The sequence below is a fragment of the Ceratotherium simum genome, chromosome 9, assembly GCF_057802395.1.
Source record: "Ceratotherium simum simum isolate JZ-2026a chromosome 9, ASM5780239v1, whole genome shotgun sequence".
Lineage (NCBI taxonomy): Eukaryota > Metazoa > Chordata > Mammalia > Perissodactyla > Rhinocerotidae > Ceratotherium > Ceratotherium simum.
The window spans coordinates 11,439,688-11,583,866 of NC_141908.1; the positions used below are offsets into that span (position 1 = coordinate 11,439,688).

At 48.5% G+C, this 144,179-nt stretch overlaps 1 protein-coding gene across 2 annotated transcripts; it reads left to right on the top strand.

Annotated features, from left to right (window-relative positions):
- The first annotated feature begins 43,468 nt into the window (after window positions 1-43,468).
- On the top strand, window positions 43,469-45,509 carry C1QL2 (complement C1q like 2). Of its 2 annotated transcripts, XM_087434935.1 has the most exons (3): window positions 43,469-43,865; window positions 43,905-44,152; window positions 44,796-45,509. In XM_087434935.1, the coding sequence occupies exons 1-3, from the start codon at window positions 43,469-43,471 to the stop codon at window positions 44,973-44,975; spliced, it is 825 nt and encodes a 274-aa protein (XP_087291061.1). In that variant the 3' UTR covers window positions 44,976-45,509. The 2 variants fall into 2 exon arrangements, with proteins under 2 accessions (XP_087291061.1, XP_004423951.1); XM_004423894.3 differs by having other exon boundaries at window positions 43,469-44,152.
- The last annotated feature ends 98,670 nt before the right edge of the window (window positions 45,510-144,179 follow it).

The window sequence follows — 144,179 nt, forward strand, 5'->3', positions numbered from 1 at the left end:
TTTATTTATTTATTTATTTATTTATTTTTTGTGAGGAAGATTAGCCATGAGCTAACATCCAGTGCCAATCTTCCTCTTTTTGCTAAAGAAGATTGGCCCTGGGCTAACATCTGTGCCCATCTTCCTCTACTTTTTTTATATGGGACACTGCCACAGCATGGCTTGACAAGCAGTGTGTTGGTCCGTGCCTGAGATCCGAACCTGTGAACCTCAGGCTGCTGCTGAAATGGAGAGCATGAACTTAACCTCTACACCACCGGGCTGGCCCCTTGCTTCACATTTATTGAATGTCTTCTATCACCAGGCCCCATGTTAGGCATTGGGAATTCAGGGGTGTGTAAGACTCAACTTTTGTCCTCACGGAGGACAGGGGGATTAGAAAGGGAAAGAAGTTCCAGATTTTTCAAGCTATGTTCTGAACAATTAACATGTGGACTCTAAGGCCTCATTACAAACTGTGATATGGGTATTAATGTCTGCATTTTCCAATAGATGAGGTCCAGAAGGGTTGAGTGGTTTGCCCAAGGGCACACAGCTGGTGAATAGCAGAGTGGGTGTGTCTCACTGCAGGGTGTGCAGCCACCTTGCCAAGGCAATCTGTACCAAGAGCTGATGTCCTTACACTCCTGCAGAATTGAGCAAATGGGTTGTGCCCTTGACTTTTCTTTTCTTAAAAAAGGTAGTTTGTATTTTGTTGGATAAATAATAAATCACAATGAAGCAGGAGAAAGAGAAATTAAGAATACAATCCCATTTACAATTGCAACAAAAAGAATAAAATACCTAGAAATAAGCTTAACCAAAGAGGTGAAAGATCTGTACACTGAAAACTATAAAACATTGCTGAAAGAAGTTGAAGAAGACACAAAGAAATGAAAAGATATTCTGTGCTCTTGGATTGGAAGAATTAACATAGTTAAGATGTCCACGCTTCCTAAAGCAATGTATAGATTCAATGCAATCCCTATCAAAGTTCCAACAACATTTTTCACAGAAATAGAACAAAGAATCCTAAAATGTATATGGAACAACAAAAGACCCCGAATAACCAAAGGAATCCTGAGAAAAAAGAACGAAGCTGGAGGTATTACACTCCCTGATTACAAAATATACTACAAAGCTATAGTAAACAAAACAGCATGGTACTGGCACAAAAACAGACACACAGATCAATGGAACAGAATTGAGAGATCAGAAATAAACCCAGACATCTATGGACAGCTAATTTTCGATAAAGGAGCCAAGAACATACAATGGAGAAAGGAAAGTCTCTTCAACAAACGGTGTTGGGAAAACTGGACAGCCACATACAGAAAAATGAAAGTAGACCATCATCTTATACCATACACAACAATTAACTCAAAATGCATTAAAGACTTGAATGTAAGACCTGAAACCATGAAACTTCTAGAAGAAAACATAGGAAGTATGCTCTTTGACATTAGTGTTAGCAACATATTTTCAAGCACCCTGTCTGACTGGGCAAGAGAAACCATAGAAAAAATAAACAAATGGGACTACATCAAACTAAAAAGCTTCTGCACAGCAAAGGAAACCACCAACAAAACGAAAAGACAACTAACAATTGGGAGAAGATATTTGCAAACCATATATCTGAGAAGGGGTTAATCTCCAAAATATATAAAGAACACATACATCTCAACAACAAAAAAACTAACAATCCAATTAAAAAATAGGCCAAAGACCTGAACAGACAGTTCTCCAAAGAAGATATACAGATGGCCAACAGACACATGAAAAGATGTTCAACGTCATTAACTATCAGGGAAATGCAAAACAAAACTACAATGAGGTATCACCTCACACCAATCAGAATGGCTATAATTAACAAGACAGGAAACAACAAGTGTTGGGGAGGATGTGGAGAGAAGGGAACTCTCATACACTGCTGGTAGGAGTGCAGACTGATGCAGCCACTATGGAAAACAGTATGGAGATTCCTCAAAAAATTAAGGATAGAACTACCATATGATCCAGCTATTCCACTGCTGGGTATTTATCCAAAGAACAGGAAAACACCAATGCCTAAAGATACATGCACCCCTGTGTTCATTGCAACATTATTCACAATAGCCAAGACTTGGAAGCAACCTAAGTCCCCATCAGGGGACAAATGGATGAAGAAGATGTGGTATATATACACAACGGAATACAACTCAGCCATAAGAAATGATGAAATCCAGCCATTTGTGACAACATGGATGGACATTGAGAGTATTATGCTAAGCGAAATAAGTCAGAGGGAGAAAGTCAAATACCATATGCTCTCAGTCATAAGTAGAAGATAAAAACAACAAACAAACACGTAGAGACAGAGATTGGATTGGTGGTTACCAGAGGGGAGGAGGGGAGGGAGGAGGGAGAAAGGGATGATTAGGCACACGTGTGTGGTGGTAGATTGTAATTAGTATTTGGGTGGTGAACATGATGTAATCTATGCAGAAATAGAAGTATAATGATGTACGCTTGAAATTTATACAATGTCATAAACCAATGTTACCACAATAAAAAGATAAATAAAAAAAATAATAAATTGGTCTCATTGGTGGCAGAGGTAGCTTGATTGATTTTTATTTTTCCATGAATAGCCTCCCACTACTACTTTAAAAGCAGAAGCTCTGCCACCATTTGTGCCCTCCTGAGCCACCGTCATCCTTTTGTCCCTCACCTGCCCCTCCAAGCGTGCCCTGGAGAGCAGCAGCCTGCCTTTACCCTGCGTCCTCCACATGCAGGACCTGCCTCCTCCAAGTGGTCACTAATGCAGAATGGATAGGACAGTGGCAGGCCCAAGCTCCTCCATGACTACTAGACATGGCATAAGAGCTTTGTCCTTGAACTAGAGTCTGAAAACTAATCATTTCAAGATGGGAGAGTGAGCACAGGCAGAAATCTTCCCTTTTGGGGCCATAATCAGAAAAAAAATGACAAAAAAATATAAAAGATGATGACTACATAACCAGACTTGAAAATAAGAGAGGAAACTCTTCTTGGTTCAAAGGGTGTCCAGTATCTCCATAGGAAGGAGTAGACGGGAGCCCTCAGGGGCAAGCTGGATAGTATTTATAATTTCCTCTGCTTTTGGGATGTGTATTGAAAAGAATACACATTCTTTTCAAATACATGTGGAACATTTACTAAGATTGACTGTACACAAGGCTCCAAATCTCTAGTTACCCCAAACACGCAAACAAACCTCAACATCAATAACATACAACCAGGTTTACTGACCACGTGAAAAGTGGAAACTAGATATCAATAACAAAAATTCCACTGCCCTCACAACCTCCCCATACAAGTAAAAACACTCTCCTAATCTTGACTGGAAAAAACAGAATTTTAGAGCAAAAGAGGAAAAATATACATTTACAGTTGACGAGAAATAAAAACGCCACATTGCAAAACCTGCGAGTTGTTACTCAAAGAAATATTTATAGACAAACACATTTATTAGAAAACAAGAAAAATTGAATGTTGATCTAACTTTCAAATGAAGAATCTAGAATGCACTGTCCAACACAGTCAGCCATTAGCCACATGTAGTTATTTAAATTAAAATTAAATAAAATTAAAAATTCAATTCCTCAGTCACACTAGTCACACTTCAAGGGCTCAATAAGCACATGTGGCTAGTGGTAGGTATAGAATATTTCTGTTATGACAGAAAGTTCTGTTGGACAGTACTGATCTAGAAAAATAAAAACTAAACAATGAAGTGTTTTTAACAAGAATAAAAATTACTAGTACTGTCCCAAAAGGAAAAGGAAAAAACTGAAAACATACCAATAACAATGAAAGGAATTGAGATCAGAGTCAGACTTACCCTGCAAAAGGCACTAGGTTGATATCGTTTATGTATAAATACTGTTAAATGTTCAAAGAACAGATAATGCTCATTTACACACACAGTTTCCCAGAGTATACAGAATATATGTGAAACCACTCAAGTCATTTCAACCTATTAGCACGGCAAGCTTGACTAGGATAGAACAGGAAGAGAAAATTATGGAGTAAGCTATGATCATCATGAAAATTGAAAACAAAAATACTCTACAAGGAAATAAGCAGTTTATTAAAATTCTAATACATCGCAATCAAGTGGGATTTATCCTAGCAATGCACGAATGGTTTAATGTTAGAATACTTGTCAAAGAAATACACCACATTAGCAGATTCAAAGTCAGTATAATGATATCCTTTGTTTTTACTACTACTGAATATTGTGCTAAATAATGCAATAAGACAAGAAAAAGAAATACAGGAATAAAGAAGTGGAAAGAAAAAGATGAAGTATCATAATTTATAGGTGATATTATCATCTACACAGAATTTACAAGAAATGAAGTGACAAACTATTAGAACAAATATAGGGTTTAAGATTAAAAGAGTGACCAGATATAAAACCAACTATAAAAACCAATAGCATTTCTATATACCAGCAATAATCAATTAGAAATAAGAAAAAAGGCAAACTATAATGTCTCTTGGAATTAATATGGCCAAAAATGTATAATAATCCTATGCAGAAAATTATAAAATTTTATTAAAGAAATTTAAAGACTCAAATAAATGAATTAGAAAACTCAATATTGTAAAAAGTAATAACTCTGCCCAAATTAATCTATAAATTGAATGTAAGCCTAACGAGATTACCAACATAATTTTTAATGCACTTGGAAAATTGATTTTAAAATTAACCTAGAAGGTTAAATGGGTAAGAACTATTAAGATGGTTCTGAAAAACAAGAATAATGAGGAAAAGTAACTATATCAGATAAGAAGACATGTTATAAAGCTATAGTAGTTCCAATAGTGTAGTATCAAATAGGTTTAGGTAAATAGATAAATAGAACAGAATAGAGAGCCTATGTATACATGGGAACTTGTTATATGTTAGATATTGGCATCATAAATCAATGGGGTAAAGATAGACTATTTAATAAATGTCTTAGGGGGCCAGCCCCGTGGCTTAGCGGTTAAGAGCGTGCGCTCCGCTGCTGGCGGCCCGGGTTCAGATCCCAGGCGCGCACCGACGCACTGCTTCTCCGGCCATGCTGAGGCCACGTCCTACATACAGCAACTAGAAGGATGTGCAGCTATGACATACAACTATCTACTGGGGCTTTGGTGGAAAAATAAATAAATAAATAAATAATTATAATAAATGTCTTAGGACAATTAGTTAGCCATATTGAAAAAATTAAATTATATCTTTACTTCATACTACAAATAAAAATAAATTCCAGGTAGATTAAAGACCTAATTGTAAAATAATAACATTAAAAAGAATTAGAAGATAATATGGAAAATATTTTTATGATTTGGAAGTAAAAAAGACTTTTAAATAAAACACATGAAGAAAAAATACACAGAAAAAATTAGTACATTTGACGTCCAAATGAGTAACTTTGACATGACAAAAGAAAACATAAGGTTAAAAGACACACACTGGAATGAAAGAGCATATTGGCAACAGATACAACAAAAGCTTGATATACAGAATATATGAAGGACTCCCACAAATCAAGAAGAAAAAGTCACAATCCAATAGAAAAATAGGCATAGGATATGAACAAGCAATTCATAAACTAGAAAGTACAAATGGCCAATAATCATATAAAAAGATGAGCACCCTCACCAGTAATCAGGGAAATCCAAAGAAAAATAGTAGTGTGAGAGGTTCCATTTTTAACCATCATATTGGTTAAAATCAAAATTGGACAATGTAAAGTGTTGGTGTGAGAGGGTGTGAAGAAATGGGTACTTCGTATACTGATACAGGAAACAAATTGTACAGGCAAATACAGAGGAAAATTCTGCTTTTACACCTAAAAATGCTTATGCCCCATGACCCAGCATTCCATTTCTAGGAATTTACCATCCAGAATACCTGCCCCCATCCACAAGGAGCAGCTCCAGGGACGTTTAGGCAGCATCCTTTGTGACAGAAGAGAACTGAAGTAGACTAAAAGCTCATCAGGAAGAGAATGGATAAAGTCTACAGGGCACATATACTGATAGAATGCATTCATTGGACTAGAAGTTAAAAGCAATGAACTAGATTAGTGGCTATCAGGGCCAGTGGGTCTCAGGGCCCCTTTGCCATGTTAAAAATTACTGAGGACCTCAAAAAGCTTTTGTTTATGTGGGTTATATCTACTGATATTTACAGTGTTAGAAATGACAAGGCTGAGAAATTTTTAAAATATTTATTAATTCATTAAAAAATAAACCCATTCCATGTTAACATAATATTTATATTAATATAAATAACATTTTAATGAAAATAACATATTTTCTAAAACAAAAAAATTTAGTGAGAAGAGTGGTATTGTTTTACATTTTTTGCAAGTCTCTAACTCCTGTCGTTCTAGAAGACAGCTGGATTCTCACGTCTGCTTCTACCTTGGGTCTATTGCACTTTCACACATAATGTTGTCTTTTGAAAACTTGTGAGAGAGTTGTGAGAGCATAAGAGTGAAAAAGACAGCTAACCTCTTAGTGTGATCACGGAAATAGTTTAGACATGGAGCCCCAGAAATAGTCTCAGGGACTGAGTCCCCATTCCACATTTGGAGAACCACTCAAGTAGATCAATAATAGATTTATTTTTAACAGTATGTTTGATTTAGTGTTTTAGCTTGGATTCCACCAAAAACCTGAGACAAGAGATTGCATTCAGGAAATTTATTTTGGGAAGTGATTTCTGGGATCAGGAGTCGGGGAACTGAGGAGAATGAAATGGGGCAGTAGAGAAAGCCGGTCCAGGGTGTGTTATTAAGCCGATTACTGCTGTGGGCAATTGGGACTCAGTTTAATTGGAGACCTCCTGAGAGACCACGACAATGTGCCATAGTGTTGTGTGCCGGAGACCTGGACATGTGGCATATTGATTCACAGGCTCCCATCTCCCATTGGTCAAGGATTGCCCCAGAGATGGTTACCTCCCTGGCTCTTCTAGGTTTATCAGTGCACCCGAATGCCTGGGGCAGAAAAGAAGACATACAGGGGCAGCTGAGGTGAAGCTGTCAGGCTACACCTGAAGCAGCTGGTTGCCACAGCAACTGTTGTGCAGAAGGCAGGCCAGGAGAATGTGAGACGGGGCCTAAAAGATGTCCAACACATTATGCGGGAAAACCAAGTTGCAGAATAATACATACAGCAAGATATCATTTATGTAATAACAAAACCACCAAAATAATAGCAGATATTTTCTGAGGATACATATATCCTTTTTAATAGATGTGTATATATATATATATATATATATGTATGTGTGTATGTATATATGCACATACACACATACATACATATGTACATTTATTAAAAAATATCGGATGTGTACACACCAAATTCCAAGGGAAGAGATCTGAATTGGGGGTGGGGGTCATCTAAGAGAATGTTAGCTTTTTCTGTAATTTCCTAACCTTTCTTTCTCCCCCAAGCTTTAAAAATAGAAGGTTAGAAACCTAAAAAGAGATTCGCTGAAGTTAATTCATAGAGTTTGTCTGTTGTCCCATTTCTTCATACAGGACAAGATTGGGGTTCACACCCAAGCCAGGCAAAGGGGCTCCAAGAAAACAGCTCGTGGCGTGTGGGGTACCTACAAGAAAGAGAGAGTGCGCATATGTCCCTTAGCCGAATGCTTGGAGGGCACCAGAGTATCTGGGCAGGGAGGAAATTTTTGGACGGTTGGCAAGGGTCCCTGCGAGTTTGGGATTAAAGATGAGCAGAGAAGGGCCTTTGCTTCCTCTATGGAGAATTCTCAAGGTGGGAGACTGACTTGGAGCAGCCGTGATGTCAGGTGAGGACAGGGGGTCAGTCCCTAGGAAGCTGCACTTCCAATTGGGCAAGGCAAAGATGCATGAGTTTCCCAGGAGCCAAATGGACCTCCCAGAAGTTGGGCTTAAGTTTTCTTCAAATAAGCCCACTCAAGAGGAGTGCCTGCTGGGGCGAGAGGGTCCCTCAGGAAAAGGCTGTGAGGAGTGAACCACTGGAGGCTGGAGAAGGGATGTCACAAGAGACGGGCCAGAGAGCCCATCACTCATATTGAGGAACTTCTGGGGAGTGCAGAGACCCCCTGGGGAGAGGGTTCCTCAAAACCCAGCATGGAGGCCCAAAACAGAACCGAATTGTGTAACAGATGACCCGCCACCAGTCCTCCAAGACTGCCTCATCTCTCTCGTCTCCTCTTCCCCCACCCTGAGCTTGGAGGAGTCAGGAGCAGGAAGGAAGGGAGGTGGGGAGGGAGCGAGAGGATAGGTCCACCCCTCCTCCTGCGCCACAGGGCAGGTCTGAGCTGAGGGAGGGAAGAAGCTTACGCCAGACAGAGTCTTGACTTAGAGGAGGCCGTGCTTTCCACGCTTTACAATAGTATTCTGATGATGAAAGCTCAACGTGACTGAAAAGCTGTGGGACTGCCCGAGCTGTCATCCCGGGACTAGGAAAGGAGCACTGACAGAGCAGAGCTGAAAAACAGCGGTGGGAGCAACAATAAAGCCATTTCTTGTCTATGTCCTTTAAGGTCTGCCCGTTTGGTAAATCAGTTATTTGTATTTAAAAATATGTACGTATAGGAAAAGATAGAGGCACATATGTCCAAATGTTACCTGTGATTAGCAGACTGCTGATTACCTGTTCAACCTCCAGTCATCTTCCGTGTTTCCTACAGAAACCTCGATATTCTTCAGGCATCCGCCTAGCTCTGTGAAGTCACATGGGTCAGGAGAAATGGTTAGTCTAAGCTGGTGGTTCTCAAAGTGGGCAGTACCATTCCCTAAGTGTGTTCTGGAAATTGGTGAGGGCTTTTACCTTTGAGCTGGGGGCCCTGCTACAGACATTGAATGAATGGGGTCTAGGAATGTTAAGTATCCTACAGCATGTGGGATAGTCCTTGAGAGAATGCTCCAAATCCCATGCAACTTTTTGATGTCTTATGAGACATTCAGGCAGGTGAAAAACCCGTTTCTAAGCTTAAAACCTCATTCCATTTGACATATAAACTTCAAATATCTTTTTGCATGTTTTTATACACTGACTTCCCTAGGAAGGTAACTGTTGTGTAAGTCAAGACGATTGCACTGTTTTGTATGAAACTTTATCAAGACTTGTTCACCATTTTGGAAAATCGTGCTGTCAGTGGCAATGGCCTTGTGCTGGATGAATCATCTCCTGCATCTGTCTGCATCTGTGGCTGTGGCAGCCTTGGCATTTCCACGTGTGGCTGCAAGCATCTCACTGCTTCGTTGCGTCCTAGAGAGTATGCTGCCTGTGCATTCGGTCGTTAAAAGATCTATTCATTTATTATACATTACTTTTAATTTTTCCTTTACTTACAGCTAGAGCATCATTTTGATTCTTTTTTTTTTCCTCCCCAAAGCCCCAGTACATGGTTGTATATCCTGGTGGTAAGTGGTTCTAGTTCTTCTATGTGAGCCTCCGCCACATCATGGCCACTGACAGACAGGTGGTATGGTTCTGCCACCAGGAAGTGAACCTGGGCCGCCGAAGTGGTGAGCACCAAACTTTAACCACTAGGCCATCAGGTCTGGCTCTGATTTTCTTTTGAAATGTATATTTATAGGTAAATTATGTTATCTATGAATTTCTGGATTGAAGGAGAGCTATTATAGGAATAGTTGTTTTCAGTGGGTCTGATGGGCTCAGGAGCTTTGCTTGCTCTAAGACGTCCCAGGTGGTCCCTTCCCCTTGCCAGGGACTGGTCTGGGCATGGACATGTGACGTAATTCTGGCCGGTGAGATGTGTGGGGTAATCTGCAACAGGGCTTCGGGGAAGGGTTTCTTTACTCCTAAAAATAGACCCAAGGAAGAGAGGCCTCTTTTATAGCTCTGGGCATTGTTCTGTTTTATCATTTGCCTGATTATCGTAGCCATGAGGTGAGGAAGGCTGAGCACCAAGTCCACACACTGAGGGGACAGAGCAGAAGGACGGAAAGGACCTGGTCTTTGGTCACATTGTTGAGCCGCTAAATAACCAGCTCTAGAGCTACCTCTCATTTGCATTTAATCTACACAGTTGATATGAAGTGGGACTATGACTGAATGTCATTGCCATTTTTTTAATTGATAAAATTTGCCTTCCCAGGCAAAACAAAACAAAAACAAAATCTCTTCCAAAGGAAAAAATTAATAATGCACATGATAGAAAATGAAAACACTACGAATGTATTTATAATGAAAAGTCAGCCTCATTCTACTGGTGTTCCCACTCCCTCCACCAGTCCACCCATCTCTTTCCCAGAGGCAACAGATGTTACCAGTTTCTCGTGTATTCTTCTAGAAATATTCTACGTATATAAAAGCATGTATGTAGATGTACACACGCTCACACTTCATTTTCAAATGTATCATCATGTATTGTGGGTTTTTCCCTTCTTTTCTTTTCTTTTTTTCTTGTCAAGTGATTATAGAATTGGGAAAGTAAGTATCTTTGCTATTTCCCTACATGGAGGCTAATTAGAGAAGTCATTTTCTTGGTATGGTAAAGTGGAAAACTCTGTATAAATAGTTTTTTCAACCCATTTTGACTTTTGTTTATTTTCTTATGCTGTCATTTTACTTTCAAAATTTAAGTGTGTAATGCCCTTTACAGAAATAAAATTCAGGTCTTATAAGAATATAAAGTGAAGTTTCTTGGCAGAGGGGGATGGGCAATGCTGTGGTTGGGAGCTCAAGGCAGCCTGGAGCCAACATCCCCCTGTGCATGCCACCACCCTAACCTGAGCACCCAGAGGGAGTGCAGGGGGGTGGGGAGAGCCTGGTCACGGGGCTGCTTCAGCCTTCAGAGCCTCAATTTCCTCCTCTGTGGACTCCTCAGCCTCCTCCCTCCCTCCACTACTCTCCCATTTTCAATACAATCTAACACCACCTTCTGCATTGGTGACTGCACTTGCTCTCTCTCCCCTTTAACCAGCCAAGTTTCTTGAGATGTTCCATCTCCACTCTCTCTCCTCTCATCCATTTCAACCCCCTGGTTATGAGACTGCCCTTGCCTTCTCTCTGGTGGGGCTCTGGGCAGACTGGCGTGGCCATATGGGGCTCTGGCTGGCTGCTGTGGCTGGCAGTGAGAGACTAAATACCCGCTGAGAACTGAGGGAGTATTGGTCAGGGAAGGCCCTGGGCCCAGCCAGCAATGTGGCAGCAGCTGGGGTATGCACCCCACCCCACTTCCAGCCCCAGGGGCCACACTTTGGGTTAGATTCAAGTGGGTTAGTCTTTCAAGTGTGGCTTAATGGGAGGTGCTGTGGCTCACTGGTCCCCCAGCATGGGTGCCCATAATGACATGTCTTCTCAAAAGCAGTCTTGGGGGGAGTAGACAACCTGGCCAGTTGGATCAGGAGGGTGTCACAGAGCTGCCTGCAGCCTCCAAATGGACCAAGACAGTGGCAGAGGGTGGATGTGGGGACAATTCTATGGAATGCCAGGGAACTACCGCCTCCCTACAAGGTGGCTTAGCTGCCCAGCTTGAAGGTGCTCCTATGGTCTAGGAGCTGGTGGGGAGCAAGAATAAGCCACTCTTTCTGTGGTCACCCCCTCCTTCTACAGCCCAGCAGTGTCCCAGCACAGAGCAGCGTGCCTGCTACGTAGTAGGTGCTAAGGATGTTTTTGCCTGGGGATGAGGGCCTGCTGCAGGGGACAGGAGGTTGGGGCAGATGCCACAACAGCCTCTGCCCTCTCTGTTCAGAGAGACCCGGATTCCCTGTTGCCCTGGTCAGCAGAGCCTCCTGGAGCTGCCTCCGGATGAAGCCGGCAGCTTTCGCTCCTTGATCATAACGGCTGCCCAGGGAGGAGTGGGATTTGGCGGTGCGCTGACCCACAGACCGCTTCTCACCCCCTGGCAAAGTGGGGAATCCAGATGTTGGTCACACCCTGGCAGGCAGGGCCACCTGTTCCACCTTTCCTCGGGGCTTGAGAGTGCTCACAAGTCGTGTGAGAGATTACCTGCCACGTCGGCCCCCTCTCCCCAGGCTTTCTCCAGCAGCCTCGAGAGGAGGAATGGCCTTGCTCAGTTCCTCCCAGGAACAGTAGCTCAGCCTCTTCTAGGAGCGTCTGTGTCCCTGCAGGAGGCTGGGCAGTCCAGTGGGTCCCCTGCAGAGGAGCAGGACAAGAGAAGGAAAGATGACAGTCGAGTGTGGTCAGGGCCTGAAGACATCTGGGTGACGGTGGCCAGAGACCAGACCTAAGGGGTGTCAAAGGCCAGGGGCAGGCTGCCCCACCGAGTGGCAGTGCAGTCCCCAGAGAGACAGGAGTTGGACCCGACCATGAAGGGCGAGAATGAGGAGGACCCAGAGGTGAGCAGACAGGGAGACCCCCGTGGGGGCAGCGCAGAGAGACCAGAGGCCCCAAAGCAGGGTCAGCGTGGGGTCAAGGGTGAACAGCCCTCTTTGTGGACGGCCCAGAAGGTATGCCAGCAGCCTAGGGGACGAGTGTAGATGGCATTTGCGTGAGAAGCAGAATGAAGGCCGAGGGTGGCTCACAGAGATGGTGAGACAAGCAGCTGTGTAGCAGGGTAGGAATTTGGAGGAAGGGAAGAGTGGAGGTCCTGCCACTTGGCTTGTGGGGCCCAATCATCCAGTGGATTTAGGAAATGTCTATTCTAGGTTTCACAGATACAAGCATATTGTGGGATGTAGGAGGGGCTGTGGGTGTGGAGGTGGGGGCTGCGGCGAGGCGTGGAAGGTTGCTTGCTGCCTCTGAGAGATGCTGAATAGTCCCGTGATCCAATGCGTGACTCTCCCTTATGGTCCACCATGGGGTGAATAAACGTGATGGACTAAACACGCGGGGGAGGTATGCGGGGGCCATCACTGATCTCCACGTGTAGTGTTACGAGAGAGGACTGGGGGCCTGGAACATCTTGTCATATCACAAAACAAGGATGCTCCCAAACACTACCAGGACCCTGTCGCCAGGACTCAGGAGCCAGCTCTAGGAGGCTCCCTCTGGCCAAAGATAAGATTAATTTGAGCGTAATTAATCCTAGTAACTACAATGAATTGAAAACCACCAGATATACTTAAATCCACAAGTTCAAAATGACAGGGCAAAAACAAAACAAACAAACAAACAAAACTCCCAAGAAGCCCAAACCTAACTGATGAGTGTGGAGGATGCAGGCACGTGAACATGTTATTCTGAAAACTGGTAAATAAAGGGGAAAACAAAACAATCCTTCCTCTCCTATATAAATCGTATCACTGGGCAACCAAATAGTAGATGGGAGGGAGTGTCTCTCTATGAAAGTACGCAAGAAGGGATGACAGAAGGGATGACAGCAAGTACGCAAGAAGGGATGACATCCTCATATTGCCACCTCTAGCGAATTAGGGGTCTAAGCGCTGAGCACCGACCACTGCTTTCCTCACACAAGAGAGGCAGTCAGAGATCACGTGCCTCCCTGGGGAAGAATGCCACACCACCTTTGAAGGAGTCTCGCCAAAAATTCCAACCCGAATCTGATCAAGATCCAACTACTAATTTACAGAAAAACAGAGAATAGAGGAATGAGTAATCTGCACCATGGGGTGCAATCAACAAAATCCACACTGCGGGAAATGGAAGAGGAAAATCAATCCAGTTTCTTCAGCAGTTAAATCACAGGGGTGAGACAGAGAGAGAGAGAGACAGAGAGACAGGGAGGGAAAGAGAGAGAGAGGGAGAGAGAGAAAGGAGGAGGAGAGAGAGAGGGAGAGGGAGAGAGAGAGAGGGAAAGAGAGAGAGAGGGAGAGAGAGAGAGGAGGAGGAGAGAGAGAGGGAGAGGGAGAGAGGGAAAGAGAGAGAGAGGGAGAGAGAGAAAGGAGGAGGAGAGAGAGAGGGAGAGGAGAGAGAGAGAGGGAAAGAGAGAGAGAGGGAGAGAGAGAGAGGAGGAGAGAGAGAGAGAGGAGAGAGAGAGGGAAAGAGAGAGAGAGGGAGAGAGAGAGGGGCGGAGAGAGGGAGAGGGAGAGGGAGAGAGAGGGGTGGGGCAGAGAGAGGGGGAGAAAATTGAGAGTTGAGGGAACCCATAGCCTAAAAGAAGCTTAAAAAATGTAGATCCAGCAGCAGTGCATGGATCTTATTTCTATTTTGATTCAAATAAACAAACTGTGATAATAATATGGCACTTAGGAGACAATTAGAAATTTGAACAGTGACTAAATATTTGATGATATTAAGCAATTATTATTAATTTTTTAAGGCAAGATAATGGTATTGTGGTGATTTTTTTTTTTAAAGAGTTCTTATCTTTTAGGAAATTCTCCTGAAATATTCATAAATGAAACAATATAATGTCTGAGATTTACTTCAAAATAGTCAAGGAGGATTAGAGTTGGTGGCAGCATGTAAGAAACCAGATTGGCCTTGAAGTGATAATCGTTGATGCTGGTTGCAGGGTACAGAAGGTTTTATCGTATTATTTGATTTTTGTATACATCTGAATTCTTCCATAAAAGTTAAAAAAATTAAAAAGTGAAGGCTTGGGACCAAACTGACTGGGTTCATATGCTGGTTCTGCCACACCAGTTACATGACTTTGGGCAAGTCCCTTAACCTCTCTGAACCTCAGTTTCCTCATCTATAAAATGGGGATAAGGACAGTGTCCATCTCATAGTGTTACTAGTGAAAATTAAGTAAGTTAACATTTAGAAAGCATGTAGAAGTGGGCAGAACATATTAAGCACTGAATAAATGTTGGTTGTACTATAATTATTATCATTTTGTTACTCCCCCTCTCCGGCAGCTTCAGCAAAGCCTTATTCGAATGGTTCAGCCTCACTTACCTGTGCGGTGGGTACGATGGGAAGGCTGTAGCATCCTGGCTTGGTCACTCTGTCAGAAGAAAGCCTCTGTCCCCAACCCCAGCCATGTGGTCATGTCAGCAGGCATCCCCTGGGTGGGTGGGTGGGTGATGGGCAAGGAAAATTCAACCACAGCTTCCAGTCACCAGATCCAGCTGCCCCTCTTTGACAGGCTCCCCCCTACCCATCGGCCCATTCCTTTTTTGCACCACAGTGGGCCTTGTGCACAGTCTGTATTTGCATTATCCCACTGCATCCTTTACCTATTAGTGTCTTCAACTAACCTGGAGTTCCTTGGGGGCGGGGGGCAAACATTCTCTGTGGTCCTGTGCCTCCTACTGGGGAAAGAGCTTTGCTGCAGCTGTGCTTAAATCCTCAGGGGAGCGGGGCAGGCGAACCTAGGGACTGTAGTGTGTAGGGGCAGTGTGGGGAAGAAAAGGGGGAGAAAACGCTGGCTCTGTGCGATGGCACTGGGAGGGGAGCCGAGGGCGCAGGTCAACCCCAGCGCAGGGTCAGCGTAGGCTCAGACTCATAGGTAGATGGGCGGCCAGGACTCAGTCCTCTCTCAGCGTCCTGGGGAGACGCATGCTCAAACCCGGTGCAGCTGTTCACACAACAGGGCTGTGCTCTGGGAGAGGGACCCCCACCCCCGCGGTGCTCCGATTTGCAGGGTGATCTGCATCTGCACCCAGGAGGCCAGTTGAGACCACGTGCAGCAGCTCCAGCCGAGGTGACGGCACCTCCAGCCCCAGCTAACTCCTTGCTGGGCAACCAGGAGACCCTTGAAGGCCATCCTTAGGAGCTGCACTTGTCCTGAGGGCGCTGTTTTAAGCACAAGAGTGGCAGGGTCAGATTTCCATTTTAGAAAGTCACTCTGCAGGACAGACAGGAGAGGAGAGGCAGACAGTGAGGGTGTGGAGAGGGAGAGTTGGGACAGGGAGGGCCACTGTGTGGGGAGTGGGAAGAGGACAAAGGTGCGGAGGACAACAACATCAAGCCATCACAGGGACACTGCTCGAGCACCTCCTCTCCCTGATTCCTTACACCAGCACTCTGGGAGGCAGGCAGCGCTAGGCGGTGGGACTCTCCCCATCACCCCAGAACCCCAGAAGTGGCTCCTGTGAGCAAAAGTTGAGGACGAAGGGCCACCATGTGCTCCACATTCTCCACACAGAGCAGAAAATAAGCGGAGACCCCCTCCAGGGCTTATTACCAAGGGGACACACTTGTCAAACAGCTTTCCCCAAACCGGGCAAGCAGAGACGGAGCTGGAGAAAAGGCAGGTATGGAGCGGGTGGCCTGGGCAAAGCACGCAGCTGTTTCTGCACTCCTCCTCGGGCAGCGGAGGGGTAGTGGCCTCTCTGAGGCCAAGGAGGGGCCCAGGACAAGGCTTCTTGCTCACTGGGGTGACTGCAAGAAGGGCAGGCTGGCACCTCATTCCTGGTAGGAGACACAGGCGGTGGAAAGGAGCTGGCGAGGAGCAGCCTGCGATGGTGGGCCCGGCCAGGGGGCTGCAGAGAGGGGCATAGCTATCCCACCCTGGGATGGAGTGCAGGAGTTGGGGGACAGCAGAAGAGGGCACACGAGGGAATCGTCCACCTCAGGGAAGTCTGCAGCCACGCAGCTCTCAGAAAACCTCAGCAAAGGATCCCCCCAAGCCCCAGAGAGTGGTATTAGGACATTAGCCACACAGATGGCATCACCAGAGAGGCAGTGACAGCTGAGAGGGCAGAGCCATACCTGATCAGTAAGTGACAACCGCTCTTCTCCCCCACCCTCTCCTCCCTGTCCAACCCCCATGGGAGAAAGAACTTAGCTGAGGGAACCGTGTCCTCACCTTTCTGCAAGGCCCAGAGCCTGGCCTGGGCTGGCCGAGGGCAGAGGAAATAAGTGATTGATTAGATGTGAGACTAAAGTTTTAAACAGGACTGGACTGGACACCTGCCTGAGATGTCCTTAAGAGACATCTTAAGGAAAAGGAATTTTGACAGAGCCCAAGTGAAGACAGGGACTGAGAAAATAAAGCCATTTTATGCTTCTACCCAGTGTGATTCAGTCTGTTTAATAAACTAGTTCCAGGATATCATTTCCCTCATTTTACAGATGAGGACAACGAGGCACAGAGCGGTGGAGACACCTCCCTGAGTTCACACAGCGGTAAGCACTGGCATAGGCAGCCTCTGAGAGGGCCCCAGTGACCCTCACCTCCTGTCTTCACCTGCGTGTGTGTCTCTTCCCAGAACAAGTCAGAACTGGCCTGTGGGCCAGCAGAGCACAGCAGAAGTGGTGGTGTGTGGCCAGGTCAGGGAAGGCCTTGGCCTCTTGTGTCATTTGCCCTGGGGGGAGCCACCACTGTGCCATGAGGTCTCTCAAGCAGCCCATGGTGAAGAAACGGGACCCTCAGCCCACGGCTGGCACCAGCTTGCCAGCCACGAGAGCGAGTGAGGCGCCGTAGGAGCACATCCCCCAGCCACAGTCCAGCCCCCGGATGAGTGCGGCCCCAGCTGGCATCTGACGTAACCTCATGACAGACCCCCAGTCAGAACAGCCTGGCCAAGCCACTCCCAAATGCCTGACCTGCAGAAACCGTGGGAGATAATCTACGATTAGGGTTGTTCTAAGACACTTAGTTTTGAAGTAATGTTACACAGCATTGGAAAACTAATACAGTGGCAGAGCTGGGATTTGAACCCAGGTAGCCCAGTTCTAGAGTTCTCTTAATTACTTCACCAGTGGGGTGCATGCTCCATGGGGGGCTGTGAGAAAACCCCTTGGGGCATAGGAAGAAAATATTAGATCTTTTATTTCTACATTTTTTTTTTAAAGCTGAAATAAGAAAAGTTTCACTGCTATTTAGTGTACAGACTGACCAGGCACCCCTGGCCTGGGTTCCGGATGGTCGTGTGGCACGCACATTGTTCCTTCCCCAGGGTCATCAGGGGAGGGGACTCCCCAGTATGGTGGGGGGGGGGGCTCTCGCAGCCGCCCTTCCAGCCCACGGAGACACTGCATTTTACATGTGCCCAGGTAGGTGCATTCACCAAACAAACCTCCCAAAGTAGGCACAAGCTTACAAAGATGCCTGCGAAGTCACCAGGGCTGATCGTGACACTGAGAAGGAGAGCACAGTGAGCAAAAACAGCGTGGCAGGGCTGACTCTGCTCCTGGGGGAGCGCTGTGTCAGACGCAAGGGGAAAAAGCAGTGACTCGCTAATCAGATCTGACGTTTTCAATCACCTTGCTCTCACTAACAATGTTATTATTAATACCTCTCAGTGACGACATGAAAAGGCTTTTATTGGGCACCATTAATGAGTAAAATTAAAACATTATCTTAAAAATATTTATTTTATAATTGTATCTTCCTCTTTAATGTATAATTTTGCAAGTGCTGTGTAATATATATAATTTATTAACACTCTAGCCCATGTATAGAACAGGAAGTAAGTACGTATATCTTGGGGGTGCTAAGAAGTGTGCATAATCGTGGAAGGCTGGGGCTCCTGACACTGCTCTGACTCTCTGGAGAAAGGCGAGAAGCTGAGGGCCACCACCATCCCAGGGAGGAGCACTTTAAGAAGGAGGTGGAGGTGAGCACCCGGGAGGCTGAAGAGCAGATCTTCCCACTGGTGCCCCCAGTGGAGCTGGTGGGCTGTGATGGGTGAGATGTTGGTCCCCTCTGACCTTGGAGGAGGGGCTGGGGCACAGACAGCCCCCTGGAAGGCCAGCTCCAGGTGAGAGCAGCCTCGTCCTCTGATCCCTGTGTGCTGTGAAATGTGAAAGGCAGGTGCACTGACCAGAGAACTTGAGGGTCTGGATGTGTGCATTGGGTTTGGTTTGCCTACAAGTCTTGGGGACCTTGGTGGGAGCCATTTCTATGGTGTCAAGGGGCAGGCGGGCTGAGGCCACAGTAAGAGGTGAAGACGAGGAGACCCTCTGAAGCACTCGGTGAGTCGGAGCCTTCACCACTCTAGAGGGGAGCGTCAGGCAGTAGATATGGAGTGGGCTGGAGGGTGGCAGAAGGGCAGTCCACCAGAAGCCTCACAAGGGGCCGTTGTCCCAAATCTAATGTGAGCAGACATCAGAAGAGAAATTGGGCGTATTTTGGAAATTATATCAGAGAGAGAGGTGATAAACAGGGGGTTAGATCATGAAGCTAAGAAGCTTCAAGTGGGGCTCAAAGAAGCCTGGAGGTGGGGAGTGACAGGTCGGTGCCCTTCTGGCCATGCTTGCAGCACCCTAGGATTGTTCCACATGGGGAGGGAGGCTGGTGCAGGCCGAGGCTTCAGGCTTTGTAGTGAGCTTTGTGTTTTCCTCCTTCATCCCTGTCCAAGAGAAACACCAGTGGCCCGTTAGACGTGGACTGGGAACCATGAGCCCCCCATTTCCTCTGTACTCCTCACCTTTTCCTCCTTTCTCTACATACAAAGAGCTCTGGGTTCAGGAATGGAGGGAAATTTGTCTTATTTGCCTTCTCCTTGCAGAGAAGTTCCAGCATGTCTACAATTTTGAGCCAGGAGGTTTCTGTGCCTTTTCATGGACTCTTTAGAAGAAGGTGTTCCTCTACAGGTGTGAAAACTGAGGCTGGAGAGGTCAATGCTTGCCCAGGGGCACATAGCTCGTTGGTGGTGACCCCCAACCTGCCGAATTCCAAAGCCCCTCCCTGTACTTCCCAGTTCTCGAGTAATTTCCGGAGTGTGGTGCCCAACCACGAGAGGCATGTGAGAAGATTATGGGAGAACATTTTTTCGTTTGATAGTTATGCATTGTTTTTCCATTTATGACAGGTATCTTTGAAAAAGTAAAATGTTTAATTAAAAAAGAAGTTGATTTAAGCATTAAGTGAACACTAATGCAAGTGGTGTAAAGATATGGAAAAAATTGAGAATCTTTTAGAAGAACCCTGTGCTGCTCTCCTGTTGCCTCCTGTTTCCAGGACACCTGGCCTGGGGTTAGCCATCCCCCATCATTTCAGAACTCCGCTTTTGCCCCAGAGAGTGCAGCCACATCCCTTGGACTCCTCGGTCCCTGGATTTCCTTGCTGGTGCTAGCAGTGAAGGGAGCCCCCAGCAGCTGGGAGTTGGGAGGGAGGTGGTCCACGAGTGAAGGGCAAATCCTAGCTGCCCAGCTCTATCCTCTGGCAGCCCAGCTAAGTAATACCCCCTCCCCCCAAGACAAAGATGATCTCAGGGAGGGAAGGATTCTCCCCCTGCTCCTCATCCCAGTCCCTGCTCTGGGCTCGGAAATCACTGCAGAAAGATGCTCCCAGGCTGCTTACAAGTCCTAGACCAGACCTCACAGGGCCGAGGGCATGTAAAGATGCTTCCTCACAGTAGAAAAGGAAGCTCCGGTGGAGCAAAAATCGTACCCATAAGGTCATCACTCTAACACAACCACTTTCCTTTCCCCGTCTTTCCTGTTCTTGTTCACATTGTTCACCTTTAGATCTTTAAAGGTTTTTAATCAAGTTATATACTGTTTTATATTCTGCATCCCCAGCCCCCGGCCCCCGCAGACCACACCCTAGCCCATTTCTGTGATGCTCGTCATTTTCGTGATGACCACTCGTGCTCCTGGGCAGTGCTCTCTCCAGTGGGTCTCCAATCATGGACCTAACCTCCCCTAGATGGCTGGACACTTAGATGGGTCCAGTTTTTCATTGTTATGTACAATGTTGCAAGAAACCGCTTTCACAAATGTGGCTTTTAAGACTTGAACATTTTTTTGGATAATTATTTGCGTCCCCTCTTACTGCCCCAGCCCCAGCCCCTCTTGATTTTCTTTGCCTCTTTTCTTGAACTTTCCTCTCCCCTCCCCTCTCCTACAGCCCCTCACTTCTCCCCGCCTGTCCGGTCCCCTGCCCCACCTTCCATCATGGCTCAATAAAAAGAGCACTGGACGTGGAGTCAGAAGAGGTGAATCCAAGGTGGGATTTGCCACTTCCTAGTTGTGTAACCCTCAGGCAAGTCACTTGATCTTCCTAGATCTTGCTTTATTTCTATCTTTAAAAATAAGGAAAATACAGACAGAGCACAGAGGATTTTTAGGGCAGTGAAACTGTTCTGTATAATACTATAATAGTGAATATATGTCATTATCCATTTGTCCAAACCCATAGAATGTACAACACTAAGAGTGAACCCTAATGTAAACTATGGACTTTGGATGATAATGACATGTCAATATAGGTTCATCAGTTGTAAGCAAGGTCCTGCTCTGGTGAGGGATGTTGATAATGGGGGAGGCTACGCATGTGTGGGGTTAGGGGGTATATGGGAAATCTCTGTACTTTCCTTTCAATTTTGCTGTGAACTTGACTGCTCTAAAAGATAAAGTCTTTAGAAATATTTAAGAAAAATAATAGCAGCCCTAAATATCTCCCTGGCATTATTTATAAGAGTAAAATATTAGAAATAAGCCAAAAATCCATCAATAGGAGACTACATGAATTAAGTGGGAAATATAAATAAAACATATACAAATCATTTCACGTGCTGGAGTACTGTGCATTTACCATAGAGAATAAGGTTGAGCTGTGTGCACAAACACGGAAAGATGTGCACGGTGTGGTACACGTCACTGTGAGTAAGCACGTAAGTTGCCAAACCACATGCACAGCACAATCCCCCTTTGTAATAATTATTACTGCAAATATTAACACACTGAAAAAGGATACACAATAGCAGGACAAATTGTTAATGATATAATCCCCTGGGGATTGAGAGTAAGGGGGAGAAATATTTGGGGGTGCTTTTTATTGCATACTCTTCTCTTATTTAAATGTTTTCCAAACATGCATGTATTAATTTTGTAATATAAATAATTTTTGGAAAACCCCCCCCATCTGTTTGTCCTTTTCCCAGAGTGCTGAAAATCTTTTGACATACTATACGTGAAAGCCCTTGGTATAGTGTATACCATTTATATTATATACAAATGCTGTTATATTTTTCATTTTTTTACTTTCATAATTTTCCTGTGTGTGTAGTTGCTAATTCTACTCCTACCCTTATTATCGGCCTCCTTGCTGCCCCCACGCCCTCTTGTCTCCTCCTTTTTCTCTGGCGCCTTCCCCTCCAGTTCCTGTTGCCCTTTCCAGCCTTTCTCTTCTGGTAGATGGTATGTGACAGAGACGACAGGCTGGAGGAGGGTGAGTCTTAGACCCATCCCAGCTCTCTGCTCCCCACCGCCTCTTCAAGTTCTGCCCAGAGAAGGACACACTGGAAGACACATACGCAAATTTCCTGTGGCTGCCCCCACGGCCCCTCTCCATCCTCCAGGGCCACATCAGCAGGGCTCTGGATGCTTCTAGCCTGCAATGCGTGTACTCCAGAGCCCTCTGCTCATCAGGATGCCCGTTCCAGAGCCCCCCGGCTCCCCACAGCTGCCACGAAGAGCCCGCTTCCCCAGGGCAGGGCAGAAGCAGGGCCCAGCATGGCCAACGCGGCCGAAGCCCTCAGGATGTGCTACGTGGAGTTGAGCTCAGTGCTGACAGATGGAGTCATATGGGCAAATTAATTATATTTTTCTTTTTTTTCCCGGGCACTTGTGAGTCTGCAGGAGCTTAATTTATATATTAATTACACCTCAGAGCTAAATGAGGGGGCTGGAGTGCCTTTGCATGTTATTAGGAAACAGTGCACACACATTCGGCTTCATATGGGAACAGCTACTAAACCCTCCTTCTGGGGAGCTCGGGGTGGCCCTGGTGGAGTAGAACTCTCTGCGCTGCACAGGTGGGTGGCAGAGGGGGAGCGGTTTTAGGCCAGGCTTCCACTCAGCCTTGGATGCAGACTTTCCAACCATCTGGTTAACCTTGCTCACCTCCCCTGCCGCACCTTCTCCATTGAATGGAGACAGCCCCCTGCTGCACCTCTGCAGCCCCAGGTTCCTCCCTGGCTGGGTGTGGGGTTGTTGTGTCATGTTGAGCGGCTGTCTCCCTGTCGTGGCCCAGCAGTGAGGCCACTGACCTGTTGATAGAGGCTGGGGTTTCTGGAAGGGAGTTATGCAGGGCCCCCAGCCAGTGAACTGTACATGTTAGGATGGGCCTCCTGCAGGTGGAAGAAGAGAGGGGCTGGCTTTCTCTTCTTGAGTCTGGACTTGGTGGGATCTGGTAGACTTGGTGTGGGGGCTCAGCCAGTGCCCAGTGGTGGGGCTAGGCCAGGCAGGGCCCTTGCTGTGGCCAAGAAGTTGGCAGGAAGAAAGCCACGATTTTGTAGCCAGACCATAGGGCTCAGGGCTCCTTAATCCTCCTCTCTCATCCTCCAGTTCTTTCTCAGGTCTTGCTGGAAGCTCCTAGTGTAGCTATCCTGTGTAATGGGGGTGGGGATTTGGGGAAAAGGTCCTGAGTCTACCCTTTGGCTAGTTTTCATGGGAGAAGAAGCACTAAGGCCTCATGGTGGGGGGTTGTTGATATCAGAGAGATCACCAGAGGAAAGGATAGAGGTCGGGCCTTCGGGTGGGGCAGCCCCCTCCTGCCTCAGAGTCTCCTACGGGGCCAACCTTGGCAGCTCTACGTCTGGAGGAAGCATTTCTTAAAAGAGCTCAGGAAAGGCCCCAGCCTCTCTAGTGCCCATGGTCTGACAGCCTGTTCCCTGGCTTGGAGGGAGAGTGACAGTCCCTGTGTGCTGGGCTACAGGGTCTCACTGGTGTGTCCTGTCGTGGGCCTGATGGTGGGCCTGTCGCCTGCCCCCACCTCCTGTCCCTTTCCTATTGCTCTGGCTCTTTCACAGATCAGTACAGGGAAGGCCTATTTATGCAGCAGGTGTAGGCTTACGGAAGGTGTCACACTGAGAGGTGACTCTCAACAGTAAGTTTGGGGTTTTGATGTTCGTGATGCCTTATGAAGAGGCAGGAGTGTGCTTGGGGCAAACCCACTCAGATGTGAGTCTCTGAGGGCAGGAATTTTGTCTGCTTTTTTCACTGTATTACAGGAACCTAGAAAAGTAACCGGCACAGGGCAAGTGGCCATTAGATGAGCATCTAGGAGGTGATGTTAAGGAGGTTGGCTGCAGCTGCTCCCAAATCACCTTTTGGGCAAAACAGACAAATGGGAGGCAGATGAGTCTCAGGCAGGCTCCAGCCCCTGCCCAAAGTCACACAGCTGATTAGAACCTGGGCCAGGAATCACAGCCAGGAACAGTTCTAATGAGAGCCTAATTTTCATCCTCTAACCTGCTGTGTTAGTCAGCTTGGGATGCAATATCAAAATACCGTAAACTGGGTGGCTTATAACAGAAGAACGTATTTTGCACAGTTCTAGAGGCTGAAAGGCCAAGGTCAAGGTGCTGGCAGATCCGGTGTCTGGTGAGAGCTCTGCCGACTTCTCGTTGTACCCTCACATGGCGGAGGGCAGAGAGAGAAAGGAAGCTCTCCTGGGCCTCTCATAAGGGCACTAATCCCATTCACGAGGGCTCCACTCACATGACCCATCCAATCCCGATGGCCCCACCTCCTAACACCATCACACTGGGGAGTAGGGTTCCAGCACATGAATTTTGGGGGGACACATTCAGTCCATAACACCCGCCTACCTTATTCAGACCCGTGGCCACCACGGTTACAGCTGCAGCCTCCAACCAGCTGAGCTCATTGACAAGAAACCCACTTTGCCCAATGCCCCAGGTGATGCTCAGAGTTTTTGTGCCCCCGAGATGACCCAACACATGAAAATTCTTATTAGTGGGATTCCATCACCTCAGTGAAGTTTTTGGTTCTTGCATTTATCAGGGGAAGTTCCGTGGGGAGTCTGCGATGAGGGAAAGACCACCCATGGGGGTGCTGACAGGCTGAGGGCTGGTGAGGGGTTCAGCTCCGTGGAGTCGCCCACTGCAGGCTCACCCTGGGGAGGGGCCTGGAGGCTTGTGGATTTCGTTTCTGCTTACTCCATCCAGCGTGCCTGCTACTGGCTGCTGTGCCAGCTGCTCTGTGCAGGAACCGGGTGGGGTCTGAGAGGGGATGGCGAGGGTAGGAGTCTCCTCGGGAAGCAAGCTGGAGCCCTCTCACAGCCAGGCCCTGTCATGTCCACCCCGCCATCGGCCCTCCCTTCACCCCCACCAGCAGAGTCCCAGGCAGGGCTTGTGCTGCTGCAGCATCCTGCAGTCAGGTGCCCGATCGGTCTCCACCTGGGGCGGGGAGAAGGTGCTGGCTATTGGCCTCTCCACAGGGCCTGGACACAGCGGGTCCTAACACCTTTCCCCCAAGGGGCCCGGCTTGCAGACACCTGCTTTCTCCCGTCTCCTCCCTGGAGCCCCAGGCCCTGACGCCAGCCTTCTCAAGATAGACGGAGCCTGCGTGATCTTTCCGGGGAGAGCACTGCCGGGCGGAGAGGTGGCCGGCATGTTTGACAGATAGTGCTCTGGATCCAGGCTGTCCGAATGCATTTGTCTCGTCCCCTCGAATCCAGCCAGCCTGGGAGATAAGTCTAACCCTTCCTGACAGAATCAGTTCAGCCGTGTCCTCTGAGCAGGGCCCAGGGTGGGCAGGGGGTTGGCTGGGGCCAGCTGGGCTGTCGGACTATTGCCATCAGGGGCCTGCTGGCTGGGAGGGGGAAACATGGGGAGGCCTGGTGGGCCCAGCAGACTGACTCCAGCCCAGTGGACAGAGCAAGAGCTGGGAGAGGGAGAGAGGGGTCTTTGCCTTTGTAGCTTCTCCCAACTCCAAGGCAAAAGTAGGGAGGGGAGCCGGGAGAGGGGGTGGTTTATTTCCTTCCACCCCCTTCCATCCCTGTTCCTATTCTAAGACCCAACTCTTATGAAAGACCATGTTTTTTGGAATCTGACTCACCTGGTTTGAATCCTGGGGGTATAGGCCAGAGGAGAGGGCTTGTCTGGGCCCCTCTGAGAGCACACGTGTGGAATCCCCACTGCGAGTCTGACCTGCCTGCCCCAAATAGGCCTGTCCTTGTGCAGAACACTGTCCCTTCTGTATCTGAATAACACCCAGCTGTGTCCTGCTGCCAATGCCTGAAAGCCCGCCATTCCAGCCCACCCCCCTTGTTTAAGCTTTGTGTTTCCATCCTCTGTTAGAAAATGCAAATTTTCACAAATCAGTTGTGAAGGCTCATCTTTTCTTGGAAGGGCAGAGGGAGGGACCTCAGACCATGGACGTCAATTGGGGGTAGGCGCATGAATGTGGTCTGGGGTGGAGTAGGGAGTGGGGTCGCCCCGCTCAAGGGAAGAAGATGGTTCAGGAAAGGGAGGCAGGCTTGTGCCCAGCGTTGTCTGCCTGGCTCTGTGTCTGGTCTCTGGACTGTGCAAAGGTGGATAAACGCCATGGAGGTCTCACCGCTGGGTCTTTCCAGATGTCAGAGCTCAGGGCCAGGCAGCTGAGATGCGAGCAGAGTCCCAGTCAGGGGCCAGGGTCAGCTGTTTCTCCTGCCCCCAGCCCACTTCAGCACAGGGGCCGAATGACAGACTACGGAGCTGGGTGAGGGCTGCAATTCCACTTCTGGCCGTGGAGGCCCCACTGGGGGCGCACAGAGAGCCCGAGACATGTCTGAGGACCTAAAGAGGCCAGATGGAAGTGAGAGACCCACCATACTCTTAGGCGGATCAGAGGACAGAGGAGATACAAATTACTGACCTGAAAGTGATATTAGTTTAATATTCCCTTCACCGCTACCCACAATACAGCAAGCCGTGAATGAGCATGTGTGATCTCACGTAGCTCTCCTGTCCTGTGAGGGAGCAGAGCCCGTGACAGGAGAGCAAGTTCTAGGAGCTCATTTGAGAGGTGAGGCTGGGAGACACCGGGAGGGGAGTGGGGAAGCGAGACAGGGCCAGGAGGGGTGTGCAGCATGCATCTTGGAGTTGTCCCTCTTAAAGGAGTACGTATGTACAAACTCCCACTGGCCGCTGGTTAAGGGCTGCTCCAACGAGTCTTCAATTCCAGGGCTCTTCTGGCCTCTTGGGCAAACTTCTGGCAGCCAGCCAGCCCTTTCTGCATCCGGGGCCCAGAGATGCAGGTGCTGGCAGTTGAAGGGTGGCCTGAGTGCACCGGATAGTGTGGGCCCCGGATGTCTGCTGCAGTACTTAGTCCCATTGTCCAGATGATGAAAGCGAGGCTCACAGAGGCCTCTTGTCCAAGGTCCCCCAGCTGCTGATAGCTGTGCTGGGATCTGACTCTTCCAGGCCCCAGTCTTACCACGTGTCGAATGGAGATCATGCTATCCAGGATCATAGCCATGATGGCAATACTCTCCACCTGCAGGGGGCTGGTGAGGATGGACTGTGATGGCTATCGCCAACTTTCTTCTCGATGTCCAAACCTTTGTGAAAGGCAGCAAAAAAGATGTGAAGCCTGTGAGTAGAACTGGGTTCAACTACCACTTGTGCTACTTAACTGTGATGTGCCCTTGAAGAAGTTGCTTAACTTCGCTGAGCCTCAGGTTCCTCATCTGTAAAATGGGGCTAGTGACATATTTCTGGAGGGGTTGTTATGAGGATTACATAAGAAAACAGGTGACATGGCTGATGGCCCCAAAGGGCTGTAGATATACCTTGTACCCTCCTTACCTGCTCCCCTTTGCACTTTCAAACTCTGTTATGCTTTTGTAGAAAAGTGGGGAGTTTAAACTGTTGATCCCTTCTGGGTGACAGTGCTTTTGGGGTGGAGGCCTCATCACCGGGAAGGGGCCTGTGCTCGTTGTGGGCGGTGGTTCCCTGCCCAGTTCCTTTCTGGTTCCAGGAGTCCTTCTGTTACGGGTCAGCTGGGCTTTTTTCTGCCTGAAGGCCACTTTATGAGTCACATAAACACAGACCTGGCAGGGGTCCTTTAGAACAAAAATTTCACCATCTTTAGCAGATCTGACTCTCCAGTTTCCACATTAATGAGGGCCCAGATTGACCCAGGATTTGGCAAAGGCTGGTTCCTACTTTCAGCATTGTTGACAGGCTGTCTCATGCTCCTCCTCATCCCTACTTTATTTCTCCAACTGGAAGTAACCCCCCTCCTCTCTCTGCCTACCCGTATTTTACCAGGTTGCCGAATTCAAGACCCCATCTCCTTAATGTCCCCATTCCTTGGTGTGTGGTTTTCTGAGGCCAGGCATGCCCTTTATTTCTTTATCCTCTGGTTTATAAAACCCAGATCAAATGTCTCCTTTCTCCAAGAACCCCTCCTGGCCTCCGCAGACAGAACCAATCCCTCTGGCTGCTGTGGTCTAACCTGGATGAACCTGGGCAAGGGATTAGATAGTAATAATGGCCTGCTGCCACCAGGGGGCGGCCACACAGAAAGTCAAGGGCTGCACACCTCCAGGTCTCCTTCCAGTTTGGACCTCAAGCAGGAAATGACGGTTGCCTCAGTGTGCCTAGAACACTGGACCACGGGGACAGCAGTCAGAGTGTCTGTAGGCACTGTCCTCAGGCAGAGACAGGGGCTGTGGCTCCACCCGCATCTGCAGCAGTTCACAGAGTAACTGATAAACACGCGGGGCTTCCCGCTTCCCTTCCCTGAAGAGGGGCTGAAGCAGAAGTGTGCCCAGTCAAGAGCTCATGCAGGTTTCTCAGTGATGCTTAAAACTTCTTCATAAAGTCCCCAGCTAAGGGGCCCTGATAGGGTACAGTCTCCCTGGCAGTTAGAACCAAGATTCTGGTCCAGAGTGGGCCAAACCAGCCCAGCAGACCCCCTCCCCCAATTCCATCCTGAAGAGGCTCTTGTCTCTCTGGGTAATGGCTGCATCTGATGTGCACTTCTGAGGGGCCTTGTCCCCTACTTGTCTGTCACCCCTACCAGGCAGGGGCCCCCCGAGACCATGGCTTGTTCACCCTGGTGTCACAGTGAGGCCTGGCCCAAATGTGTGTCCTGTAAGTGCTTTGTTGAGCTCCTCAGAGCTGACCACATTTTCTGTGGACACGTTCTCTGGATGTGCCTCGCATCCACGTGCTTCTGTTTCTTGCCTCCTCAACCGGAGGACTGCATCTCTCCACTGTGGGCACACTGGAGGGGCCCAGGTGTCCCCCACAAAAGTGGTGAGGGGGCAGCACCCTGGGCAAGGTTCCAAACGAGAGGTGGAGCCGGCCTCAGGGAGCACTGATGGATTGGGCCCACATTTATGTCCCCTCCCTCCAGTGAAACTCTCCAGGACCTCCCGCTCCTCTCCTTGGGAGGTGTGATGGCCAGTCTTATGTGTCCACTTGGCTGGGCCATGGTGCCCAGTTATTCAATCAGACGCTAATCCAGGTGTTGCTGTAAAGGTATTCTGTAGACATGATTACCGTCTATAATCAGTAGACTTTAAATAGAGGAGGTTACATCAATAATCTAGGTGGGCCTGATTCAATCAGTTGAAAGACCTTAAGAACAGAGCTGAGGCTTCACTGAGAAGAAGAAATTCCACCTGTAGACAGCTTCAGCCTGTGCCAGAGAGTTCCAGCCTGCCTTCCTGAATGCCTGCCCTATGGATTTTGGATTTCCCTAGCCGACCTGCACAGTCATGTAAGCCAATTCCTTGCAACAAATCCCTTAATATATTTCTCCTACTGGTTCTGTTTCTCTGGTGGAATTCTACCTGTTACAGGTGGGCTGGGAAAGCTTCCTGTGCCCCAGACTTATCACATTTAACCCTCTGAGCATCACATGTCATAGGTACTATTATTATCCCTACTTTATAGATGAGGCAACTGAGGCCCAGAGGAGTTAATGTATGTGCCCAAGGTCACACAGCATGCTGCAGGATCAGATACTCCTAACTATTTTTGTGCCAGTGACCCCTTTCGCAGTCTGGGGAAGCCATGGACCCCTCCTCTGAAAGATTCTTTCATAAGCATAAAATAAAATGTACAAGGTTACAAAGGAAACCATTTTTTAAAAACTGTCAAAAATTTTCAAGCACAAATTTATCATGTGGTGATACATGAGCTTTTCTATTAATGCATTCCATTACGTAGACGAGTGAGGGTCTACGTGTCACGCGACTGCATGTCATGCTATCTGTAATGACTGAACTAGGCCATGAGAATGCCTGTGATTCTTCTTGGTGACAGGGTTACAAGTATGGCTGACACTACATGTGTTCCTCGATTACCTTCCTAAAGGAAGGAAATGTTCACTTTCAATTAGAGTGGTGATAAAGATGTGTTTCCTCCCCATCCAAGTTCATAGATCCCTGAAATGATCCCCGAGTGGAGAGTGGACTTCATTACCCCCTATGGTGCCTGCCTTGCAGGGCTGATGATGGAGCAAGTTCATGGCCACGAGTGAAGCCCTGGCACACGTGGGCTCGCAGCAGACCTGCCTGCCCTCTCTGCACGCTGGGACTCAGATGAGCAGGAAGAGGTGGGTCCCAGAGGAAGACGCAGTCAGCTGGAGTGTCTTCTAAGCCCAGCCCCCTCCGCCCCTGAGGGCCGGCCCGCCCTTGCTCTGGCACTGGTGGCCCCCAGGCCTGGGCCCGCTCGTATTCCCCACACATCTGTGGTGTCATGGGGACACAGGGCCCCTCAGCTCCCTAGCTGTTCCTCTCGGAGACAGAGGCTGCGGCCACCCCGTGTTTCTCACAGACCCTTCTTGTCTTTGTGTCAACATGGGCCACGCTCAGCCAGCCGGCTCACCCTGCTGCATGTAGAGTAGTTTTGCTGACTGATAGCCGAGAAGGAGGAGAAAGAGCCTCTCCAGGTGGAGAGCCAGGAAGGGGCCAAGGGCGAGAGGTAGGCTACCCCCACCTTCCTCCCACCCCCCAGGTGCCTGGAGCGGGGAGCCTCGTGAACAGCAGCTGAAGAGGCCCTTTGCACCCCACATCTACCTCTCTCACTCAGAACAGCCAGACCAGCCCTGATGCAAATAAGTCTCCCAGCACGACAGCCTGATTTCGGCCTTGGCCTCATTCCCACCTCTACCTCCCTCCTCTCTTCATGTCTCTTCTCTCACTGTGAGAAGGCAGGGGAGAGGGAACCAAGATGACCTGAGTGCTCGTTATGGGCCAGGCACTTTGAATACATGATCTCATTTGCTCCTCTCCAGCACCCTTTGACGTGCTATTGTGACACCTGTTTGACAGGTGAGGAAGCTCAGGCTCAGAGAGGGTGTCACCCAGCAGCAAGAGGCCAGAATCTGAACCCAGCTCTGGCGCCAAGCTCCATTCTTTTTCCACTTCACATGCTGCTTTCCTCTGGTCAGCCTTTACTGATCCCTGGCACCCAGCTCCCAGGCTGCATAGAGCATCTTCCATCATTTGGAAAGCCTCTAGCTTACTAATTCAGACTAAAGTGTTAGTGACTCAACAGGTTACCCTTCCCTGGGGTATTTCTGTTTTAAGAAGGCTTCAGGGAGATAGCTGTGCTCTACTCTCAGAGAATGACTCTGTCGTGTGGCACAGGGGCTGAGCAGGATCCTTTGGGGATTTGGAGGACAGGAGATTGCGTGAGGCCTGAGTTGGGGTGGGATGGAGCTGAGACCTTGGAAACTAGTGTTAGGCAGGTTGGAGACCACCAGGAGCAACTCCACTTGAGACACTGTTTGGACTGAGCTGCCCCACCGGTCCCACCCTTCTAGCCTCAGGTCCTCATGAGGGGACCATGCTGGCCTCTGGGGAACCCCTTCTCCTGGGAGGTGCCAATGAACTCACAGCCTAGAGCTCTGATTCCCTGTTTGCTTTCCCTGGAGGAGGGGAAGCAGGGGAGACACCTCCACTCTGTGACTTGAGGATTGAGTGTCTGGGGGACAGGAGCCATGGCCCAGGAGAGAGAGAACGTCTCTGCTCCTTCTCTGCCTCCCAAGGCCTGTCCAGAGAGAGTCTCACTCCACTCCCCGGTCCCCCACCTCTAAGTTAAACAGGGCTCCAGTGATTATACCCATCTGACAGAGGGGGAAACTGAGGCCCGGAGAGGGGACGTGACTGTAGATTCTTGATAGGGCCTGGACTTGCAGGAGGGAGGACAGCGTGGGGAGCTTCCTCTAGTGATGTTAATTATTTGCCCTCATTTTTGAGAGGCACAAGCTTCTAGAGGGTTCTCTCCTCTCGATGCATGCTCCAGCATCCTGCATGGAGTCGACAGGCCAGTCGGGTTAGGTGTGCTGAGGGAGCAACATCAGGGAATTTGAAATTGGAACTGTCACCATACCCCACTTCCTCTCGCAAGTCCCTGGATCCTGCTTTCCTTTTCTTCTCTTTCCTTCACCTAGAAAAGCCCAAGATATGTTCATATGTGTGCATGTGTATATTGTGTGTGCGCATGTATGTGTGTGTCTGCGTGTGCATGTGTGCGTGTGTCTGCGTGTGCATGTGTAGGGGGGGAATGGGGAGGGTTGACATTTACCTCCAATCCCCCCTCAAACCCCAAGAGGTAAAGAGTGTTGCTAATTGTGTGTAAGATGAGGAACAGGTGCAGGGAAGAGAAGTGACTTGCTCAAGGTCACACAGCTGGTGAGTGGAGGAGGCCCAGGCCATTCATGCTTTTCACCTCACGGTGCCAGTGAGCAGCAGAGGACTTTGTGTGTCACCCTTCCCAGGCAACATGCAAGCATGCCCAATTCATTAGTTAATTATGCCCATGATGAGCATCATGTATGTCCCAGGCCCTGTGAAATGCACAATGGGGCCCTAGAGATAGATTTCCCTCATGCCTTCGAAGAGCTCCTAGTACATCAGGGGAGAGAGATACACAGAGCAATCTTCACAATTTACTGTGGCAAATTCTCTAATCAAAGGCAACTAAAAGCCACAGAGTTGCTCCAAGATTTTATTTTATTTATTTATTATTTTTGGTGAGGAAGAGTGGCCCTGAGCTAACATCTGCTGCCAATCTTCCCCTTTTTGCTTGAGGAAGATTGTTCCTGAGATCACATCCATGCCAATCTTCCACTATTTTGTCTGTGGGATGCCACAACAGCATGGCTTGATGAGCAGTGTGTAGGTCCACGCCCAGGACCTGAACCCGCGAACCCCAGGCTGCTGAAGCAGAGCGTGCGAACTTAACCTCTATGCCACTGGGCCGGCCCCTAGCTCCAAGATTTTAGAGAATGACTAACTTTTGCTTGAGAGATTCACAGAAGGCTTCTCCTAGGAGATGTCTGAATCGGATTTTGAAGACTAAAAGGAGTTCATCAAAGTTTGAAGTCGTGAGAAGGACATTGCAGGTGGGGAAAATGAAACAGCTTGTGCAAAGGCTTCGGGGCATTTCTGTGGGAGCCTCCCGGAGATAACGCATGAACTCAGCATTTCCCAGCCTGGGCTTCACAGACACTAGTGCCCCTGCTAATAATAACGTCAGGCAACAGATTTCCAGGGCTTACTCCATACCAGGCACTCTTCTAAGAGCTCTCCACATATTGGCTAACTTTCACAACCCTCTGAGGTAGGTACAACTGTTATTCCCATTTCACAGATGAGGAGACAGTGGCACAGAGAGATTAAGGAACTTGCTCAAGGCAACACAGCTAGTCAATGGCAGAGCCAAGACTGGAACTCAAGCAAGAATGTTCTAGAATCTATGCTCCAGTTAGTACATAAGATCTGGCTAAATGTCAAGGGAAAATAGCACAATGACTATTGGTCTAGTAAAGGTTCTGAAAGGGCTTCAGTGAAACAAACACACACGCAAGTTTTTTTTTTTAATTAATTAATTAATTAATTATTTTTCCCCAAAGCCCCAGTAGATAGTTGTATGTCATAGCTGCACATCCTTCTAGTTGCTGTATGTGGGATGCGGCCTCAGCATGGCCAGAGAACCGGTGCGTGGGTGCGCGCCCGGGATCTGAACCCGGGCCGCCAGCAGCGGAGTGCCCGCACCCAACCGCTAAGCCACGGGGCCGGCCCACATGCAAGTTTTTTGACCCAGAATTTTCCAGATCACATTTACTTAGGAATACTTTTTTTTCCTTTCAAGTATGAGCTCACGGGAAACCCTTTGGGAACTGCTGCTTTTTCCCCAATAGTGACTCCAATGGAAGCCAGACCTTCTGGTTGGGGATGGGGACTGGAGGACTCCTCTGGTTTCTGATGACCCCCAGTCAGGCCCGGGGGGTGGCCACCTGCTCGCAGAGCTGCGGTCCTCCCCCCACATACTTTACAATGCAAGAAAATACAACACATTAGAATTTGGAGGAAGCACTTTTGATGTTGTTACAGCTGCATTTTTAGCCTTGTGTTTGATTTCTCTCTCCTCTGACTGGCAGGAAAAGTGGCTGTTGGAGAGGATTAGTGGTTGCCTCATTACAGCCGTGTTTCACTGGAAGGGTGTGTGTGTGCTCGTGTGTGTGCACGTGCGTGTGTGTGAGGCACGGTAGGTGCACAGAGTGAGTAGCCAAGAGGAGGGAAAGTCAGGAGCCAGAGAGCAGAGACCAGTTCCTCTCAGCTACCCAACTTCTGGGAGCCAGGGAGGAAGCCTCTCGTGCAGGGGTGAGGCCAGGAGAGGGAGGGCATATGTGGAGTGTCCAACGTTTCCACACAGAGCCATGGCCTCACATCAAAGCCTGGGAACACGAATTAATTCTTGGATTTCTGAAACCCAATCCCTTCCTGCCGAGGGAAGTCCAGCAGCCACGGCCATTAGCATCAAGGGACAGCGGCAGGCCTGCCAGATGCGCCCTGGGGAAGGGCTGGCCTTCTCTTGCTCAAGAAGCACACAGACACTGACTGGTAGGGCTGAGTTTTGATAGGATCACAGGGTATTTTCACCCTGTGTAGACGGGGTCTTAGCTGGACTGGCTGTCATCTACACACCCCTCCCCATACCCCATCAAATGGACACAGGCTCCCAGAGAAAAGACATGCTTGCTTGGGACCCAGAAGATGGTGACAAGGGGAGGGTGACAGTACCGGGAGACGTATCCGTGTGCTTCAGGGGTGCACAGAGAGGGCTACAGTCCCAGGAGCGCTGGGGGACTGTCTTGTTGGATCCCCTGCCTTGTCTGGGTCTTCAGGGCCAGGAAGTGTCTGCAGGGCCCATCATGGAGGAGCTGTGCCATTACTGTTGGTGCAGTGGGAGGAGGGCCCTGCTCCATGGCCAAGTTCACATCTGCATGAACAAAGCGCCAGGTGTCCCTCTAGGGGAAATCCTTATGGTCTCTGATGAACTTTGTAATCAAAAGCCTGCTTCCTTCAGCAATGGATAGGTGTGTTCAGGACATGGAAACTTGCTTTATCAACAGCACAAGCCTGCAAAAAAACCCAAACAAACAGGAAGCCATACCCCTCTTGTGGTCTCTGGGGCTGTTGGTGGCTTGCTGTGCTGCCCAGGGAGAAAACACCCTGGCGCTGGGCTTTCCTGTCTTGTTCTTCTCCATCCCACAAATTCACATTGAGTGTCCGGTCTTGGGGCCAGCCCTGTGGGGGTGAGGAGACCAAACGGCAGGTTTCTCTTCCTGAAGAACATGCAGCCTCCTAGAGGGGAAAAGTCACTCAGAGAAGCAGGATACTGACCATCTGAGATTGTCACTTGTCACATGTGTCACTCCAGCCCTGGGGCATAGGTGGCAAGGTCTCATGTTGGTGGATGTTATCAGGAAGGCAAGAGAGGAGGCTGGAAGAGGTAGATGGGAGTCTTAGCTGGACTGGCTGTCATCTACATACCCCTCCCCAAACCCCATCAAGTGGAGGGGTGTGGAGAGGGGTGGTTGGAAAATTAGTCTGTGTCAGCTTACACAGCCAGCAAGGGCAGGGTGTTTCTGCTTTCAGCTGGATCCCCCATATCTTGCACATAGTAGGCACTCAATAATATTTGCTCACGGATGAATAATTAAGCCGCCCCACCCTGCCTGCTAGGGGACTGCGAGGAGCAGTGTGGGCAGTGTGGCTCGAATGGCTGGCACACCGTGGGAATGAGGCTGGCTCAGTGGGGATGGCCCAGCTTAACTCACCATCACCTGGGGTTTCTGAGCACTGTCTCTGGCAGTTGGGGGCATTGAGGGGGACTTGGGCCCTGGAGAAAGCAGACCAGGGACAGCTACAGACCCACAGCTCTATGAAGACCCAGCCAGGACCAGCTCCTCAGAGGAGAGATAATTAAGGCTGCAGCCTCAGTCTCTGAGAGGGTGGGGCGAGGGCTTCCAGGGGCTGGCTGACCCTCTTGACTCAAAAGTGTTGCTGCTGCTTCTGAGCTAATGGGCCTGGAGGGCGCTTCCTCACTGGCCCCTGAATAGGGCTGTCTGAACATCTTCTGGGAGCAAGGCTGGAGCATTCTTCCCCCACCCTCTTCAGCCATGAGCATCTCAGGAGTTAGAGCTGGAAATGGAAACGAACCCTCAGGTCACGGTGGCCCAGCCTCTAGGAACAGGGGGAGCCTCACCCACCCTCTGTGGGGTGCTTGCTCCTGCCTGAAAGGACTGGGAGAGGCTGTGGGACCCAGACCCCAGAGAAGGCCCAGCCCAGTGCCCAGCACAGGGAAGAAAATGTTATTTCCCTTATCTTTCTTTCAAAGCAATCACTCAATAAACACAGTGAAAGAAGGAGGGGCTGGGGGCTGGATATACAAAGAGAGGCACAGGGCAAAGCCTACTCTAATGTCTCCAGAAAGTCCCAAAGTGACGCATACAGAAAATGGAGCTGGAGGGCGGAGGATTCAGTACTTGTGGGGAGTGGGGGCTCGATGAGGAAGGTGGCACATGCTACTTACTGTCTATACCAGCCCCGCACAACCCCTCTGCTCCGTATAGACCAGCCTCTTCACTGTACCCCAAATACCCCTTGGATGGCTCCACTTCTGTTATCCACCCAGATCTCTTATCAGTTCAAGTCTCATCTGTCCTTTAAGGTTGTGCCCTGTCTCTTCATCCTGGGACAGGCTTCCTCAAGGGCTGTGGCCACAATGATTTGATTTTAGCAGCCTATTCCTTGTCTATACCACCTAAAGAGACATTGTACATGGCTGCTTGGGTGCTTCTCTTTATTGGTCTCGTCCCTCCAGCTAGACTGTAAGTTCTTTAGCAAGGACATCACCTTGAATCCTCCCTCGCCTGCTCCCACTCAGCCCAGCCCAGCACAGCATTCTGCATATGGTAGGTGCTCAATGAAATTCTTACTGAGAGAACGAATGAGAAAATAAATGAATGAATAAGGAAAGAAGACGGAAGGAAGGAAGGAAGGGAAGGAAGGGAAGGAAGGAAGGACGGAAGGAAGGAGAGAAGGAAGACCACCCTGGTTTTGGCAAAGGCTAGGGGAATTTGCACAGCTGGCAGATTTGGTGCTCCTTCTTTGCCTTCCTTTCTTACTCTTCCACCATAAAGTGTGTCTTTTTAAAATTTTTACTTCTTGAGAAACCATGAAATAAGAAAACATATGTGAAATTTTCAAGCAATATGAAATCATCAAAAATTATAAATGTTTATTGAACACTTACTATGTCCTCATGATAGTCCTGCCCTTGAGAGGCTTACAGTTTCGTTGGGAGATAAAAGTAACCCACAGAAGCCTTCAGCCAGAATGACCTAGAGGCTGGCACTCCAGATCTGGAGGGATACATGTCTGGGATCTCAGCACGCCCTGGAGCAACTATTGGGAAAATTACACACAATGGTGACATTTGTGAATGTATAGATTTATCTCAGTGTCCTCATCTGTAAAGCAGGGGCACACATCTCATAGAACATTAAAAGAATTAATATATCTAAAACTCATGGCATAGCGCCTGGCACAAAGTTAGTGCTCAGTGAATATTACCTATTATTATTGCTAAAGATATCAAACTTCTATTGAACTCCTGTTATGAGTCAGTGACTCAGAGCTGCGTGCATCGGATTGTCCCAGCTCTCTCTCCGTACTGTCTCATTTTCATCAGCAAATAGCCATGCTCAAGCTCCTCTCATCTTCAGCTTCACCTCCTTGTTCCCACAGCAGCATTTGGCCGCCACCTCATCTCTCTGTCCCTTTCCCTCTCCAGCTTCTCAAGAATGGTCTGCACACATGGTTTCCATTTCCTCGTCTCACATCCACTCTTCAATCTCTGCAGTCCGACTTTCTCTCCCACCACTCAACTGAAAAGGATCTTGTTAAGGTGACAGCAGGCTAGGCCAACTGCTGTAACAAATAACCCCCAAATTTCCATAGCTTCCCACAATGCAGACTGATTCCTTACTCAGGCCATGGTTCAGTGTGGGTTGGCAGGGGCAAGTGGGGAGAGCAGGCTCGGCTCCTCACAGTCATGCAGAGACTCAGGCTCCATTCATCAAGTGGCTAGCTGCCAGACAAAGGAAAAGAGAGCTCGGAGGATTGCATGAGAGATTTTAGGGTCCAGGCCTGAAAATGGCTTACGTCACTTCTGCTCACATTCTATTGGCCAGAGTTCGGTCACATGTCCTCACCATTCTGAAGGGGAAGCTGGGAAATACAGTTTGGCTCTGCACAAGAGGAAAAGGAAATGGTTTTATGAGCACACAGCATTGTCTCTGCACAGTCCCCAATGACTTTTTTTTTTTTTCCTGTGAGGAACATCGGCCCTGAGCTAACATCTGCCAATCCTCTATTTGCTGAGGAAGACCGGCCCTGGGCTAACATCCATGCCCATCTTCCTCCACTTTATATGGGATGCCACCACAGCATGGCTCCACGCATCGGTGCGCGCCTGGGATCTGAACCTGTGAGCCCCTGGCCGCTGCAGTGGAGCGCGTGCACTTAACCATCTGCACCACCGGGCCGGCCCTGGTCCCCAATGACTTTTATGTTGCCATACCCATGGGACGCCTTTGCGTCCTCATCTTACTCCAGCTCTTTGCCGCTTTCCAAATAACTGATGCTATCTTCCCTCTTGAAATGCTCTCCTCTGTAAGCCACTCTCCTAGCTTTCTTCCTCACCCTTACTGCTGCTTCTCAGTCTCTGTGGCAGATTTCCCTTTCTCCTCTACCTAGCTTCTAAATGCCTGGGGTCGAGGGGTTGTTCATCATGAGACTGAGTGCTCCCTCTCCCTCTCTCCATTCTCCATTCCCAAGGCTACAAATATCCTCTGTATCCTGAGGACTCTCTGGTGTATTTCTCCATTTTTAACTTCACCTCTGAGGACTAGACTCATGCCCACTGCCCATGTGATGTCTTAATTCAGATATTTCGCTGGCATCTCTAACCTAACGTTTACCAAGCTGAGCTCACAATTCCTCCGCCTCCCACCTCCTGTCTCCCACAATGGGTTGTTCTTCCCCAGTTATCCCCTTCTCATGTTCATTCACCTAGGTGCTTAAGCCATATCTTAGGAGTTAGCCCTGATTTTTCTTCGTCTTTCTCCTGCTCTCTTAACTTCCATCTCTAATCCATCAGCAAGACCCATGGAGTCCATGTTCAAAATCTGGCATTCACCCACTTCTCCTCTACTATTGCACACCAAGTCACCCTTACATCTTGCCTGGTTTATGCAATAGCCTCCAAGCTGGTTTCCTCTTTTCTACTCCCTCCCCCACGTCCATTCACCACACAGCAACCAGGCTGATCTTGGCAAAATGTAGACAGTATCATGTTACTCCCCTGCTTAAACTCCTTCAGGGGCTCTCAATTGCACTCAAATAAAATCCACACCTTTTAACCTGGACTTCAAGGCCTTGTGTGACGTGGCCCCTTCCTACCTCTCTGACCTCATCTCATGCTGCCCTACCCCTTGAGGATGGAGGCAGGAGACTGGCCAACGTATTCAAGATGATGTCTCTAAAGAGCTTACAGTCTTGTTGGGGGCACAGGTCTAATTCAAAGAAAGCATGCCATCAAGCAGCCATGCCAGGTAGCAGCTGTTTAGATGCCAACCAAGTGACACAAGTAGAAAGAGGTGGAGGGAGTCAAGGAAGCCTTGCAGGACAGCTAGAATGGAAGGGACCACGCCTGTGTTGTCCACCAATGCACGCTCAGCATGTGGCACAGTGCCGGGCATACAACAGGGGTCAATAAATATTTGAAGAACAAGTGAATGACACAATGCATGAATGACTGAATGACATGATTCCTGCCCTACTGGAGCTCATGGCCTGGTGGGGGAGGCTGACAAGTAAATAAATGTTTGGTCATGTGATACATGATGGCAGGGCATGTACAGTCAAGGTACTCTAAGGGCACACGGGCAGGAATTGTCAACTCTGCTTGGAGAGCAGTCAGGGAAGACTTCAGACAAGGAGGTGACACTTGGCTGAGACTTGAAGGATAATTAGTGATGGGTCCAGAGAGATGAGCAGAGACAGGCATGCCGCATTGAAGACACCGTAGTGCAGATGAGTGAAGGGCGGGGCTCATGGCTGGTGGGCGCCATTAGAGCACCAGACAAGCCATGTGTGATCAAGTGTCAACTAGATGTCACAGGCCACAAGGGCTTTGAGAGGTGAGAAGGTGGAGGTGACTGGTTGGCACACAGTAGGTTTTCAATGGATGTTGGTGGAGGGAATGCAGGCAGGATTACTAAGGGCAATTTGGGGCTGATTCGAGTCATTACTGGACCTTGAAATGTAAAACCATGGTCTAAATGGAAGGCAATATGCTAATAATGGTCTTAATTAATATTAATGAGAAGACAGTCAGGGATGACGCAGATCACCAGGGGGAGCAAAGCCAGGCGGATGAGGAGGTGTGTCATACACTCCAGCAGGCCACACTGTCTGGCTCTGCCACCGTGGAAGAGAGGGAGGGAGGGCAGGGGAAGGACCTCATGACTCATGTGGTCTGGGATGGGAGGCCACCTGCTCTTCACCTGCTCTGGCTGCTGCTGTCTCCACACCCCCTGTGGTGGAGGGCTGGTCTCGGGAGGAACCTGTCCTCCCTGCAAGGCCATAGGTGCTCCCGGGAATGCTGATCCCTGGGTGAAAGGGATCTTTCCCCTTCAGAAAGGTGGCTCTGCCTGAGGTCTGTGAGGGTGAAAGCCTGGATCTCAAACATTTGCCCCTCCTTCCTTCTTCCCTGCCCAGATCCTGCAGAGGCAAAAACACCGGGATTTGGGGATGGCGGTCTGCAGGGCTGGGGAATTCAAACTAAGTCAGTATCTGCCTGGAAAATGTTTGTCCAGGTGGAAATGGTGACTGGGAACACTCTGGGCAGCCTTGATAGAGGGCAGACAGCCAGAACAGGGCAGTCTGAGGGGCATGTGAAGGGACAGGCAGGCCCCCTTCTCTGCTTCGGAGAAGGATAGAGTGTGGGGGTGGTCTTTGGGTCTCTCTCTTTTTAAAATCATGAATCTGCCTCCCTCACCCCCCTTACCACCCACATGTCTCATCTTAGTGGTCACAAACATGGCGGTGGAGATCCAAAGTATCAGCAGTTAATAATGATAGCTCACCTTTCCCGAGTCAGCTCTTGCTCTAAGGCCTTTATATTTATTAATTCATTTCATCCCTCAATAACTGCAGTGGGCACTTTTATCATTCCCATTCTCCACACATGGAGACTGAGGCTCAGGAGGTGAGCGATTTGCTCAAGGTCACACAAACGGGAAGCTGCAGAGCCAGGGTTGGAAGCAGGCTGTGTGGCCCTGGAATCCCTGTGGCTCTCTAGATCTAGGGTGGCCCTGGGATGGGAAGGGAGGGCTCCCAGGACCCAGCAAACCAGTGAAGAATGTGGCCAGGAACTAGTGTCGGTGCTGCGTTCACTGCCAGGGGGTTCTCAGAACGCTCGGTCGGGGTGTGAGGAGGATTCTAGCTCTGTCATAAGGAAGGAGGACACTGGGAAAGCACGGTACACTTCCAAAGCCTTTGTGTTCTCATCTGTATAATGGGAAAATAATTGCTAATCCACAGGGTTTACTGGGAGGAGTAGATGAAGCAGCACGTGCAAAGTGCGTGATACATCATGGTAGGTGCCCAATAAATGAGTTCCTTCTCCCCCCGGGGGGCAAAGTTTGATTCAGGCTAGGTTCAGCCATCCTGTCCACAAATGTGTCCTGTGGGCCTACCAGGTGCCAGATCTTCTGCTATGCCCTGAGAAATACACCGATGAAGAAGAGGCTGGAGCAATGTGGGGTGGGGTGGGGGAGATGACCCAGAGTGACCAGAGAGAAACAAAATGGATTGTTAACTAATCCACGAGAACACACTACCTGATAAATGAATGTTCTCCTCAAAGCAGTAGCCTCAGGAGGGCACATGGCTGTTGCAGGGATGCTGAGGCTCTGCCAGACACTGATGTCAGCCCTTGGACTCTCCTCCCAGGTCTGCCTGGTGTGCTCCCCATGTCGCACGAGGCCTTTAGGAAAATGGAGTCTCAGAGAAGGGAAGGACCTGCCCAAAGTCACACAGCCACTCAGGACAAGAGCAGAACCAAAAGACCAGGCTTTTGATTTCTGAGCTGGAGGTCTTCCCAATACACGGGAGCATCTCCCATCCTTCCTTTATCCTCACATGCTGCGTTGGAGATGGATAATTCTCCTGTAAATCTAGTGTCACAGCTTATTCAAGGCTTTGGCTCGCAATGGCTTTGGACTATTTTTTAAAATACCTAAACCCACAGCAGTAGGAGGGAGCTGGAGACAACCAGAGGAACCTGTCAGTGGGTCTGTGTGGTAGTGGCAGGTGGGAATGGGAGCTGAGTGTGCCAGGGTTCCCATCAAGTTCTGGGGGTCAAGGATTAGCATTTCTAAGTGAACTTTATACAGAGGACAAGGGCCAGCCATTTTCTGGGTGCAAGAAAGGGGCTGAGGCTAATAGACTCTTGTACTGGGGGCGCTTTTCAGAGTCATTCAAAGAGCCGGTGGGGGTGGTCTTCTGGAGCCTATTTAACAGCTTGGAGTCCTCAGGTTAGATGTGTGAAGGACGTTCCAGAGCAGATTTATTTCATTCTGAAGCAGTAACTCAGGAGGGCTTTCAGACAGTCCTTTGCTCCAGAGCGTCATGGGACTGGGGTTCTCCTTGACTTGGTGGGTTGAAGTCTGGTCCTGCTTGTAGACAGGCGGGTGGATTAGGTGACCCCCGAAAGACCTTGCTGGCTTCAGGATTCCGGGCGCCTTCGTAGTCATGTGGAGGTGCCCGTGTGCGCCCGTGAGTGCGCGCGTGGGAGTGTGTGTGGCGGGTGGGAAGCGCGTGAGCGCGGCGGCCGGTGGGTGTGTCTGAGGCGCCAGGGCCCGGGGCTGCGCCTGTTGCACCCACTTGTGGCTCCCGGGCGCCGCCGGAGGAACCGCGCCTTTGCCGCCTCTGCCGAGGACGCCGCCCGATGGGAGGAGGACCGAAGGCTGATGACATGAGGGCGCCGTCTCCCGAGTGATGGCAGCGCGCGCTGCCTCGCCGCCTCCGCCGCTCAGCCCTGGACTCCTTACGTCAGGGTAGCTGGGTGCCCCCTCCGCGCGGGAGCCAGCGAGCAGCGGGAGAGCAGAGCAGAGCGCGCCGCTGAGCCTGGGCGCCCTCGCTGCGCACCGAGCCCCGCCGAGCCGGGGAGGAGGCAGCGCCGCCGAGCCCGCGCCGGACGCGGAACCCGCACCCGGAGCTCCCCGGCCGCCGCCCGGACCCGTGGGGCGCCGGGCTTGTCCTGTGCGCCCCCCGCCATGCGCGCCGGGCTCCGCGGCTCTGCCGAGCAGCCCCAGCGCGGTGGGCAGCGGCGCCTGGGCTGGGGCGCCTCTCGCTGAAGTAGTTGGGCGCCCGGAGCCGAGGGTCGCCACGTCGGGGGCGCGGCCGGGACCCGCGGAGTCGGCCCCCGAGCGCGGGGAGCGGGGCCGCCCGCGCCGCCCCACCATTACCTCCCCGGGCGGCAAGGAGGAGCTGGTGGCGGTCGCCTCCCGGCTGTGGCAGCGGCGGCGGCGCGCCTGCCTGGCGGCCGTCGGCGTGCTGCTTGCCATGGCGTTGGGGCTGCTCATCGCCGTGCCGTTGCTGCTGCAGGCGGCGCCCCCGGGCGCAGCGCACTACGAAATGATGGGCACCTGCCGCATGATCTGCGACCCATACAGCGCCGCACCCGGCGGGGGGCCCGCGGGCGCTAAGGCGCCGCCGCCCGGACCCAGCACTGCCGCCCTGGAAGTCATGCAGGACCTAAGCGCCAACCCTCCGCCTCCTTTCATCCAGGGACCCAAGGGCGATCCAGGGCGACCCGGCAAGCCCGGGCCGCGGGGGCCTCCCGGAGAGCCGGGCCCGCCTGGACCCAGGGGTCCCCCGGGGGAGAAGGGCGACTCGGGGCGGCCCGGGCTGCCGGGGCTGCAGCTGACCGCGGGCGCGGCAGGCGGTGTCGGGGTGGTGGGTGGCGGAACTGGGGGCGGCGGCGACTCTGAGGGCGAAGTGACCGGCGCGCTGAGCGCCGCCTTTAGCGGTCCCAAGATCGCCTTCTACGTGGGTCTAAAGAGCCCCCACGAAGGCTACGAGGTGCTCAAGTTCGACGACGTGGTCACCAATCTCGGCAATCACTACGACCCCACTACTGGCAAGTTCAGCTGCCAGGTTCGCGGCATCTACTTCTTCACCTATCACATCCTCATGCGCGGCGGCGACGGCACCAGCATGTGGGCGGACCTCTGCAAGAATGGGCAGGTCAGTGACCCCCCACCCCCACGCCCGCCGATCCTCGCAAATCCCTGTAGACACCGGTCCCCACCCCACGCCCCGAACCGCCTGGGAAACCAGCCTTTCTCCCCACTCGCAAGCGCCCGAGAGAGCCCCGGGGCGGGGGCGGGGGTGGGGGAGCACGCCACAGCATCCCGCTTCCCAATGCGCCCTGGTCGCGTTTATCTGAATGTAGCGCCAGAGGTGGTGCCCCAAGCTCCCAGGGATCTCGCTACCCAAACTGCATTCTCTGGCTACTTGCGAACCCGCCCGCAGCCTCGTGGGATCCTCGGAAACCTCATTCTTCAATAGTTGCCCCTGTGCGCCCCGGTCGCCCCTTTGCCCTCCCGTCTCCTTTGCTCTCAGCCGTCGCCTCTCATTCCCGCCCTTCCCCGCTGGGTCAGTGTCCATGAAGCCCGCGCTCTCCCTCCTTCCCGGACTTGCTGGCTGCGGAGAGGAGGGGACCGGGAGGGAGTTGGCTAAGTTGGCGAGAGAGAGCGTGGAGCCTGGGTGGGAGCGTGGACCCTGGAGCCGCGGGCAGAAGGCCGGCCAGGGGGCGCGCCATGTGGGGGCCGGGCAAGGGCCCAGGCAGAGGAGCCCTGGCCCACCCGCTCTGGCGGCTTGCCCCTAGGTCCGGGCCAGCGCCATCGCGCAGGACGCTGACCAGAACTACGACTACGCCAGTAACAGCGTGGTGCTGCACCTCGACTCAGGAGACGAGGTGTACGTGAAGCTGGACGGCGGGAAGGCGCATGGAGGCAATAACAACAAGTACAGCACGTTCTCGGGCTTTCTTCTGTACCCGGATTAGGGGCTCAGGGAGCGCAAGGTGGAGAGGCTTTAGGCCGCCCTATGCCCATGGGAGCGCGCTATTCCCTGGCGAGGACCACTCTAGCTTCATGACACTTCCTGACATCGTTGAAAAAGACACATCCCTGCTGTCCTCCCTGTCCCGCTCCCGACTTAAGTGTGTCTGCGACTCATCACGCTCCAGGCTGAGCTCCTGGTCCCTGCCCCCAACCTGGGGAGGGATAGGGGGACGCCCAAGTGACGAGAAGAGCGTGAAGATGAACCCCTGCGGCCGGGGCGGCTGCGGCATCGCAGACTTTGCAAACCTGATTGGACTGGACAGGCCGGGCGGGACACCTGCCCTGCTCCAGTCCCCTTCCTCTTCTAAGTGCCCTGAGACCCAGGGCTCCCCGCCCTGGCCAGCACGAGCTCTCTGGGGCATCCTTCTTTGTGACCCAAAATACTTGTGCAAATTTCCCTATCAGCCAAAAACCCTCCTGCAGCAGAATCCCAGCAAACGGAAAATTCACAGCACTCCCGACTCAGACCCACCGCGATGCATTAAATTATGTTTTTAGACTATGGGCTCTGCTGTCTCTGTCAGCGTGGCCCCAGGACCAGGCCTCCAGACGCTCACCTTGGTGTAACCTTAACTGGACCCTGAATAGTTCCATCTATGCCCTACTTGCCAGCCACTGCCTTGTCCCTGCCACCTGGGCTGGGTGAAAAGATGTGGGGAGATGGGGTAGCAGCGTCCCACCCCTTGAGGGAGGAGTTCTCCCCTAGGCTACAGCCCTGAACAGGAGGGGCCCAGAGGAGAGTGCAGGAGAGTTAGAAGCTGACAGGACGGGACTCAAGGACCAGTTGGATCTCCAGGCTCCCAGCCTTGTGGGAGGAGTTCAAAGGGCAGGAGTTGCTGAGCGGGACGGGAAAGAGGAGGCATTTCTGCAAAATGGCAGGCATGAAAGAGGCACCTGCCAGCAGGTGAGCTCTGAGATATTTCCCCCAGAAGGAAGTGCAGAAGGTCCCGGAAGAAACACACCCACTCAGGCACACAGGATACTCAGCACATGTGTGTGTACTCACACACCGGCCGGGTCCGCATCTCTCAAAAGAGCTGGTAACCGAGGCAGTTCTGTGGGTCATCCAGCCCCCTGAATGCACCCAGAACCGTGTGGTCAGTGAGGTAGATACTACCCCTCCGGGAGGGACAGCCCTTTTCTGGAGTCTTCCCTTCCCGTTTGCGTGGTGGTGTGGGGCACCGGCTCTGAACCCGAATGTGTTTGCTTGGTCTCCTCTCTTCGCTTCCCTACAGCGTTCCACACACACCAGTTAGGACAACTCCCTACGTGGTTTTGATTTTTTTTTTTTAACTTTTTCGTTTTTGTTGTTAGATCATTGAGTTCCAATAAACAGTAAGTTATCTACAAAATAACCAGTTAGCAGCCTGTTACTACTTCCTGAGCTCATTTTGATCAGTTGTTTGAAGAGAAATGTGAGTGTACACAGAGGCAACCCCAGAGTGTATTTGTGTGTAAAGCTGGAAATACACACACACACACACACCCCCCATGTGGATATACTGTTGTGGTTGTCATCACTAATCTGTGTTACACACGTGCACGCACACACACCTTCATAGATCTATGTCAGTGTGGTGGGTGACAGTGTTCAGGCTGTATGTCTGCCCCCAAGTTGCACTGTGCTCGACTTCAGTTCCTGGAGGACGCTGAAAGCTGTGATTCCCATTTAAAAGACGGTTATACCCCCTGCCTTGAGTCCTGTTGCCGTCGCTGTTCCTCTTTACACTCTTATTTTATTTGAATAATGTTTTATTGTCATTCACTTGAATATTAGCAATGATTGCATCTGCTTTGAGTCCGGGAATAAAGTGCTCAAAGATAGCTAGGGGGAAAACAAATATATATATGTATACAAGCCACCATCCCCCCAGTTCCAGACCCAAACCAAACCTCAATTCCCCATCCACCCACCTCCACTGATTGTGGAGCCCAAACCCAGCTGAGCTCAGGAACCCGGGAGGGCAGAGTCGGGCCCCATCTACAGTTGCATACATATCAGTTTCTGATGCCTTGTGGATTGTATCATCCAGAAATGCGATTAAAACCAAATGTCTGAGACCCAAATGAAGTCTAATTGCTATGGATCTGCAATCCTCAGCAGGCCCCTAATCCTTTTTGACTTATTCCTCCCTTTCCCCGGATGAGATGGAGCTTAGACACAAAGCCCTTGGTTTAAATTTCAAAAATTAAAATTGACATGCAGCAGTGGCTTTCCTGGGAGCGGGAGGAATTTCTAAGGAGGTGCCCTAGCCCAGCTTTATCCTCTGCATTAAGAAGCAATTTGTACTTCTAACAAACTCCCCCCCCCCCCCGACCCCCACTCCCCTTTGGCGAAAGGGCAGTAGAAACGCCTTGCCCGGGTCTGGCTGTTCACAATACTTAGACGAATTTGAATCTGAGATTCCTCCATCTGTATTCCCCGGTGCAACCAGGCTTCTTGCAATTCTAATACCCAGGCTGCTGGGAGGTGCTGCCAGAGGTGTCAGCTGCTAAGAGGATGATAGATTGATGAGGCAGCGGGCGGGAGGCATGGCCTAGGTAGGAGCTCGCCAGCTCAGGAGCAAGCTCTCTCTGCGTCTGCACACTCTCCGTGTCCTAGGCAGGCCCCTCATTACCCACTGAGGTACATGAGCCCACGATCTCTCTGGAGGACTCCCTGAGAAGGGGGCAGGGAGGGATGGGGAGACCAGGCCTCCCACCATGCCACCTTGTGTGCCATTAGTCTTGGGGTAGGTGTGGAAGAAACCCTTTGCCCAGACACTTACCCTTCCTGTTTCTAGTTGAGTAGAGAATTATTACAAATCATAGTTATAAAGTGTTATTTTAATTTCCTAATTGCTTTTGGGTCCATTTTCTAACTGTGTTCTTAGACTGGAATTATCATACTGGCATCTCCCAGGAAGTAGGAAAGATATTTTTCTGCCCATTTGGGAAGTGGGGAAAATAGGGCTCAGAGCATTCCTAGACTGGCTCAAGTTTGCAAAGCTTATCAGAGACTGAGCTGGGACTTGAACTCAGACCACCAGGCCGTGCCCCTGCCTGACTGCCCAGATGGGGCACATCCACCTCTCAGGTCCCCAGGCCTTTGAGAGGAGAGCAGATGGGTGAGACACACTTCCCAGACCTTCCCCTGCTCTAGGGAGTCTCAGTGCCTCCAAAGGGTCAGACAAGAAGAGCCAGCCCTACTTCTGGCCCAGGCTGCCCCCAGAGAGCACCCCAGACAAAAGCTCCCACTCCTGAGGAATTTGGCTGAACATCTGGCCTTGGGGTCAGTGTTGATGGCCCAGCGGGACCCTCAGGTCACCAACTCCAAATGCTCCATGTGGACCTGTCTGTCTTCATCAGCACCCCTTCCCCCAACCCCTTCTCCTTGGGGTCCAATGAACACCTTCTCCTATACCAGCTCTCCCTTCTCCCTCTTGGTGGTGGGAACGGGGGCATCTTGCAGGTGCAGAGGGTTTAGCTGAAGTGAGCAGGGCTGTCCCTGATTGGCGAGAGGGCCCTTTCTTCATTCCCAGAGTCCACATCTGTGTGGCTAATTATTTTCAAGACTGTCTAAGTGCATGAGATACACACCTGGCCCTGGAAATTCGGTTAAAAGTTATGCCTTCTTCTACATTTTCTTCCTATCTGCGTGAGCAGATGGCTTTCTTGGGCACCCAAGACAAAACATCCAGGCCCCCTCTGCATGGAACTATGATGACACCATGCAGGGGCCAGACTGTGGAGACGGGTCGCTCCAAACTTCACTGATCGTGCAGTCCTATTGGACAAACCTTTTTGAGCACTCACACCCAATATATGTATTTGACTTATGAATAATTTGTATATGCTACTGTCAATCCATAATTTAAAAAATATCTATCTTTTTGTATTTATATTCATTAAAGGATCTGCACATTCAAATCAGTATTTATATTCTGGCTGGCTAACCAAGTTTGGAGACAGGGCTCCTCTTAGTGGAACAAAAAGAAACAAGGGTTATCCATGTGTTTCCCTTCAACTTGCCATTTTTCCAGAGTCTTAGGCAAGAAAATATGTTCTTTTATGAGTCACAGGTAAGGCTGTGCACTTTGATTCTTTGAGTGCCCAGTTTCAACCCGTATTGTAAGTATTAGTAACTCTTGATTTTCTTTCTATTTTTTAGATTAAAAATAAATCAAACTAAAGTTTCGGTATTTCTTTCTTATACCTGAGTTTGAAGCTCTGATGTTGACATTGGAACCAACTCATGGAATCAGGCTGGGCCGGGCGCAGGGCAGGCTCTCTCCCAGGGGTCCCAGAATACTGCGGAGGAGGAGCCTGGCGGGTGGAAGTGAGGCATTCCGGCGGAGTGTTTGGTCCTGTTATTGCCGTGTTCTAATTTCCTTCAGTGAAAGGGGCATGGACCACAATGGCAATTGCGGTAAATACTACGAGCAGTGGTGTTTAAAAATAAGTTTTATCATAACAATTTCGAAACTACTCAAAAATAAATGGAATAGTGCAACAAGCCCCCGTGTGCCTGTCATTGAGCTTTGACACTTACCAGTCATGGCCAATCAGGTGGAGCTACAGTTTTTACTTATTGAGACCTTATGATGTACCAGGAATCAGTGCCAGGGCACAACTATTTCCTCGTAATACCCTAGTGAAGTAAGTGTTGTTATTAGGCCCACTTTTCAGATGAGGAAACTGAGGCTCAGAGAGGTTAGGTGACTTGCCCAAGGTGAGGGCCAGGACTGGCTCAAGGTCTGTCTGACCCCAGAGTCCAAACTCTTGGGAATATGGGTGGGGCAGGGAGGTGAGACCTTACAGAGAATCCACAATGAGGGCGCACTGATACAAACCAGCCTCCCCAGCAAGCACTCTACAGGTGAAGCCAGCATCAAGAACCTTCTGTGGAGGCCTCCCAAGTGTCTGCTCTCTCCTAATATTCTAATCAGTTTGTTTCCAGGACTTCTCACTCTCCCCCTTCTTACTGTTCCATACTCTAGTCATGCTGTTCCCTTTACTTGGAAACCTCTCCTCTGGGTTGGTTCCCAGCCCTCCTTCAGGCCTCAGCTGGCATGTCACTTCTAGTAAACCCCAGCTCTCAGCCTGGTGCCCCCGGGTTTCCTCTTCTTCCCTTCCCTTAAAGTCCGTAGTACCCTGATCTTCCCTACCGTGGTGCTTGTCACACCACTGTGATCACACGTTTGCTGGTCTGTCTTTCCTGTGGGCTGTAGGCTTCACAAGAGGAGACCCAGCATCATCTCTGTGGGTGACCACTGAACCCCCTCTCCCCAGCACTTAGAATGGTGCCTAGTACACAGTAGGTGCTCAGTAAATATTTGTGAAATGGACGGTTGGATGGATGGATGGATGGGGGAATCCTAGGGGACTCTGGGACAGTAGATTTTGGGAAGATTTCCACTCAGATGACTGACTTTACAGTGGGATCAGAGGGGATCTTCCCAGCAAGTTGAATATTGCTTTTAACCGATGGGTCCCTATCCACCTCCACCCCTTGGATCTGAGTTTGTAAGGTTTGGGTGAATGGGGAAGATGGTGTGGTATGCAGAGGAGCATTTATTGCAATCTTCAAGGGCCTGGTTACACCTCTAGAAATCAAGAGAACCCTCCAGTTGACATGAACTTACGACTGCAGCCCCATGTGGCTTTGGGCTGATTTACGTTCCCTCCCTAGGCCCTCCAGCATGTTCCTCAGCTTTCTGGGGCTGCTCAGCAGTAGCCTCGCTTCCAGCGAGGACCCTCAGTTGCTACTTTCGCTGTCGGGATTCTTTTATTTTCTCCAAATGAAAAACATCTTTTGAAAAATTGTTGACACAATATGCACTTGCCAAAAATGTAAGCAATATAGAGAAATATGAAAAAGAAAGTAAAAATTCCCTTCTCCTTATGCGATCTCCTTCCCCAAAGACAATTTCTGTTAACAGCTTGGTTTGTATTCTTCCAGACTTTTCAAATGCACTTGTGTGTGGATTTGTTCATGAAGAATGTAAAACTCTGAGCACTGTTCTGCACCTGCCCTTTCCTGTGATGATCGCTCTGGAACAACTCCTGGGGGCAGTTTGCCGGGGTCCCTTTTTCTTTTGACCGAGGCGCATGCCCTGTACCATTGAGGATGGACTTTGGCTGGTTAAAAGAGTCTTCTGCCACTAGACCTGGAGCTGTTTCTGACTTCCGGAGCGAGCAGAGGAACAGCCTTTGCCAACAGGGTTGCCCCTCCACCTAGACACAGGCTCCCCGCGCAGGAAAGCCCCACTTGATGTTCAGAGCAATAGAAAGGATGTGTTTATCTGATTTACAGATGGTTCAAGTGCTTCCCCTCCTTCTGTTCTCACTGTCTACCTCGTGGTATATCATCTGCATCCAGCAGTCCCTCCCCTGGACTGAGTGAATTAAAGCGAGAGATCAACTCCTGCCAGCCCAGTTGTGCTCCAGTTTTGCCGGCACAGGGAGAAAGGAGAGGACTCCGGCTGTGTTGGGGGGTGGGGGCCAAAGGGGGTGCTGGAGACCTCGTTCTCCGGGCATGTTAGGCTCCAGTTAGGATGGACCTTGGCTGATCCCCTGTTGCTTCTAGCTTTTCAAACCTTGTTAAGGATGCAATATATCGGAGGAAGGGTGAAGGTTCGTGGAGGCAGGGCCACTGGAGTTCGGGGCACCAATGGTGCCCCAGGCTTTCCTAGAGAGAATACCGCTCGATTTTGACTCTTAGGCAACTGATTGGCAGAGCTGTGCTTTTCAACGGTGTGTGTCTGCTTGCCCACATGGGCCTTCGTGGGAATTAGTAAATGAGGCCTTTTCCTCCAGGTAGATGCAGCGTTTCGCAGGGCCATAGTTTCGTGGGTGCAAAGCAGGCAGGAACTCGGCTTCCTGTGTACCCAGGTCTCCAGGCCTGCGGTTTGGAGAATGGCCCTCTTCTCCCCTCTCTTCCTCCCTAGTAGTTCCCGTAGTTCCCGTATCCGGGGCCGGGTGCTGCTGCCTCTCCCTGATGTGCCGCACCTGGGGATGGGGAAGGCAGCAGAGAAGGGCAGGACATTCTGCTCTGATGCCTCGTGACTCCAGGCCAGCTGAAGACTGACGCAGGCGCAGGGATGCCAGGCCACACTGGGCAACTGATGTGTGCTCTGGAACCAGACTGAGCAGTGGCAGCAGCTGAGTGCACCAAAATAGCCCAGCTATTTGAAGGCAACCAGGTCATGACACAGAGTGAAAAGAGGAAAAAAAAAGTGGTTTTAAACATTTCTTTTTTTATTGAGCTGAGCCCTTTATCTGTGTTGTCTTGCTTAATCTCAAGAATGAAGGAAAGTGAGGCTCAGCAAGCTACATAGCTCAAAATTTCTCACAACAACTCTGGGAGAGGTCAAAACAGAGGCACAAAGAGGGCTAGTGATTTGCCCAAGATTACACAGCAAGGAAGTGCCCTGAGATTGAAGCTCACATCTGTCTGATTCAAAGGCCCTGCCTCTTGTAATCGAATGCCCTGTCTCTCATACTTGCCTGCTGGTTATCTGAGGCTTGTCGCATAACCTCTCCGAGCTGTGGTTTCCTCTCCCATAAAATGCCACCTATTCCTTAAGACTAGCGGGTGGAGTGAAGGAGCTAATGGATGTCAGCTATGTTAATGGGAATTGTTCAATAAGCTGGTTATTATCACCATTCAAACATTTGTTTTGAAAAAGTCACTTTTCCATCTATACCACCTGGCAACTCTTCTAAACTCCTGCTATTCAGTGGAACTCAACTATAGTCTTTGAACTTGGATTCAAATACATCTTTGTCTTGAACTGGTTCTGCAACACTCTGAGAGAGATTTAACTTGCTGAGCCTCGCTTTCCCCATCTGTAGAATGGGGCCAATGCTCTTACCACATGAGTGGTTGGGAGGATTAAAGAGATGTCCTAACACAGTATGAGGCAAAGAGTAAGCACCTGAGACCCGGGGATGGTAGGTGTTGTTGACATAATTATTAGGGACCGCTTTCTTCTCCCCTGAGCTGATACATTTCAGGAATCATCAAACGAAGTCTGCTTGAAATAAGGGGCAAGATTTCAGGGTCAACAGCTGACGTTTATGCCCACACCAATGGGTTAGGAGATACCGAGGGCATTTCCCAAACATGTCTACAATCCTTTCAGTAAGATGGTTGCACCCATTTCACAGATGAGGAGGTGAAAGGCCATATCAACAGTCGTACGTCAAAGCTAGAATTCAACCCAGTGCCTTTTCCACCGTTCACGCCTTGGCCTCCCAGAGAGCGTGAGCCCCGTGGTAAGCATCGCCCATATGCTGGTATGTATGCAACGATCCTGTGCAGATCCCGGTGGGGCTCCCTTGTTGACTCCCAGGCTAATAAGCCCCTGCATAATTGGGCCTGGAGCCGTGACTAAGTCTTGGGGCTCTGCTGCATAAATATGCAAACTCCCATTGATGGCCCAGCTCCATCACGGCCTGATTGCAAATTGACGCGCACAGCCCAGTGGCTCAGGGCCTCTCGCCATGCATAGTAAGAATACCCGCTAATCCCCACTACAGCTCCCAGGGCTGGGGCAGGGGGCCCTCCAGGGGGCCCGGTGGAGAGTATACATTGAGGGCACACAGTCCAGGCCGAGGCCTCTTTCGAGACCTGCCCCACCTCCGTGAGATCGAGATGGACCTCACAAGTCTTTGGAAGGCGAGTTTCTTCTTTCTTTCCCCAGATCCAGGATGCACGCCCAGGAGACCCAGACCCTGTTCAAGGGCACAAAGTCGGATGGGAGAAGTCCACTGACCTCCGGACTTTGAAAACCAGCTTTGCTATGTGTTCCATTCAAAATCTGCTTAATGAGTGTCCACTGTGCACCCAGCACTGTGGCAGGGGACCTGGTCCCTGTCCTCCTTCAGTCTGGCTAAGACGGGAATAATAATTATCAGTGATAACAGCCATGGTACTCCCTCTGCTTGCCGAGTACCTTCTGGGAGGCGCACGAGACTCACGTGACCTCATTTACAACTCTCTGTGGCCCTACAACAGGGGTGTTAATCCTTCCATCTCACAGCCGAGGGCGCTGGGACTTGAGAAGCTAGCTGACCTCTGCTCCAGGCCCACAGCTAAGAGGTGGTGGAGCCAGAGTTCAAGCCCAGCTCTGTGTGGCCACAAAGCCCCTCCTCTGCACAGCAGAGATGCTGAGGTGTGTGCTGAGACCATGCACACGTGAGGAGGGCTGCCCAGATGGCTGCTCTGGGTACAGGGGATCTCTGTCTAGAAGCAAGAGGGCCCAGGAAGGGCTGGAGTGGTTAGGAGGTGGTGACCCCTGAGCTGCGGTTTGCCATATAAGTTATAGTCATCATCCTTAGGGGGCTTGCAGTGAGGCTGAGCAGAAAACACACACACCGAAAATCTGCTGGTTATTTATTTATTCTCCAAAGATTTGTTGAGTGCCTCCTCTACCTACATTGAGCTCTGTGCTGGGCCCTGGGGTACGAGATGTCCTGAGGTGTGTCCCAGTGCTGCAGGACCTCTCAGTGGAGGAGAGGAGCCAGACCAGAGCCAGGGGCAAAAGCAGGGAGGAGACAGCACCAAGGAGGGCGTCACTGAGCCCAGGGGGGCCATGAGCAGAGAAACAAGGGGGCATGGAGGCTTCCATCTCCTGGAAGGCTGCATCCAGGCAGGGACTGACAAGAGTTTGAGATGCCATTCTAGTGGGGAGGCACCAGCAAGGCAAAAGGCAGGGAGGTGGGGCTTGCCTCTGGGAGGGGTCTCCTGGAGCCTTTCTATCCGTGTGCGTGTGTGTGTGTGTGTGTGTGTGTGTGTTTGTATGTGTGTATCTGTAGGTTTATTGTGGCCGGGATGCCTGTGTGTGGGATGCGGTGTGTATGTATGTGGGTGCTTATACATTTTGGGGGTGGGGGTGACAGTGTCCACTGTGTTGGTGCTGCGTCTGGCCCAGCACGCCCATTGCTTGGACCAGTCTTACCCCACGCTGGAAAGATGGAAGAATTTGATGCCATTGGCTTGTTCCTCTTGCCTCCAACACACATGATAAACTTTGTGGCTGACTCTTTTTGAAATGTGCTTGGAGTTTGTTTTGAGGGTGGGTCAGAGGGTGCAATGGGGTCCAGGGCTGAGGGCTGGATGATGCGGGAGTGAGGGCCTGGGGAGAAGGAATATCTCAGGGCAGGGACTGAGGGTTAGGCGGGTCCCTGTGTTGCCTAAAGGAACCAAAATCATGACGTCCTGAAAACACAGATGCAGACACCTGGACATGCAGCAACTTCACGTTTTTATGTATTTTATTTTCCTTGGTTGATACTTTCTAAAGCACATTGGCAGCTCTTTTCTTTCATTTGTAGTGACACCCCAGTCCCCACACTCACCAGTATGGTGAGATGGCAGAGAGCTCCTTTCCATTTGATTTCTGTAAGGACCCTGGTCCCTGGGTGGGTCAGCTATTTCCTCTCCATTTACCAGTAGAGGAAGCTTAGGTTAAGATAAATGAAGGGATTGGTCCAAGGCCACAGAGCTGGTTAAGAGTCGTGCTGAGAATGGCCTCCCAGTCAGTCCAGTCAGATTCTAAGGGCATTTGTTGGCTCAAAGTAAGGGGTCTGGATATGTAAACATGATGGGGGTGGGAGCAAGCAGATAGATTCCCACCCCTATTCTAGGGTATTCAGAGCAGACCAATTTCCTACATGTACCGCAGCCCTCCCATAACCTCCCGGATATACCAGCTAGAGCATCCATCCATCCATCCATCCATCCATCCATCCATCCATCTATCATCCATCTATCCATCATCCATCCATACATCCATTCATCTATCCACCCACCCATCCATCCACCCACCCATCCTTCCATCCATCCATCCGTCCATCCATCCATCCATCCACACATTCATCCATTTATTCAACATCCATACATTCAATGCACACTTGTGTGCCAGGCCCTGTGTGGGTGCTGGGAAGTGAGACAATCTTTACCCAAAAGAACTCCCAGACCAGTGGCAGAGCTTCCAGAAGCCACCATTCACCCCTTCCTTACTTTCTCCAAACAGCTCCTTACTGAGACACTTGGGGCTAGGGCTCTCGCCCAGCTCTCCCCTCAGTGATTGGCCCAGTAGGGAACATGACATCCTCTGATTGGTCCACTCCCAAGTGACTGGCATCAGAGAACAAGAAGTTCCCCAGTGGTGAGGCTGCGCTCGTGAGGCAAAGCTCAAGGTCTCTCCTACCAATATGGGAGGTAGCCAGGGATCTGGCTTCTCTCCTGAGGTGCAACCCCAGGTGCTTGCTGCCACTTCTGCAGGATGGTGACAGTCTGGGGCAAAGCCTGCCTCTTGCATTGAGTTTGGTTGTGCCCATGTGCCATGTGTGGGGTTTGTCTGAGCCCTTGCTTGGCCCCCAGCCACAGGCTGAACCCTCCACTCAGCTGGCCACCTCTGCTGAGGGGGTGCAGACGGTACCTTGCATGTGCAGCCCCATTTCTGGCATGTCATGGCTCCCACTGCCGCCAGCACCAGTGTTGAGAGGTCTGGCTGCAGAGGGAGAAACTGAGGTCTGTGTCTTACTCTACTTCTTCTGCTAAGTTTCTAATGGGAGGGGAAGGCTTCCTGTGGAAATGAAAAGAGCAAGCCTGTTGCCTAGCCTGGTGCCCACGAGGCTGGGGGACAGGAGGAGGCGATTCCCCGCTGAGCCCCAGGGCCTGAGGGCCGTGAGAGCTTGTCTCTAAGATATGTGTTCTGGGGAGCTGGCTAACTAGTCCTCACTCGCCACTGCCAGCTGCCTCTTTTCACATCGCTGGACTGATGGGGTTGCCAAGTTAGGGACCCCGTGGCCCCAGCCCTCAAACAGCAAGTAATTGTTTCTACCGCGTGAGCAGCCAACAGCCCCCGGGTGTGTGCCGGCAGCTGCTGAGGGCCAGAGGCCTGGGCAGGGTTCTCCTAATTAACTTTCCACTATTCCCATTCCAGGAGGATGGGGCAAAGGAAAGCCGAGCACCATCAGATGGCCGACTTCACTTTTGGCTCCCTGTTTTGTAAACCCGCCATGCCCCACGGTGCTTACAGGGTAACCTCCGAGTCCCAGGGCTGTGGACCCCGGTCATGAGCCGGCCCGCCTTCTCCCAGCCCGCTTCTCCCTCCGCCTTGCTCCACAGCCAAATGGAGCTTCCTGTGCCTCCACACAGAGGCTCCTTCTTACCCCCACGCAGGGCCAGGACTAGGGTGAGGTGCACAGTTTAAGGGGGTGCCAAAAAACTCAGTAAGTAGATAAATAATTTTAATGCAATATTTAAAACCTCAAAATCAATGTGATCCGTGATAAACAACATATCAAAATTTTAAATAAAGATACCATCAGTTCAGCAAATTGAGCATATCTTTTTCCTTCGGGGTGCATCCTTGATTCTTATTTTATCCCAGATGAGCACCAGGTTGTGGGAGGAAAGGGGAAAAAGACGGGGGAGCGGAGCCCTGAGAATTCAGGAAAGGAATGACCGACTGTATTAATCTTAGTAAGAGTAACCCTCCTGTCACTATCCATCCGTTATATTGAGCACGTACTCAGTGCCAGGTACCATGTTGAAAACTTGACATTTATGATCTCATTTTTTCCTGCAGAGGTAGGTGTGATTATGCTTCTTTCACGGATTTGGAACCCGAGGAACAGAAAGTTCGAGTAGCTTGCCCAGTGTCACACAGCTGGGTGGGGTGGAGCTGGGACTGAAATCCAGGTCTGACCTCAAAGCCTGTACTCCTCCAAGATATCACATGGCTCCCCCTGAGTGATGCTGTGTCTCTGTTTTTCTCCCTGTTCCAACAACGATGACGACTATTTCCATAAGTAAAATTTAGTAGGCTCTGGTTATGTGCCAGGTACTCTTCTCAGTGCTTTAAACGCATTATCTCATTTAATCCTCCCAACAACCCAACAATGAGGTAGGAATTATCCCCATTTTATATATGAGGAAACTGAGGCACAGGAAGGTTAGTAACTCGCCCAAGGTCCCAAAGCTAGTAAGTGGCAGAACCGCCACAGGTTGGTACCAGAGTGGAGCTGGCATCCTTCCTGGCTGGCGAGGGGATGCTTCAGGTGCCGAGCTGGACCAAGACTGTCCCCGCCCATGTGCGGGGGCGGGGGGGGGTGGGAAGACATGGCCAATCCCACCAGCCCCGGCCCAGGCCCCAGCCTCACGGAGCTCGCGGCCAGCACCCAGGCCAGGGCCTTTCCCACCCACTCTTGGATGGCGCCTCACACGGTGGCCCCCGCCGACATCGCTGCGCTGCCGTGCTTAGCAGAAGCTGTCATCCCCGTGGAAAACTGCCAGAGGGACAATGAAGGCATTCAGGGGCTGTTATTTATTTATTTCTCAATAAAGAAACTTCATGAATAGATGGATATTTATTCACCTAATTCACTTTTGCAAATGCAGTGTCCTTCAAAGGATGATTTGTTTGCTGAGCGGGGCTGAGGCGCGAGGTTAAAAATAGCTCCCGGCAGTACCGTATTTCTCAGTAAATCAGTGTTGATAATTTAATAATAAAATTAGTCTTACATCAGGTACCAGATAACGCTCCTCTGACATGCAAATCGAATTCAGCTTCCTACCCAACGTGAGCCATTTGTGAGGCTACAAATTCACCAGCCTCCGTTTTGGGGGCACTAAATTTAGAGCCTTTCTTTCGTGGGTCAATAAGAGAGCTTCTAAAATGCCTGTCTCACTAATGTGGTCATTTCTAATAGTCACTGAGTTCAGAATGTAGACGGCTGGCCGTCCTCTCACTTCAGAGCTCCCACACACCGCAGGGTGGAAAAGGCCCCCCAGTGCACGCCTGTCCAATTTGGGGAGACCACTCTATATTGCTTTCAGTTTCAGGGCAGAGGAGAGGGACTCTCTCCTTCAAGGCACATTTCACTTCCTGTCAATAAAAGTTTCATGGCCAGCTACTAGGTACCGAGTCCTGAGGTAGGTGCTGGGACAGCAGAGATGACCTAGGTGCTATGTCCAAGGAGCTCATACATGGCCTGGTGGAGGGACAGGACAGGCACATCAAGGGGCATCATGGTATAAGGACAATGAGAGAAGCTTGTACAAGATCCAGGGGAGAACGGCAGAAGGAAGGGCTAATGTCACCTGTGAAGGAAGGAGCACATGATTCAGGAAGGCTTGCCCTCAAAAGAGACGTCTATACTGGGTTTTGCAGGATGAATAGGAGTTCTCCAGAGAGTTGGTGGCACCGGAGAGGTCATTCCAGGCAAAGGAAATGGTTATGTACAAAGGTGTGGATGCGTAAGACTGGGTACTGTCTAGAGAAATTAAAATTGGTTCTTTGTAGCCAAAGACTAGCAAGAGGGAGCCTGGAGACCTCAGTGGGGGCCACACGGCCTTGTGATGTGAGAGCGAGCTGAGATGTTTGTCTGGGAGCCTGAGGAACCAGGGAAAGGTTGGAAGCAGGGGAGAGGTGGGGTTGGATGTCTATGTTGAAAGATCTTTCAGGACACAGTGTGGAGGGAGGGTGGATGGAGGAGGGCATGATGATTCCCTTCTCCGCTAAGGCCTAAGCACCCCATTTTCTACAGGGCAAGTGGGGTGCTCTGTGAATGACGCAGGACACAGGGGCCGCGGAGCAGACAGGAACTAGAGGAAGAGAAGAGGAAGAGCTGTCCCAGGAAGAGCTGACGGGGGAGTGAGATCTTCTCGCCCGGGCCCTCTGCGTGGGAGCCTCAGGTCTTACCCACCCGGGTGAGGTGGTCAACAAGCTCCTCTATTTGTGTGACAGGCGCAGTTTACAAACTGTTCCCACATGGACTGTGTAATTTGATCCAGACCTCAGCCTGCTGAGATTGACAGGGCGGGCACCATGATTCCCATTTTACAGATGAGGAAATCGAGGCTCAGAGAGGTGACATGACCTGCCTGAGGTCACTCAGTTAGAAAATGGCAGAACTGGGACTTCAGATCACGTCCTCTTAATTCCTAGTCCAGGCTCTTTTGGGGCATAATTCTCATTTCAATGAGTTGGGCACCTATGACGATTTTCTTTTTTTATACACTGGGAATGGGAGACAGAGGGTTAGAGTAATTTGCTCAAGATCATGTAGATCCTAGGCCCAAATTTAGATTCCCTTCTCCTGAGGCCCCATTCATTCATTCATGCATTCATTCATTGTGTTACCACTGCCACAGGCTCTGCCCCTCGGGGGGCCTCCTATCTTCATTCACTGTTCCTGGGCACACTGGCCTCCCCACGTTTTGTAGCCGACCAAGCATTCGTGGCCTTTGTTCTTGCTGCCCCTCTGTCTGCAGTGCTTTTCCCTGCGTGTCATCCCAGCTCCCTCCCTTGCCTCATTCAGCTCTCCCTGAAATGTCACCTCCTCTGAGAGGCCTTCCCTGACCTCCCCCCACCCACAGCGCATCCCATCTCCAGCCCCCTCTCTGGCTTCAGTTTTCTGTACAGCCCGTACCCCGACACTGCTGTTTCTTTGCTTGTCTGTGTCCCCCAGTGGAAAGTCAGGTCCAGGATGGCAGAGACTTTGTTTGCTTCTGCATTTTACTTCCTGTCTTGTTGCAAGGAGGCACTCGATAAATGTTTGTTGAATGAATGCATGTTGCAAGCGAATGCTGCCCCCAGATGAAAGGTACTGTCCTGGGATCCGAGATGAGCTCTCTCCACAGGAGCTCGTTCACACTGTGCCGGGGAGACGGGCCTGTGGGCCCTCTCCATGTGCCGGTGTGACAAAGGCTGTGTGGCGTGACAAAGGCTGTGTCTATGCACCTAAGAGCTTTACTCACGGGCCGTGAACAGCCTGGGGCTCTTTTCACTGCGACAGCAGTTGGGGGTGAAGGAAGGGAAGTGTGTGGAGAATGTGGGCCACCTATGGCAGGCTGACTTGCACGTGCTCAGATGTCTTTTAGAATGAATGCAAAGCGTAAACCAAGGTAGACAGGACATTCAGACTGCGCGTACAATGGCCTAGGAGATCAACCTTCCTTATAAACACTCTGTGGCATTGGTTCAGGTCCACTGCTCTGGGTCTCAGTTTACCGAGCAGTAAAGTGGGCAGAAAGATCCTGGTTGTGCTGAGCTCATGAAGCCTGACTTTCTGTCGCTCCGTCCAGGGGAAGTCAGTCTGGAATTCCCATTCTTTTCTTTTCCCTGTATCTTTATCATCTACTGCGCATTCAGCTCTGTGCTGGAATGGGAGACGCTGGAAACCTTTCCCTCGTCCCTCCCCCTCCCCCCAGAGATGCTGGGGTCTGGGGCTTGAGGCCCCCTGCCAGCCCCAGAGCCATAGTGGAGGGACAGAGGAGCCAGCCCAGGAGCAGGCAGATCTGCAGCCTTGAGAGCTGGCTCCAGCCAACGTAGTTAGACGATGAGTACATTTTATTCTAGAATAAAAGGGCTTTTAAGAAAAATACAGAAATGCTTAGGGGAAAGTTAAGGAGGAGAAAAGGAAGGCAATGGAATTGTTTACACCCCATCAATGCCTGAGAAGAACCGGTTTCAATGACGCACTCTTCTGGGTATTAGGTTGGTGGGGGTTGGGGTGGGATGCCAGCTTTTCCACTGTGCAGACCCCTCCACCATGGTGCTGGAAACCTCTGTTCCCAGCCTCCCGCCCAGGTCCACTCAGCTGTTCAACTGCCACCTCCATTTCAGCAAGTTCAAGACAAACTCCAGCATTTCCCACGTGGAAATGCTAACCTGCTGCTAGACACAAGTAGGCCCATATTGGTGGGTTAAAATATTTACATATTTCATTTAAATACTTAAATATTTAAATACTTCCATCTTGGCTAACAGATAGCCACTGCCCTCGGCCGCCCCAGCTAAGCTGGCCTCTCCCCCAGCACACTGGGACCTCCCCGTGCTGCAGCAACAGAAGGGTTAACACTGGTGTGGTCGGAGTCTTTGAGGACCCTGCTCCAGCTTCAGGTCTCTTCTGACTGGTCAGTGTCAGTGCTCACGGGTTTCTAAGTATGGGTTTCTATTCCCCTACTCCCAGCCCCTCATACACTCACAACTTACTCTTCCTCTTCACGCATGTAAAGGGCATGCCACTCACCCGGATGCCAGGGAAACATCTGGGGGGCAGGTCATAGACATCCCCCATCCCCACCCACAAGGCAGCCCCAGGGCCCTGCCTCAGCTCCAAGACTCTACGAGGGCAGCGCTGTGCTTGCCTGTTCCCTGCTGAATCCCCAGGCTGCAGCCTGGCACTCAACTGGCTCTGATAAATGGCACCCTATGGTTGGCTGAATAATGTCCCCAAAGATGTCCACATCCTAATCTCTGGAAATCTAGACACTGTGAATGTTACTTTATATGGAAAAACAGACTTTGCAGATGTGATTAAGTTAAGAACCTTGAGACGGGGAGATTATCCTAGATTATCCGGGTCCGCCCAATGTAATCACAAGTGTTCTTACAAGAGGGAGACAGAGAGAGATTTGACACAAGAGGAGAAGGCCATGTGATTGCGGAGGCAGAGATTAGAGTGGTTCAGCCACAAGCCAAGGGATGTAAGTGGCCACCAGAAGCTGGGGGAGGCCGGGAACAGAGTCTCCCTGGGAGCCTCCAGAAGGACTCAGCCCTGCCGACCCCTTGACTTGAGCCCTGCCCCGTTAAGACTCAATTCAGAGTCTGGCCTCCAGAACTGTAAGAGAATTAGTTTCCATTGTTTTAAACGAGTGATTTTGTGGTAATTTGTTACAGCAGCAACAGGAAACTAGTACACATACCCGACTCATCTCGACCATCTGGTGAGTCCTGGTAGGTCATGACCCTGTGGCTAAGAAAACTGCTCACGCTTGTGGCTCATGCCTCTCAGAAATGCAAAATCAATCATGGCAGTTCCCCTCACTGCCCTATAAACTTCATCAAGGGCTCCTTATTACCTTGGTAGTCCGAGGTGTGTTAGCCAGCACACAGTTCCTTGTGACTTGCCCCTGCTGGCCCTTTAGATCATTCTCTCCCATGTCCCCACACTTCCCAAATGTCAGTCAAGCCAAACTGATATTTTCATATTCCTGAGTCTCACGCCCCACAGGCTAACTCCTCAGTGCCTTTGTTCCGAACCAGTCAGGATTGCCTGGAAAGCCCCACCCTTTTCATTTGGTTACTTTCTACTTGTCCTTCAAGCTGGCCCGGTAGTCCTCTCCTCCAGGAAGCCTCCCCTGCTAGCCCCGGGGCTACGTTCCTTTCCTGCTCCCACAGCCGCTGGTGTTGCCCTGGCCTAATCGCTCTGCCCTGCTTGGCCTGTGTCTCCTGCTCCCTGGGAGGGGGAGTCCCCAACATTGAGGAAGAGTGAGGCCGTGACTGCCTCCGCCCACCCTCTCTGGCCGCAGGCCGGGCTCATGCTGGCTTCCGTCCAGGGCAGCAGAGCAGGTGGGGACACCTGGGGTCTATCTGATGCTGCTGAGGGACCCACCATGGGGAAGGGAAAGGCCCAGTCCCCCGTCTCTGCTGTCCATCCCTTCCAGGTGTTTACATTTTAGTTAGAAATTAGATAGAACACATTTTTTATCTTGCCTTTTTCTTCCATAATCCCATGGGGATTTTTTTTATAAGTATCAGACATTCTGTGGATAATATATATAAGCATATAAGAGACCAGGATATTCCTTTTATTTTTCTTTACCAGAAAATGGCTTTCGTGATTTTTTTTCTGGCTCATAAAAGTCCCACGTGTTCACGGAAGAAAATTTGGACTCTATGGAAATGATGTTGCTTCCGGGGAAGGAAGGGAGCGCGGCACTGCTGATTTCTTCCTCTCGCCCAACCAGCCCCGCACCAGGCTCCCACTCCCACTCCCCTCCCCCCAGTGCCAGCCACCCCCAATGCCCTCAGTTCTGCGGGTTCTTTGTGCAGACTCCTCACACCCTTCTCTCTCTCCATGCCCACAGCCATCGCCATCTGTCTTCTCTCCCTCAGATGTCTACAGTGGCTCCCACCTTCCTTCTTCTCTAGGTCCCCCCTCCCCTGTGTGGCTCACGCACCACAGACATCACCTTGACGCTGCCGCTCTCTGTCTCCCATTCACCTACCTCATAAAGGCATCTCCATGGGCTCGTCTCACACCAGCCCCGACCTCACCCTTCTCGAACTGTGCTGGCTTCCCTGGTCTCTGTGATGAGCCCACCTGGGCTCTGCTGCTTCTGAGCTTTACTTCCCTGGGCTGCCTTTGGATTTAAGAAACAATATTCACCCCACTCCTCGCCTGCAGGGCTAGAGGGGGAGGCTGTTCCATGACTGGGAAGCAGGGGAGGGATGGGGTCAAGGATAGGGAATGGCCGGGGAGGGAGGAGGGCAAAGGACGTGGGGCAGGCCTGCGCCGGAGAAGAGCTAAGGCCCTCCAGTCTCCTGATGATTTGCACAATGAGGGAGCGTGGGCAGGGACAGAGCTGAACCCCGCAGGCCAAGAGCTGACTGGCACGGGAAAGGAGAATGCAGGCACCACCAGGCTGCCAGAGGCCAGGGGAGGAGGCGATGCTCTTGCTGTCTGTCCAGGGGTTCCAGTGGGCAGGAAGTGTCCCGGAGAGCCAGCCAAGGAGGGCGTTTACCTGGGAAGCACCTGCCTGAAGCCTGCCGAATGCTCCTTCATCAGCCAGCTTAGCTCGTGCAGCCCTGTCCTACCCCAGGTCCACCACTCAGTCGCCAGTGCTGAGCACCTGCTGTATGCCCAAGCCTGTGCTAGGCCTGTGGGTTATATATGGGAGGCAGAGAAAAGAACTCATGTTATCTGAGCACCTGGCGTGTACCAGGCCTGGTGCTAAGTGCTTCACATGGATTATGTCATTTAATGCCCACGAGGATCCTATGAGGTGAGTAACTATTATTTCATTTACAGGGCACGAAGCTAAGAAGGGCAGAGCGGGAGTTCAAATGCATGTCTTTCTTTCTCCTACTCCACAGAAAGGCCGAAGTCCCAGGGTCTGATGGAACCAACAACAGATCAAGGAGGCAGGCCCTGGGTGCTCCTGTCAAGAAGTCCCTCCAGGGCTGTATCTGTCACCCTTGAGTCAGCCAGCGAGGGCTGCCAGCTCAGAGAGAAGAGCTGACTGCGAGGAACTTACACCTGGATGCCTGGAAGATGTTGACAATTTCAGCTAGGACCACAGAGAAACTTCTTTGGGTGGAGGGTTGGGGAGTGGGGGGTGCTGGGGGATAAAGGGAGGGCCCAAGGTTAGAAGGCTAGTTGTCAGGAGGCCTGGTGCTGTCACTAACTCCATGGGGCTGGGGGAAGGGACTAGAGGAGCAGGGGTTCTGGGCCAGGCTGTGGGTGGGCGGTCTTTAGCCATTGAACTGCTGCTGGGGGATGGGGAGCAGCCCTGCCCCATAACCTCTGTAAAATGAGGGTTGAACCAGGTCAACTGGAAAGGCCCACCTAGCTCTGGCAGCCGTGGTCCTGGGATTCTGGGCCAGCACGGTCACAGCGCAGAGCTGGGAGATCCTCAATGGCAGGGGCCACACCTGTCTGGTTCACCACTGCCTCCTCAGGGCCTGGCATCTCACAGTAGGTGCTCATGGAGAGAATGAATGACTGAAGGGAGTGAATGAATGAGTGATGCCCCCCACAGACTGGAGAGTCCATGATCAGGAAGTGGCAGGGGTGGGGAAAGCCGTGGGTCACATGTGAGACCTTTGTGCCCATGCCCAGAGACCAAGGCCAATGCCAACCCTTGTGGGGACAGCAATGGGGGAGGAACTGCTTCACCTCTATGTCAAAATCTTGTAAATCCAGACAGGGAGACTTTAATTACTTAGCTTTGAGTGGTTTTACTTTTCAATTAAAGTCATCAAGTAAACATTCAGAAATTAATGCCCTTGTCAGGAATTAGCAGCACAAGTGGACCCCCGTCAAATGCCGAACCAGAGCTAGCCAGGGAGGGAGGGCGGCTGCCAGGGAGCTTCACTCAGCCCATCACCTCCACCCCTGGGCTGAGGCAGGACAAGATCTGGGAAGCTTCTGGGATGGGTGCGCCCCAAAGCATGTGCCTCCTCTCGCTCACTTCCCCAGTAACAGAGTCATTTCAGGCTCAGATGGGGAGGGACGTCAGCGCCAACCACCGCCAGAGACCAGGAACCAGCATGTGCTCAGCTGGCACCGATTGAATGGGCGTGTGGTAGAGAGGGGCAGCAGGACTCAGGACCTGGGTGACGGCTGTGGTCCGGCTCTGACCAGGGCAAGAGTGCTCTAGGGAGGACTCTAGCTTGTCCTGTGTTGCCCTTCCCAGGGACTAAGCTGGGAGGGAGGGCTGGGGGGAGAAGAGAACTAGGGGTTTAGTCTGGGCCACTGTGGGTGCTCTTTGGCCATGAAGCAAACACTTCTGGGCAAATCCTAGCTGGAGAACTAACAGGCCTATCTGGTCCCAAAAAGGAAAACTGAGGAGGCCTCTGTCTGCCTCTGGAGGAAGATGCTGGTTTTCCTGGAGACTGAGGTGTCAGAGGTGTTCCCAGCGTTCTTTCCTCAGTGCTGTGGACTGAATTGTGACCCCCCAAATTCATAAGCTGAAGCTCTAACCCCCAGTGTGAGGGTATTTGGAGTCCTGTCTATATGGAGGTAATTAGGATTAAATGAAGTCATAAGTGTGGGGCCCTGATTCTATAGGATTAGCGTCCTTATAAGAAGAGACACAAGAGAGCTTGCTCTCTCTGTGCCATGTGAGCACACAGCAAGGAAGCAGCCATCTGCAAGCCGGGAGGAGGACCTCACCAGTAACCAAACCGGCTGGCACCTTCCTCTTGGACTTCCAGCCTCCAAAACTATGAGAAACGAATTCCTGTTGTGTAAGCCACCCAGTCTGTGGTATTTTGTTCTGGCAGTCTGAGATGACTAAGACAATCAGTGACATCTTTTACAGTGCTGTGAGCTTCCAGCCCCGGGAGGGGGCTGAGCAATCACGGGAAGTCAAGGATGCAGTTAGGAAGTGGCAGTCGGGGCCAGAGCCAGGCCAGGTCTTGCAGTTTCTAAGGCCAGTGCCTTTAAAGACTGTGCTCTGATGATGGTGACGATGGTGGTAGAATTCACATGGAATGTAACAGAACACAAGAAATGGAGCTGGTTACCGAATACGGAGGTAACCAAAGGTCAAAAACAAAACAGGCTCAAAAAGGGTTCAGAAGCATTTGTGGATGGCAGTGTCTCAGGGGTTCTAAGGGGGATAGTCCACCCTTTCTAGCCGGGACTTAGTTGCGGACCCACCTTGTTTCCTTACACTCTCTCAGGGGCCTGATTCCGGGGATTAGAATGAATATTTATGATTGGATCCTGGAGGGAGAGGACCAGACCCAAAGTGGGGACCCCAGGATGCCACACATTCTGGACTCTGCTTCAGCTGGGGAACTCAGGTGGCCTGGGGACCCTCCATCCATCCAGCCCATGAAACACCCACACCAAGTGGGATCTGTCTTCCCAGGCTGGCTGCCTTCCTGTGGTCAAAGCAGCCCCATGGACTCCTTTCCATTATCCTACAGACACAGTTGGGACCACAGGGTCCCATCCCTGTCCCAGAGATGGGCATCTCACCCTGACTGGGGGAGGGGCTGTGAAGAGGCCAAAGTGAACAAAAGTATGTCCAAATGGTTCCGGGGTTCATGCCAGCATATAAATAGCACAACTCCAGGATAATTTTTTTCAAAGAGATTATCTGAAAAAGTTTACATTAATGCAACATGTCATCTTTTCTGGGAGCCATCTTTGAGATCAGAAGCCTCGGCTGGGCACCGGCTCAATGCCACGAGGGTGATTAAACAAAATGTCAAGAACTGAAATGATGTTATCAGGCAAGCAGGGACTCGGAGCCTGGGCTACTGAGGGAAAATTTGGGCACGGGAGAAGGAAGCCCGCTGACTGCTCCCAGGCAGTCTGGGAGTGTGCAAGGATCCCTGAGCAGTCTGGAGGCCTGGCTCTAGTGCTAGGTTTGCAACTCACTTGCTGTGTGGCCTGGACTAAACAGTTGTCCTCTCTGAGCCCAGTCTCCTCACTTGTAAGGGAGGTGGACGTCTCTTGGGTGTCTTCGAGGTCTGTGTTTCTCTGATTGACGAATGTTTAATATGATTATGCTGCATGGAGCTTTGCAGCCTGCTTGTTCTTAAACTATGTTTTCTGAAGCACATATCTCTACTTTCCACACATGCTGATGACCAATTATTCATTGGTCTTTGGGGGAAGATTTGGGACTTTGTTCTTCTTCCTTTAATTATCACACTGACAGCTGTGTTCACTGAGGGTGCACTGAGGAGGGACAGCTCTTGTCTGCTAGGCTGTGTGGACTGACCTGCTAGCTACTAGTTAAGGGTCACAGGATAATCTTTGTAAAGAGAATGGGCTTTGGCCTTTCCCAGGGCTGGTTTGAATCCAGGCCCCTTTACTTAACTGCTCTTTGGCTCTGGGCAGGATCCTAAACCTACTGAGCTCCGATTTCCTCATGTATAAAATAGAATGATTATCAGTTACCTGGTGGAATTGTTAGAGGAATGTGTGAAAGGGCACAGGAGAGAGAACTGTCTGAGAGGGGCCTCTAGACAAATGGTAACCAGACTTCCGAGGTGCACTAGCCACTGCTGTCATTCTCAGTCTTCTATTATTAATTCTTCTTCCTTTGTCCTGTCCTCCCAAGTAGATTCTCGGGTCCTCGCGGGCAGGAATGGTGCATGGGCCTCTTGTAGCCTCCCACGGAGCCCAGAGCACAGCCTTGCAGGTGGTGTTAATTGGCTCTTTGTCTTTGAAATAGCACAATGGGACCCTCTTGGGACACCTGCCTACCCGGGGGCCATCATTCCCATCCTTCCCAATACATGGGGCCCCTTCTCAGCAGCCATCCTTGTATTGACAAATACTACATATCCTGAAATCTAAGATGCCCATTTTAAAAACATTAAACAATTAATGAGTATCTACTTATACTTTTTCTTATTTATTTATCTTTCAATTTATTTACTTACGTATTTAATTAGAGTGAGGCCTGGACAGTATAAAAAGATTCAAGTACAGATGTATATAGAATAAAAGATGAAATTCCTTCTTTATCCTCCTCCCAGTCCATTCCTAGCCCCAGAAGTAACCACAGCCAATAAATATGGCTTTAATTTTTCTTGACATTTTCTCTATGTATTATAAACTATGTGCATAACATATGTAAACTTATACAACATAGAAGTTTTCTAAAAACACAAACGGGTCATTTCTGAGACTTACTTTGTTTTTTACTTAATGAAATGTTTTTCATGTTAGACATGTTGCTCTTTTAAAAATTGAGTATATTCTTTAAATTATCATACAGTAAAATTGACTTTGGGGTATACAGTTCTGTGAATTTCAACACATATATAGGTTTGTGTAACCACCACCATCACAATCAGGATACAGAACAGCTCCTGTCCTGTCATTGTTACACCCTACCTCCATCCGTAATGCCTGGCAACCACTGATCTGTTTCTCCAAGACACTCTTGTGTCTTTCCAAAAATGGACTCATATGGTTTATAATCTTTTGAGACTGCTTTCTTTCACTTAGCATAATGCCTTTGAGATCCATCCAAGTCATTGTATCAGTTTTTATTGTTGAGTAGTATTTCATTGTACCGATGGGTCACATTTTATTTATCCATTCAACAGTTGATGGGCTCTTGGGTTGTTTCCAGTTGTTGGTGATTATGAATAAAGCTGCTATGGACATCCGTGTACAGATCTTTGTACAGACATATGTTTTCATTTCTCTGGGATTCCCAGGAATGAGATTGCTGAGTCTTATGGTAAATATAAGTTTAATTTCATAAGAATCTGCCAAACTGTTTTCCAGAGTGGCTGTAGCATTTTCCATTCCTGTCAGCAGCGTATGAGAGTTCCTGTTGCTCCACATCCTCGTCAGCACTTGGTTTTGTCACTATTTTTTATTTTGCCCATTCTGATAGTTGTGTAGTAGTATCTCCTACTGGCTTTTAATTTTCATCTCCTAATGGCTAACGATGTTAATAAGGTGTGTATTTTTAAATAAAACATTGGGATGTGTCTGTCGTTGGGCTACACAGTTGAATCAATGTGTAGTTTTAGTTTGTTGTGATAACTGAGGCTGCGCCTAGCACTCTGCAGGAATAAAGAACTGAGGTGCTGTGGCTGACAGCTGGCCCCTCCCACACAGCTTCTGCCACCGGAGCAGGCGCTGAGGTTTGGCCAACATGAGCACCAGCTACCACTGCTGATTGAAACTGAGCGTCTCATGATAAGTAGTTCTCATTTACCATTGGTGTAAACTGGGATTCTTGAATTTGCTGAGCATTTCCTGCTGCCAATTGTGGTTTAGTTGGGCCTTCTTATTTTCTCATCAATAACAAAACAAACATCAGGATAAAAACACAAAAATATTTTCAGTTGTTTGGAAATGTGTTGACCAACAGCCAAACAACTGACTCCGTGGCTTACGTTTCCATGTGTCCAATTTGGTGTCACTTAGACACAGCTTAAACCACTCAGATCTTCTTTATTTAGGAACCAAACATAGGGGCTGGCCCGGTGGCGCAAGCAGTTAAGTGCTCGCGCTCCGCTGCAGCGGCCCGGGGTTCACCAGTTCGGATCCTGGGCGCGCACCGGCACACGGCTTGTCAAGCCATGATGTGGCGGTGTCCCATATAAAGTGGAGGAAGATGGCATGCATGTTAGCCAACGGCCAGTCTTCCTCAGCAAAAAGAGGAGGATTGGCAGATGTTAGCTCAGGGCTGATCTTCCTCACACCTCACACACACACAAAAAAGAACCAAACATAATTAGCATCAGAGAATGATAGATTCTTCAAGCTGGATGAGCCCTCTGGGTTCATTCTCCATCCTGATTCAGACATTTGTTCTTCAACTTTCTCTGTGAGAGTCATTTATCTGGTTTAGGTGATGGGGAAGTCAGTTCCAGGCAGTCCAGTGCATCCCTGGGTGACTTAGCTGTTAGAAGTTTTTCCTTTTCCTGAGCTGAAAATGACCTCTCCCAATTTCTTTCCATTGGTCTCTAGTTCATCCCCAGGAGCCCCCTGAGTGTCCGGTTCTTCCCTCTTCCTTTTGACAACAACTCTTGGTATAGTTGAAAAGAGCCACCATGTCTTCCCCTTGCTCCCTTAGGTTTCTCATCTTTCCTGTGTCTCACAGCTTCCTGTCCGCAGTCCTCTCTTCTGTGCGTGAGTCACTGACCTTCTCGTAGGAAGATGCCCTTCATCCCTGTCATTCTGGTTTGCTCACTCTCCACGTGTGAGGTAGGGAACGTTAGCCATTGATGCTAATGGGCGGCTCCCTCCCTGCCATGGGAAGGCAGTAGAAGGTGGTGGAGGCTGTGGAGTCAGGGCCTGAGTTGGAATCCAGCTTTGCCCCCGACTAGCTGTGTGACGTTGGGCCTCTCTGTGCCTCAGTTTTGTCATCCATCAAAAGGGTGGAACAAGCTGCTAACAGGCAGGAGGTGGTCACGTACCTACGGGTACCCCACCCAGGGCTACCAGGCAGACGATGGCCTTGGAGGGGACTGGAGCTGGCTGAGGAGAGCGGCCCTGGGCCCACTGGAAGTCTTGGCCAGGGTCTGAGGAGTGGTCCTTGGGGAGGGCAGGGGCAGGGGACGTGCCGGTCAGCAGCCCGTGGTGGGAGGCACGTCCTGGGTGTTCCCTCTACAGAAGGCAGAGGCTTCCCTGGAACCCCTGCTGCCATTCTACAGGAGATCCTCAGAAGGACAGGCTTGAGTCCGGGGACAGAGCACTAGCCTGGGGCATCAGGAGGCCCCAGTTCCAATTCTGCCTCTGGGCAACTCCCAGTGTCTGTAAGTTTCAGCTTCCTCAGCTGGCAAATTGACACTATCTGTAACACTCTCCTCATGTTTCAGGACTGCTCTAAGCCTCAAATGCTGAGTCATCCTGGGGTGGGGGTGAGAGCCCCAGCTTTGGGGTCAGACAGACCTTGGCTTGAATTCTGCTTTTGGCACATACAAGCTGAGGGACGTGGGCAGGTGTCTGAACCTCTCTGAGCCTCTGGCTTTTTCTTTGGAAAATGGATATGGTACTTTGAACCTCGAAGGGCTGTGGAAAGATGAGACGTACCACACACAAAGTGCTTAGCATAGCACTTGGCACACAGTAGATGCTCAGCATGTGGCAGTCATCATTGTGAATTGTGAGTGGAGTGTTTGGTGCACAGCAAATGCTCAGGAAATGGTAACAAACTGGATTGAATGGAGGTAGCTAGAGTTCCTTCTGGGGTCTAAGACCCACGGATGCTGTGGGTCTTTGGGGCAGATGCCCTGACCAGTGTTTCCCAGAGGGCTCTGCTCTTGGTCCTCCTCATCCAGCAGCTCAACTGTGGACAGGAGACCAAGACTTAGGACAGCTGGAGCCAACAGACCTGGATGCAGAGACCCCGGAGTCTCTCCTGCTCACCTCTAGGCCATTGTTAGGCAGCGTCCCAGGGCTCAGATGTTGGAATATGAGGCAGCCACGGCTTTCTGATCACAACTGATTGTGTCCTCTGGGCCAGCTGAGCAGCTAATGCGTCCCCCAGTCTGGGGCCTCCGAGTAGCAGGTCGCCTGGTTCTGGAGCAGCGCGGCAAAAGGAGCAGCCTCTTAAATATTGAATCACCCCTTTCTGGCCCCACTCCTGCTGATTTGACTAAGGGCTTCAAGCCTTAAGTTTGTTTAATAACCTCCTGACACTAAACAAACAACCTTGCAAAAGGAGTAATTTGCGAGGCAGAAAGAAAACAAATAAGTTGCAAGGACACGGCCGGCAGCAGCCATCTGATTACATTCCAGGAGCCTCCTAAGTCCGACATCAACTGAGAGCATATAGATCTTGGCTCCTCTCCACTCCGGGAAGTCTTCAAAAACATAGGCAAGGGAAACTTTGCATTAGGCCCATGGTGATGGTGCGTCATTAGAATTCTGGGGACATATTAAATGCCATCTAGTTGCTAACACGATGCATCATTTTCTGCTAAATAATTGATCACGGTGCAGAGATTGTGTTTGTGGAGTTTAAAAAAGTGATTAGAGCAGGGAACATTTCTGGGAGGCAAGTTGCATATGTAACCCGGAGCTGCTCTGTGCACCTTCCCAGGAGACCGTCGGGCATTGGGGATTCTTGCCACCGCGGAGCTGGGGTGCAGCACAGGAGGGCTGACACAGCGGGATGAGGGGTGGCTGATAGAAGACTTACAAGGATGGGGTGGTAGCAGAGCCCTTGTAATGGCCTAAGGGGCTATGCCCACCTTTGACCTTCAACTCTGTTGTAGGCAGTGAGGGAAGGCAAGAGGCCTGCCCAGGGAGGGGACTAACGTTGCCCCCCTCCCACAGCCCACGCGCAAGTGGCATCTCCCAAAGCGGTGAAGGCGAGATCTGTCCTGAGAAGAGCTTGTCCCAGGACTCCCCAGTTTTTTTCCTTTTTCTGCTCTACTCTCCCCCAAAGATAATATCCTCCTTCCCCTCCTCCTGGGAAAGAATTTGAGACTCTCCGCCTTTACCTCTGGGTGAGGGTGTGCTGTCAGATTTAGGATGTGAGTGAAGAGACTTTGGTCTTGGTCCACGGGAAGGCATTTCAGAAGCTGCTAGGGGAGGGAGATTTTAGCAGTGGGCTGTGGGTGTATTTGGGAGGTAGGGTGGTATTGCTTCAGCGGGGCGTTGAAATAGCTGGAAAGAGGAGAGATCTGGTACATAGTAAAGCACAATAGTAATTTGCAAATGAGTGACATAGGCCTGAACAAGGAGTCCAAGTTCACACATTACTGACTGGCTGTGTGCCCTTGAGCAGACCTCTGAGCCTCGGTTTCCCTATTTGAAAAGCACATGCCTCTGTGTATATGTGTGCGCGCGCGTGGTGATTTTTAAGGGCTCTCTGGCCCTGACATTCTATGCTTCTAAATCAGCTGTTCTAATCCCTGGCTGCTTATTTGAATCTCCTGCAGATCTTTAAAAAATATAGATGCTGGTGCCCAACCCACAGCAGTCCTGATTCCATTGGTCTAGGGCAGGGTCCGGGCATCTGCACTCCTAGAATCTTCCCCAGTGGCTCTGATGTGCAGCCAGGGACAAGAACTCTTACCTCAGGAGGGGTGGGTGGGGTGGGAAAGGCAGGCACAGACCTGGGCCAGCTTGCTCTGGCCGTGTGTGAAGGTCTCCAACTCAGGAGCAAGGAGGAAAAGGTTGGCTGCTATAGAAATAGTTTCAAAGATCCAGCTGCTACGGGTGTGCTGGGCAGATGAAAAACATTGCCCTTCGTCAGATGGCACAGCTGCAGGGCTCAGCGGGCAGCCTCCCCCGGGAGGGTGGAGGGCCCTGGGGAAGCGGCATAGGGTCTGCAGGGAGGCAGCCTTCAGTGGTTTTTGCAAAGGAAAGGCTTCCTTCCCGGAGAGGCTGGGTCGAGGCTATGGGGTCCCTGCCTCTCACCCTTCGTGGTCTTAGAACGGGTCTTCCTCTCTCCTAATGGCACAGGGCACATGCAGAGGGCTTTGAGATGCTCCTGTCAGCCAAGGGTTTGTCCCTGGTCCTGCTCCCTCTTCCCTAGGTGACCCCTCCTCCCCCAACATGTCCAAGATTGCCCCAGCCCTCAGGCCCGAAATACTCACTGTGTTGACTGAGTCCTCAGTGCACACATTCAGGGAAGGTTGGGCTATCCACAGGTCCCCTCCCCAGCAGCCAGAGAGCTCCCTGAGGGTCCAGACCAGTTGTCCCCCCTTCCTGGCGTAATAAAGTGTTAGATGCTCTTGTTACTTCATTCAGACTCACATCTCCCTGCACAGGCCTCCACCCCAGCTCGGCCACCACCCCTGTCACGAATCCCGGTCAAGTCCCCTTTCCTGCTCCTGACCCCCTTTTCCTCATCTGGAAACAGAGCAGCCCAGGCCCCTACAGACTGATGGCAATGGGTTCTGTGGCTCTGAGGGGTGGACAGAGATGACCACTACTAGTTCCATTTTACAGATGGGACAACTGAGGCTCAGGGATGACCTCACTTCACCAAGGTCATTCGGCCAGTGGGTGGGGAGCCAGAAGGAGAATCCACAGCCCCTGGATCCCAGTCCAAGACAGCCTGCAGCTGAAAAATGAAGATACAGTCCAAGATCATGGGGACCTTCCCCAACTCCCTGTCTGAGGAGAAAATTACTTTCTCTTAGGAGACAAGCTCCTGCTTTGAAATGAGCCTTCTCACTCTCTCTCTGGACACAATCTAACTGATTCATTCTCTCCTGCCATCTGGATGTTTCCGGGCTTGTCTGGGCCTTTGGCCCGTCCCCCTGAAGGGTGATGGCCTGGGCCACACCTCCAGTCCTGCTTTGCCCTGTCATGCACTGCCCTTGTCAGCGGGACTGGGCCACCCACGTAGTGTCTGAGGGAGATTGGTTTTTAGCTAAAGGTCACGGCAAATTGTCCAGGGATCCCTGGGGAGTGTTCCTGCGGATGCTCGTGCCAGTCCTGGCCACAGGGTCAGGATCAGAAGCAGGGATTGGAGGCTGGGGTGAGGGTTGGGGTGGAGGCAGGGTCAGAGTCCGTGTCCAGGATGCCCACAGAGTGTGTCTCTGACAACTTCCGGCTGCCACCTAATTTGCTCCCATAGGGTGGGGTGTTGGATAATCATCCAACACCAGGCCCGCAGGGCACAGCAGACTGACTTTGGGAAAATTACACTCTGAGCCATTTCAGTTTGAGATGCAGAATTTTGGAGTAGGAGAAGAGAGAATGGACTCCTTTCCTTTCCTCCCTTCCACCCACAGGAGCTGCAGTGGTCTAATCTGGGCTTTTCTATGTCTCATATTCTAGTCTCTTGCTCAAAGGCAATGTGGTCCAGCCCAGCACTCCTCCAATTTCAGAGCATCAGAATCACTGGGGACTTGCTAAAACACAGATTCTTGGGTCCCACCCCCAGAGTTTTGATATAGGAGCTCTGGGGACCACATTTGAAGAATCACGGGTCTCGCCTTCTCCCACCTCAGTTCCCAGCCTAGCTGGAGGGGTTTCCTGGAAGTAAGTGCATCAGCTGTAGATTCAGACAGACTTAGAATCCTAGCTCTGCTGCTGGCTAACTGTGTGACCTCGGGCAAGCCCCTCATCCTCTCTGAGCCAAGATTTCCTGAAATGTAGGGAAAGCAGTGCCCACCTGACAGGCTCCAGGTGAGGTCTGAATGGGATGAATAAACCTTTGTGAAGCCTCTGGTGCAGGCAGGCACTCCAAACTATTCCTTTCTGGAAGAGGAGTTGTGGCAGAGGTGGGGAGGGCAGAGGCCACCCAGTCCACCCTCATCCCTGTGAAAATAGGAAAAATGAGGACAAGAGCCCAGCCAGATCCCACCTGGGGGACTGGCAGAGCTGGTGCCAGGATGGGCACTTCTTCCGGTATCTGTCCTCCCTCCAGCCTCGAGGCACAGCCCGAGCAAACACTGGTGCTAAAAGCAGCCTCACCCCCACCTCCAGCACCCCGTGCGGGCTGTCACTCACCCAGGCCGCTGAGTCACCACTTCACTGAGAGGCCACCTCCTCCCCCCAGCAACCTGCCCACCGGTTCTGCTGGGGCTGGGAGCAGGTGAGATGGGGGTGCTGGGCTCACGCCCCACTTCCTGCAGGAGCGCAGGGGTAGGCAGAGGAGTTCAGCGAGAGTGGGCCACCCTGCGTCTCCGCTCGCACACGGCTACAGCTCTCTCTTGTCTATGGCTGCGTTGCTTGTATGTATAAGACACGGGCCTTCCCCTCTGGTCTCCCCGTCCTCCTATATCTAGAGGAGCCCTGCTTGGGTGCACCTCAGGGCACCCCAGGACCAGGCCATCAGCTGCTTCTCTGTCTTTATTTCCCACAATTTCCTGTCAGGCCCTGGTCTGAGGCTGAGTTCTGGTCTCTTAGAAAGAGAAGTCATTCTGTGTCTCCTGACCTCAGTGTGGGATCCCACAGGAGCACTCACTCTCTCTCCTCCTCGGAAATCCTGTACTGATGCTACCTATGCGAGCACGGGGCTGGGCTTGGTGCCTAGGACACCCGCCTGAGAAGAAAGGGAGTGGCCTCTTAAAGGGCCATTTTTACATCTTTGGGACTAATTTCCACCTGACTTCCTTCTCCTGGCAGAAATTGAAATAGCCTGATTGGAAAAACAGCCCTCCCAATTTTGGGTGTGTCACTCCCTGCTCTGTGCCTTTGCTCTGAACCCCCTCTTCCTGGAGCAACCTTCCTGGCTCCTGCTCACCCTGGAGCCCCTGCTCACGTCTCAAGACTGAGCGACTCTTCTTTCTCAAGTGTTTCTGACCCTCTCACCCCGGGCTCCATCGCAGAGTCCCCGCATCCCAGTGACTGTCATTTGTTTACGTGTCTCTCTCTCTCTGCTAAACTGGGAGCCCTGAGGGCAGGGCCCATGGCTCAGTCCCTTTGCTCTGTCACGGGTAGGGCCAGGGCAGGTGCCAGCACAGGCAGAGTTAGGGATCCTGGAGCCCCAGGAGAGGATTTCCACCTTTTCTCCTTCTCGGGCTTCCCCTCTTGAAAGGGAACTCAGCAGGTGTGCCTACATGTGCTCAGGGGAGCGATGTCTCTGTTCCAGGGTCCTCTTGCATTTTTCCCTCTTGCATCATTTCTTAAGGTGGAGAGAGGCTGGGGGTCCATGGATCCAAAAATCTAACTTTTGGAGACAAGGATTTCTGTTTGAGGAGTGAGCCAAGTTTGACAGAGGACCTCTTACCACCCCAAAATGCTTGCCACCCACCCACTCATCCATCCCCCCACCCCCTGCCCACACACCTCCCACCCTCACCCACCATCTACACATATACCACGAGGGCTTATGGAACCCGAGAGTGTGCGGGGTCTCTTGAGGGTGGCCTCCTTTATTCCCCTTTGGGAAGGAGACCCCAGGACCCCTCATGTGCCTTTCTCTGCCAGTCACTGCCATCTCTATTCCAGGCACGCGGGGCTCCTCCAGCTCTTGGAATCCTCCAAAGACCCTCCAGTATTTAGCTCAAAGGAACCCTTTGATGTCCTAAACGACAAAGCCAGGCATCACGAGGCTGCATGGCAACAGCTCCCTGCAGACACCCCGGGAGGGGCAGCTGCCTGGCTGTCAGCGCTTCTGGGCTGGCCATCTGAAGTGTTTTGTTTCAGCTCCACATGGGCGTCTTTGTTGTCTGAGCTGCCTCCGCCCGGCTCCTCTTGGGGTTCCTCAGGGAAGTGCAGAGCTGCTGGGCCAGCCTAGCCCAGCTGTGCACATGAGGGGACAGGGCGGGGTTCTGACCCAGGAAGTGGGAGCCCTGCTTTGCCCAAGGCTGCCCTGGGCTCCCTGTCACCCTGCCTGAGTCCTCTGTTCTGTCCAGGCTACTCAGACATCTGCTTACTGAGGGGAGTGGGGGCTTTTGCATCCAGGATCTTTGCACACCCTGGCTCTAATCTCAGCCTTTGGGCAAGTATCAGTTTTCTCATCTGTAAAATGGGGATGATAATGGTGATACCTACCCCGGAAGATTGGATGGCACAACACACACCCTGGCAGGGCTCCTGACACATGCAGGCTCTCAATACCAACCCCCCTCCTCTTTCTTTTCCCTTTTCTTCATAACTTAGTGGTTCTCTTAGTGGTCCTGGCTATTCATTAAAATCCCCTGAGGGGCGTTTACAATGTACCAGTGCCCGTGCTCCACTCAGACTAGTGACAGAGGAGCTCTGAGGGTGAGGTTTGCTTCTGTGCTTTGAAAGCTCCCCAGATGATTCTATGATGTAGCTGAGGGACAGAACTCCTGACCCCACTCTAACCAGATCCCGCCCCTCCTGATCTGTGGTGTCCAGTAAGGTAGCCACTAGCCACATGTAACTATTTAAATTTAAATTCATTAAAATGACATAAAATTAAAACTTTATTTCCTCGAACACACCAACCACTTTCCAACAGCTTGATAGCCATGTTTGGCTAGAGCCTACTGTATTGGATGGCACAGGTCTAGAACATTTCCAGATGTTCATTTCAGAAAGTTCTCTTAGAGAGCACTGCAAGACCAGAGCTGTCCAGTGGAAATGTAATGCAAGCTGCATATGTAATGTATGTAGTCAAAATTTTTCTAATACCACATTAAATAAAAGGTAACAGGTGAAATTAATTAGAATAATATATTTTATTTAATCCTATACATTCAAAACGGTGTCATTGCAGCATATATAATCAATACAAAAAGAAGCAATGAGCTACTTTACATCCTATTTTCTGTACCTAGTCTTCAAAGTGTGGTGTGCATGTTACGCTTTCAGCACATCTCAATTCGGTTGGGCACCTTTCCAGTGCTCAACGCTATGTGTCTTGCACGACGTGGGCACCCGGCAAGTGCCCAGTGACGTGTGAAACTATTTCCCGTGGACATCTTCTTCTTGACAGATGACACTGCTGGGCCTACATTTGGTGCTTTAGGACTTACGAAGTGATACACACTTCTTCTGATGCCCCCAAGAGCCATCTGGCCAAGTACTATAACCTTCAGCCTGGCTAGAAGTGTTGCCCAGGAACACGGCTTGGACACAAGGAGACAACACCAAAACGTGGGTGTACATCTTGGATGCTGTTGTTGTGGTCCCTGGGTTAGTGAGGGTCTGGTCCTGAGCAAGTGCCATTTGTGTAGGCCCAATAGACCGGTCATCCCTTGGGGACAGAGAGCCTGTGCTCTGTTCCTGTTTTGCCCACGCTACCTGTGGTGTTCCTTCCACCAGCCCACCTCTCTGTGGAGGAAGACATTACCTGATAACTTGAGTGGTGCTGGAAGGTGTCTCCGGCTAGGAGACATGGGGCCAGAGGTTTCCATCATCATTCACTCCTCCCTGCTGAAGCATCTATGACATCATTGCCCCAAATTATACAGTCAATGTGTCACCAGGGAAGATTAATGCAGCCACCTACCAACATATATTGATCAGCCATATTGGTTCATGGTAGAGCATGGCCAGGTGTGGATGGGACGAATGCAGCTCAATTGTGATAGAAGCATGTGGAATGAACCAGGAGCACAGAGCTCTGTCTAGGATGAGAGGATTCATGGTGGGGCAGATAGGGAAGTCAGGGGCCAGGTGAGGACATGGGGGCCCGGGGCTGGGCCAGAGAAAAGAGCTGTGACAGCAGGAGAACTGAGGGGACACAAAACCACAGCCTCCTGAAGGTTGGCCCCACCTCACCCTTGGCACGCTGTGGAGCCATGGTAGATGGTGCTGAAAGGGAATGACTATATGTGACATTGGAGGCTTGAGACGGTGTGCAAAGCAGAGTCCTGTTCTCTTCAGATTTCAATCTCACAGGTTTTCAGCTTCGTTTGGAAGCCCAGCAGACAGTGCCGCATTCGGGGGTCCAGCTCCTGGTCTTAGGAGAGCTGGTAGGCTTGGACTGGGGCATCAACTCCTGCCGGGCTCCTGTAAGCAGTAAGACCACCCCCTGAGGTATATGGCTGGCACCACATAGGAGCAGTTCTCTGATACCCTCACCCCTTTCCCTGTCTTTATTCTGACCTGCTCTCTCAACCACTGTCCCCAACCTGTCCCTGATCATCCCAGCCCCTGGGTAACTTCTTCGTAAATTAGGTCCTCACCTGCGGGCCCATACTTAACCCTTGGAGCGGTATACCCTGATATGTCTCTGGACTCTAACTTTTTCTCCCTTTGTGACTTACACTCAGTTCCCCCTCCATGACCTGCAGCTTTGGCTTCTCCATGTCACTACCTTCCCAGTGCAGACCTTGGCCCAGTCCCATGGGAGTCACCCCTCCAGCTTCTCCCAGACTCCACTGGTGGGACAAGAAGACCTGACTCCCGGTCTCCTCTCTAATTACTTTAGCCAGAGTGATAGCGGCAGGGAAAGTGATGTACTGCAGGCACACAACAGCTATTCAAACCCAGAGACTGCCGGCCCGGGCCGAGCTGTTCTTTTTCATTCATCTGACAAATGCTCGCTGAGCACCAAACCCGGACCCTGTCCTACCCCAGGGCCTCAGATCTGACTGGGCGTGCCTGCGCGGATTGGTTTTGGATAATGGGTAATGAATCAGGATCATCCAAATGGTTTTCTCTTGCACTGAAGTGTCCAAATGCCAGGCAGCGCTGTTCGTGGACTCAGTGTTTAATGATCCCTCCCAGAAAATCATAATCCATCAATCTCTCCTTTCAAGACCATCAATCAGTGTTCCAGAATCCACAGCTGCGTTCTCATTCCAGGAGTTTTCAATCACTTCCCTTTTCCCCCATGCTTGCAGAACAATGCAGTGACACTAGGAAATTGTGTTTTGACATGAAATCATTACGTGTTTTAAAACCTCTCCTTCAATGTTGGTCTTTCCCTGCCTTCTGCTCTCCCCTGACACATCCCCTGCTGTGAACTGTGCTGTGAGCCCCGCTCCTTTGTTACACTCTCAGGCACAGGTGAGGGATGCATAGTCCGAAAGAAAGAAACAGAAAAATAAGCTGCCAATTTTATCCTGGCACTCTCGCACTGTAATTAAGTTATCTCCTCCAATCGGAGCCCTCCTAGTGTATTTCCTGCAGGAATATTTGAGGGACTGGTGAGTGTGTGTGTGTGTGGGGGGCATGCTGGGGCAGGTGTGTGCAGTGCAGTCGTATCATAATCAGGTGCATTTAATGTGAAATTTAACTAAATGCAGTCAGTCATCAGTCAGTAGGTGCAGGGGGAGATTAAACCAGCTATACGCAGTGTGGTCATTCTGCCCATCGACCCCTCACACTAGCCCAGAGTGAGGCTGAGACAGAAAGTGTGTGTGGCTGCTCCCTAACTCTGTCCCTGTCCCTGCACATCAACCCTGGTAGGAGCATCTCTCTTTGCTGATGCTGAGTGTAGTGTTTAGAGACGTGTAATTTTTGTACAATGAGCCCCTAAACGCACACCAATTACTGATTTGGTGCTCGGCCAAAGACGAGTGCTGGAGGAGAAATGAACAGAGTCGGCCTTCCAGGAAAGTGCCGTGTGTCTATCCCGTCTCTTTCCCAAGCCCTTTTCACGGGAAATCTTGATTCTAAGCAATTCTCAATAGACCTGCTGACTCTAGATCTTAAGCCCCCTGAGGATAGGCCTGAGCTATATTCAGGAGGCTCAGCACAGCAGAATCACGTCAACCCGTGAGGAGACAGGCTTAAATGTGGACCCTACTAGCCGTGTCTTCTTGGGCAGGTTACTTAACCTCTCTGAACCTCAGTTTTCTCATCTGGAAATAAGGGCCAGTACAACCTTCCTTGTAGGGTTTGACTTGAGGGTTAAACACAAAATATGCTTCTGCGGGACCTAGAGTGTGTGCAGCAAATGGTGGGTCTTGTTATCATTATGGATAAATGAGTTCTTGCTGAGAAACACGGAGCTGCCAATGTCACCGAGGTGCTTCATTTAAAAAAGAAAAGATGCTGTTAAGTTAGTTTCTGCCGAACAACAATAACTTATACTGTAAATAATTGATGCTGTGAGCAGACTTCCAGTGTTCACATACAGGTAAGGTTTAGGAATGATGGCTCCACATTCTAAATTGCCTCATCTTTCCTTTCTTGAATAAATGGAGTCTCTGCTGGAGGTCAGAATGAAAGTCACACAAGTGCGACTTCCAAAGGAAGTGCCAGTGGGGCAAGACTTCGGTCAGCTCCCTCCTGCTGGGGCAGGGGAAGATCCCTTGCTGCTGGGGCAGGGGAAGCTCCCTGGCTGCCCCTCTGTGCAATTAGGAGGCAGGTACAACTTGTACCCAGCACCTGAGGACTCCCCTTTCAGAGCCCTCCCTTCCTTTTGGCATCCATTATCTCAAGGGTTTTCAAATGCTTCTCAGTGTCACTAAGAGGTTCTGTTTTAACCTGCTCTTCCTTGAAGTGCCCTCCCTTAAAACCTGCCTATCCTGTGTCCCAATTCCACAGGACCTGACTGGCTAGGACCACCACAATGATCTTGCATCTATTTTAGGAGTATTTAGTGGTGTGTTATGTTAGAGCTGGAAGGCATCTTCCTGTAGGCTAACCCACCCCCACTTTTCAGCCCAGCAAGAGGAGCCTCTGGGCTGGGAAGTGGCTTGCCAAGGCCTCACAGCAACTTTGAGCCTAATTCATCCATACTCAACTCTGAGATATGCTGGGACCTCTGAGTCACAGGGGAGGAGCTGGGACTCAGAAACTGGCTATGGGACTGGCCTGTGAGTAGAGGTGGCGTAAACCACGAACCAAATATCTGTGCTGGAAGGGGAGAATGTGGAGTGGCTTCTCCATCTTGGGTGCTGAGCTCGCTGCAGGGGGTCTGATCTGGGGGACAGGGTGGCAGCAGGAGCCTGTGGGTGGAGGTGACAGGTAAAGTCAGGCAGGAGGTCTACCCATGATCTGGGTGCTCAGCAGCACAGGAGGCAGCAGTGGGGCTGGTCCCAGCAGGAGTTGGCTGGGTCAAGGGAGAGTTTTAGGGCTCCCCCAAGGGATGGGGTGAGCCCCTCCACGCACTGACCACCTACGATGTCCAGGCACTGTTCTAAGGATTTCCGTGTGTTAACTCCTCAGACCCCACTGCAGCCCTTGGAGGCAGGTAGTGCTGTTTCTAGATAAGTGAGCGAAGTCTCCTGGAGGCGCAGCCCCTTGTCCAGGACCACACATCCAGAAAGAGGAGAGCAGAACGCCAAGTCAGCTTGGCTGCTCTCGAAGCCTGCGCTCTTTCCCCCACTCCTCCCAGCCTCTCAGGGGCTCAGGGCATGGCTCCACGTCAACAGGAAGACAGATGATGAGGAGACTAAGGCACAATCCCCACTGGGAAGATAAGGCCAAGGTGGGGTGGGGAGGCAGGAGGTGGCTGGAGCTGGCCTGGCCCAGGCACACAGATGAGGGCCCTCCTGCAGGTGGAGGGAAATTAGCATGTTCCTGCCTTGGCCAGGTGAACCCGGGGCAGATCCCAGGCCCGGTGCTTGCTTCCCAGAGGCAGGAGCTGTGTGGGAGCTGCAGTGAAAGACGGGCCTCCTAGAGACGCAGAGAGGGGGCTCACGGTGAGCGTGAGGCACCGTGGTGGGCTCTGGGTGGAGGGAGCGTTTTCCCTGTGGGTTGCATGAATTATACTTCTGAGGTGACACACTCCCCTCCCACTGGCCTACAGGAGAGACCAGCCTGCAGGTGCCTGAGGGAGGCTGTTAGAGAAACGCGACTGCCCCAGTGTTTTAGTCAAAACACCAGGAGGGCCGCCTGCTTTCTAGTTCAACGAGGCCCCCTGGGGAAGGGACTTTAAAAGGATTTCAAATCATAACAATGCTCTTCTCTGCTCAAATTGACAAATGTTTTCTTCCCCTCCATCACAGCAAGGGCACACACAGATAAGGATAACATTGAGACAATGTGCTTCTGGCTGTCAGACCAGGCAGGAACAATTAACCCTTCCTTAGTAGATTTCTTCCTGCCAGAGGAGGCGTCCTTTGATAGGTGTGCCCAGGGACGGTTTGTGTTTCTCCCCCGGGCAACAGCAGGTTCCCCACCACAGGCACTTCTTTATTTTTCTGTCCAGTGTGTCTGTTATATCCATCCCTTGCTGTGTAGTCCCAAGGCAGTGACCTTGGCTGCCCCTTGTCCTCCCTGCTGGATCTCTGCAGTGGCCTTGTAACAGGATCTCCGTTTCCACCCTATGCTTCCATCCTGTAAGCCCCACTCCGCCTCAGAGTGATCTTCCTGAAGCCCAGTGCTGGAAAGGCTGTACACGCCACTGGGCAGCATTTCCCACCTGGCGGGGCTGTTAATCACCGTATTCTCCGCTCAGGGTGGGGCCCGTCCAATCATAGCACCCCATTCCTCTGGCCATGGTGCTGGACCCAAGAGGGGCTGGTCAGAGCCTTTCCTTGGAATTGCAGCCATGAGCAGGGAGATATAATCTTCTAAGAAGCAGGGTGGCAATGGCATCTGCTCTTTTAGGGTGGGTATGGCAGTGCTTCTGGCCTCCCGTCCCAGTGCCATGGGTGCTCAGGGACAAACAGCCACAGGGATGTGTCCCCGGAACAGTCTTGTGGTGTGGTTGGGTGCTTGCCTTGACTCCTCTGTTCTTGCCTGAGCAGCATTCAATTTCCATTCTGAGGCTCTCTTGAAGATGCTGAGAGCTAATGTATTTTGGCAAACTCCTTTATACTTAATCCAGCTAGAGGGGATTCTGTTGACCGCAACCTAGAATCCTCACAGACACGGAAGGCAATGAAGAGAAACCCCGATGGCAGCACTTGAGCCTCTGGATGCAGCTGTGTCTGACACCAGATGCCCCGCCATCTTTCCCAGCTTTGGGAGTCAGTAAGTCCCTTCACTTTCTTATGTGGCGGAGTGAGGTGTGCTTCTGAAACCTGAGATAAATGAGTCCTGGATAATATCATGTCACATCCCTGCTCAAGCATTTCCAGTGACTCCCACGCACCAAGTTCAAGGGCCTCACAAAGGCTGCTGTCTTCCTAACGGTCCGTGTCCTCACTAGTTCCTATGATGCTCCGTCGGTGTGGGGCAGCCTCCTCACTGTCCCCCAAACCTCTCATTTCATTCCCTCTTGTCTTTGCTAACACAGCGCCCCCTGCTGGAAGGCATTCACTCCTCACTTTGCTCACAGCAAGCTCGCAGGTTCTTGCCACCTGCTGCAGGGATAGCTCTGTTCTCTGAAACCCTAAAGTTTATACAACACAATTTCATCATTCATTCCCCTGTCAAAGTTCAGGGTAACATTCTGGATGTGGGGGTGCGACAAGGTATAGGTGAAGGGGCTGATATTTCTTGGGTCCTTACGTGCCAAACTGAGTGGTTTATGACAACTTCTCATTTACTTCTTACGACTCACAAGGAAGGAGTATTAGTATTGTCATTTTGTGACTCTGGAAACTGAGGTTCTGGGAAATTAAGTAATTTCTCCAAGTCACAGAGCTCTGGAGTGTAGGCTCCCTCCCGGATTTCCTCCCTAGACGGCTCTGCCCATGAGGCGTGGTCCTCATTCTGAAAGGGGCAGTGTTCACAACTGAGACCCACGATATTCTCCTAAGCAGGGAAAGGGCTACCACACTCAACTTAGCAAACCCCATTGGGTGTCTACTATGTGCAAATTGTTGGACTGTTTCTGCAGGAGCAAAAGAAGTAAGATTCAGGCCCTGACCTCAGTGAGGCAGTGCAGTGTGGAAGGGAGAAAGCACAGGCAGTCCAGATAGCTCAGGGTGGAGAGAACAAACAGGAGCCAGTGGAGGGAAAGACAATGACTTTGAACTGGAGAGCCCTTGAGCTGGGCCCTGAGGCCACTCAAGGTCAGATAAACAGTGAAGACAACCTAAGTTACAGGAGCTCCGATGGGGAGCTACAGTAGCCACAGTTTGGGTAGTCAGGGAGAGCTTCCTGAGGGAGGTTGACCTTGCCCTGAGCCTCTAAGCCTGGGGAGGATTATAGTAATTATATGTGTCGCTCCATTTCCTCTCCCTTATGAGTATAAAAACTTCTTGATAAAAAATTGATAAACTTAAAAAACTTCATGGGCTTGCCCCGTGGTGTAGTGGTTAAGTTTGATGTGCTCTGCTTCAGTGACCTGGGTTTGCAGGTTCAAATCTTAGGTGCGGACCTATACCACTCGTCAGCCATGCCGTGGCGGCGACCCACATATGATAAAATAGAGGAAGGTTGGCATAGATATTAGCTCAGGGTGAATCTTCCTCAGCAAAAATAAAAAAACCAAAAAAACTTCTGTATGACAACTCACTCACATTTAGTGCGTTCCTTCCTTATGCCAAACACTGTGCCCAGTTTCTTTCCAAGCCTACATTTTCTTGTCTGTAAAATGAGAGTGATTATAAGAGCTAGATTGTCGTGGGTGATTAGCAATAAGTTATGGAAACCATTTGGCATCTAAGCAGTGCTCAGTGGATAGTAGATGCTGTGGCCAATCATTATGACAACTCCACCTGGAGGGGGAGAGGAACTCTTAACTATAGATGAGAAGACCGAGGTTCGGAGAGAGTACATTACTTTCTGGGATCCCGAGCTTCTCACAAGCAGAAAAGGGCCATTAGGGAGGAACTCCCCACGCTCCTCTCTCCACACCAGGCTCTCTGGCCTCAATAGCCGGTCTCTGAGCCAAGAGGGTGTCTGTTGAGGTCAGCGGTCTGGTGACAAGGAACATGCCTTGTTGGCCCTTTCCAGGGGAAGGTTCTCAGCCCAGTGGCCTGGCAGCCTCAACATGGGCCCAGCTGGCTGTGACTTTGTGGGTATCATTCATCCAGGAACTTAAGCCTTGAGTCTGATGTCTAAGGCCAGTGCTCTCGGGGTGCAGATGTGGATGGTGACAGAGAGGGCCGGGGACAGTGGTCCTTCACTCCTTCCCTGGACTCATGTCTGACTCCTGCAAGCAGAACGGCATGGAGTGGTCTCCACACTAAGTCACATCAGGGGAGGGGTGTCGGTTGCCCATGGGTGGCAGCATTCTTCTTAACTCAGAGGGTCGTTTCCCCCTGAGGCGCACGCCATGGTGCCCCAGGGGCAGGAAGCAACAACAAGAAAGTTGACACCGGTAGCAGAGGCAATAGGGCAGAGCCTTCTTTGCTCTTCTTTTTGGACCTCTTGTCTAAAGGAAGCCAGACCTGAAGGAGCGATCAGTGATGGGCACCACTGGGCAGCTACGAGAACTTGTTGTGTGGACACTCTTGCGAACCCTCTGGTAATGTCCAGAAATAATTAGGGAGACTTGAGGGGTAGATCAGAGGTCCTGGAATAGTGGGTAAAATCAGTTTGAGAAATACCTGTCAAGAGCCCGTGCCTAACATGAGGCTGGGCGCACAGCAGGTTCTCAACGGTACTTTCTGTTTAAGGCGTTACAGCCTCTCTCATTAACTGGGATGCACATGCTGACTGTTTTCTGCATCCCAGTCAAATGGAAATCTGCGCGGAATGACAATCCAGGCTTCCCAGGAGGTGATGCAGTGGCTGTGCCTCTGAGCCTTCGGGCATTCTCCGCAAGCTGCTCTGCCTGCTTCCCAGCTACCTGGGGGCAGAAGCTGCTCTCCCCAGCTCCAAACCCAGCTGCCCCTGGATTTCTTTGCACTGGGAAGGCTCAGTTCCAGGTGTCCCCCAACCCCCTGCAAGAGTACTTGGGACCCAGAGAGGAGACCAAGGCAACATCTCTGGGCTCTTTTGAGTGAATCTCTTGTTTGGTCCCCCAGAACAAAAACTGAGAGCCCATCCCAGCCCAGCCTCCCCTTCCCAACACTCCTGGGCCCCCCATGGACCAGGGACAGAGGAACACAGGGAGGCAAGGGGACAAAAGGAGCAAGGGTTGGTGATGGACAAGGGGGCTCTTTCCCCTGGCTGGGCAGGACTGCCTTTCCATCCACTCAATTCCAGTACATTTGATTCAGAGCCACAAGTGGCTTGTTCCTCTCTAAAGAAGCATTTGAATTTTAAAAGAGAACCCCAGAGAGGAAACACTTAACCCAAAGGAATGAATATTTAATGCTGGCATTTCAGGTCCTGTTGGAGAGAGGTCTTAGAGGGGCCTCTCCCAGTGTTCCACAGAGCACCCCCCAGCTGCCTGCCCCTTCTCCTCCGGTGTACAGCCAGCCTGGCAGGAGACCCTCGGGAGAGGCTGCTGCGGGGAGAATGAGGCCGTGGGCTGGTCTCAGCTGTCAGCTAACTCTGCGTGTCCCTGAGCAGGCCGTGGGGGTGCTCACTGGGCCCTAACTGGCTCCAGTGTTGGGGCTCTCAGAAGGGCGGCTCAAGGGTCTAATGGAGCCTGCAAGGCCCATCAGGTGGGACCTGTGCCCCCCAGCTCACCACAGTTCCCTCCACTCCCCTCTGTCTTGTACCTATCCTGCCTTACTTGTTGACCTTGTCTCCCGGCCTCTGGGTGTATCTGAGTTTGAGACCCCTGCCCTATGTCCCCCTGCTTTCATAAGGTGTCATGGGGACCTGGGGCAGGGTGTAAGATGCTTCGAAAGCTGTACACTGTGCATGGATGTGATACGACTGTGATGACAGCTCTGCTTTGTTTTCTGTCTCCCATGTCCCCAAACCGGGCCGGGAACCTGACAGAGATCATCTCATCTCACTTACTCACAGCAAAGAGGACCCCAGAATCCTCATGTAAGGGTGGAGTCAGGGCTTGAATGTGACCCCCAAGCCCACACTCTCCTCTTCACAAGCAGCCTCAGCACTTTTCCTAAGACAATGACTCTGGCCTACTGGTGAGTTGCCTTGCATTGGGGGTTTCCTGGTGGCGCTGCTGTGTAGGGAGTACCCCTGGGTGTGTGACATGACCAGATATGAGCTCCCATGGGATGGAGAAGGGGAAGACGGGGATTTGATTCTTCTTCATCCTCAGTAGGGAATTCCAAGCCCAGGGATGGGTGCTCCAAGGCGTGGCGCTGCCATTCACTGTCCTCCTTGTGTCCTTCCTGAGGGAGGGCTTGGGAGAGAAATTTGAGCCCTTTGGATTTGGGATCATTTGTGCCTGTTACTGTCTACTGAAGCAACAGGACCTCTTTACAAATTTACGGCTTGCTCAAACATCACAGCCCTGGCTGTGGCCGCATTAGGCTTCCCCTGCACCTTGGAGGATGAGCCCCACGCCCCAACGCCCCTCTACCTTGAGGAAGTGGCAACCACAAGAACAGTGGACCATGGTCCTGTGAGGTCTCCTCCCTCTCTCTCTCTGGCCTTGGTCCCCTGCACTTCCCTCAGGATCCTGGCTCAGGCCCTGAAGCCCACCGCCCCTGCCTCACGCCTCGATGCCCACATCTCCATCTACTCCACAGACGGTCTAATCAGGTAGAGCACGTGGCCAGCCTGGGCTGGCAGAATGGGCGCAGGCTTTGCAGTCAGACCCGTGTGGGGTTGAATCCTGGTTCTCTGCTTTAGATTGTGAAAGTGGGCAAGTTACTTCATCTCTCTGAGATGCCATTTCCTCATCTGCAGAACAGGACAATGATGCCTCCTGGGGTGTTTAGGCAGATTAAGTGTATATAAAAATATATTTTAAATTGTCAGTCTACAACTGGCAATTGTTCTGCACCCTGGTTTTTCCCATGTTAACACTCTATCTCGACTGTTCCATATTAGTCCATAAGGAGCCTCATCAACATTTTTATGTTTGCCTGGTATCCTTTGTAAGGATGGACCATAATTTATTTAGCAGTCCTCTTCTGATGGACATTTAGGTTGTTTACAATATTTTGCCATTATAAATAATGCTGGGATAACAGCTTTGTGTATTCATCATTTTGTACCTATGCTTCTGTGGTATTGAATAGGCTGTTCCTTGTCTTAGGAATTTCCTCTTCTCGTCCTATCTTCCCGGTGAGAGCATCCTGCTCATCCTTCGGGTGCAGCTCCAATGCTTCCTCCCTGGGAAGTCCTCCCTGACTTTCCCAGGAGAGTCACCTTGTCCTCCTCCCGTACCCGGCTGTCCTCTCTTCGCATCTCTATGGTAGACTCCTATTCTCACATTTTAATCATTTATTTGTATGTCTGTTTCTCCTTCTAAATTGTGAACCTGTGGGTGACAAGGACTGTATCTCTCCAATAGCAGAGGCCGCAAACGTATCCCCAGTGGTGAACCCAGGACTATTCACATAGTAGGAGCTTAATAACTTTTTGTGGCATAAATGAATAAATGAACCACAGTCTCTGCCTTCAGGGAACTTATGGTCCAATGGAGGAGATAAAATCATGCACAAAGATAATTATAATTCCAACGCACGGCAGAAAGCATTAAATGCCACCAGAGGTACAGATTCGCTATTTTGTTCAGTGGTTCTCAGCCATGACTGCCAATGAGAGTCACCTGGGAGCTCTTTAAAAGTACTATGCCTGGGTCTGATCCTTCAGCCAGAGTCTAGTTTATTTGGTCTCACGTGGAGCCCAGCAACAGGTAATTTAGAAAGCTCTCTGAGCGATTCTGCTGCAGCCAGGGTTGAGAACAACTGCACTACTGCTCCAGTCAGTGAATCTCCTGGGGATCCTGTTAAAACACAAATTCAGGTTCAGTAGATCTGGGTGGGGTCTGAGGCTCCACATTTCTGACAAGAGCCCAGATGATGCCCATGCTGCTGGTCCTGTGACCACACGCTGAGTAACAATGCTGTAGAGCACTTGTCCACCCTGGCTGGGCATCAGCGCCCCAATTCCCGGGCTGATCTCCAGGCCAATTAAATCAATGTCTCAATCAGCTCAGGCTGCTCTAACAGAATACCAGAGACTGTGTAGCTTAAACAACAAACACTGATTTCTCACAGTTCTGGAGGCTGGAAGTTCAAGATCAGAGTGCCAGCATGGTCACATTTTTGGTGAGGCTCTCTTCCTGGTTATGTCCTCATATGGCCTTCCTTGATGCATGCATGCATGCAGACAGAGAGCGAGAGAGCGAAGGAGCGAGAGAGAGAGAGAGAGAGAGAGAGAGAGAGAGACAGAGAGAGAGAGAGAGAGAGAGAGAGGGAGAGAGAGAGAGAGAGCGCCGGGGGGCACACTCTGGTGTTTCTTTTTATAATGGCACTAATCCCATCATGGGGGCTCCACCCTCCTGACTCTTCTAAACCTAATTACCTCCCAAAGGCCTCGTCTCCAAATAACATCACATTGGGGGTTAGGACTTCAACATATGAATTTGGGTGCGAGATACAAACATTCAGCCCATAGCAGTCAGAATTTCTGGGGTTGGGAACCTAGGCATTAACATGTTTTAAGGATCCCAGATGATTCCAACATGGATGAAGCAGTCCTTTCTAGCTTTGTGAAAGGACACATCTCCTGGAGAGATGGCACTTGTGGAAGTGGGGAAGAGGCCGTTTCAGGGGAGGGAACCTGCTTACACGACCTCTGGTTGCTCTTCTAGTTCTAATGTTCTGTGATAACCATCTTAGATTGGAGGACAGGAGACTTGGGATCCACTTCCAGTTCTGACAGGAACCTGCATGCCTTTAGGCAATTCATTCATTCACTCATTCAACCTCTCACTCACTCATACAAACATTTGCTGAATGTCAAGCATTGTACTAGATTCTGGGGAAAAAGCAATGCACATGGCAGATCTGATCTCTACTCTCACGGAGCTCACTGGAGAGCAGTGAATTCAGACAATTAAACTAGTAATTACCATAGAGTATGATTAATGTTATGATAGGAAAAGCATAGGACAATGCTGCAGGTGCCTAATTGATCAGATAGATGGAGATAAGGAGGCCTTTCCTTCCTACTTCACAAGGTGTGATGAGTGTCACATGGGACGATAGGTTTTGGGAAGCTGTGCAAAATTGTCTAAGGTCTGAAGGAATGTGACACATGGGAGTGCGCAGTGTGTGTCTAATGGTTCAGAACTGACCCAGTTGACAGGCAGGCACACCAACAAGGCCTCAGCCACAAGCACATGTTTTTCTGGATTGCTTTCGGTTTTTGTCGGGAGACCTGACTTTAACCCCAATGCTTTCCATGGCCACCAACACCCACACAGGCACTTAGTGGAGTGTGGTTTTCAATGGGGTTGGTTTTATATAGAATCTTCATTTATCATAGCCCTCGAGGTGACACAGTTCTTCTGGAAGGGGTGTGCAGAGTGACCCTGGAATAGCGGTAGCAAGAAGTGTGGGCTGCCCACCTGCCAGCTGCTCGGGACCCTCCAACTACCTTCAGTGCTGTCTCTGAGTCAGCTGGAGCTGCTGAGACTGGGATTTGCAGCTGAAATCACAGGTAGTGCTAGACCCAAGCTGCCCCTGTGAGATGGCATGCAGATGACGGCGTTAATGTGCAGGTGAAAGGGTGAACTCTTTCATTCCACTTCATATTTCAAAGTCTCTGACATCCCTCACAGCTAGAATGCCCCACTGGAGACCATGGATTGCTGTGGGAAATGAGGCGAGAAAAATGCAGCCCTCCTCGGGGGTGCTTTTGGCTGCTTGTTCTTTGTTATTTCTAATTCAGCCCAACTTAACTGGACTTTGGCATCTGTCTGGCCACTGTGGACATTTCTTGTCTCTTCTCCACCACCACCTTCTGAACCTAGGACCCCACCTTTTCAGCCTCCTGACTTGTGTACCTGCCCCCAGGATCAGCCCTCCCATTGGCCCTATATGCTGCTGACAGGATGTTTCTCAAACACACTCAGACCCTATTGCTCTCTAACTCCTAGCATCTTTGTGGTTCCCTATTTCCTACCATGTCAAGTCCAAAATGCTCTGCCTGCTTCCATAACCCTCCACCATCTGTCCTCTCTGTTAAAACATTAGCTTCAAATGCCTGACAAAATGTATCCCCATTTCAGACTGCCAGTGCCCTCATTTCTCCCATCTACCCTCTCCACCTTCAACCACACATGCACACACACACACACACACAATCACACACACAATTATGCACAGTCACACACACCAAGCCCATATCTGGAGGTGGAGGATACTATTACCTCACCCAGAGTGTTTTACATTCCCACCTCCTTATCTAAATCCTGTTTATTCTTCAAGGCCCTTTTTCCTCTCCCATACACACGTCTGCTGTGCTTGTACTGCCCACATACAGTTTGGTATCACTTGCTCACTATCTGGGTCACATGTGCTAATTATGTCTTCCCAGCAGACTGGGCATGCCTTAACTGCAGAGACCATGCTAGTCATATTTGGGTCTGCTTCCATTTAGCATAGAGCTGGGCATACAGGAGGCTCAATAAATTGATCGATTAGTAAATGCCTATTAATAGACCAATGAAATCAGCCAGAGGGGCCACTACTCCAAGTGTGGTACAGGGATGACAGAGACCCAAATGAGGGAAAAGGAACACCAACGGAAATCAAGCAGTAACAGGGTGAGACAAGCTCCTAGCATGTTATCAAAGGGAGAAGAGAAATTAATCCATTTAGCAGGCATTTAATGAACTCCTGCTACATAGAAAGTGGAAATTATAGCTATCCCTTGCCCCAAAGAAACTCAAGGCTTAGCTAGAGACAGAAACCCATATGCAGCCAAGTACAACACACTGTGATGATAATATGACCCAGGGCTGTAGGAGCATCAAACAGCAAACACACAATAAACAATCCTCGCCTGGCCTGCCTTGGTTGTTGATTGGGTCAAACAGGTCGCTAGCAGGAGAAGGTAGCTGATACCAGGAATTAAGAAGTCATAAGTAGGATGAGGACACAAGAGACAGCATGACATTGCAAGAGACAGCACAGTGTCGTAGAAAGAGCATGGATACCAGCAAGACTTGGGTTTAAACTTTAGCTCCAGGTCAGCAAGCACCATTTTCTTCATATATACAATGGAGATAACAAAACCTATCTTCCAAGTAGTAAAGAAAAGTGGGATAACTAGGCAATGCACTTTGCACACAGTGAGAGCTCTTGGATTTGAGCTGCTATCTCCAAGACTGGCCCAGAAGGCACATGTTCAACCTTCAGCACCACGGACAGCACCAAGGAGGGCCCGTCACCTGCTGATAAGTTTGGGCTTTTAGCTTCTGGGTCAGAAAAATAACAGTAGCTACCAATTATATAGCATTTCTGTGTCACAAACTTTACATATATTAATTCAATTAATCCTCACAACAAATCTAGGGTGAAAGTATTGCTTTTGTCCTCATTTTAACACACGAAGAAACCAAGCACAGCAGTTAATTAATTGTCCAAAGTAACATAGGTAGTAAATGATGGAGGCAAGATTTCCCCCCAGACATATTGACCCCATAGCTCATGCTCTTTGCCACCAGGCTATGCTGCGTCAGGCCTTCAGGATGCCTATGTTCACTGAGGTGGGGCAGGTGAGAGTGAGGACAGCAACCTTTCACCACCTCATAGCTCCTCATAGCTTATCACCTCATAGCTCCAGAGCTCCTCTTTATTTGCTTTGATCCTGAAGGCAGGACCTCAGCTAAGTAGTATCCTGTTTCTGTTACCACCATCCCAGAATATCTGTGCCTAGTTCTTTTCCTTCTTCCCCCACTGGGTTTCTCCTCACATATCTTGCTCCTCTCACACAGTCTCCCACCTCTCTTGCGTGGTTAGGGGTGAGGGGAGAAAAGAAAGAAGAAAGAGCTGAGTAGAGGAGAAAGGAAGGTTAGGGTTAGAAGAGGTAGGAGAGAGAAATGGAGAGGAGATAGAGAGAAGGGGGAGGATGGAGGGAGGGAGGAAAGGAGGAGGAAAAAGAGAAAGGGAGAGAGAGAGAAAGAGGGAAGGAGAGAGAGAAAGAGAGAGAGAGAGAGAGAGAGAATGAGAGAGAGAGAGAGAGATACACTGGGGAAGAGTCTAAGAGAGATGGTGAGGGTTCCGGGATAGAGGAAAACAGTATACTAGGAGTGAAAGGGAAGCTGAAGAAAAGAGATGGGGAAAGAATGGATGGGAGCGAGGAGGGAGAAATGAGTTGGAAGGAAACAAACAGAGAAGGTGAAAGAAAAAAGAAAGGAGGTGAGGGATCAGTGGGAGGGAGTAAATGGGAAGAATATATGAGCAGCAGAAGAGAATGTGATAACTCGGGAAGAGACACGTGATGATGTGGAGAGAGGTAGCGAGAGGAAGGGAGACTGGGGAACCGGGCAGGAAGAGATGTCAAAGAAGGTCCAAGTTCTGTGAAGAAGTGAGCCCAAATGGAACTGAAACATTGCCCCTATCTTGCTCTCTCCTTCCCTCAGGTCTCAAGGTTGAGCAAGGGAAGGGTGGGAAACAATGTCAGCCTACTACAGAATTATGAATTCTTGCAAGTTCAAAGGAGCCCCTAGTCTTCCTTTCTAAGGTCAGACGCCCTCTTCTCTGCTCAGCCAGACCCACTGTTTTCTGCCTTCCATTTGGTCAGCTGATAACTTGGCTTAAGCAGAAGGCCTGCTCTGTGGAGGAGGAAAATGTGAAACATTGATGCCTCTTTATCTGAAGCTTGTCCTCGTGGGTCATGAGGCAAGCAGCATGCATGGTATCACTCAAGACCTCACTTCTTTTAAACTGGCTGCTACTAATTCTGCTGTTATCAAGGATCGTGGAGCATTTATGGAGCATTTTACATGCTTGACATTATGCCAAGTGCTTTTACATACAGTGTCTTGTGTAATGCTCATAAAGACCCTGAGAGGTAGGAATTATTAATCCCCAACTTTGCAGATAAGAAGCTGCCGCTGGGAGAGGTTAAATAACTTATGCAAGGCCATGCAGCTAGTAAGAGCAGGGAATCTATTTTTTCAGCCTCCAAGGCCTCTATTCTCTATAAAATGAGGTAAAATCATGTCATAATATTGTATCAGAAGAGATGACATCTTTTGCCGTGAAACTGGGAAGCTTGAATGTGAGGTGGCTGAGATCAGAAAGGCCTTGCCTGTAAGAAATGCCTGATTGCCTCAGTGGAGGCCTGGTTTCTTGTCTGGCCATTTGGGGTCCAGGACAAGTTTGCCTTGTTCTGTGCATTAGTTCCCTCCCTTCCTCACCCGTGGTAAGGAAAACAGTTTCAAAAGGTTTATAGAACATAGGTGTCTAGTCTATGCTGAGCTCAGTGAGGCCTCAAGTTTCCCAGGCTAAGCATTCAGCTGTGCCCCTAGCCTCAGGTTCTCTTTCATAACTTATTCTTTGGGGACCCTCCTTAAACCCCCAGAATAATATTTCCAATTTGGCAATGTCACATGCATTATACATTCATAACTCGTAAACAACAATGGTCTGTCACCAAGAGAAGAAGTCAAAGTGAAGTGTTCCTTCATAGGCCACCTGCCTTGGGCAAAGCACAATAGTCAGGAATGCTCTTTCCCCCAGGGCTGCTGGCTACTGTTGTGCAGCTTATAAATTACACAAAAGTACTAGACCCAGAACATCTGAGTGGGCGCTGAACACCAGCCTGGACTCCCTTCACCAGTCCATGTATCCTGGCATGTGATGTCAGCCCAGAGGAGGAAGAACCTATTCTATTCCCAGAATAGGATCCCTTTTGTATTCCACCATGCAGGGGAGAACCTTCTAATTTTCACAAAGGCCCCTGACAATGTTTTAACTGCAGCCATATTCTTTTCTTCTTCTTCATTTTCAAAATTCATTTCCCAGACTTCCACTTCTAGAAATAGTTCTGCCACAATGAAGTAACTGGTTTTGGACTTACCTTCCCACAAAAAAGCCACTGTAAAACAGGAAAAATATAAGAAGCAACTGCTTTCAGGCATTGAACAACAGGAAGCATAGGATTTTGGTTCTTAAGAGAGGAAGAACCCATGAAATGTGCCTCATGGTTTGCCTTGATTTTTTGCCTAGGGTCACTTTTCTGACTTTGGTATGGGGGTGGGGGGGGAACCCATGAAAAGAGTGCGAGTGGTGGTCTTATTGAGTTGAGGGGGCAGAGACTGAAGTTTGGGGTCATGGAACTACCTGAAAGTTGCAAGGAACTGAACCAGAGGGGAGGGAGCTGCATGGGAGTATGTGTGGGCAGAAGTCTACATGGGGTTTCCCTCAGGTTCTTTTTTTAAAATTTTTTATTTATTTATTTTTTCCCCCAAAGCCCCAGTAGATAGTTGTATGTCATAGCTGCACATCCTTCTAGTTGCTGTATGTGGGACGCGGCCTCAGCATGGTTGGAGAAGCGGTGCGTCGGTGCTCGCCCGGTATCCGAACCTGGGCCGCCAGTAGCGGAGTGCGCGCACTTAACCGCTAAGCCACGGGGCCGGCCCTCCCTCAGGTTCTTGACTGAGGTCTGTGCTGCATAGATGCAGGATGAGATGCTACGGCACAGGCCTGTTAGAGGGGGCTGCTGAAGGGCTGAAAGTTGAATGCAGTTACCTGAGTTTATGAAGTGCTGGGAGATACTGAAAGTCCAATTTAACCAAAGTGGAGACATCTCACTGAGAACATTGAGTCACGCTTCAGAAGTAAGAACCATGAGTAAGGACCACACCATAGGACTAAGGTCCAGATAAAAATAGACCCATTCTAAAAAGCATAATAACAGGCTTGACAATATCAAGAGGTTTCCCAAGGATTACTGTCTGTCAGAGCTCCTAGAGGAAGACAACATAATCCAAGATGCCCTACAATATGGTATTCACAATGTTCAGCATACAATAAAAAATTACCATACAAAGAAGCAGAAAAATGTGACTCAAAATTAAAAGAAAAAGCAGAAAATAGAAACATACTTTCAGGTGTCCCAGATTTTGTAATTAGCAGACAACTCTTTAAAATAGCTATAAACAATTCAGTCAAGGATTTAAAAGAAAACATGGATATAATAAGAAAACAGATTGGGAATATCAACATGGGAAATTTTTTTCTAAAGATCTGAACTGGAACTCTAGCACTATAAAGTACAATATCTGGAATAAAATATTCACTGGAAACTAGATACTGAAAAAAGAAAAGGATCAGTGAACTTGAAGATGATTGAATAGAAATTAGCATAATCATACAACAGAAAAAAAAAGATAAAAAAGAACCTCAGTGGCCTGTGGGACAATATTAAGTAATCTAACATAAATCTAATTGGAATTCCAGAGGGACAAAAGGGAGAATGGAGAAAAAAATGTATTTGAATAAATGTTAATTGAAAAAATTTCAATTTAGTGGAAAACATTCATCTACAAATTCAGGAAGCTTAAAGATCCACAAGTGACAAAAATTAAAAGGAAACTACACCTGAGCACATCATAATCAAACTGCTGAAAATCTAAGATAAAGAAAAAATGTTAAAAGCAGCCATGGGAAAAAAGACATAGTACATATAAGGGAACAATGATAAGAGTTATAGTTGACTTCTTAACAGAAAAACATAGAAGCCAGAAGACAATGGAATATCTTTAAAGAATTGAAGGAAAAAAAGTTGGACAAACACTGGACAAGAGGCCATATGTATTTTTTTTTTTTACCATTAAAAATTATTTATTTTTTCAGCACTAATAGTCTAGTTTTTATCAGTCACCATACACATGTGCTGCTTTACCCCTTTCACCATCCCACTACCCCGTTTTCCTCTGGTAACCACTAATCTGTTTTCCTGATCTAGGTGTTTGTTTGTTTATCTTCCACATATGAACGAAATCATATGGTATTTGTCTTTCTCTGTCTGACTTATTTTGCTTAGCATAATACCCTTAAGGTCCATCCATGTTGTTGCAAATGGGACGACTTTGTCTTTTTTATGGCTGAGTAGTAGTCTGTATATATATATTACATCTTCTCTATCTATTCATCTGTTGATGGGCATTTGGGTTGCTTCCACGTCTTGGCTGCAATGAACATAGGGGTGAATAATGCTGCAATGAACATAGGGGTGCATAAATCTTTTTGAATTGTTGATTTCACATTCTTTGGATAGATAACCAGTGATGGAATAGCTGGATTATATGGTATTTCTATTTTTAGTTTTTTGAGAAATATCCGTATTGTTTTCCATAGTGGCTGCATCAGTTTGCATTCCAACCAGCAGTGTAGGAGGGTTCCCTTTTCTCCACATCTTCTCCAACACTTATTATTTCTTGTCTTGTGAATTATAGCCATTCTGATGGGGTGTGAGGTGATATCTCAATGTAATTTTGATTTGCATTTCCCTAATAATTAGTGATGTTGAACATCTGTTCATGTGCCTGTTGGCCATCTGTATATCTTCTTTGGAAAAATATCTGTTCATATCCTCTGCCCATTTTTTCATGAGTTTGTTCATTTTTTTTGTTGTTGAGTTGTACGAGTTCTTTACATATTTTTTAAAAATTAACCCCTTGTCAGATATACAATTTGAAAATATTTTATCCCAGTTGGTCGGTTGTCTTTTCATTTGGTTGATGGTTTCCCTTGCTTTGCAGAAGCTTTTTAATCTAGTGTAGTCCCATTTGTTTACTTTTTCTTTTGTTTCCCTTGCCTGAGTACACATGGTATTAGAAAAGATATTGCAAAGACTGATATCAAAGAGTATACTGTCTATATTTTCTTCTAGGAATTTTATGGTTTCAAGTTTCATATTCAAGTCTTTCATCCATTTTGTGTTAATTTTTGTGTATGGTGTAAGAAAATGGTCTACTTTCATTCTTTTTCATGTGGCTGTCCAGTTTCCCCAACACCATTTATTGAAGATATTTTCCTTTCTCCATTGTGTGTTCTTGGCTCCTTTGTCAAAGATGGGTTATCCACACATGTGTGGTTTTATTTCCGGGATCTCAATTTTGTTCCCTTGATCTTTGTGTCTGTTTTTCTGCCAGTACCATGCTGTTTTGATTACTATAGCTTTGTAGTATAATTTGAATTCAGGGAGTGTGATACCTCCAACTTTGTTCTTTTTTCTCAGGAATTTTTTTTTTTGTTATTCAGAGTCTTCTGTTGTGCCATATAATGTTTAGGATTCTTTGTTCTATTTCTGTGAAGAAAGTCATTGGGATTTTGATTGGGATTGCATTGAATCTGTAGATTGCTTTAGGTAATATGGACATTTTAACTACGTTTATTCTTCCAATCTATGAGCATGGTATAGCTTTCCATTTCTTTATGTCTTCTTCAATTTCTTTCAGTAATGTCTTATAGTTTTCAGTGTATAGGTCTTTGACCCAAGAGGCCATATGTATTTTTATGTTTTACTTTCTTTTATTGTAATAAAATATACATAACATAAAATTTACCATTTAACCATTTTTAAGTGTACAGTTCAGTGGTATTAAGTACATACATTTTGTTGTGCAACCATTATCACTATCCATCTCCAGAAATTTTTCATCATTCCATACTGAAAATCTGTCCTCCCCATTACCCCCTCCCATATTTGCAAATACTTTCTCTCATTCCATGGGTTGCCTTTTTACTCTGTTGATAGTGTCCTTTGGTGCACAAAAATTTTAATTTTGATGAAGTCCAATTTGTCTACTTTTTCTTTTGTTGTCTGTGCATTTGGTGTCATATCCATTTTTTTGAAGTGTTAAGGAAGAAGTTTATTAAAATCCATTTATATGATGTTTTACAGACAAAAAAAGTACAGAGTCCTCAACATTCAGGGAATCAACTCTATTCTCAGAGGTACTTCTTTCCCCTCCCTTCCAAATCATTTGGAATTATTGCCAAATCCAATGTCATGAAGCTTTCCCCTATGTTTTCTTCTAAGAGTTTTATAGTTTTAGTCTTTGATTTATTTTGAGTTAATTTATGTATAAAGTATGAGATAAGGGGCTTCATTCTTTTGCATGTGGATATTTAATTTTCCCAGCACCATTTGTTAAAAAGACTGTCATTTCCCCCATTGAATGGTCTTAGCAACCTTGTCAAAAATCATTTGACCATATATATGAGGGTTTGTTTCTGGGCTCTCTATTCTATTTCATTCTTTATGCCAATACCACACTGTTTTCATCACTGTAGCTTTATAGCAAAAATTGAAATCAGAAAGTGTGAGCTCTCCCATTTAGTTCTTTTTAAAGATTCTTTCAGCTATTTGGGGTACTTTTAAATTTCATGTGAATTTTAGGATGGATTTTTTTATTTCTGCAAAAAAAATCATTGGGATTTTGATAGGGATCACATTGAATCTGCAGATGACTTTGGTTGGCATTGTCATCTTAACAATTTTAAGTCTTCCAACCCATGAACATGAGACATCTTCATTTATCTATTTTTCTTTAATTTCTTTCAGAAATTTTTTGAAGTTTTCAGTGTACAAGTCTTTCACCTCCTTGGTCAACTTAATTCATGAGTATTTTATTCTTTCTGATGCTATCATAAATTGAATTGTTTTCTTAATTTCCTTTTTGGATTGTTCATTGTTAGCGTACAGGAAGGCAAATGATTTTTGTATGTCGATTTTGTGTCCTGTTACTTTCCTGAATTTGTTTATTTGCACTAACTTTGTGTGTGTGTGTGTGTGTGTGTGTGTAATCTTTAGAGTTTTCTACATATAAGATCATGTCATCTAAGAACAGAGAAAATTTTTACTTCTTCCTATCTAATTTGGATGCTATTTACTTCTTTTTCTTGCCTAATTGATCTGGCTAGAATTTCTAATACTATGTTGAATAGAGGTAGTGAAGGCAGACATCCTTGTCTTGTTCCTGATCTTAGAGGAAAAACTTTCAGTCTTTCACCATAAACTATGATATTACCTGTGAGTTTTTCATATATGGCCTTTATTATGTTGAGATAGTTTCCTTCTATTCCTAAGTGTTGAGTATTTTTATTATAAAAGGGTGTTGAATTTTGTCATATGCTTTTTCTGCATCAGTTGAGATGATCATGTGTTTTCTTTTCCTTTATTCTGTTAATGTGGTACATTGCATTGATTGATGTTCATATGTTGAACCATCTTTGCATTCTGGGAATGAATTTCTCTTGGTCATGGTGTACAATCCTTTTAATGTGCTGCTGAATTTAATTTCCTAGCACTTTGTCGAGAATTTACATCAATGTTTATAAGGGATATTGGTCTGTAGCTTTCTTGTGGTATCTTTGGACACAGGTTTTTATATTCAAGAAAAATATTCTTCAAAAATAAAAATGAGATAAACAAAAGCCAAGATAATTAATCACCAAAGTACTTGCACTACATGAAATGTTAAAGTAAATTCTTTAGTTTGAAGGGAAATAACTAGATGAAAACTAAGATGAAAACTAAGATCTATGGGAAGTAATAAAAGCATTGGAAATGGTGAACATGTGAGTAAATATAAAAGCCTACATTTTTTTATTAATTTCTTTAAGCAATTTCAAAGCAAAAATAATAACTGTATTGTGGACTTTGTACCATTAGTACTAATAAATATATGACAACAAAAGCATAAAAGATAATGTATAAACGGAAATATACAGGTATAAGAGTTATACATTTTGCCTGAAATGGTACTCAGTTGACTGTAATAAGTTAAAGATGTACATTGTAATCCCTACAAAAATCACTAAAAGCAATGTAAAGAGGTATAGTTAAAAAGCCAATACAGGAAATAAAAAGAAATACTAAAAAATATTTGATTAGCATAAAAGAAGACAATAAAGGAGTAGAGAGGAACAAAAAAAATGATAAAACAAAGAAAACAAATAGGAAGATAGTAGACTTAAACCCAACTATATCAGTAATTACACTAAATAGAAATAGTTTTACCTCTAATAGAAATGCAGAGATTTTTAGGCCAGATAAAAGAACAAGAACCAACTACATGGTATCTACAAAAACCTCTACACTTTAAAGATAAAGACACGTATATATTGAATGCAAAATGATATAAAATTACTTAATAGAAATAGTAAGCATGAGAAAGCTGGTGCGTGGTTATTTTAATATCAGACAAAGTAAATTACAAGATAAGGAATGTTAGCTAGAGATGAAGAGAGACTTTCCTAATGATTAAAAAAAGGCTAATTTAGCAGTCAATCATTATTACAACAGAGCTTTAACATACATGAAGCAAAAACTGATGAAAAGAAAAGGAGAACTAGTCAAACCAATGATCCTATTAGGAGATTTTAACATGCTCCTTTCAGTAACTGATAGAATATGTAGACAAATCAGCAAGGATACAGAAAATTTGAACAACATTAGCTACCAATTTGACCTAATTGAAATTTATAGAGCACTCCCCAACAAACACAGAATACAGATTCTTTTCATGTGCATACAGAACATTGACCAAGATAGACTTCATACTGGCCATAAGATTTATCAGTGAACTTCAGAATATTGAAATTTTACCTATATTTTCTCATAGTGTAAAGGAATTAAATTTGAAATTACTAAAAATAAGATATCTATAAATGTTCCAAATACTTGGAAATTAAACAATATATTTTTAAATAACCTATGGATGAAATAAGAAATCACAAGAGAAATTGAAAATATTTTAAATGGAATAATAACAAAGAACATAGCATTTCAAAATGTGTAGGATGCAGCTAAAGAGGTGCTTAGAGGGAAATTTACACCTTTATTTATTTATTTTTTTTGTGAAGAAGATCAGCCCTGAGCTAACATCCATGCTAATCCTCCTCTTTTTGCTGAGGAAGACCGGCTCTGAGCTAACATCTATTGCCAATCCTCCTCCTTTTTTTTCCCCCAAAGCCCCAGTAGATAGTTGTATGTCATAGTTGCACATCCTTCTAGTTGCTGTATGTGGGACGTGGCCTCAGCATGGCCAGAGAAGCGGTGCGTTGATGCATGTCTGGCATCAGAACCCGGGCCACCAGTATCGGAGTGCGCGCATTTAACCGCTAAGCCACGGGGCCAGCTCAAGAAATTTACACCTTTAAATACTTAATTAGAAAAAAAGAAAAATTTTAAATCGAGAATAAATTTTCCACATTAAGAAGCAAAAAAAAGACATGACATAAATATAAGAACAGAAAACAATGAAATAAAAAAACAATAGAGAATATTAATAAAGCCAAATTTGGTTCTTTGAAAAGATTAATAAAATTGATAAACTCTCAGAAAGGCTGATAAGAAAAAAAGAAACCACGAGTTACCAATATCAGGAATGGAAAAAAAGAACATTACAGATCTTACAGACATTAAAAGGATAATGAGAGAATATTATTAGCAACTTTATGCCAATAAATTTAACTTAGATGAAAAAGACAAATTGCTTAAAAAACACAAGTTAAAAAAATTGACACAAGATGAAACAGCATATCTGAATAGCTGATACTTATCAAATAAAAGGACTTTGTTTTCAAAAATTCTTCCCAAGAGAAAAACTCCAGACCCAGAAAAATTCACAGTCAGTTCAATCAACCACTTAATAAATAGTATCAATCTTACACAAACTCTCAGAGAATGGAGAAATAGACTTCACTTTCCAATCCATTTTATGAGGCCAGGATTACTCTACATTACAAAATCAGACAAGGATACTAGAAGAAAAGAAAACTGCATATCAGTATCACTCATGAACATATGTACAAAAATCCTTAACAAAATTTTAGCGAGTTGAATTTGGCAATGTATAAAAAGTTGTATACCATGTCCAAATGGGATTGAGACTCAAGAATACAAAAATCATTTAACATTCAAAAACCTATCAATGGGGGCTGGCCTGGTGGCATAGAGGTTAAGCACGCATGCTTGCTTGGGCGGCCCGGGGTTTGCAGGTTCGGATCCCAGGCAGGGACCTACGTGCCACTTATCAAGCCATGCTATGGCAGGCATCCCACATAAGGTGGTGGAAGATGGGCACAGATGTTAGCCCAGGGCCAATCTTCCTCAGCAAAAAGAGGGGGATTGGCAGTGGATGTTAGCTCAGGGCTAATCTTCCTCATAAAAAAACACAAAAAACAAAAAAAATTCCCATCAATGTAATTTATTACATTAACAGGATAAAAGAAAAAAACCATTTGATTATCTCAATAAACGCAGAAAAACATTTAACAATATTCAACAGCCATTCCAGTTAAAACTTCTCAACAAACTAACAATAGAATGGAACTTCCCCATCTGATGAAGAGTTTCTCAAAAATCCTACAGCTAACATTGTGGTTATTGGTGCAAAACTGAATACATTCCCTCTAAAACTGAGAACAAAAAAAGGATGCCCACTTTCACCACACACATATTCAATATTTTACAGGAGGTCATAGCCAGTGCAATAAGGCAAGAAAAGGAATTAAAAGACATAATGATTGAAAAGGAAGATCTGTATTTATTAGCAGACAACATGATTGTCTATGTAAAAAATCCTAATGAATTCACTAAAAAACAAAACAAATAAAAAAATCTTACTAAGTAATTCTAGCACAGTTTGCAAGATGCAAGGTCAATATACAAAAATCTCTTTTTTTCCCTGTGTCTAGGAACAAATGATTTGAAATTGAACTTTAAAGAAATGCCATTTACAAGAGCATCAAAAAATGAAATACTTAGGGATAAATTTAACAAAATATATGTAAGTTTACATGCTAAAAACTAGAAAATATTGTGAGAAATTAAAGATCTAAAATAATTGAAAAATATTCTCTGTTCATGAATCAGGAGAATCAATATTGTGAAGGAGTTAGTTCTCTTCAAATTAATGTATAGATTCACAGCAAATTTTCCTGTAGAAATTGACAAACTGATTAAAAAATTTATAAGGAAATGCAAAGAACCTAGTATAGCCACAATAATCTTGAAAATAAAACCGAGGAACAAAGTTGGAGGACTTATACTAATTGATTTTAAGACTTACTAAAAAACTACATCGTCAAGACAACGTAGTACTAGTATTAGCATACACTGAAAAAAGAAAAATCGACGGAACAGAAAAGAGAATCCAGAATTGGACTCACTCATATAAAAATCAATTGATTTTTAATAAAGTCACCACAGCAATTCAGTGGGTGGAAGGGAAAGTCTTTTGGACATATAATGCCGGGGGGAAAACCAGTATAAAATATTAAAAAAAAAATTCTTGACCCTCCCCTTTCCACACCATATACAAAAGGGGATTGAGGTGGATCATAGACCAAAACATCAAAGCCAACATTTAAAAGTTACTAGGAAAAAAAACTTTGACCGCTGGGGGTAGGCAGAGATTTCTTAGAGAGGATGTAAGAAACACTGCCCATAAAAGAAAAAAGTTGATATAATAGATTTCATCAAAATTAATAATTTCTGCTGATCAAAAGATACTGTTGGGGCTGGCCTGGTGGCATACTGGTTAAGTGTGAGCGCTCTGCTCTGGTGGCCCAGGGTTCACAGGTTCAGATCCTGGTCGCGCACTGACTCACCACTTGTCAAGCCATGCTGTGGAAGCATCCCATATAAAGTAGAGGAAGGTGGGCAGGGATGTTAGCCCAGGGCCAATCTTCCTGAGCAAAAAGAGGAGGATCGGCAACAGCTGTAAGCTCAGGGCTAATCTTCCTCACACACACACACATAAAGATACTGTTAAGAAAATGTAGAGCCGACTATAGGCTGGGAAAACAACAATCATGATACATATATATGACAAATGAATATATAAATAACTCCTGCACATTGAGAATAAAAACACAAACATTTCAATAAAAATGGGAAAATACTTGGATAGACACTTTACAGAAATGTAGAGTGTACAGGATTCAAATCCAGGTTTTTTTTTTTTACTCCAAAACCCATGCTCTTAAATACTTCATTCTATTTTGGGGACTGGGCTGGGCTTTGAACAAAGTCTGGGACCTATCATTCCATTCACTATTCATCCACCCATCCATCCATATCCAATCACATTCAAGCACCACTGGTGAGGTCCGATTCCTGCCCTCAAGTAGCTCACGGTCTAAAACAGGAGGGAGGGATCAGCAAGTAGACTCCCAGTGACGCCTACTAGCATAAAGTAAGGCCTGGGGGCTAGGAGGGCACCAAGGAGGGGCCCCAACCTAGTTGGTCATTGCAGGGAGGCTTTCAGAGGAGGCATGCAGGGCATTTCCCTTGAGATTGTCTCCCTCCACTGCCGTGCCCCTTGGGTCCCCATGACTTCAGGACGGGGTACAGCGATCTCCCCAGAGCAGGGAACTGTTACACGATTCCTGGTTGTTAGGTGGACAAGATAGGACAAATCTCGGCTGATACCCTTCTCCTTCTCCCTCTATCTCCCCTTCCCTCACCCTGGACCAGCCAATGTGTATCCACAAGAGGGCATTGCCCTTCCCTTCTACTGAGCTGTGAGGGGAAGAACTGAGAAAATGATCCCAGATAGATACCTCAGGAACAATCCGTCAGTCCTTCCACCCCTCCTGCCTGTTCTGTCCTCAGTTAGGCGGTGTGGGAGGTATAGAGAGAAAGCACAGGACAGGGGCCCCCCCACAGAGACATCTGTTTCAGCACAGCAGCTAAGGCCTATTCTCCGGAAGTGATTCAGGAGGAGCAGTGTTGGGTGAGAATCAATGAAAGGCAACAGGGAGGAAGGAGAGGTCAAGGAGGGCAGATGCAGGTCGGAGGGCTTCCTGGAAGAGGTGGGGCTTGAAAAGTAGAGTGGAGGAGGATTTGGATGGGAAGAGGGTCATTCTGGGTAGTAGTAATTTTGTTACAAATTATTACAAACAATTACTAATAACAAATTATTACTAACACATGATTTTTTTCACAGTCATCGACTGAGGTAAATGCTTTATATAGATGACCATATTTTCATTTCAGGAGGGGTAGAGGAATCAATACGCGCAAAAGCATTTTGCTCTCTATAGCAGCCCAAAGGAGTCCTCAGCCTGGTCCCGCACCCATGCACACACACATGTAGGCATGCCTGCAGAATCCGGCCTCAGATACTCTGGGGTAGAGCTCAGGAGCCAAGTCTCAGGGGGTTCCTTGGCACTGACCTCGTTATTGATGTACACTGGTGAGCACATTGGCCTGTTGGGTAGCATGCATTTATATGAACTTCCAAAGGAAAGGGCCCAGGGTGGGCAAGCTAGTGGAGAATCACTGCCACCTCTCTGGCGGTAGCCTGTGGAGGGCCATGCATGTCTGAGCCTAGAGCTCTCCATCTGTCAGATGACTCGCTTTCACCCAGTGTCTGCTGGGCCCAGCACCGCACTTGTAAAATACCCAGAAGGTCTAATCTACCTCCCATAACCTTGCTGGGGAGGCAAAACTCACACAAATGAACCAACTGAAGAGCTGACACGGGTCAGAGCACCATGCTGATGTGATACAATGGTAAACGCATGGTGTGGGCCTTGTGTTCCTCAGGTTGTGCGCTGGGAGCCACGGGCTTCTGCAGAGGAGACTCAGGGCCACGTGGGGGATGTGGTGGGATAGCAGAGCTAGTGCGGCTCTGACCCCCTTCGCTGCTTCAACCTGATCAGATTCACACATTATGGATTTCAGGCAAGATTTCATTCAAACCCGTTCTGTTGTTCAAGAACATATTAGCAGTGGAGTCAATTGGAAGTGCTGATGTGGATCTATGTTATTGGCCATGGGCCTCCAGCAGGGCTGAAGGAATTGGGAAGCTGAGAACATGGCACTGGGGGGGAGGTGTCGTTGCGGGAGGTTCCCAAGGGGAGGGGGCTTGAGCTACGTGAGTCCTCAACTACTCCCGGCCAAGGAGTTCCATTTCCCATCTAGAACGATGCACGCTCGACAAATAATAAAGATCTTAATTTTCACCTGGTGAGGCCTCCACTGTGGTGGTCGTGGGGGTGGGGAGCTGAGGCTTTGAGGAAAGCCTGGAAACCGTCCATAGAGCTGAGGGGTGTTGCCTTTTTCTGAGGAAGGGAACCGAGATAACGGGGCCTGGACCAAGGGCCAGCCTTGATCAGGACAAGAGTCTCCCTGCTCTGGGAGGTGAAGGTCCCTTAGTCAGAGACGCCCCTGCCCAAATGGAGCCCTGGGCCCTGCTACCCCTCAGGGGGCCTGTGGAAGCACCTGCCACCTCACTGCCTATCACTTGTCAACTTCGGAGCAATCAGTCTGCTACTTAACACTTAACAGGCAAAGCACTCCAGCGGCAGCCTCCAATTTGTCTTTGTTAACGCTAACAGGAGATGGGTGTGGAGGTCTCATTGTGCCGGCCTCCCCGCCAGTGCTGCACCTGGGGCCCGCCGTGCAATCACGCAGGCCCTCCACAATCATGCAGCAAGGCGCCCAGCAGATTCTCACCTGGCAGCCAAAGTCAGCTCTGCAGAGCCCAGCGGGGCATGGCCAGTGTCCCAGGGAACCTCTGGGGAGGGGCCCCCAGGCAGAAACCCACCCTGCTCTGTCTCCTCATGTGTAGACTCCTGGGGACACATACATATAGTATTAATAAACACTAGCTGTGCTAAGATCTGGGCCTACAGTGGTATAGAAAATTGCCAGCAAAGCTGTACGTGCCAGAACAGAGGTAGGTACTCAGCCTGTTACAGAAGAGATCTTGTCTCATCCTGCCAGGCAAGGTCAGAAAATGCCTCGGGGATTTGGACATGTGGGAGTAATCCAGGCCATCCAAGGGCAGGTGGTGGGGCCCTGAGACTGCAGAAGGGACACTAGCTAAGGAAGCAGACTATGCAAAGGCCCAGGGATGAGAAAGAGCAGACTGAACTGGAGGAACTGCAGGTTCCTCCTCCTCCAATCCACAGGCAGGTGGATTGGCCTGGCTGGAGTATTATTGAATGCATCAAGTATCTATTATTTAGCTGTCATCCATCCGTCACTACCTACTTCTCTTGTTGTCTCTTTTGTGGGTCACCTACACTTTCTTTGCCACCCATTCAATTATCTGTTATTTATCTATCATCCATCCATCCATCCATCTCTAGAAATCTTCATGTCATGTTCCATCTGTCTGCAAAGAACTCTCTCAGCTCACAAGGTGCCTGACACTTCACTACTAGGCATGGATTCCCGCCTTAAGGACTGACATCTCTCAGTGTTTTTAACAAGCACACAGTCCAGGGAGAGGCAACAGAAATCACAAACACTGCAGCCTGTGTGATTTTTATTAAATCACAGATCTCTTTCACACTCAGGTCCTGGGACGCAGGGATGAACATGAAGAGGGCTGGGGGGAGGCACTGGGACCAACTTCAGAGGCCCAGGCCCACTAGTGAGGAGTTGCTGTGGATATGACCATGTCTCTGGGACCAGCCTTCCCCTGACTGTAAGCTCCACGGAGGCAGGAGTGCGGTCTGTCTGTCCATTTATTACAGTGACGGTATATATTATAGGCACAATGAATGCTTTTGAAAGAATGAATGCATGAGGAACCCTTGGGCAAGCTACTGTGCATCCTTGTGCCAGACCTGCCACCACCCTAGTGCACTGGTGCTGCCCTTAGAAACCACACAAGGCCTGGACCTCACTGATATATGACGTGGGTTCATGAAGGCCTGGCTTTGAATAAGAAGAATTGAGCCACTTATCAGCTGTGAGATTTGGGCAGGATATGCAACCTCTCTTGGGCTCAGTTTTTTCAACTGTAAAATGGGACCAACAGTATGTATTTGTGGGATCAAATGATATTGTGGCGCTTTGGGAACTACAAAGCAATGTGCTAACAATAGTGATTGTTAGTATACTCTACGTGAAAACGAGGCGAGACCAGTAGGAAGACCTTTTGCTTCTGCCAAGAAGAAGGAAAAATTTCAGAAAGTGTTAAGACACTTCTAGGCTTGCAATCTAGCTCCTTTCAGAGTGGCCCCCTTAGAATCCTGGAAAGTTCTATGTTCTTTATTTAAAGAGCAATTCTTTTATAACCCTCAATGCAAAATATTTCCAGCACAGTGCCTGGAAACCCACCATTAAAAATTCAAATTTTTAGGCAAAGCCTAAAGAAAGTTTTTCAGTCTGGTGCAAGTATCCTTCTTGGAGGGTTGTATCTTGGGTTTTCCAAGCTAACACCTGTGTGCGTGTGTGTGTGTGTGTGTGTTGCAAGAGACGAGGAGAAGGTGGGAGGGAAAGGTAGCCAACGATGAGCTAGAAGAATGAGGTCCTGTGAGGAGGGGTCCATTCCACCTCTCAAATGTGTTTCCTTGGTGAGTGAAGTGGATTATGTGGTTTAAACACCTTCACACAGTGGATTCTTCACAGCCTTTCCCCATGTCCCACTTGGGGATCTAAAGAACTCCCAGAAGGAAGCTACGATAGGCAGAGGTCTTTGAAGGAGCTGGCATAAGAGTGATCCCAGGCCTGGGACACCTGGATTGAATCGGGCGATGTGGATGTGGCCACAGTTCCTTGCAGCTGGGAGGAGGAAGCTGCACTAACTCTGGGGGGAAGCAGCTAGAAATGGAATGCACAGAGCTGGCCCGCACCGCAGGTGCAGGAAGAGCCCATGCAAATTGCAGGATCTCCAGTGAGGGCCAGCTCTGTGTGCCAGAGGCCATCTGAACCCCCTCACTCCTGGGGGTCTTCCTAGACACACTGATGCCCCCAAGGACAAATCAAAAGCGTCCCCTCTGCAGCCTCTCAGAAGCTGTCTTTCCAGCTCTGGTTCCTCTTTGATGCCCCAGCTCCTCCCGTCTCAGTGGTATGGGGAATGACACTGTTGGTACCCGTCATTGATGGGGGCCACGCCCACCCCAATGTGACAGTCATTGTCTCAATAAAACCCAGTGACACCAACCTTCTGAAACAAATGGGACAATCTACGTCCTCTTTTTACTCCTTATCAATCAGTCCAGTGTCTGAAATCCAATCTGCTTATTAGAATCTTAGTGAAGGGGGAATGAAAATTATGATGCCTGGAGCACCCCTCTCCCCCAGCAGAGAAGCCAGAAAGCTTCAAAAAGCTTTCCAGATGATTCTTATGTGCCACCTGGATGAGAACCATGGAGTCAGCCCAACACCTAATTTGACTTATTTCCCAGGATCCTCTCTAAGACACACACACACACGCACACACACACAAACACACACACACACCGCTGCTGACCAACAAAGCTTCAGACACACATGCTGTTTGGCTGGAATATCTGTCCCTCTCTCTCTATTTCTTCCCTCTTTCTTGACTCCCTAAATCTGGAAAGTGCTTGATTTTGACACGTCATCTTATCCGACCCTCCCAAGTGAGCTAGGCTGTAGACACATTTTAGTGGGGGAAGGGACCCATCCCGGTAGGACCTTGCTCTTTTAGGATCATCTTTTAGAATGACCTCTCTCAGCTCCCCTTGGTAAGGGGAGAAGCAGGGTAAACCCAGGAGGCCCGGGCCCCTCGGCTTTGCCCCCAGCCCTGGGACTGACAGTTCCAATCAGGCGACTCATACCGCTGTTGAGCTGTTGAACTTCAAGGTATCTTTGTACCCAGCTCATCAAAAAGCAAACACTCAGGCACTTGAAAAAGATAAGCAATTTGTGGCTTTGTAAAAAGTCAATGCAATTCAATTTAGACCTCTTAAGGAGCGCTGCTGCCGCTCACATTTATTGTTTCCTTGTATAACCTGCTCTAGCGAAGGGACTGCAGATTCGTCTTCTGTTTGCGAAGTGGGATGAAGTCCCTGGAATGAGTGACCTTCAGGAGCCGCACGAAACTTACAAATGAAGCTATCACTGAGAAACCTCATTCTTGCCTCAGCTCACAGCTTTCTTTCTTTATATAGCTTTGATTTTCCAAATGGCAGATTATAAAACTAGCTATTTTTTATTCCTCAACACAAATGCTTTAATTTCTTGTCTTTTTTTTTTCTTTTTTAACCAAGAGTGATGTTTTAAAAATGCAATCCCCACTGTAATCTTCACCTCTCCTGAAAGGCTGCATTTCTTTTTAACCCACGAAGGCCTCTTTGGTGCTGGGGTGGGGCCCTTGGGATGCACCTTTGTCCTCTTAGTCATCTCAGGCTGGAGGTGGATTTTTTTTTCTGGTTTTTGTCTTTTTCTTTTTGTCACAGAACAATTTGCTCTTGGCTTCTCTTTATTTGCCCCTTTGTTGGTTTCTTTAGAAAGTAGGACCATGGGCCGGCCCTGTGGCTTGGTGGTGAAGTGCGCGCGCTGCGATGCTGGTGGCCCGGGTTCGGATCCCGGGTGCGCATTGAGGCACCACTTCTCCGTTCATCCTGAGGCCGAGTCCCACATACAGCAACTAGAAGGATGTGCAGCTACGACACACAACTATCCACTGGGGCTTTGAGGGGAAAAAAATAAAATAAAATCCAAAATATTAAAAAAAAAAAGAAAGTAGGACCAGTTTGGTCCAACCACTCAGACAAATCCAAGGCAAGTGAGAATGATAATAAAAAATACTGTTAATGATGAGTATCTACTCTGTGCCTGACACTGTACTTGATGCCTCACATATGTGTTTAGTTTAATCCTTGCAACAACCCAAGACATAGGTATTACCAGCCTCATCTTGTTCAAGAGGTTTGGAGAGATCGTATACCTTTCTCAGGGTCGCACAGCTAGTAAAATGCCAACGAGTCAGTCTCATGCCTGGCTGAATCCTAAGCAAGACCTCATGCCTTCCAGGCCCCCAGAGCTTCACAGACACTGCTCCCTGCTTCCGTTCCTCAGGCCTCAGTTGTGAGAGCTTCTCAGGCAGCACTTTCTCACAGAGAGTCTCTTCCTGGCCCATGTCCCTGGGAACTCAAAGCCACCTTGCCTTGAAGGACTCAAGACAGTTTTGAAGCTCTCTCTTTGATTTCATTGTCATTTCTGTCTTAATTATAGGCTTCTGCATGATTCTTAATACTATAACTTAACTGACATGCTTTCACATACTTTAGAAGCTTCCTTTCCTCTCTTTTATCACCTTTGTGGAAAAGCCAATCAGTTGCTCCCTAACCCCCATCCCTAGCCACCCCTGGCTCACTCTTGGGCTGGGGAAACCCAAATACGTGAGTGCAGCCCCTGGGGACAGGACAGTGTTGTGGCCATACATTTCTTCCTCTCCACTCTGGCCCGAGCATCCTGGAATTGGCTCCAAAGCGCACAAGGACAGACGCTTCCTGCCAGAGTCAAAAAGGTCTCCCACCCCCACCCCCATCTTCCCAGAACATCAGGAAATTCAAAGACTGAGGCACCAGCCATCACATGGAGTCCAATACGTTAGAATAGAACACCAGGAAGAGGGGAAACAGGAAATGCTGGGGTGTGAACTGGTGCCTGAGCCCTCTTCCAGCTGTCTTCCTTTGGACCAAACACAGACCCAGGCGCCTCCAACTGAGCCGCACAATAGAGCCTCGCTCTTTCTCCATGTCCTCACTCCTGGGTGCTCATCAGCCTGTCTGGGGGCTGATATCTCTTCCCATCTTCTTAATACTTTGCTGCTTGTCCACCTTCTCTTATCACGCAGCAGCAGGTTGCCATTGTTTTGTTTCCATTGCATTGATTTTTATGGTTACTTTCTATTTAGGGAAGATAATGTTTGTTTCCCATGAAGGATAGTGATCTAAAGTTTTATTTAAAAAATGTATTTAAGGGCCGGCCCCGTGGCTTAGCGGTTAAGTACGTGTGCTCCGCTGCTGGCGACCCGGGTTCGGATCCCGGGTGCGCACCCACGCACCGCTTCTCCGGCCATGCTGAGGCCACATCCCACATACAGCAACTAGAAGGATGTGCAGATATGACATACAACTATCTACTGGGGCTTTGGGGGGAATAATAAATAAATAAAATTATAAAAAAAATGTATTCAAGCAAGAACAGTCTGTTTAAAAATATGAAGATACTATTATACAGGTGTTAGAAGGAAATGAAAACACCTAGTGCAGATGGAATAGAAATGACTGAAGGTGGGGAATATTGACCTGTGTAGTTCTGAGGGGTGAAATTGAGGATAGCAGGGATGATATGAATCAAAATGCTGTACTGTCACAGAACTAAGAGTGGTGGCAGTAGGGGCCTGCCACGGATGTTTGGGTCAGATAAGCAGTGAGTTATAGGGAGGAATCTTGGTGATAAATTCTCTCTCCACGTGCCTGGCTGGCTTGCATGCGGCTTCATGGGCACAGATGTGGGCAACTTTAATGTACGAGGCACCTCTGAACTCTGGAACCAGGATGGCTCCTGGCCACGTGGACAGCTCCTCATCATGACAGTCATCAGCCTTACCTGATGGTTACGACGGGGGCCCTGAGTAGGAGTTGTGTGGGGCTCTGGGAAGCCTGAGTGATCTGTGTCCACTTACATTTCAGGGCCCACGGCTGAACTGATATGGGGTCTGTGATGACTGTCACACAGCGGGACAGGTGTGTGAGAAGAGGAAGGCAAGGCCAGACTGTCTTCCTGCACCTCCCACCAGAAGGATTCACATGTACAGCTGATGGAGTGGAAGGAGAAAGTTCAGGAAGAAAAAGTAAATCAGTGTCAGAAGAGTGTTTGAAGCAGAGCCAGATGCAAGCCGAGGGACACACGGCAGCTGTGTTTATCACGTGTGGATCTATAACAACTTGTCAGTTCTGACCTTGATCAAAATACTAGTCACACTAGGAAAATAAGTTTAACTGATGTTGATAAAAGAAAAGAGTTGTTTGACTGGATTGACTTGAAGTTGACCAAAACAGAGAGACAGAGTCAGGGAGAGCGACTGTTTTCTGCACAGGCCAAGTGGGGAAGGAAGAGGCAGTGGCAGCAAGTGGGTGCCAGGATCTGGCTGGAGAAGAGCTGGAGCGGGTGAGAGGGAGCAGGGCAGGGGAGATGGAGAATCCCACAGACGGGGACTCTGGGAGGGACTTGTCGCACTCCCTGGGTCAGACACAGTTAATTGTCTTCCTAATGCCTTTTGCTCCTTCTTCCCAGCTAACACAATTCTATTTCAATTCTGGGTAGCAATTTGCTCAGGCAATGGAGCATGATTGGTTTAAGCCAGTCATGACAATTTTGTTTGCCACTTTCCCACATGCTCGTCTAGCTGGGCGGGGACATGCAACTTAGTCACAGCCAATGAAACATAAAGTGTCTCTCCTGGAAGACTCTGAAGAAGCTTTGCTTCCCCAGTAAAATGTTCAGATGAGGCTGGTGCCGTCTTCCAGCCTTCTGGCTGTTTCCTGCCTCGAGCACAGATGTGGTTCCTAGAAATGCAGCAGACATGGTGTGGCCCTGAGGTGGCAAGCCAACACATCCATGACAGCAGAGCAGAATGACAGAAAGAGATCAGAAACTTTGATGATGTCATTGGGCTGCTACACCAAACCCAAGCAGTCTACCTTTGGATTTCTTGGTATGTGACATAATTAATGTCTTTATTGCTTAAGCCATTGCTTGTCAAGTATTTGGTTACTTGCAGCAGAAAGCATTCCTAATCGATACACTCTTGATTTTACAGAGGAGGATACTGAGGCTCATCAAGGGGCCAGAGCCTGCCCTGTGTCACACAGTTGATTACAAGGTCTCCATCAACAGACCTCAGACTGTTTCTTGAACTCCCCTGCCCCTCACTGCAGCCACCCTTGTCTAGGCCCATTCCACCAGCCCCATCCTCAATTTCAGTGCTCTTCCCCAATTGATTCTATCCTTGGTGCTTGACATCTCTCTCTCTAATGGAATTTTCTTCACCTCAGCTCCTCACCCCACTCTTTCATGGACTACAGTGGAGGCAGATTTAAATGCAAGGGCCTCTGCTTGGCCACACTGCCCTCGGACCCTGACTGGGTGTATCCAGCTGGGCTCCTCACTGCACCTACCCCCATGATGACCATCCTTATGTCAGATTTGCACACCTCTTTCCTTCTACTTTGATTCTTCCTTGCCTCTTCTGTACCCACTGCTGTCCATTCTATGAGGCCCACCTCCTCCATGAGGCCCACTCTGATGACCTATGGTACTAACTCTGAGGATTATATATTTGAGCATGAATTCTTTCATCCTAACACTTTATCTTACACTGTCTTCTAAATGTCTTATTAGTACTTCCTCAGGAGGAAGGGCCTATCTTTTGCCCTTTTGGACTACTTCACAATTTCTTTTTTTTTTTTTTTTAATTTTATTTATTTTACTTTTTCCCCCAAAGCCCCAGTAGATAGTTGTACGTCATAGTTGCACATCCTTCCAGTTGCTGTACGTGGGACTCGGCCTCAGCATGGCCGGAGAAGCAGTGCATCGGTGCGCGCCCGGGATCCGAACCCGGGCCGCCAGCAGCAGAGTGCGCGCACTTAACCGCTAAGCCACGGGGCCGGACCAACTTCACAATTTCTAAGTCACGGCCTGTAGCAGGTGCTCAAAAATACTTAGAAATTATACAATTTTATAGCATGTTTAAAAAAATAACATGTTAACTCTAGTTAATTTGTAAAATTTTGAAAAGGTTAAAAAAAAATCACCAAAAACTATAATATCAACACCCATAGAAATCAATATTGGCATTTTGGCCTATTTCCTGTTAGTATTTGATCTTTTAAAAATTGAAATAATGTTAACACATTGATTTATTGAAAAATCTGTATTGTGGGAAGAAGTAAAACTCTATGTGCAGATGACATGATTCTGTACATAGAAAATCCTAAGGAATCCACAAAACAACTATGAGAACTAATAAACAAGTTCAGCAAGGTTGCAGGATATGAGATCAATATACAAAAATCCATTGTAATTCTATACACCAGCAATAAGCAATCTGAAAATGAAATTAAGAAACACTTCCATTTATAATAGCATTAAGATGAATAAAATACTTAGGAATAAATTTTACAAAATAAGAACAAGACTTGTACTCTGAAAACTACAAAACACTATTGGAAGAAATTAAAGGACACTCAAATAAATGGAATGACAGCCCATGTTTATGGATTGGAAGACAACTTTGTTAAGATGGCTATACTCTCCAAACTTACCAATAGATTCATTGTAATGCCTATAAGAATCCCAGCTCACTTTGTTGCAGAAATTAACACGTTGATTCTAAAATTCATATGGAAATGCAAGAGTCCAGAATAGCTAAAACCATTTTGAAAAAGAACAGATTTGGAGAACTCAACACTGCTCAATTTCGAAGCCTACTATAAAGTCATATAGTCAAGAGAACGTGGTGTTACCATAAAGATAGATGTATAGATCAGTGGAATAAAATTGAGAGACCAAAATAAACCCTCTGCTTATGGTCAATCGATTTTCAACTAGGGTGCCAAGATAATTCAATGGGAAAAGAATAGTCTTTTCAACAAATGGTACTGGAACAATTGGATATCTACGTGCAAAGGAAAGAATGAAGTTAGACCCAGCACCTATGGCATACACAAAAATTAACTGAATATGGATCATAAATCTAAATGTAAGACATAAAATCATAAAACTCTTTGAAGAAAACATAGGAACAAGTCTTCATGACCTTGAGTTAGGCAAAGCCTTCATAGATACACCACCAAAAGCACAAGTGACACCAGAAAGAAATAGAAAAATTTGACTTCATAAAAATTAAAAACTTTTGTGTTGCCAATGATATCCAAAAATAATGAAAATACAACCCACAGAATTGGAGAAAATATTTGCAAATCATACATCTGATAAGCAACTTGAATCCAGAATATATAAGGAACACATAACTCAATAATATAAAGATAAATAAACCAGTTTAAAAATAGGCAAGGGATCTGGATAGACGTTTCTCCAAAGAAGATATACAAATGGCCAATAGGCACATGAAAAAATGTTCAACGTTATTAACTATCAGGAAAATGCAAATCAAAACCACAATGAAATACCACTTCACATGCACTAGGATGGCTATAATCAAAAACACAAATAATAACAAATGTTGACAAGGATGTGGAGAAATTGGAATCCTCATATACTGCTGATGGGAATGTAAAATGGTGCAGCTGAGAAAACAGTTTGGCAGTTCCTGCAACAGTTAAGCATAGAGTTACCATATGATCTAACAATTCTACTCCTACCCAAGAGAAATGGAAACTTACATCCATACAAAAACTTATACACAAATGTTAATAGCAACATTATTCATAATAGCCAAAACGTGGAAACAACCTGTGTTCATTAACTGACGAATGGAGAAACAAATGTGGTTTATCCGTACAATAGCAATAAAAAGTACCGATGTGGGCTGTACCATGGATGAACCTTGAAAACATTATGCTAAAGGAAAATGCCAGCTGTAAAAGACCATATATTGTATGATTCCCTGGATGTGAAAAGTTTAGAATACGTAAATCCATAGAGTCAGAAAGTAGATTCACTAATTTTAGTTGCCTAGAGCTGAGGGTTAAGGAGAAAGAATGAGAAGTGACTCCTAACAGGTTTAGGGTTTCTTTTTGAGGTGATGAAAATGTTCTAAAACTGATCATTGCATGACTCTGTGGACATGCTAAAAAAAACCCCACTGAACTGTAGATTTTTAATGGAACAATTGTATTGTATGTGAATTATATTTCAATAAAGCTATTAAAATTGTATTGTGGGTAAGATTCTTTGGTCATTAAACATTCTTTCAAAACATATTTATAATGGCTGCATAATATTTCACTATGTGAGTAAACCATGATTTGTTTAGCCAAAACTTTATTGCTGAACATATAACATGTTTTACTCCAGTGGTCAATATAGAGGTGAATATCCTTGACTATAATGCCACGTGCATCGATGATTTTTCCTTAGGATAGACTCCTAACAGAGTTAACACTCTTCTTATAAATTGCCAAATTATCCCAGAAATATCCTACCAACCAGAGTGTCCCAATTCCTCATGCCTTTTTCAACATGGAACACTACTAGAAAAACACACCTGGGCCACTCCAATGTGGGGAAATGGTAGGTTATTGAAATTGATGTTTTGGTTTGTTTGTTCGTTTACTCATTAGTGAGGTGAACTATTTTTTCCAAACACATACTGGTTAAATTTTTCTGTTTTTGCCCTAGTGGATTGACTGATTGTGTCCTTTGCTTGTTTATTTCTTAATTTATAAGATCATTTTATGTATTGAGATATTAAAGTTTTATCACCATTATGAAAATACTTTTCTCAATTTGTCCATTTCCTTTTTAATTTTGTTTTGGTTTTTCTTGTTTTAAAGTACAGAGGTTCTTCACTTTTTGTACTCAAATGTATTGATTTCATTTTGAGGTTTCTTACTTTCATCCTTAGGAAGTCCTCTCATCCTCTATATTTTCTTCTATTTTTGTGGTTTTGTTCTTATAATTAATCTTTTATTCATCTGGAATTTGTGTTGGTTTATGATGTTAAATTAAGATCCGTCTTCCCTCCCCAATTGTTACCAAATTATCCAAACTTTTTTTTATTGAATTCTCCTTTCCTTACCTCTATGTTTACAACTATAACATAATATATGTATGTTCCTCTTGCCATGGCCCCTCAAATTCTCTGAGATATCTCTGCTTCTTTCTGATAAAATTACCTTCTCTGCTGAAAACTAATTTGAATTGTTGAGTTGTAGTTAAGAAACTACAGATTCCAGATGAACACACTAGTTGGCCCCTTTAGGATCAGGACAGAATGGTTGAGTTATTTGCAGAAGTCATGCACCATGCTTAATGATTAATGTGTGTTGATGGATTAAATCCTCAAAGTTCTGCAAAGTGGTTACTATCTTGCCCGAGATTGGGAGACTAAAAAGTCTTCCAGAACCATCCTTGGCCATACAGGCACAGAGAGCTCTCATCACCAAGACGAAGCAAAGCTCTCAACTTACTCGTGAGGAAGCTGATAGAACACTGCTCTCAATCCCCCACTCCCTGGCCAAGGATGCTATTCTTTTCTACCTCCCTGGAAACCCTCCAAGACCTGGTGCAGCCAACAACTGCTCTCATCCTCCAGTGGCTTAGGAATAGTTAGAAAGCAGATTTTGATCACTGGAGGACAGCAGTGGTTCTCAAGTAACACACCCTGGCACAAGAAACTGATCTTGTTCCATCTTGAGGAAGATTACAACCTACCCTTCCAACCGAATGCCACTGACCAATGGTTCTTGAAATTTTGCAGGTCATCAATCCTTTTGAGAACCTGAAGCAATCAATAGCTTCTATCCTGAAAAAAAAAAAAATCAGTGAGTGAGTATGCACGCATGTATACACACACACATATTTGCATACAGTTTGGGAGGGAAGTTCACAGACTCCCTGAAGCCCGGGTGCATGGACTCAAAGTTGAGGACCACTTCCATAGGTAAAGTTGGATTTCATCTGGTCATGCAATAAAGTCTCTAATTTTATTTTTGCAGTCAGGACCCGGATGGGTTCAGAGCTGGTAGAAAAACAATTCTCAAAGATTTGGTTAACAAATAGCTGTTATTCTGGAGGGAAGTCTTAGGGGGGAAGATGAGGTTCTGATCTTGGCCCTGTCCTCTGCAATGTATTTTTGAAATCAGTGATTTATAATTTTATTTTTTTATTTATTTTCCCCCCAAAGCCCCAGTAGATAGTTGTATGTCATAGTTGCACATCCTTCTAGTTGCTGTATGTGGGACGCGGCCTCAGCAAGGCCAGAGAAGCGGTGCGTGGGTGCACGCCCGGGATCTGAACCCGGGCTGCCAGCAGCGGAGCGCACGCACTTGACTGCTAAGCCACGGGGCCGGCCCTAAATCAGTGATTTAGTATGAGGCAGTTTTAATCATCTTGAAATTGACACAAAATATATAGGGATAGCTAACATTCTGTATGACAAGCTCAAGATCAAAAATATCTCAGCAGATGGAACACCAGAAAATTAAAACAGTGAAAATGATAGCAAAGGCCACATGTAACAGAACACATCCAGGTTATAAGTCAATTACTCAAATACAAATTGAGGGAAGCTTGTTTTCTTGAAAAAGATGGAGGGAGCTGTGTGGACTGTGGTCTCAGTGTGAGTTATCTGAGACAGGAGTGTCCACAGCTCCAGGGACCTCAGGATGCATGGATGGTTGGAGTGTGTCTGCACTACTGTGGGGGGAACAGCCCCTCACACTGAGCAGCCACCTAAAGGACTGTCCTTAGGTCTACGAGCTGCATTTGGCAGTGGGGATAAGGAATGGGATTATGTCCAGAGAAAGGGAACTAGGAGGTCTAGGGGCTGGAGATACATATGATGTGAGGAAAGTTGGAAAGAACCAAGACTCTTTTCCCTGGAGAAGAGACGACTTGCCTTGGGATAAGAGTAGGGGTTCATAATGGCCATCAAATATCTGATGAGCTTCATATGGAAGAATGGCTAGACACATTGGTGGCTCTAAAAACTTTCTGACAATGAGAGTTGCTCACCAACAGCATGGGCTGTGTTATGGACAAGGGAGCTCCCACTCACTGGAAATGCTTGAGGAAGGCTTCCTGTTCACCTGCTGGGGTGACATAACTCTGGAGACATATGCCTCTGCCCTGAGTCAAGGTTGACCTTGGTCTGGGAAGACAGTTCTAGTAGATTGGTAGTGGCTGTCTAGAGAGTGGTGTTGAGAAAGCTTGGAAGCCCACCTCCGGGCCCAGCAAGTTGGTGAATGATGTCTGTGGGTGCAGGGGTGGGTAGTGGGGGTGCTCAAGCTGTTTATTGGCCAACTCTTCATCAAGATTCCTTATTGCTCGAAGACTCTGTAACTCTCCTTTCCGTACACCAGCAAACTTCTTTTGGCACCTGTCTGTGCATCGGCACACAATTTGTATGCATCTCACAGAGATGCGTATGTGTGTGTGTGTGCGTGCGTGTATGTGTGCATCTTCCTCGTGGTGACTGATCAGCTGTTAATGTGAGAGTAGAGCCCACAGGAAGCCCTCCACGGTCAGGTCTCATGTTTCCATCTGACCTCACTCCCCCATCAATACTCGCCTCCTCTCCAGCCGGTGCGGCTCCCCATGGTCCTATACACAGGGCACACTCATTCCTGCAACCTCTGCAACTTCACTCAAGGTGCTCTCCCCTGAGAGGGTCCTCTCTTCCCTGCCTAGTTCTCCCAACATGTCCAGGCCCAGGCAAGCGCCTCTCATTCCATGAACGTGCCCTGACTGTCCCAGACCCCGCTGACTCACTGCCTGAGAGTCTCAGCACTTGGAGGCTGTGCTCGATAGCACATCACTTAGCTGGGAGCTGAGAGGACAGCAAACGAGGACAAACTTCTTGAATGGTTTACAGCAATTAGCTTCTTTAAGCATCTAGATTGGTTGTTCCAAAATTATAGCCTAAGACAAGACTTGGATGCAGGAGGTGATCCCACAGGAAAAAGGAGAAGGGAGTTGGGAAATGGGATGGAGGAAAAGTCAACAGAAAGGTGAGTTATTACGGCACCAGGGGCTCGGTTTGCCGGGACCTCTGTGAACTGTACAAAGCGCCTCCCAGGACTTCCCATCGAGGATGGAGACATGGAGATGGGGGCATTGATCCACTTGCTCCCCGCTCCATGGGTTGGGGGTTGCCTCTGGGAGCTTTAACTCCCTGCACTTCTGGGCTGCACTGGCTTGCAGGCTGAGTGGACTCCCCTTCAGAGCAGACCCTGAGGAAGGAAAAGGGAGAGCAGAGCTGCTTGTGCTCTGAGTACACGATCCTGGTCTGCCGGAGCCGGAGCCGGGGCTCACCTGTGGCCGAGCCCCTATCTGCAGCCAAAATTAGAGGTGAGCTGAGGGGAAATGACTCAGGACACTGAAACCATGCACTGCAGTAGGTCCAGTTGGTCCTGAGCCACCTTGTATTTTCCAATATTGTTCCACTCTATGTTTATTCAGCAAGCATTTATTGAGCACCACTGTATACCCGTATTCAGGCACCAAGATACAGAAAGTTCCAGGTCTGTTTCTTGTCTCCTCCCATCTAGATTGAAAGCTGTCTGGTGCAGGGAACATGATATCCTGGACATACAGTGGGCACCAGACAGATTCACTGGTGGATTGATTAATTAGTTGATTGAACAATTTATAAAACTAAGACTTCATGATTTCTATATTAAAAGTCATCCCTTATGGTAGGAGAATTCGAAAGTTTACTTGCAGTCCTCAGGGGCATTCTAACCTGCGGTGTATGCAGTACACATTCCAATGATAAAGTCCTTAATAACTACAGGATGAGTTGGCAGAATGATTTAGATCTGAAGTCCAGAGCAAGGCAATTACATCTGGCTCCCAGCTTTAAAAAAATGAAATAATCTTTATCTGAATTTTTAAAAGTATGTTAAAATTATAACATCGAATGTCAAATGTGGCGATGACTTGTCCTGCCCATGTGAGAGGTGGCACAGAGGAGGAAGAACCTGAATATGCATGTTGCCACCATCTAAAGGTTACAAACATCTGGTGCGCTAATTGTACTTGTATTGATCGCACTGGGAGTCTGAATAGCATCAGGAAGATGAAATTCTTGAGGCCAGCCTTTCTCCCATAGGCTTTCCTCAGCTCCTTTGGACAAATGAGACGTTTGGAGAACGAATTCGTCTCTAGGGGCTCGCTGTCCTGCTAAATTATTTTCTGTTTCTCATTAATTGCTGTCTTCCTCTTGCCCACACCACCCACGCCCTCATGCCCTCCCCTGCCCGTCCAAGTCACATCAAGCTGTCAGACTCACCTGCTCTGGGCTCGTCCTCACTGCTCCACTGAGCTCCCTTCCCTCCGAACCAAAGGCTCCTGGGACCAGGCAATCAGGACTTAATTATGTCCTTCCCGTGTTACTTGCTAATTATCTCATCTATGACTCTCTTGGCTCCGTGGGAGATACTGCCTTTTGGTGTAAAAGACAGGTTTTAAGTAATTGTAAGAAAGTATAAGCTGATCCCTGGTAGAACTGCTTTGAAATTACCAAAGGAACATGAACAAGGTAAATTCAGACCTTGGAGCCAAGGTAGAGAATCTTGGTCTCCTTTTGCTGTGGGCAGCCAGGCCAGGCACTAATGTGGACACTCCAGATAGGGGACAGCGGGCAGTAGAGCAGGGCAGGAAAAGTCATAGATGCAATCACAACCTACACAGCCACGTGGGTGAATCTCACAGACCCAACGTGAGCAAAAGAAGCCAGACACAAAAGAACACATCCTGTGTGATTCCGTCCATGTGAAGTTCAGGAAGAAGCAAAACTAACCTACGTGCTGGAGGTCAGGACAGGAGTTACCTCTCAGTGTGTGAGTGGGGGATGGGCTGCACCCCGATGTGGGTGGTGTGCACATAAGAATCCATCAAATTCTACCCTTTACCGTACGTACATAATACCTCAATAAAAACCTAACGACAGCAACGATAACAGTAATAATACACCAGTGGATGTTTGTGGAGTCTCTCGCACACCCCACGTGCCCGGCACTGTGCTAACCACTTCGCGTGGATCCTATTTCACTCCTCACAAGCCTCTTCAAGGCAGGCATCTCCAGCTTCATTTCCCAGGTGGGGAAGCAAAGGCTCAGAGAGGTTCAGAAACATGGCCAAGCACACCTGAGTTACTCACTCCTCCAATTATGAACCCAGAAAAACGTGGCAGAATTCCAAAAAGTCAACAATCCCACCCGCAGTCAATCCCAGGACTGGACAAAGCTTGGTCATCTCCAAGCTGTAAACATCCCCCTCCATGCCCACTGCTTTTCCATCTGGAAACTTCGTGTCTGGGAAATGTCTAGGGAGCACTGGGAGAGGACAGGGGTCAGAGGTCATAGTGCAGAGGTACTTTGCGTGGTGGCAGTGAGCAGGGGAGAAGCCACTGCCTGGGGAAGAAGGCTGGGTGCCCAGAGCTCAGACCCCTCAGACTCTGAACTTGTTACATCTCCCCAGCTGGACTGTGAGGGAGACCCTGCCTGAGTCCCCTCGGATCTGCACACACCAAGGTGCCTGCTGATTATTTATTGGGGGTGGGGTTTGCCCTCACATTTGATGTGGAAGGAGATTCTTTTATCTTTCCTTCCTCTCTTTCTCCCTCCCTCCCTCCCTCCCTCCTTCCCTACCTTTCCTTCAATAGTGTTCATGGAGCACTGAGAATATGCCAGGCCCTAGGGATATTGCAGTGAATACAACAGGGGGTCCCTGCCATCAAGGAGCTTGCAGCCTGGAGGAGAGACTGACAATGAGAAACCAACCATATTAGCAAACAAACAAGATATGGTATGTCACATGATGTCAAGTTTAAGGGAGAAAAATACAGCAGCTAAGAGTGGTGGGTGCAGGGCTGGGGGTAGTAGAGAGGGGGGGATGCGGAATGACCTCTCTAAGGGGGCCTGAAGTGAGCAAGCTGTTGATGGGTTGGGGAACAGTGTGTCAGGCAGGGGTCCAGCAGGTGCAAAGGCCCTGAGGTGGGAAGGAAGCGCTGGAGTTTGAGGAACAACAGAAGGCCAGTTTGGTGGGCAGAGGGAAAGGGAGCAGTAGGTGAAATCAGAGGAACAGGCAGGGACGATGGTAAGGACTTTCATTTCTATTCTGAATATAATGGGACCTTTTGTAAGTTTCTGAATAGGGGTGTGGCACAATCTGAACTTCCTTTGAAAGTTTACTCTGGCTGCCAAGTGGACACCTGACTTGTCCAGGCAAGATGGAGGCAGGGAGACCGGGAGGAGGTTCCTGCTGAGTCGAGGCCAAAGACAGACACCTTGGAAGCCTGGGCCACGGGGGATTGTGTGCTGAGCTGTCAACAAAGCAGCCAACCACTGAGGACTCACGCGCATAGCACCTGAGGCGGGGCAACGCTGCTTATGGGCTGGGTCAGGCCCTCTGAGACCCCCACCTCAGGGCCCCGCTGGTGAAATGACAGTCCGTTCAGGGACATGACCTTAACAAACAGTGAGTCAACGCAAGATTTTTCTCTTTTTCAATTCTCCCTTAATCCTTCTGGCTCCCTGCAGGGAACCAGATTTCCTGAAACTTACAACAGGAGTCTCCAAAGTGGGCTGCATCCATCTTGAGGATGTGCAAGTTAAACTTTTGGGGCAAGAGGTGAAAGTGTTGGATCTCATATTTAAAGCTAGTTCTTGTCTCATTGATTTCTAGGTTATTCAGTCTGTGCTTATAATGTGCACAGTATATTAGTAAGGCTGTACGTGTACTCAGTTTACAAATACATGTATTGGGGGATGTCATCAAAATATTTTGTGATGGAATGGGCAACAAAAAAATATTCAGAGTTCGTTGGCCTACAGGGAAAATCCCAAACTCCACAACATGGCTTACAACTGCCCCACCCACCACGGCCTCCTGCCTGCGTCTCTCCTCCCTTATTCCCGCATCCTCTGTGTCATGGAACTGTCTCCCCATCACCTATCTGTTGATCACTGGGGGGGTGGGGGGGGCAGAGTGGAAATTGGTGGGAAATTGTTCATTGGTTTTCAAAACTTGGCCTTTCCTGAACCATCTCCCTCCTCCCACATGCTACCATCATGCCCTGAACATATTTTTAGCACAACACCTGAAATAGTCTTGCCCCTATTTATTCCTAGCTTGTCTGTCTCCTCTGGCTACGAGCTCCTTGGGACAAGGGTGGTGATTTACTGGTCTTTGGGTCTCAGGGTTGCCAGAATTAGCAAATAAAAATACAGGATGCCCAATTAATATATATATATATATTTTTAAAAATTTATTTTTGGTGAGTAAGTTTGGCTCTGAGCTAACATCTATTGCCAACCTTCCTATTTGTGCTTGAGGAAGATTGTCCCTGAGCTGACATCTGTGCCAGTCTTCCTCTATTTTTTGTATGTGGGATGCCATCACAGCATGGCTTGATGAGGGGTGTAGGTCCACGCCTGGGATCCGAACTCAAGAACCCCAGGCCACCAAAGCAGAGTGTGTGAACTTAACCACTATGCCACCGGGCCAGCCCCAATATAGTTTTTAGTGTAAGTATCTCCCTTGGGACATACTTATTTGGGATGAACTTATACTATAATTATTTGTTGTTTATGTGAAATTCAAATTTAACTGGGATCCTGTATTTTAACTGGCAATCCTATGGCATCCTCAAGGCTTAGCTCAGGTGCTGTCATGGTGGAAATGTTTAGTAATTACCATTTGAACGAATGTCAGAATAAGTCAGGTAGCAGCTATAATAATCCAGCTCCCCCAAAACAGGGAGATGTAAGGACTGATTTTTTATCTTCTTAATAAATGTGATGTTTTTAAGGGGAAATTTGGCACCATTAAGTGTGTGTGTGTGTGTGTGTGTGTGTGTGTGTATGTTTCCAGCTCTGTCCACTGAACAGGCCTAGAAGCAATAAGCGATGACTCCCTAGTAGCCACAAACACATCTAGTGCCCATATCTTGGTTTCTAAATATCATTCCTCTCTAAAAGTTACGTGGAGAAATGGCTGGAAAGCACAGGGCTGCCTGGAACATTTGCTTTGTCAGAAAAACAAGGGAGAACTTAAAGATTCGCTGGGTCATGTATAAATGCACGGAACCCAGCTGGAAGAGGCTTCAGTGTACCAATATGTAACAATTTGAGCATCAAAAAGGATAATGTCTGTAATGAATATTAACACATTGAAAAAATTAATGCATTTATAGTGATGAGAGAGAGAGAGAGAATGAAAGGGTGAAAAGGTCCTTCTTTCCAGGAGAATGCTAGCTAATAAATATGAAAGGAAAAATAAAATTAGAAAAGTCACCATTTTGTACCCAGCAATGTAATAACTGATTCAGGTGAATATAATCAAAGATGATAAAAAGAATTTGCTAACAGGTCATTAGAAAACAAGATATTCACATGGGCTTATTATCCCCACAGATTATTATAATTACCAAGGGGAAAAGTGAGTCGTTATAATGGCAAGATCTGGAAGCCTTTCCCTGACCACACAATCCAACATCACCCATGAGGAACCAGAAATTATGTGTCTTCTGATATGAAACAGTAAGGAATACCAACAATACCTATGTAATATTCTTGGCAAAAATGCTTAACCAGAATCTAATCATGAGGAAACAATCAGACAAATCCAGAAGGTGGGAAATTTTATAGGACAACTGGTTTGAAATCTTTACAAAATATCAATGTCATAAAAGACAAAGAGCGGTGAGAAAGTTGTTCTAGAATAAAAGACACTAAAGGGACACAGTAACCAAATGTCATGGGCAAACCCTGATCAGGTGTGGGATTGATGGAGGGAAAAAAAATCTACAAAAGACGTTTGGGGGATGATAGAGAAAATTTAAATGACATTATGGAATTGATGTTAATTTTCTTACATGTGCGTGCTGTACGGTAGTTCCGTAGAATATTCTTATTTCTGGAGATGCGTGCCTAAGGAATAGGGTTGAATGTGGTGATGTCTGAACTTGATTTCAAATGGTTCAGAGAGAGAACAATCTAGGTGAAGTGTTTTAAAACATTAAAAATAAAAAAGGCCAAAAAAAATGGCCATAAGGAGATTTAGAGAAGAAAAGATTCAGAAATTGGAGAAAGGCGGGGACGGAGAAAGGGAGGCAGAGCATTTGTGAATTGGCCAACAGTCTATGGGGAGAGAATGGTCCTAGACTCTCCGTCTCCCTCCTCCAGGACACTGCCCCTACCCAGTCCCAGCAAAGCCCCACTTCTGGTTTTGGGGTACTCTGTGAGATACCCCTGCCCAGAGCAGAGCTGAACAAGTGATGGATGAAGCTAAAATCTCCTGTGATAAACTTGGCCCTTCCAAACAGAGCTCAGTATTTCCAAGCATCACATTACCCTTTAATGTCTTTATTAAAACACGTATACCATACACACACACACACACACACACACACGCAGAGTTAAATATACAAGCACATCCAACACCTCCCTGCAGGCAACCCCCCCACCCCCCAGCTGCTGCCGGCCCAGCGGAGATGACGGAATGCACCATCTGAGCAATGATTTCTTTCAAGACAATAATTACAAAACACTTAGCGGTATTTCCAAATGATTATACATTTAATTTAAATATTTATCTTTCTCAAATTTGACTTAAAATCTATAAGTAATTAGTTATCAGCCCGGCTACCAGGATGACAGGCGGTTTCCTTCATTTTCTATGCAGTCGACAGGTTTTAACTCTGAAATTATTCTAGTCACAGCACACTTCAAAGGTCTAACTGAAAAAAAAAAAGTTAAATGCCTTAATATCTTTGAGATTTGCAAAGATATTTGAGGATTTGCTGAGAGATTCGGTGTAGGATGAAGAAAGTGTTTTGTTAGCAGGGAGACTAACTTGCATCTCCCATTTGAAAGAAAATGTGAAATCCCAATGTACAAAGATTATTTAGATGAGAGAGCACTGAACAATCATTGTTATGCGTCTGCAGCCCACGCCTCTGAGTCCTAGGTTACACTGGCTCAGAGGAGATATGGGAGGGCGTGCTCCCCTCCTCTTGCAAGGGTAACCATGTTTTCACAAGAATAAAATGCAAACTGACAAACCCTAATTGTAAGAGGTCTAGAATATAATTGAAGCTCCAACTCCCTTCCGAACAAACACACACCCTCAAGCAACATTTGCAAGCCTGCCATGTTTGCTTCCTGTGGGGCCTGGGCTTGATCCTCATCAGTGTGGCATCGAGATGCTCACTTGCTGGTGTCCTGGGCTGCGTCACCTTGGCAGACCTTCCTGCTCAGGCCTGTCGGATGTGAGGTTTCCAGGCTTTCAGTGGTCTGTCCCCACTCCCACATCCCCAGTGCTTTCTCCTGTCACGCCCGTCACATCTGTGCTCCTCTCTACCTCACAGCCTCAACAGTCTGGCTCCTCATGGCACAGAGCTCACCTTTCCCCCTGTGAGGCCCAGTCCCAGCAGGCCTAGCCCAATGCCGAAGGCACAGGAGGTCCTGAATGACGATTTCACTGGTTGGCTAGATTCAGCTTGGCTGACGGTCTCTGGAAGTTTGCTTTGGAGGAGTAGCACATTGTTTGCTGCCATTTGTCACTGTCTCATGAAAGCCAAATGCTAAAAGTGGCTCTGGGTAATTTGGAATTATGGTCAATCAACTAGGCTTGACTTTCTTTCATCTGCCCAAAGATTAAACTCATGTTTAATCACATTCACATTAAACTCATGCGAAAAAGACGATTTTGCTGACCCAAATACTCTGTTACACTGTTTAGTTTCTCTTCATTTTACAAATTTTCTATTTACATATTAATTGCCTTCTAGACCAGGGATTAGCAAACTTTTTTTGCAAAGGGCCAGATTATAACTATTTTTGACTCTGTGGGCCGTAAATTCTCTATCACGACTGCTCGGCTTTGCCAATGGAAGCGCGAACCTGCCCATAGATGACACGTAAACCAGTGGGTGTGGAGGTTGCCTAATAAAATTTGATTTACAAAAGCAGGAGGCAGGTTGTGGCGCCAAGGTCGCAGTTGGCGATCCCTCCTTTAGACGAGCCCGTAACCTTCTGTGGGCAGGGAACATGTGGTCATCTGTGCCTCTCCAAGGCTGGTTATAGTGCCCGACATGTGCCGGGACACGCTCAATCCATGTCATTGAGGGCAGAACTAAATAAATGACCCCAGGGAGGCCTGAGATTGTCCTCTCGAGGTCCCTCACAGCATCTGGCAAGGGCTGGCCCACAACAGGTCCTCAGGAAGTCCCCGGACTTGAAGGAAGGACTACTTAGACGGGAAGGGTCTTCTCAGTGGGCGGGGTACACTGGGGGTGTGCTCCAGGCCAGCAGGGCCAGCCTCCTCTTGTCCCTGCCCTCTGACTGTCACTCCCCACATTTGCTTTGCAGCTGGTCCTCAAAGGGACCCAGAGGACTTGCCCCCTCTCGTCCATTCCTTCCTGCCCTCACTCGCCCACTCCCCTGCCAGCCTTGTGAGGACAGTACAGAGACCTCACCATAATTCTGGGTATGTGAACCCTTCGTTATGCTCACCTCTGCTTGTGGGGCTGTGGTTACGGAGATGACTGAGCCAGGGCTCCGAGCATCAAGGGGCACAGAAAAAGAAATGGTTACAGCTGCAGCCCAGGGATTCTACAGAGCCCTATACAGGGCGCTTGATAGAGGCACGCAGAGGAGCTTCCCAATACACAGGCACACATATGTATGTGTGTGTACATATATACACACAAACACACGTATATGGTTCTAGGTATTATATATGTACTATACATATAAGTGTATATTTAAGTACATATATATAAAATCCCACTTTCCACAATGGCTATAAGGCCTGAGAATTAGAGTTGAAAACTAGGTGACGTGATGTGTCAGGAGTCTGCTCCCGGGGGTCCCAGCTCTCTCCCTTCCATGTCTGTCTCTCTGTGGTCAGCGCTCTTGCGGGAGCCTCTGCTCCAGTGGGGTCCGTCCTGCCTCTGCCACGTGCTGCTCCTCGGCCAGTTGAGAATCTATCCCGAAGGAGAGCACGAATAAGACACTGAGGTCAGTCCTAGATGAGGGGCCACGCTTTCCCTGTGTTTGCTATAGGACAGAATCATCTGCTTTGCAAGTCCTGCTTGTTTTCTGTGGCAAAAATGCCAGTTCCTGCCGATTAGTTCCTGAGACTGATTTGGATCCTACATGTGCACGGATGTAGACATGTATGCAAACATGAGACTTGTGAGTGCCTAACGCACGTGTGTTTGTGTGTACATGCATGTGTTTGTGCATGCATGTACGTGGGTGAGATGCATGTGTATGCACATACATATCAAATCAAATAAATACTATGTTATCTATAAAGCCGCTCACCACCTTCTGAGGGATGGTGAGTCCTATTGAGTGAATTGCCCAGTGTAAGGAATTAGGGGGCAGTGGATGTTTGGAGATGGGGCTAGAGGAGGTAGGGAAGGAGTAGGGCTCAGGAGGAAGGAGAATTGCTAATACTGGCAAGAGCTGATGGAGCACTTAGCAGGCTTGGCACCCTTCTTAGTTCTCTACTTAATGAACTCACTAATCCTCATTGCATCCCTATGTAATAGGGGCATTGTTGCTCCCTTTTTCTGGATGAGGAAACTGAGGCACAGAGAGACTGAATGACCTACCTCAGGTCACACAGCTCATAGGTGTAAGAGTTAGGATTTGGATCCAGGCAGTCTGGATTCTAAACACTCTGAACCAGCATGGCTGTGGACGGTGGGCGGGGAACCCCGCTGGTGGCCTGCAGTGGGAAGAGGGTGGCAGACCAGAGTTCGGGTCTCATTCAAAGCAGCAGCTACTACTCAGCTGTGGCCAATGACTGCCATGCAAGAAGTCAGCCCTGCTGCTGCCAGGTCTTCTGATTTTCAAAAAAAGTCAGAAATCCAGATTTGTAGGTGAAATTTCCACATTTTAAAAGTCCTTTGCAGGCCAAACAAAGTATGCCCAGCAGCCAAAATAGGCCCATGGGCTGCCAATTTGCTACTCCTTAAGGATGGAGAAGATGAGGCCCAGAGTGGGAAGTGATTTGCCCCAGGTCACCCAACCTGTGCTGGAAGGAACCCAGTAACCCTTCCGGGAACCTGACCTGGCACCTGGTTGTGGGGGCTCCATTCTCTTTTCTCTGGTGGACAGGGGCCTGGAGGGAGCCGGGGCCACACGTGAGCTGACTCTCCTGGTCAACCTGGCTGTGTGTTTTGCAATAAGGGCCCGGGAGTAGGATGTTCTGGCTGTTGACCCACAGCCCGCCCCAGCGCTCCCATTACAGTTCTAACAGGCTCTTTACGGGAAAGCTTCCGTGAGGCTTCCCGTGAGTCCAACCATCACGAAAGGATTCTTTTAAAGTCCCAGTTCACAAGGGAGCAGGAAACAGCTTCGCGGCCCCACGATTTGGCATCTGTCTTCACCCTGCTTGTCCTTCAATACCCCCTCAGTGTTTCCCCCACTACTCTACCAAAAGGACAAGTTGAAATGCTCTGAGAAATGGACTGTGTTTCCTATTATTTCATTCGTGAGCGTCAGGGAGCGTTAGACGTCAGAGAGCGGGAGGAAATGGAGGCACTCAAGGTGACTCGTTCGGGGATCCATGAATCAGAGGGCGGCAAAGGGCCCCGGAGTCAGTGACAGAGAAAGATTGAAACCCCACGTGACTCACCTCTTGACCTCTCGAGCCGCCAGGTAAGCTGTCTCTGGGCTGACCCAGGGACGCAGAGGCAGAGGTTCAGTCCCCTGAGCCCTTTTTGCCACCTGGCCCTGTGACTTGAGTCATGGAACCTGCAACCTCAGAGGCGTGGGCTGGAACCGCAGCCCCACCACTTAGCAGAGGTGAGCACTGAACGGGCCTCTCTCCCCGATTCTGTGAAGTGGGCCTGCTGACATCCACCCGCAACATCAGCCCCTCACCCTCAGCCCTCCCACCCGCCCCCTCTCCTGCTTTCAGACGTGCTGGCAACTCCCAGCTTGCAGCATGCCTCTCTGACCTAACCTCTCCCTTTAACTCGGGTCCTCGTGGACCTAGGCACTGTTCCTCAGGGCATGTTTTCTGATCTGCATTTTCCTAACTTTGTAGGGTGAGCACGTGGTACCTCGAACTGGTCCAGGCCTCAGCAAAGCCGTGACCTCAGGGGTGTGTCTTCCTTGCACCCGCCTCTCCCTTTTCTGCCTGGAGCTCCTCCCCTCCCCTACTCCACATTTCTACCCCAATTAACTCAACCCCTACTTCTTATCCCCCCACCAAACCTGCTCTCTGGAGAGTCCAGATACCTCTCATTTATACCTCAGTGTGAGCCAGGGTCACACGTTCTGGGGTCCGGGCTCTAAATCTGGTCTCTGTTGCAGAAAGGAACCTCAAGTCCCGGGGAGCAGGAGGGGCGGGCTGTGGTGTGGTCCATCACCTTGTGGTTGGGTGAGCCTCAGGCAGCCAAAGCAGGAGGGAAATAGAAAGCTCTGAATGGCTAAGTGAAGGCGTGGTCCTTCTGAGAGTCAGCAGAGGTAGGGCTCCCTGGTGTCTGGCATCAGTTGTCTGGTTTGCAAGGTCGGCTGAGCTACGTCATTTGTTAATTCATTTAACAAATACTTGTTGTGGACCAGCTATGTATTGGCTTGGGGAATGCAGCCATGAACAGGCACACAAACCCCTGCCCTCATGGAGCTTGTATTCTGGTGGGGAAACAGTTGATAAATAAGGTGAACAATTAAAAATATTGTTCATTACAAAGTGATAAGTGCTAAGAAGAGAAAAATAAAGTAGGAAGGGGGATGAAGTATTGGGGTGGGGTTGAATTTCAAACCAGATGGCTGGGGAAAGCCTCAACGAGAAAGTGAATTTTTAGTAAAGGTTTGAAACAAGCAAGGAAGGCAGTGGAACAGCTGTCTGGGGGAAAAGCATTCCAGGGAGATGCGACAGCAGGGGCAAAGGCCCTGTGGCACAGCATACATGGAAGGTTTGTGACACAATGAGGAGGCCAACAGCCAGCACAGGAGTAAGGGGGGGAGGGGGCAACAGGAGATGAGATCAGGGGCCAGATGGTGAGGAGGCCAGGGCAGAGCTTGGCTTTTATTCTGAGATGGGAGCTCTGGGAGGGTTCTGAGCAGAGAGAGATGCGATCTGACTGATACCTCCACAGGGTCACTCTGGATGCTATGTTGAGAAGACACGGCAGAGGGGTAAGGGCAGCTAGGAGGCTACGCAATGATCCGCAGGGAAGACGATGACACCTTGGCCAGTGCGGGCAGTGGGGGATTGAGAAGTGCTCAAATTCTGGACCAATGGTGGAGGTAGAGCAGATGGAATTTGCTGGTGGACCAGATGCAGAGTGTGAGAGCAAGAAGGAGTCAAGAATGACTCCAAGGTTCTGGGCCTGAGAACCAGAACAGTGGAGCACTGTGGACTGAGACGAGGATAAGCGCAGGAGGAGCCGATGTGGAGGTGGCTGTGGTGAGGTGGGGAGTCGCACTCGATTACTTACTCATTCATTCTCAACTACTCTTGGGCACTCTTAGTGCCTGGCAATGTGCCAGGGCTGGAGGTAGACGGAGAGTGATGATTGACATGGTCTCTCAACTCATGAGCCGCATGACCCAGTCAGGATGAGAAAGCTTAATCCAATTACCGTACAATAAATGCATAATTATCGACTACTGCCAGGTCTGCACAGGAGAGGAGTGAGGATTTTGGAGGGTGTGTGGCAGGGAAATCTAACATAGTCTGAGGAGGGGGATGCTAATTGGGGGAAGTGACGATCAAGGGGTGATATGAAGGATGAGTAAGAGCTAACCTGGTGAAAGGGCTGGTGGGGAAGAGTGTTCCAGGAAGAGGAACAGCATGTGTAAAGGCCCTGTGACCAGAGAAAATGTGGGGGCACAGGACATGTTAGGGAGAGTAGACTTTGCATAGTGTCTGGAGCATAGCGGGGAAGAGAGAGCATGTGAGAGAAGATGCTGGAGAGGCTGATGGGGCCAGGTCATGCAGGGGCTTGCAGGCCACACGCAGGTAATTTGTCATTATTTGAAAAGTAATGAGAGGTCATTAAAGCGCTTTAAACAGAGAGAGGAGCTGGTCAGATTTGCGTTTTGGAAAGATCAGACTGGCTGCAGAGTGGAGAACGGATTGGAGAGAACCAGACTGGTTGGGAGACCAGGAGAGAGAAGATGGGAACATGGAGAGAAATGGACAAATTGAGAAGATATTGACTGGGTATGAAAATCACCAGTACTTTTCAATACACTAGTATGGGGGATGAAGACAGAAAATAGAGTGTTGTGTCTTTTCATTACGAATATAGACAGAATGGAGGAAATGAAATTCAGAGTCCTTTATTACTATTAAGCAATTGGCTGCAAATTCTTAGTGAGAAATGGAACACATTTCCAAACACCTGTGTTGCCCTTTACTGGTTCCTGGAATGAAATCCCTGAGCCTAAAATTCTGTACATTACGCTTGGGATGTCCTGGGTAGAGCCATCCAAACCCCGTGTCAGAGCCATGGGAAGCCGCGGAGCCAGGGACGGGGTCGGGGGCGGGGAGGAGGTATTAAAAGCACAACATATAGAGACAGACATGCCTGGGTCTGAACCTCAGTACGGCCGCCTGCTAACTATATGATGTTGGTAAGCGCTCATCCAGCCTCAGTGCCCTTGCCTATAGGATGAGAATAATAGTACTGACTCATAAGGCTGTCTGATTTGTGATGTGCTGTCTGTGGTGATGTCTGTGATGATGATTAAATGAGATAACACAAGCAAAGTGAATAAATACACAGTACTTGACACATGATCAATAAAGGGTAATTGTTATTATTCATAAATATGTTACTGTTTATCAGCGCACTTCAGCACCTTGATTTACAGTCTACTTGTATCAGTTAGCTATTGAGATAATAATGCTGCACAACAAATTACCCCAAAACAGTGGCTTTAAACAACAATCAGCTACTCTCACTCTTGCTTCTGTGGGTTAGCTGGGGTTCTGCTGATCTAGGTTGAGCTCTAAGATGCGCTTGGGTCCAGATCTGCTCCACAGGGCTTAGGCGTGTTATTCTCTGCAGCTGCAGAAGCACAAGAGGGCAAGCCCGGATGTGCAAGCACATTTCAAGTCTCTGCTCGCATCATGCTCACTACCATCTCTTTGGAGAAGCAAGTTATGTGGCCAAGCCTGAATTCCAGGAGTAGAGAAATGAACTTCACCTCTAGTGGGAGCAAAACCATGTGACAAAGGGTGTGGATATAGGGAAGGTGAAGAATTGGGGCCAATGACTCAATCTGTCACATCACTCTCAATACCCCTACCTTTCCAGGAAGAATCATTTGGCATTATCAAGGGATAGAAAAATGCCTGTTGAGATTTGACTTGCTTTTCCACTCTAGTTTTTTCCATCTCTTTCTTTCTCCCAGTTGTTCTTTTCCAGGGCTGGGACTTCATGTTCCTTTGAAGAAGTATCAGTCAAGCTTCTTTGATTGCAAACCACAGAAAACAACTTGCCAGTTTTAGCAAAAAAGCAATTGAATGAAGGGCTATCAGGCAGCTCACAAAAACTGGCAGGTAGCTGGAGAACCAGGCTGGAGACAGGACAGATTACAGGACAGCTCTGGGGATCCAGGCAGAAGAACCTGATCGACCCTGTCTTCCAGGCGCTGATGCCGGGGAAGGGAGCCCCAGTGGGGCTCTCCATCGTGTGTCTCTGTGCCTAGAGTTCAAAGTCCTGGCAGAGAGAGTCCCGTTGGCTTAATGCTTACCTCTTGGTGAGGGTAGGGCAGGGTATCACTGTTCGCCAAGAGTGCCCACAATGAGGAAAAAGAAATTTAGGAGGCTATCAGGCAGGGAGGATAGAATGGGGTGACTGAAAATGATCAGTGTCCTCTACATCAGGCTTCTAGGCTAATGGGTGTAGCAGAAAGAGACCTGGAGTGCAGACAGGAGGCCAGATGCTACCCTCTGCTCTGCCACCAACTCGCTTAGATTACCCGATCCCAGGTAGACTCATTCTTCTTTAACAAACACTTGTATGGCACTTACAATGTTCCAGGTACTGTTCTAAGAACTTGGCAAATATTAACTCAGCCATCTCCAATCTCAAGGAGTTGTTTGAAAGGCGGATGGTGTACCTGCCCTTACAGCTTGGTTGTAAGGGGTAAATGAACAACATACGTGAAACATCTAGCGAACTCTGGCACGCAGAAAATGCTCAGTACATATGAGTTGCCTTCCCCCAAACCCCTCCCACTTCTATCCTTATAGAGAGCTCCACGGGAGAGGAGGATGCCTGAGGTTTCTGGGACCATCCTAAGCTTCAAATATTGACATTAGGGACAGCTCCCCCTCCAATAGCACAGCCTGACTCCTCTGCCCACTAGAGCCCAAAAAGAGGGATGAGATGTTGTAAGACATGCTAGAGCATTTTCAGAGTGGACTGAGGTGGGATCTCAGGATATCTCTTTCCCTGTCTTTGGTATTTCTGATGCCAGGGAAACTTTGGGTCTTGTTTTCTATGCTCTAAAGTGCCGTATACAGTCCAGTGTGATGATGGAAATGTTCTCTCTCTGTGCTGTCCAATAAGGAAGCCAGTAGCCACATGGGGCTACTGAGCACATGAAATGTGGCTAGTTTTGCTGAGGAACTGAATTTATATTTAATTTTAATCCTTTAAATTTAAGCTGCCACTTGTGGCTAGTGGCTATGAAATGGACAGTGCAGCTAGGGTTTTTGATGCTATGGAACCACCTAAGGGACCCTGACACCTGGAGTGGGGTGGCAGGATGGTGCCTATGGGGAAGGACTCGGTGTCTCCCTTTCCATTCCTAGCAGGCAGCTCCAGAAGGGCCCCTGCCCGGACAATCTCCAAGCCCTGGCTCCTGCTCCACCTCTCCCAGCCTGCTGTCCTCACTCCGCGGCAGCCGACAGATGCCTTGGGCAGGAATCATCCTGCTTCAATCTTGCACTCAGGTTTCTCACAATAAACAGACCCAAAGGTTAATGGAGGTGAGATAAATGGAAGATACTGAAGAAGAATTAATTAATCTGGGGTTTTAGTTCCCCCAGCTGACTCATCCCTTCAGAGCCACTTGTCTCCTGGCTGGTTTCACAGGTTGCATTTTACAAAAGAACAGCAAAAATTCTGTTTACACCAATAATAATATTTAGAACTACCAAATGTCAAAGCTTGAGGGAATCTTCAAGAGGATCTGGCTCAACATCCTTATTTTATGGATGAGGAAACTGAGGTCTAGGGTGGGGAACCTACGAGGCTGACTTTAGTCCTGCAGGGGGGAGTGTGGGAAAGGAGACTTTCCCTGCTGTAACTGAGCTGACGAAGCCAGACGGCGAGTCCCACGGGATCCCAAGAGATTGGGCCAGAGGTGCATACAGAGAAGTGTGTCCAAAGTGGGTCATCTGAGCAAGATGTGGGGAGCAGAGGTGCAAGGCCCAGGGAGACAGAGAGCTGGGGAGGATGAGGGCGGCCACAGAGGTATGGACCCACGTTCTGGACATTAGCAGAGCAATGTCCAGTGCGTCCTGGTCTGTTCAGGCTGTTACAACAAAATACCATAGACTGGGGGGCTTAAACACGGACAGTTATTTCTCACCATTCCAGAGGCTGGGAAGTCCACGATTAAGACACCAGCAGATTTGGTGTCTGGTGAGGACCTGCTTTCTGGTTCATAGACGACTGTCTTCTTGCTGTGTCCTCACATGGTGTCAGGTGTGAGGGAGCTCTGTGGGGTCCCTTTCATAAAGCACTAATCCCATTCATGAAGGCTTCACCCTCATGTCCTCAGCACCTCCCAAAGGCCCTGCCTCCAAATACCATCACAGTGGGGATTAGGCTTCCACATATGAATTTTGGGGGGACACCCATTCAGTCCATAACAAGAGCTCACGGCAAAACTTTTCTGGGTTGCTGGGGGCCCATTGCTTTAGGAGTCTCGATCCATTTTATGAACCCAAGATGGGACACAGGATACAAAGCAGTGGGACTTGGCCCCACTAGCCAGTGGCAGCACCAGGACCCATTCCCGAGTCTTCTCCTGTCCCTGCAGTGCTCCCCCGACCACTTCATCTGAGCGAGATCGGCCACATGTTTTGAAACTGTTTCCCCATCCAGAGCTGTGTTTGATAGTATACCTGACTATAATAATGGCTGTAATTGATCGAACACTTCTTACTAAGGGCCAGGCTTAGTGCTGATGGCTTCACAGGCCATTATGTCACTCGATTCCCATGACAACCCTGTCAAGTAGACTTTCTTCTACCCATTTTATGGATGAGGAAACAGGCTTAGGAAGATCAAGAACCTGACCCCAGGTTACACAGCTAGGAGGTGGCAGAGCTGAAATTTGAACTCAGGTCCGTCTGACTTCAAAGCCCGTGCTCCTGTAGGCCTTGTGAGTGAGGCACGGCAGGCTCACTAGCTCCATGCGACAGACTTGAAAATGTAAAGGTTGCATGACAGCCCGGGGACACAGTGCTGGGTAGTGGCATAGAGGATAGACCCCGGGACTCCTGCCTCTGAGTTCTGTGCTTCCTCCAGAGGCCACCTTTCCCTTCTCATATGTCCCGGTCTGGGGGTCATTTTTCTCTTTTGCCCAGGTGACTTCACAATTTATTTCATTTGGCAGGTGGGGAGGGGTCTGTCCTACCGCAGTCCCAAGAGCTGCCTGGACAGTGGATATTGATTTTGGGAGTCACTAGCGTGCTCTCATTTCTGAGTCATTTCTGAAAGCAAACCACTTCTTGAGTGGCATCCCCAGCTAAATTACGGGCCCTGTCCTTTTGGCTGCTCATGGTATGTGAGGGGAGGCGGGGCTCCCAGCAGACGGCAGGGAAAGGTTAGGAGCTCCACGCAGCATCCTCGATGAACACTGGGGCCCGCTCCACGCAAACACATGTCTGAGCAAAGAGCACACCCGTCTGATTAATAGGCACATACTTTGCCTTGGTGGGGGCTGAGTCCAGGGGGCTGTTCATCATCTCGCCTCAGTGCCCTACATGAGAGCGTGAATTCCGAGGTTAGGGGCTGCTGTTTCTTGAACCCTCAGCGGGGACAAGCTGCCAGCCTCCTGTCCATGCTGCTCCCTAGGGCCCCTGTGAGGACTAGGAGGGCCTTAGCTGGGAGGCTTGTCCCCCCCCCACCACACACGCTGTATGGCTCTCACCGAGCACTTCCAGGCCCCTCCTGAGAGAGCAGCTCAGCAGTCACCCCTGGGTGGTGTCCTCTGCCTGTAGGGTGGGGGGAGGAAGTGGCAATAGGCTGAACGTGCCTTGGGGATGGGGAATTCCACTGAGACCAGAGGACTTCACTGGCTTTTCCAAGGGAATAAAAAGAGATAATATTGTCTTTTGTTTGTTTTCATTTTGTTTTGCTTCATTGTGGTAAAATACACATAACATAAAATTTACCATTAGTGACATTTTGTACCTCCGTAACGTAGTGCAGCCATGACCTCTAGTCTCAAGACAATTTCAGCACCCAAAAGGAGACACCATACACATCAAACAGTCACTTCCCATTCCCTCCCATGCCCCCCAGGCCCTGGCAACCACTAATCTGCTTTTTGTCTCTATGGACTTGTCGATTCTGGACATCTCCTATTTAATGAGATCACACAATATACGGCCTTTTGTGTCTGGCTTCTTTCACTTCGCATAATGTTTTCAAGGTTCATCCACAACAGTACTTCATTCCTTTTTATGACTGAATAATATTCCATTGTGTGGATAAACTAAATTTTATTTATCCATTCAGCTACTGATGGATATTGGGTTGTTTCCACCTTTTGGCTGTTATAAATAATGCTGCTATGAATATTTATGTACGAGTTTTTATTTAAATGCCTGTTTTCAATAAAAGAGATAATATTGTTTTATATGTTTGAAACTAATCTATTTAGTTCTGTGCTGTCCCAATATGGTAATCACTAGCCATAAGTGGATATTTAAATTTAAGCAATTAAAATTAAATAAAATTAAAACTTCAGTTCCCCAGTTGTACTGGTCATATTTCAAGTGCTCAGGAGCCATATGTGGCGAGCAGCTACCATACTGAAGAGCAGAGATATAGGGCATGTCCATGGAAAGTTCTATTGGTAAACTCCTATGTAAAACATACTACTAAGAAATCAACAATCATTCCAGCTCCTACCATTTTCCAATAACTCCGGCTGCCCGGATCTCACCCTTTCCTTGGGTTGTTCTCTGGGTGCAGGGCTATTTCCCTGCCCCTGTCCTTTCCAGAGGAGGGAGGAGTATTTTCTCTACTCGCCTTTTTTCTCTCTTCACGCCAAGACAGTTGAAGCTAGAGCTCTTCTCTGCCCCCTGACTCTCATGCACTGATGGAGCACACTCACATACAGCACTCGCATTGCAGCCACTGTGCACCCACAACCTGGCCCTGCAACAGCGACCCTCTCACCCTTGCGAGGGCCTTGGTGTTACTAATGGAACCCACTGTGGGCAGACATCCCAGTCTGTGAAAGCTAATGCTGTCACCTTGGTATGGACCCCTCTAAGTTTCTGCATTTGCCCACCCATGCCAAAACATCTCCAACAAGGTGTTCCACATGCAGCTGCATATTGGTGTCAGCTGTAGTTCCCAAGCAGGGTCGCCTGTGTCCCTCTGCTCTTCTGGCAGCCCTTGTGGGTGTCTATTGCCTTTGCAGGTCCTCGGAGGAACCCTCTGTCAACAGTGCCCTTTAGAAGGATATCACTGTCCATTGAGAGAAGAGAAGGCTAGTGGTGGGCTTCTGGCTTCAGCCTCTGCACCTGGTACTCAAAGCCAGGACGGCTGGGGCTCGATATGTGCTGTGGGCCACTGGACTCCTGAAACAACCCAGGTTCACACCCATGAAGGTCGCGTCCGCAGGATGGATGAGGCTATCCTTATGTTGCTGACTGAGAGGCTGGGAATGGTGAGGAGCTGGCTTGTCCATCAGCCCTTTGACCAATCCTACCTGGGCAGAAGACTTTCGTCCAGATAAGTTCACTCTCCAGCGCTATTAAGGCATAATCTAGCAGGTCAACTATTCCAGTTCCCCTATGTGACAGATGAAGAGACTGAGGCCCAGAAATCATACCGGTAGCAAGAGCAAAGAGTGAACCCCAGAGAGCCTTGAGTGGCCCCACTGCTGCCTAATGGCCTAACCACCTCACACCCTAGAGGCACTGCTGTCACCAGCATCCCCATCAATGTCACCATGAGCAGAGAGGCTGAGGTCCAGAGGTCCGCCCCACCCACCCTGCCCAGAAAAGCCACTGCTCCCAGGCCCAGCCAGCCCCCAGATGGTGGTTGCAGGAGACTATGTCCCCAACACAGCCAGCAGGGACCAGAAGGTGATTGTCAGGAAAGTTACAGAGCAGTAACTCGGCTCAAGACGCATTTATACACCTAACATGATGAGGAGCTGAGGGTGTGTCTTTGCTGTGCAGGAGAGGCTGAGAAGCTGGATGTGGCCGAGGACCAGGGTGAGAGGCCCAGGTGGGGAGTTTTCTGGTACCAGCAGGTAAAATGGGCATTACTGTGTTGAAAGGATTCTCCACTTCACATTAACAGAACTACCAGAAGAACGATAGTGAGTAAAGCAAGAGGGGATAGGAGTGTGCTCCAGGAGGCCAGGCCCATCAGTGCCTTCCCAACTGACCCCAGGCAGCCGTCCCTACTTCCCGACATGTGGATGCCCAGTGGGTGCTGACCCCAGGATCCCAGCCCTCCTGGGGTGAAATGTGTGGACCAGTTTGCAGTAGAACCAGGCAAACAAGCAGGAGACGTGTGATGTGTATGTCCAGGCTATGGACCAGCATTCCACAGGCCCCCTCACCAAAGGCAGCCCAGCCAGGCA

Excerpts from the sequence above, each read along its gene's own strand:
- C1QL2 (XM_004423894.3), top strand. The coding sequence starts at position 43,469 with ATGGCGTTGGGGCTGCTCATCGCCGTGCCGTTGCTGCTGCAGGCGGCG. Across the intron at positions 44,153-44,795 it reads ACCTCTGCAAGAATGGGCAG|GTCCGGGCCAGCGCCATCGC; the intron begins GTCAGTGACCCC and ends GCTTGCCCCTAG.